Source organism: Mauremys mutica, chromosome 15 (genome assembly GCF_020497125.1).
Source record: "Mauremys mutica isolate MM-2020 ecotype Southern chromosome 15, ASM2049712v1, whole genome shotgun sequence".
Taxonomy (NCBI): domain Eukaryota; kingdom Metazoa; phylum Chordata; order Testudines; family Geoemydidae; genus Mauremys; species Mauremys mutica.
This window is the reverse complement of record NC_059086.1, coordinates 4,971,865-5,116,043: the sequence shown is the minus strand read 5'-3', so window position 1 is coordinate 5,116,043 and position 144,179 is coordinate 4,971,865. Positions and strand designations below refer to the sequence as shown.

The window sequence follows — 144,179 nt, the reverse complement described above, 5'->3', positions numbered from 1 at the left end:
AATCCATTCGTAGTACCTGTCCCTACCATCCTGGACTACCTCTGGTACCTTAAGGAGCAAGGTCTTGCGGTCTCCTCCTTGAGGGTGCACCTGGCAGCAGTGTCCGCCTTTCGCCCATCTGTGGAAGGTCGCTCCATCTTCTCCAACCAGATGGTTTCCCGCTTCCTTAAAGGCCTCGACCACCTGTACCCGCCGGTGCGGCGTCCTGCCCCGACCTGGGATTTGAACCTCGTCCTGACCAAACTCATGGGACCGCCCTTCGAGCCTATGGCCACGTGCTCCCTGCTCTACCTCTCCTGGAAGACAGCCTTCCTCGTCGCCATCACATCGGCGAGACGAGTCTCTGAGCTCCGTGCTCTAACAGTGGGTCCACCCTACACTGTCTTCCACGGAGACAAGGTGCAGCTTCGACCGCATCCGGCCTTCCTCCCTAAGGTGGTCTCGGCCTTCCACCTGAACCAGGAGATCTTCCTCCCGGTCTTCTTCCCGAAGCCGCATGCCTCGCCTCGGGAGCAACAGCTTCACACCCTCGACGTCCGCAGGGCGCTCGCTTTTTACATCGAGCGGACGAAGCCCTTCCGGCGTTCGACCCAGCTGTTTATAGCAGTCGCCGACCGCATGAAGGGCGAGCCGGTCTCCTCGCAGCGGATTTCCTCATGGGTTACAGCATGCATTCGGACCTGCTACGAGCTTGCTCGCGTGCCACCATGCCGCCTCACTGCTTACTCGACGAGAGCGCACGCCTCGTCCGCCGCCTTCCTGGCCCATGTTCCCATCCAGGGCATCTGTCGAGCGGCCACCTGGTCTTCGGTCCACACCTTCGCCTCCCACTACGCGTTGGTGCAGCAGTCTCGAGACGACGCAGCCTTCGGCTCCGCGGTATTACACTCCGCCACGTCTCACTCCGACCCCACCGCCTAGGTAAGGCTTGGGAATCACCTGACTGGAATGCATAGGAGCAATCACTCGAAGAAGAAGAGACGGTTACTCATCGTAGTAACTGTTGTTCTTCGAGATGTGTTGCTCCTATCCATTCCAGACCCGCCCTCCTTCCCCACTGTCGGAGTAGCTGGCAAGAAGGAACTGAGGAGCGGACGGGCCGGCTGGGGTATATAACAGGCGCCATAGCGGCGCCACTCCAGGGGGCGCCAGCCGGCCCGCCGGAGTTGCTAGGGTAAAAAAGTTCCGAAGAGCCATGCACGCGCGGCGCACACACCTGACTGGAATGGATAGGAGCAACACATCTCGAAGAACAACAGTTACTACGGTGAATAACCGTCTCTTCTCCATTGTACTGCCTACGCTAGTTTTACACGGACCAAGCAAAGGGGCTCCCAGCCCTGCTGTTGATGAGGCAATTGCTGGGACACTGGACGCCAGGCACCACTGGGTTCTGTTCCCAGCTCTGCCAATGACCTTAGGCAAGGCCCTTCCTCTCTGTGCCTCAGTATCTCCTCCCACCTTTTGTCTGTTTAGACTGTCTACTCTTGTCTGCCATGGACTGTCTCCTACTGTGTCTGGGCAGCTGCTGGCATGACAGGGCCCTGATCACAGTCACTGTGTGTCTGGGCTGCTGCTCGGCATGACTGGGCCCTGATCTTGGCCACTGCATGTCTGGGTAGCACCTGGCAAGACAGGGCCCTGATCTCAGTCACTGTGTGTCTGTGCAGCACCCGGCACAACGGGACCCTGATCTCGGTTAGTGTGGGACTGTGCACCACCCTGCCTTAAAGGGTCCCGCTCTCAGGACACTCAGTACTCAGTGTAACTATAATAAAGTAAATAATCCATTTTATGCTCAGGCTGCTTTGCTTGATCATCCGGTGCTTTCCCCCTCTTTGTTTCATCCCAGCAACCACAGATAGCAGCCATGATCCAAGGGGAGAATAAAGTAGTTAGGAGGGAACATTCTTACACATGGTTAGAATACACAGTAAGGGCTCCCTCTGGTGGCTGAAGATCCAAGTCTAGCTGGCGGCACATGGGCCAGCCTCCATCTCTCCAGAGCAGCCCTGTTTTAGGGCCGGGCCCGGTGTTGCATCGTAGGACAGATGTAAACATAAGAACAAGCGGGTACATGGTTATAGTAGAGGGCATTCACCTGTTTGAGAAGGAATAAGCGTGTGGAATTCGCTGCCTGGGGGTCTGGGGCATTTTCTGACCCTTCACAGATCTAGTTTTGCATGTGAAGATGAGAGATGTGATTAAACACTCATAGCACAGGGATTAATTGCTCCTCTCTATCCTCAGGTGTGGCATTAACTTCCTCTGGGCCTTCTGTTTCCTTTGGAGCATCCCAGCTCAAGTCATAGATTCCAAGCAACCATTGTGACCATCTGGCCTGACCCCCTGGATAACGCAGGCCATAGGACTGCCCTGATTGATTTAAAGCAGATCTTTTAGAAAAAAACATCCAAGCCAGAAAAAATGGCCAGTGATGGAGACCACCGTGATCCTTGGTAAATCATTCCAATGGTTAATTAGTCTCGCTGTTAAAAATGTACGCCTCACTTCCAAAACTGAATGGGTCTAGCTTCAGCTTCCAGCCATTGGAGCATGCTCGGCCTTCCTCTGCCAGACTGAAGAGCCCATTATCAATGAATGAATGAATGATTGATTTATTTATAAATAAATAAATAAATAAATAAGCAAGCAAGGGGGGAGGGATAGCTCAGTGGTTTGAGCATTAGCCTGCTAAACCCAGGGTTGTGAGTTCAATCCTTCAGGGGGCCACTTAGGGATCTGGGGCAAAAATTGGTCCTGCTGGTGAAGGCAGGGGGCTGGACTCAATGACCTTTTGAGGTCCCTTCCAGTTCTAGGAGATTGGTATATCTCCAATTATTACCTTTATTACCTTTTTATTTGTTCTCCATGTTGGCACTGATAGGCTGGGATCAAATCACTCCCCTTAACCTTCTCTTTGTTAAGTTAAACAGATTGAGCTCCCGGAGTCTATCACTTTAAGGCAGGTTTTCTAATCCTTTAATCATTCTTGTGGCTCTTCTCTGCACCCTCTCCAATTTATCAACATCCTTCTTAAACTATGGGCACCAGAACTGGACACAGGATCCCAGCAGCAGTTGCACCAGTGCCAAATCCAGAGGGAAAATAACATCTTTGCTCCTACTCAAAATTGCCATTTATACATCCATGAATCGCATTAGCCTGTTTGGCCACAGCATTGTGCTGGGAGCTCATGGTCAGTTGATTACCTTTTTCAGAGTCTCTGCTTCCCAGGATAGTCTCTCTCCTCCTTTACATACAGCTCTCATTTGTTCTTCCTAGATATCCACATTGACATTTAGCCATAGGATATTAAACACATATTGTTTGTGTGCACCCAGCTTACCAAGCGATCCAGATCACTCTGTATCGGTGACTTGTCATCTTCATTGTTTACTACTCCCCCAATTTTGGGGTCATTTGCAAACTTTATCAGGGATGATTTTATGTTTTCTTCCAGGTCATTAATAAAAACGTTAAATAGTGCAGGGCCAAGAACCAACCCTCGTGGGCCCCACTAGAAACATACCCAGCGGCTGTTGCTGGAGGCAGGGTACTACTATAGCAATTAGGGAGAAGCAGTGATGCCTAGTGGATAGAGCACCAGACTAGGACCTATGAGAGCTTGCTTCTATTCCTAGCTCTGCCGCTGGCCTTGGGCCAAATCCCGCTCTATAAAATAGGGGATGGTGATACTGTCCTCATTTGAAAGCTATGGGTGATAAGAGCTAGGTTTTATTATTTAGGGTAGGCACCATCTCTTTGGTGTGGCACTCATACAGCTCCTCACACCATGAGATCCTGAGCAGTGACTGAGTCATGACCCATAAGGAGCAAGGATACCAGGCTGCTACCTAGAGGGATCTACAAGTGTCATACAGGATCCTGGGACCAATGAACCAATGATCTATTAGCCCAACATGGTTCCAGTTGAGATGGGGCAGTGGTTCACTGCAACATTCATGCATGGTGAGAGGACAGACCTTCCTAAAAAGAATCGGGCCTCACCCCAGGGAGAAAGGACCTTTCCTTGCATTCCGGGCTGCCCCAAAACAGCCTGTGTTCTCCAGGAAAACAGCATGAGAGAAAAGCCCTAACAGGGCACAACGCCAAGGGGACACAACTGCTCCTAACTGAGAATGGCACCAGTGGCCTCTTTCATGAGACACCAGGGTAAATTCCTCAGCAGTAGATAGTCCAAGCTCTGGAGAAAGCCAATCAGAGCAACAGCCCCGTGTCTATGGTGAACTCCCTGCAGCATCTGAAGGTCGCACAGCAGCTCCTGACCAGATCCACTTAGCTCAAAATATTAAGTATTACAGCCAAAATATTTCAGTCCTGAAATGGCAACTGTGCATCATAGCTCCTGTTCTCTATGGGCTGGGCTCTGCAGCCAGACTATATCTCCCATGATGCACTGCCTCCCTTCAAAACGGAAGACTCTGGTGCATCATGGGAGTGGCAGTCCAACCAGGGAGTCCAGCCTATAGGGAGAATGGGAGCATAAAAGTGCCTGAACTACAACTCCCATGATGCACCACAGCAACATTTCAGAATTGAAATAATTTGGCCAAAAACATAGTTGTTTTTGTTTGTTTGTTTGTTTTTTTACAAGATTTTCCATGCGAAATTTAGTCAAAACAAAATTTTTCTATGAGGGAAAACCTACCCTCTCCCCCATGTACCTCTTTCCCCACCAGCTCTGGTGACTGGCTGTGCTGTTGAACTGGCAGAGGCTCTGAAAGTGGGGAATACCAGAGGCCACTGGACACCGAGCTCGCTGAGAACATGATCTGCTCCCAATGCTGGACAGCAACACCCAACAGGAGTTTCCTGCATGCACCTCAGAGCCTTATGTCAAATATCAGAGGGGTAGCTGTGTTAGTCTGGTTCTGTAGAAGCAGCAAAGAATCCTGTGAAAGCTCATGCTGCAAAACGTCTGTTAGTCTATAAGGTGCCACAGGATTCTTTGCTGCTTCTTATGTCAAATCTATCTCCAAGAACTCCGCCCCCCACTCCCTCCCTCCCTCCAGCTTCTGCAGGGCCCTTCAGAGACCACCACAGAGGAAGGAGTGTTTCACAGATGGTTTACTTCAATACATCACTGGCCATATGGTATGGCTGCCACTCACCAATGGATAACACACAGTTGTGGTCCCACTTCTAGTGCAGACTCAGCACACACACTGACATGAACAGAGGGGGGGGGGGAGACAGCGCGCTGGTTATATGGAGGGAAAGCACAGAGGTTCGGGGATGGTTATGTCAGGGCCCAAAAAGGTTGGTTGTTTTTTTTTTTTAAATACAGTCGCTCTCTCCCATTAGACCCACCCACCTGGGATCTCAGCTGCTGCATTCGAGCATGGGGGAGGTGGGACTGAAATTTTCAACTTGTGGTTCTGATCCATTTGAGGGGGCATCCCTTCACCCCAATGGAGAGTGGCTAAATTTGCTCTGAGACAGTCACTGATTCAGGGACTGGGTGCAAGGAGTCCCGGGGCAGGGTAGGGGATGGGGCCGATTGGATCCAGTTCTCTCATTCCAAGGACTGCAGCATAAGCAGCTGTTTCAGGACTTTCGTTTGGCTTGTCTCACGGATCTCGCCGGCTAGGAACATCTCGTCCACCACGGTGTAAACCTGCCGCAAGAACAGACCACCCGTGAGCCAGGCGCATTGAGGACAGCCTCAGCACTGCCTCTCCCTCTGGGGAACTCTGCAGCATACCGGCAGCCTGGTGTTCAGCACACCGGTAGCCTGGTGTTCAGCACCTGGGTTCGTCCATCAAGTGGCACTGAAACGCATTCCCAAGAACAACGCTGTGACTGGTTCTGCCACTTGCTGCGTCCCAAGTGCCACGGGAGGGTAAAAAGACTGGCACCCGTGTCCTCCCCCAGATCAACAGAGTGACCGTGACACAGCAGGACCCTCGCAGTACTGAGGCCTGGCAAGCGGACCCATAGCCATCAAATAGAGACCAGCATGCTGAACCTCTCCCTGCTACATTCCAGCCATCTAAAATCCCCCAACCCACAGGGGGGATTTATCTACTGGAATGCCACAGGGTTGCATGGGATCTGCCCTGTGAAGCTGGAAGGCTCACCAGGGACAAGGGCTGTCAATTTAACACGTTATATTTTGAATGTTTAAACCTCCCTCCCCTCCTACCCAGGAGACGGGGAGGCCAAGCACGCTCAGTGCAGCAATGATTCATAGATTCTGCAGCCAGAAGGGACCATTTGGATCATCCCATCTGATCTCCTGTGTAGCACAGGTCCCATAACTCCTAGAGCAGATCTCTTAGAAAAACACCCACTCTTGATTTTAAAATTGTCAGCGATGGAGAATCCACCACGACCCCGATCAAATGTCCCAGTGGTTATTGACACTCTGTTAAAAATTTACACCTAATTTCCAGTCTGAATTTGTCCGGCTTCAGCTTCCAGCTACTGGATCATGTTAGACCTTCGCTTGCTACGCTAAAGAGCCTATTATTCAATATTTGTTCCCTACGTAGGTACTGATAGGCAGTGACTTGATCCCTGTCTAACAGTTGCTTTGTTAAGCTAAATCCATCACTATAAAGCATATTTTCTAATCCTTTAATCATTCTCGCAGCTCTTCTCTGACCCCCTCCAATTTATCAACATCCTTCTTGGACTGTGGGCACCAGAACCGGACACAGGATTCCAGTAGTGGTGGCACCAGGCCAAATACAGAAGTAAAATAATTTCTCATAGAAACAGGATTCTCTCCACTCCTACTTGAGATTCCCCTGTTGATGCATCCAAGGATTGCATTGGCCTTTTTAGCCACAGCATTGCAGTGGGAGCTCATGTTCAGCTGATTATCCACTCCCTTCCCCCAAATCTTTTTCAGAGTCACTGCTTCCCACAGTACGGTCCCCTAGCCTGTAGGTACATCTGACACGAGACCATGTTATGCAGCAGCTGCATGGAACCACAGAGTGACTGGCCCCTTGCTTCCCTCCCCGCTGGGCTGAGCTCACCTTGTAGAAGTTGAAGACCAGGTCCAGTTCACAGACGTTGTGGAAATATTCATTCAAAACCTGGGCCAAGAGAAAGGAGAGCTGGATTTCAGAGACCATGAGAAGGAGGGAGCCATGCCACCTTTTGGTCAGAGATGCTAAAGCCACAAGGGACCATTGTGATTGTCCGGTCTGATCACCCTCATAGCACAGCCCACAGAATCCAACACAGGATCCCTGCCTGAGCCAGCCCAGGTTGTTTAGAAAGACACAGCCAGCCTGGATTTAAGACTCTAAGGGATGGAAAATCTACTCTGTCTCCAGGTCACTTGTTCCAATAGTGTCAACCTTTCCTCTAGTTTCAGCTTCCAACCGCTGCAATAGTTCAGACCATTGCCTGGGTGGGATATGCCTCTGCCTCAGAAAATGGTCACCAAAGGAGATCCCTTGCAGCCAGTGGAATCTGCAAACCTGACCCCCCTTTAACACACGCACAGTCCCCAGTCTACCTGAAGGACGAGGCACCATCTTTATGTCCCATCACAGCTGAGATCAGAGAGGCAGGAACTCCTGACTGTCCTGCCAGCACAGAGAGGGGCTGCTGAAAGCAGCTCACGGTCCTTTTAGGGCTGCCGTCCCTCTGAGGAGCTGGCACAAAGGACCAGGTCACAAGACAGCTCGACTGAGTCATACTAAGGGAAGGGCAGAGGCCGCAGGCAGGGCTCACCTCCACAAAGTTGTGGATGGCCTCCAGGTAGGCCAGGTTGTTGTCGTTCACATCCACGCAGATGCAGAAGTACAGCCCCGCGTAGCGGCGGTAGATGATTTTAAAATTCCGGAACTGGAAGAGAGAGGAAGAGGACCAGCTGATGTCTGTGCTGCCCACCGAGATGCACCTGGATCAAACAACGCCCCCCCACTCCCGCTCACCTTCTGCTAGCCCCCCTTCTGGAGCACAGAGCAGCCAGTCGGAGACAGCACAGCCCGAGGGGTCACCCGTATCGCCAGCGATACCCAAGTCTATAGAATAATCCCTAGCTCACGTCTAGCGCTTTTCACCCTTAGACCTCAAAGTGCTTTATGAAGGAGGGGCAGAATCACTAGCCCCATTTTACAGATGGGGAAACTGAGGCAAAGAGAGGGGCAGCAATTTGCTCAAGATAACGCAGCAGGCCGGGGAACAGCCAGGAATAGAATTCAAATCCCCCTCCGCCCAAGTCCCAGTCCAGTGCTCCACCCAGTAGGCCACACTTCCTCCGTATCCATGTCATCAGATCACGGCAGCTCAGCATCGGCCTGCTGCCCCCCAGGCTGATCGGAGCGACTCCAATGAGATGAGGCATTAACAGCTTGTGGCTGAAGGAGAGATACCAGGAGAATGGTGAATCCCTACGCAACTGGCTGGGCTTTCCTCAAACAGACGAGCTGTCTCCCCGCTCAAGGAGACCAGGGGCTGAGCAGCTGATGGCTGGTTTTTAGCTGCAGTGATCCACCACCCCTCGACTGGATAATGAGCATACGGCCTCGAGGGCCACCCACAGGCTGCAGCCACAGCAGGACCCAGCAGCCAGAGGGCTCAGCCATGGAGATCTCCAAATCCAGGGCTGGTATAAATTGAAGGGTTGTACCAGAGAGGACAAGATTACAGCTGCCCCGGCCTCGGAGGCTCTGCAGCGTAGGCTGGGGCGTCGGTCGGCTGCCCGTTCGGCATGCCGGGGCACCTTACCTCCACGAAGTTGGTGTGCTTCGCGTCTCGCACCGTGACCACGGCGTGCACCTCCTCGATGAGCTTCTGCTTCTCGTCGTCATCGAACTGCATGTACCACTTGGCCAGGCGCGTCTTGCCGGCCCGGTTCTGGATGAGGATGAAGCGAATCTGCACAGAGAGCAGGCAGGGTTACGGGCGTCCCACCGAGCCCTCCCCAACCCTGGCACCACACCCCCCCGGACACTGCTGCTTGAATCAGGGCCCGGCCCGCAGGCTCCTGGGAGGGTGGTGCCTCCCCTCCCACTCACGTCAGCTAGCAGAGAGCCCAGCTGTTTGGAGCTGGAGCCACCAATGCAGGGACCTTTACTCTGAACCACAGAAAATTCTGTGACTAGCTAGACTTCCTCTGCCCTGTGCTCACTGGCTGCTTGCTCCAACCCCCTCCCCTCCCCTCAGCCCCACTCACCCTGTTCTCCCCTGTGCTGTCCCTCTCCTCTTTCCATTGCTCTGATTCCCTCCATAAGTAATCCCACCCAAAAATAAAGTCATGGCACCGACATGCCCATCGCTGCCATCGCTTCATTCACACACACCCCCTCCCGGCTCGGCTCTGTCTGGTCTATTTCGATTGCCGGCTCTTCGGGACAAGGGCGGTCCACTACCGTATGTACGGCGCCATGCATGACGAGGCCCCATCTTGGTTGGTCTTTAGGCATGTAATAAAGATGATTGCTAAGCAGCAGCAGCTGTGGGGCAGAGTCTGGGGGCTGCTGCTTCAAGAAGATGGAGCCGTTGCCTCTCTGTGGACACAGCACACTTTGGAAGGAGGGTCTGTCTGAGCACGCCAGCATGGCACGTGCCCTCTGCAGACACAGCTGTGCCTTAGTGAGCAGTCGGCACAGCAAGAATCAGGCGGTGGGGGACAGGACAGGGCAGATCTCCCCATCACCAAGGTATCTCCCAGAGGAAAGAGGTGCAGAACTGCCTTCGAACATGGCATCTTCAGTGGGCGTCTCCCCCAACCTGCCCCACTTTGGGGGCCCTTTCACCCGCTGGCCTCCCATGGCTGTGCACATAAAGACAACATGTCTTGCACCTCCTCCCACCCCACCCGTTCTGCCGGGCTGTGTGAGGAACAGATAAAGGAGGCGGTGTCGACGCAGGGATGCCCCAGAGCAGGAGAAGTCACAGGCACAGTTTGCGACTCCTCTGTCCATTCCCCCGCTGGTCCCAGCCCCTTTCCTCCACTTCCTCCTTCCTCCACTTGAGCCCACCAGCCTGTCTCTCATGTCAGAGCAATAAGCTGGGCCTGTGTGAATCCTCCTTCCCTTTCTGAGGGTTCCTTCCTTCACCAGGAACCCCACCATAACACTGAGGCCTCACATCCTAGCCAGAGAGATCACTGCTTGCAAAGCTCCTCTGGGGTCTAAGCACCAGGCACTGTATCCTGGGAAGCAAGCGACTCAGAAGTGGTGGTGGATGATCAGCTGAACATGAGCTCACAAAGACCCTGTGGCTAAGAGCAAATGTGATCCTGGGATGCATCAACAGGGGACTCTTGAGCAGGAGCAGAGAGGTGATTTTATCTCTGTATTTAGCCCTGGTTTGACTGCTGCTGGAATCCTGCGTCCAGTTCTGGTGCCCACCACTCAAGGAGGATGTGGATAAATTGGAAAGGGGTCACAGAAGAGCCACGAGAATGATCAAAGGATTAGAAACCTGCCTTATCGTGATAGATTCAAGGAGCTCAATTTATTTACCTTAACAAAGACAAGGTTAAGGGGTGACTTAATCCCACTCAATCAGTATCTACATGGCGAATATTTAATAACGGGCTCTTCAATCTAGCAGAGGAAGGTCTAACACGATCCAATGGCTTGAAGTGGAAGCAGGACAAATTCAGACTGGAAATAAAGGTGTCAATTTTTAACAGGGAGAGTAATTAACTATGGGAACAAACCCACCAAGGGTCATGGTGGATTCTCCAGCACTGACCATGTTTAAATCAAGGATTGGATGTTCATCTAAAAGATCTGCTCTGGGAACTGTTTTGGGCCAGTTCTCTGGCTTGGGTTATCCACGGGGTCAGTCTAGATGATCACGACGGTTCCTGCTGGCCTTGGAATCTATGAATAAGCAGCACTATCGGAGGGGTCACAGCAGATGGTTCCTCCCCAGAGGAGCTGCCTCACTACACTGCAGGGCCTTGCTAAGCAGGGAAGGGCATGAGTCGTCCAAGAAGCCTGCAAGGTCTTGCATTCTGCTGAGCCAGGAGAAAGGGCTTGGTCAGAGGAAATTCAGACGAGCAGCTGGCATGGCTCCAGCACAGAGCCGGCACACGAACCCATTGGGGGTGGGGGAAGAATTTCCAGACTATTGACAGCAGGCGGACAAAACGCAGGAGAGAGGCAGCACTGCACAGACCGCCCCCCGCCCCCTGCATTTTAAGCTAGTTTTTCCTTAAATTTTGCTGGGACTCAGCATCCAAAGATCTCAAACCACTTCACACGCTGCAGCTAATCCTCATGCTGCTAGCTGAAATAGCCCCATCCCCATTCCACAGATGGCAGGGGGAGGGGAAGCGATGTGTCCAAGGTGTGTCAGTGAATTAATGGCAGAGAGAATGGAGCCCAGGAGTCCCATCTCGACCTGTGTCCCACATTCAGGCCTCAGCAAGGAGAAGAACAAGCAGGAGGGTCAGAGAGGTGGCCAGTTCCAGCAGCACTCCACTCACCCAAGCTTTGTGTTTGAGGGTAGGAAAGATGATCTTACTCAGTGGGGAGCACTGAATGGCTTTTCCAAACTCCAACTCTCCCCTACAGCCAGACCTACTACTCTGCTTTGCTTGCAGAACCCTGAAATGTCACCAAACAGCCACTTGCTCCTCATCTCTGCACCGAGATGCTGACCTCAAGCAAACGGCGCCAGCCCTGGGTTTCGATCCCACGCCAAGCAAACCTCATCGCTCCCCAAGCTCCAATTCCCCCTCCCTGAGGGATATGGCAGCACTCTCACGCTCAACCAAGATCTGCCAGCAGATCGAGGGACGTGATCATTCCCCTCTATTTGACATTGGTGAGGCCTCATCTGGAGTACTGTGTCCAGTTTTGGGCCCCACACTACAAAAAGGATGTGGAAAAATTGGAGAGAGTCCAGCGGAGGGCAACAAAAATGATTAGGGGGCTGGAGCACATGACTTATGAGGACAGGCTGAGGGAACTGGGATTGTTTAGTCTGCAGAAGAGAAGAGTGAGGGGGGATTTGATAGCAGCCTTCAACTACCTGAAAGGGGGTTCCAAAGAGGATGGATCTGGACTGTTCTCAGTGGTAGCAGATGACAGAACAAGGAGCAATGCTCTCAAGTTGCAGTGGGGGAGGTTTAGGTTGGCTATTAGGAAAAAATTTTTCACTAGGAGAGTGGTGAAGCACTGGAATGGGTTCCCTAGGGAGGTGGTAGAATCTCCTTCCTTAGAGGTTTTTAAGGTCAGGCTTGACAAAGCCCTGGCTGGGATGATTTAGTTGGGAATTGGTCCTGCTTTGAGCAGGGGGTTGGACTAGATGAGCTCCTAAGGTCCCTTCCAACCCTGATATTCTATGATTCTATGAACTGATAGCTTCAGATACCCCAGTTCAACCTATCAGCAGCCGTGCTGGTACATCCTCTGTGTCCCGACAATTACTGACCACCACGGTCTAAGCTGAGACGATTGCTAGCAACATCAAGGGCAGAGAGACCGGGCAGCTACTCTGAGGGGACCTCCCTTTATAGCCACACATCACATCAGGTGTGAGAGCTTCATATGGCCTGTAGCAGGGTGGTCACCCACTCCTGTCCTGAGGGGCTTAGAACAGCCCAGCAGAGGGCTGTGGCTGGGGCAAGCAGTTCCCAGGCTGATTGGGGAAGTAGGCACAGCTGGGAGCCACACCCTAAACAGACCACAGCCAGCACACACAGTCTCTCTCTAGCTGTAGAGGGAGACGGGCCCGGCTGCAGGGACCTGAGAGGAGTACCTGAGAGGAGCAGGGCTGGGGAAAGGCCAGAGGGGCTGGGGAGCTCCAGGCTGGCAACTTGCCAGGTTGCAGGGCCTTGTTGCAGAGAGGCAGCAGGTCCAGACCCAACCTTGCCTGTGATGAGTGGCTGACACTGCAGTCTGCCCCAGGGCCCGGTGGCTAGTTGGTGACTGGCAGTAGCCTACGACTGAGGCAAGGTGGGGATAGTGGGTAGGGGAGACCCGGAGACTGAGGGGTTACTGCCAGGGGGCAGCACCCCAGATAACAGGGCACCAGAGTCCAGGGAGGGACACGGCGGTCAAGCGGAAGTGGGATACCAGCCTGCAGAGGATGCTCCAAGGCTGGCAGAGCTAATTCCCAGAAGAGACCAGCAGGGGGCGCCGCAGGGGTGAGTCCTGCATCCTTACAGGCCCCTATCTGTGTCAAACACCTCTTACAAAGGGCAACAAGGGAGAAAACCTCTCTCTTTCAGGAGCCTTAGGGCTCAGACTGAACATTACTTGCACAGTTCACTCCCACCAGGGCGAAGGGACTGGCACCAGCCCACCCCCAGTTTTCCTCATCCACTTACTAGGCTCAGAACATCCTTGATTTTGCTCAACACAACAACAACTCAGAGGGGTGGGCAGACAGAGAATCTCTAGCTGACAACAGACAGTAACACTGTCAATTAGATTCTCCCCTCCCACCCCCAGCAAACATTGGAGTGGGCTTGTTCTGTAACCAAGAGATTTGGTTCTGAGCTTGTGTTGGGTGTGTTAGGACCTGTCTGTGTCGGAGCAAAGGGCCGGGCAGCCAAGAAAACGGATCAGAATGGGGAGTTTTTCCTGCCACTGTTCCAGGACAGGATGTCTCAGATCCCACCACAGCTGAGAGGGCTGAACTGTTCCCAGTCCTGAGAGAGTTTATGGCGGGGGAGAAATGCCAGGCCGAGGGCCCTGGAGTCTGATTCACTCTAGTGACCCCCCCGAGGATGTACAGGATGGGCAGCAGCTGGGCAGGGGACTAACTGGCGCATTAGCCAGGAAGTTAACGGAAAGGAAACACGCAGACTCCGTGTCAGGGTTAGAGCTAGCCAGAACAAATTCACCAAAACAAGATCTCATCAAAGCCAAAACATTTCGCAAAGACCTATCGGCTTCCAATAAACTTTTGTCATGAAGGTTTTTGGGTCAGAAAGACTGGCTACAGCTGGGTGCTTCAGGCCCTGCCCTGGGATGTGGGTTCAACTCCCTACCAGGTCTGATTTGGAACAACCTGGGATGAAAACTTCTGCTCTGAAGCAGGCAGAGCAGGGAGTCAAACCCACATCACATGCCAGCGCCCTGTGCACCGAGCTGCAGAGCAACACACATGCATTTCAACAGCTCTGAGGGTTGCCATGAGCATCAGGCAGCTCTCAGCAGGATTCATTTTCCAACCATAAGATCTGCTAGGCTGTGAAATCGCCTCCCTGGGGGAAGTGGTGGAAGCCACATGGCTTAGGGCAGTGATACACAATTAGATCGACCTGGAGGCTGATTTGAGAATTGTATAACAAGAAGCGGGCCATTTGCACAGAAGGCTGACAAAAAAAAAAAAGCAAACAAAACTTCAGCTGCCAATAAAGACCTTGACTGCAACGTAAGTATTAGCGTGAAGAGTGGTTTGTGGGAGGTCAGGGCAAGGTGCATGCATTGGTGAAGATGCTCATGTCAAGCAACTGTGGTGCTGGTTTTTTATGAAGTTCATGCTAGAAAATCCAGATTTGCAGGGGTCCGTTGATCTAAACATCGTTAAAAGATAGACAGCTAGATTCTGTCTACTCTGAAACTGGTCAGCAAATTGAAACTAGAAACCACAAAGTCCCACTTCTCTGAATTTTGCCTTCAAGACATCTGAGCTCCAGAGATTTAAATTTTTTTTAATTGAAAGGCATCTTCATCAATTGAATCAAGAATGTTCTTTGCTTCAGAAGGGCAAAGTCCAACAGCAGAGACAATGGATCACAAACAAATAAAAACAAATCCTTCTGAATTTTAAAATTCTCAAATCGCATTTTGAAATTTTCAATCAGTTGGTTTAGGAATTCGTGCATCATTTTCATCTGTAGCAACAACATGCATGTGGAAAAGTGCAACATCTTTCCTGTTACGTTTGTCTGAGAGATTTCAAGATTCCTCTGAAAGGTGTACACTTTTGCAAACAAATCCCTGACACTGTTTGCATGGCCTGGGATCTATCAGTACTATCACACAGAAAAGCTACCTGTGACATAGAGGGGACATCATTCATAAATTCCAGAACTCGCAAGCCTTGTTGGTCTTGTTTTGAAAGAAATTCTATTATTTCTTTTTGAAGTGCACAAAACCTCTCTAACATGTGCCCACTAGAATCATAGAATATTAGGGTGGGAAGAGACCTCAGGAGGTCATCTAGTCCAACCCCCTGCTCAAAGCAGGACCAACACCAACTTAACCAGTGAACGTCACTGTGCTGCAACAAGTCACTGTATTTGGCTGAAATGTCTTGTAAAACAGCTTTAAAAAGACGATGTTGTAAGCAAGAAGTTGACCATATGTAGTTCACTCATCTCGTCACAATACTCCTTTTTTTTCCCTCCAAAATCCCCAGACAATTTACTGCAGAGGACAGTCTGGTGAATAATGCACTGAAGTGTCTTTAATGAAGGGTGTATCACTGCCAAATGTGAAGCAAAGCTCTCCTCTTTCCCTGTCATGTAACAGGCAAGTTTACTTTCTACAGACCTAATTTTTTTTTTTAAGGAAAAAAAAAAAGCCTTTTACTTTTTAAAAAATGCTCTCTTCTGTAGTGTAGGTTTCTAATTGTATTAAGCACAAAAATTCTTCCTGACAATTTCACCATCATAAAAATCTAACAAACAGCAATAAATGGGCAGTGTCACTTAAATGACCTGATTCATCCACTGCAAGAGACACATATTTGGCATTTTTGAAACCAGAAAGCAACGCTGACAAATAATCCCCATAAATTAGCGCCAATCTTCACACTGCGGCGGAATCAGATAGGGGCAACTTGCTTCACACATTTGACAATGTCATCTTTGTTTTTATCTCTGACAAAAAGCTCCTCCAGCATTCCCAATGGCACTCCTTGACAAGGTTGGCATCCAGGAAAGGCTTTTTCTTTTAATCTAGAACCAACATTATCCGAAATGAAGCAGCTATTGCTTTTTCCTATACAGTCGCTGATGTTATGAGAACGACATTTGAAGTGTGATATAAAGATGTCAGATTTTCAATTTTGTCACATCTTGCAACACTGTCACGAGGACAGGCCTTATGGAAGTTACGGTGCTTTGATTCAAAGTGGTACCTCACACTAATAAAGGTAATAATTGGAGATATACCAATCTCCTAGAACTGGAAAGGACCTTGAAAGGTCATCGAGTCCAGCCCCCTGCCTTCACTAGCAGGACCAATTTTTGCCCCAGATCCCTAAGTGGCCCCCTCAAGTATTGAACTCACAACCCTGGGTTTAGCAAGCCAATGCTCAAACCACGAGCTATCCCTCTGATGACCTTACAGATAGATGCAGTGGTTTAGCACATTAAACACAAAGGTTTTGTGTTTAAATGAGGTGGCATCATAAAAAGAAGATCTCCTGTCCAGCTTGGGTTAAAAGCTTGGGTTTCACTGTCAACTTTGCGACGTTCATTCTCACTCACATTCATTTTTGGCTCCATTTCCATCACTAATGAAAAAATGGGTGGTGTCCAAGCGCAATCATAGCCAATGCTATTGTGAGAACTTAAGATCCAGTAAGTTACTAATGAAGTCATAGGCAAATGATAGGCAGCATATCACTGTTTGTGAATTTAATTAGAAACATTTTTTAAGGTAGGCTGGAGGGCCAACCAGGAAGCCTTTGTGGGCCACATTTGGCCTGCAGGTGGCCTATTGAGTATCACTGGCTAAGGGTGTTTCAAACTCTGTTAGTCAAGGCCTCAGGAGACAGACTGAAGGGGACACTCCTGCATTTGCAGGGAAATGGACTGGAGAATCGAATAGGTCTTTTCTGTTTCTAACTTTTGCAATTCAATTACACGCACAGAATTCAGTCCTCAATCTCCAGGGCCAAGCCCATATGTGCTGGTGGCTTTTTTGCGACCATCCCAACAAGATGGTAACAGCTTTGTCTCACTCAGCCCATGACAGCTTGGAACAACTGGGTTAGGCACAAAAGTGTCTGGATATCATTATGAATCCCCCGTGCCACCTGGATTAAACCAGACTAGGTCAGATGGGGCCACTCAACGGGTCCAGGAACCCCTTGGTTGGATGAGAATATCAGCCCAAATCTGTGATTATCTAAAATCTCCCCACTTGTCACAATGCCACACCACGTGGCACCTCAGAAATTCATAAAGACAACAGGGACTAGAACTCAGAGCCTCCTGCCCTCGCCCCTTAAAGCAGAAGACAATTTCTGTGATCAGCTGGTGCTAGGCAAGGGGACCCCTGAATAAACAGTTTACTGCATCCCACACCAGAGATGGCAGCTTGTCAGCAGCAGCTGAGCAACTCCCATACATAGCCCATGCGGCAGTAAGAGCACTGTCAGAATTACAGCGCTGCAGAAACAGCCCCAGTCTTCTTCTGTTACCTACCTCCAGTCCTTTTGCCTATCAAATATCTTATCCCGCAAAAGCCTCTCTCCTCAGACACTGGGACTGCTCCCTACTTCCGCAGGGGTGGGGGAGCTTATACCCCGATGGTGCACCCTCTTTCCCCTCCCAGGATAGGGAGCCTGGCCCCACATCCTTCCCCTACAGAGAAACCACCAGTGGTACCTCTCCCCACCCCCTCAAGAGGTCATCTAGTCCTGTCCCCTGTACTTCTGGCAGGACAAAGTATAATTTAGACCATGGGGCTGGAGATCCTGACCCAAATCCCTCCTGTATAGTCCCCCTTTCCCCAGGGATGAAACCCGCATCTCACCCAATGGTGCCCCTCCCCCAGGGATAGGGAAGCCAGACCCACATCCCCCCCATAGGGTCTCCCAGCAGTGCCCCTCCCCCAGGGATAGGGAAGCCAGACCCACATCCCCCCACAGGGTCTCCCAAGAGTGCCCCTCCCCCAGGGATAGGGAAGCCAGACCCACATCCCCCATAGGGTCTCCCAAGGGTGCCCCTCCCCCAGGGATAGGGAAGCCAGACCCCCCCATAGGGTCTCCCAAGGGTGCCCCTCCCCCAGGGATAGGGAAGCCAGACCCCCCCCCATAGGGTCTCCCAGGGATAGGGAAGCCAGACCCACATCCCCCCACAGGGTCTCCCAAGAGTGCCCCTCCCCCAGGGATAGGGAAGCCAGACCCACATCCCCCCCCGGGTCTCCCAAGGGTGCCCCTCCCCCAGGGATAGGGAAGCCAGACCCCCCCAGAGGGTCTCCCAAGGGTGCCCCTCCCCCAGGGATAGGGAAGCCAGACCCCCCCCATAGGGTCTCCCAAGGGTGCCCCTCCCCCAGGGATAGGGAAGCCAGACCCACATTCCCCCCATAGAGCCCCGCCGTGGTGCTCCCCTCTTACCATGATGGTCCCGTCTTTGCCAGCCCCCCCAGACCTTCTTCTTCCCACTCCGCTTCTTCACCCCCTTCCCTTCCCACCGGATATCCGGCGCCCTCCCGTCGCGCGGCCTGCTGGGAGCCGTAGTCCCGGACGCCCCGGCGGAGCGGCCCGCCCCGGCAGGCCGTGCGGCCGCGGCGGTGCATGCTGGGGGTTGTAGTTCCTCGGGCCCAGGGCGGGGCGGTGTCGTTCCCCGCCGGCTCCGCCAGGGGGAGCCCGGGCTCCGCGGTGCCCTGGGTGGGCCGCGGGCTGCTGGAACCGGGCAGTCGCCTGGCGGCGCCAGCCGGGAACCTCCCCCCGGGGCCGGGAGAGCTGCCTACGTTAGCCCGCTGCTGGGAGAGGCCGCGTAGGCCCGAGCCTAGCCCAGAGCCCTGCAGCCCCGGGGGAAGCGAGCTGAACCCCCCACACACCCGGGACACAAGGGGGGGGGCAGTTTCCAGGCCACTTCCCCCATCTTGGGCAGTGGTGGGGGGCGGCTCATGGCCTGATTTGCCCCCCGGGCACCAGGGCCAGAGGTGAGGGTGACTCACTGCCTGAGCCTGGCCCTGTCCCAGGGCAATGTCATGGGAAGGCAGCTGGGGGCCCAGTTCCTTTCCCGCTCTGGCCCTGGAGCGGGGCGCGGACTTTCAGTAGTGGGCGTGTGCCCCCACCCCACCCCACAACAGCCGGCGGTGGGGTCTGTGACCATGCAAGGTTACATGGAGGGTGCAAAACCAGGAACGGTAGCAGGACAGAGCCTCTTCCTGAAAGGCTTTAAATTTAGGAGACCCAGGTTCTAGTCCCTGCTCTGCTATGAGCTCCCTGCATGTCCTCAGGCAAGTCACCTCGTCTCTCCTGGCCTCAATTTCTCCCCTGCACAATGGGGATAAATTCACTAGAGACTGTGAGGCGCTCAGATACTACAGGGATGAGGGACCAGGTAAATAGCTTAGATTAAACTTGTGTTTTGTGTCCAGACCCCACAGTGACTGGACCCCAGACAGATCAAAGTGACATGCAAGCTCCTTAGAGCATGGACTTTATCTTTTGGAGGCTTGTAGAGGACCCTCTAGCACTATAGTTTTCTGCTGTAATCACACTGAGGCTAGAAGCCCAGACCTCTGCCATCTGAGCTAAAGGAGAATCCCCATTAGCTAGCAGTAGCATATGAACCTATGACACACAGTTGAGCAGTCCCTGTTGCATCCAGTAGATGGCAGTGGTATGCATGTGGTAACCCTAACCCCGGACTAGCATGGGATGCAGCAGAATGGAATGCTGTCCTGGGGGGAGAGAGACAGCCAATGAGGGCAGCTGGAGCTGGGGAGTGGGCTTGGAAGCCATCTGGTCACCCTATGACCGAAGGGGGCAGTTGGAAAAAAAAGCTGTTAGAGATGGAGAAGACCTGCCCTGAGTGCAGGGGACTGGACTAGAAGACCTCTGGAGGTCTCTTCCAGTCCTACGATTTTCTGTAGGAATCTAGATGCTGAGCTAATGGACGAACTGGAGTCTGGATAGGAGGTGAGGTGATATCAGAACAGGAGAATGTAGGGGGACTGGGAATTGAGAAGGAGGAAAGCAGGAAAATAGGAAAGGCTTCAGGTCAGGAGAAGCAGAAACAAAAACAAACCAGGGTGTGTGAGCAAACACTGTTAGAGAAGGGAAGTAGAGGGAAATAAAATCTACAGATGTACCCGAGAGAGAATCAAGGGGGGAAAAAATGAAGGGAAATATAATTGGTGAAAAAGGAGCTTGATCAAAGAGCCGTGATAGATGAAAACAGATCCTGAAAACAGTAAACAAGATGCCCACTTACAAAGGATCTAAAGCAGTGATTCTCAACCAGGGGCCCCGCGAGCAGGTTTCAGGGGGTTCACCAAGCATGGCCAGCATTAGACTTGCTTGGGCCCAGGGCAGAAAGCTGAACCCCTGCCGCATGGGGCTGAAGCCCAGGGCCCCAGGTCCTGCCACTCAGGGCAGAAGCCAAAGCTGAGTGAGCTTTGTGGGAGCCCACTGTGGCATGGGGACCTGACAATTGCCCTGCTTGCTACCCCAGATGTTGGTCCTGGCTTTTATATGCAAAAAACAGTTGTTGCAGACGTGGGCCATGGAGCTTTTATAGCATGTTGGATGGGCCTCAGAAAGAAAAAGGCAGAGAACCCCTGATCTGAAGTATATGAACAGAGAGAATGACTGAGTGAACAGCTATTGAAGAAATGCTGTTCAGAGGTGCCTAATGGACTAAGTGAAGAAACCCTGTTTGTGGATAAACGTGGTGAAAAGAGGTCCAGCCTCAGGAACACTGAATCTACGGAGCACTCCAAGCCAACGAAAGCAAAGAACTGGGCAGCAAAGAGTGGAGCGGGACATACAGCCCAGAAGAGGAAAAGTTGATTATTCTCTGAAGTGACACAGTATGTTGTTAAATAATCTCCCTTGTTCTGGTTAACAATGTGTTTGGTATTAACGGCACAGAGTAAGGAAGAGTGGCATGTACAAGCTCCCAAAGGTGAATGTGTTGGCAATCTGTAGTTTATTATTATCAGTAGTAAGTACTTGGTAATATTCTACACAACATTTGAGTTTTCCCTTACAAAGTTCTACACAATGGAACAGCTTCGAGGGTAGGGGAGGATGTAGGCAGAGAATTGAGCACAGCCACCAGATTGAGGCCCCAAAGCAATTTATGGGGGGAGGAATGCCTAGTTTGTGAATCCCACAGAGGCTTAGAGGTGAGCTAGGCGGTGCATTGCTGAGCAGTGCCAGGATGTGGGTGGCTGTGCACACACCCAGAAGCTGAAATGTAGGTGCCTTGGGAAATTTAATGGCAGAAATGTAGGTGTCTCCAGGGCTAGGTGGCAGCTGAGCGGGGATTTTGCCAATGCCTGGGGTGCTTAAAGGATGGACATAAGTACCTAAATATCTTTGTGAATGTAGCCCATGGTGTGATTATTAGAGGGGTGTTTGGGAGTCTTCATAAAAACAATACTTTAGAAAGTCTTATCCAAAGACAAACGTCAGCTCTGTTTGCAGCTACCGCTTGGTGGCGATGCCTCAAATGTGGGTGGTGGGAGAGAGACACTGATTCTTGGGCAGCAGATATCCCGACCTTGGTTCCTTTGTCTTCCCCCACCCCCAGAGCATCATCCTCCAACCAGGCTGTCTTGCTTCTGGCACTTGGTGCAGTCAATAGCTCCTAACTGTTTGTTTATAGTGTCCCTGCATTGGCCTGGTGTTCAGCACAGAGGTGTCTAGGATAAAAGTCTGTTTCTTTTAGGGCTGGCTGAGAGCCGTTTCCTGGACACACTTGTATTGTTCATATGCCGGGGAATTAAGACAATGAAAAGACTGAGTGGCCCTTATTAGCTCTCAGGTTTCGTTGTACATGACCCGTGGCTATGTCTGTGTACTCTTGCAGGAAAAGAGGTGTCCTAGCCCAGGTTAAACTAGTAATGGCGTCAGACTTTTAACTTGAGTTAGCAGCTCGAGTTAAAGCCTAAAGGCATTGAACGGGACCTGCTAACCTGACCAAAGCCAAGTTGCTGGGTCTTCATTGCTATTTTAGCTCGGGTTAGCTAACCCGAGGTAACACCCTTTTTTTGCAGCGTAGACATGCTCAGTGGTGGGACTTCTAATGGGCCCCGGTGATTGGAAGATGAGTTTGAAGTTGTAGTTTTCAGCTTCCTGAACCCACATCGGTCAAGTAGGCCGGTCTTGTGGTTAAAACTCTGGGTGGGGGTCAGGCAGTCTAGATTCAGTTCCCTGCTTTGCCCCACCGCAAACTCCCTGCGGGACCTTGAGCAAGTCCCTGAATCTCTGGGCTTAAGGCCAAGGTTACACTAGAAATGTATGTTCATCAGTGACTTTTTGTATATTGGCAAAAACCCTTAGCATGGGATCTGCTAGTGGAGATGCAGCTTATGTCACCACAGGAGTACTTTTGCCAGTACAGCTTATTTCAATGGCCGCACTGATACAAGCTGTACCGGCAAAAGCACCCTATTGCCCATATAAGCTGCATCTCCACTATAATGGTATTAGCTATTCCGGCAAACCTTCTCTAGGCTTAAATTTCCCCTCTGTGAAATGGGGATAATGACAGTTCTCTGCCTCCCAGGGTGCTGCGAAGATAAATCCATAAACAGCCTGCACGCTGCCCGAGTCACAGCACCCTGGGCCACGAGTATTTTCCACTTCCCATGGACGAGTTTACAGAAGGCTGTGACCATCTAACCACAAAGGAATCGGGTCCCTGCTATTCAACCTTTCCAATCACTGACTGAAAACAACTAGGATGCTGCCTCTTCTATACATTTTTGGCTCTTTATCCTAGTGGGTAGTTGTTTATTAATTTACACAGAGCCTTGCTAGCCACCAAGCTCTTTAAAGACTTAGGCCCCATTCCTCAAAGGGATTTAGGCTCCCCCCAGGAGTTAGGCAACCAAACACCTTTGAGGATCTGGGTCTGTCAGACGACACGAGGATCACTCCATCATCTAAATGAGCCATCCTGAAGAGGAAGGGTAGCAGGGCTGGCTGTGCTTGCTCCTGGCTCAGTTTCCCCTCAGGTTAGATTCCCCCTGATGTTCCAGCCTTGTTTGGTTGCTGCAGTGACTTGGCTTTCCAGCGACGTCGTTAAGGGGGGAAAAAGCCTCTTCCAGGATATCCAAAAAACAAACCCAGAAGAATCTCCCATCCCGCATCTCAAGCTAGGCACAGACCCTCCCCCTTCCTAATGGTTGGTTGGTCTTTCTACCTGTCTGTCTAAGTTTTAGGCACTCCTCACCCCCACTCTCTGGGTTCTGCTGGGTCACACCTTGCTCTGTACTGAGCAGCAGCTTCCTGGAATCTTCCTACTCACCTCTGGCTCCCTACAGGCTTCGGTTTTATCTGCCCTCCCGCCACCAGCCCTACCTGTCATGTGACATTGTTCACTTTCTCCACCTGGGGAGGTAAGCTAAGAGCTTTGCAGGTGGGGCTGGACCCATCTCCCCTTAAAGGGACAGTCAGTCTGTGATAGGAGGGGAGCAGGCAACAAGCAAAGGCAAATAAAATGAGAGAGAGAGGCCCAGGTCCTTAAAGGTGTTTAGGTGCTTAACTCCCACTGGGGATCTGGGCTGAAGTTTTTCCCGGCAGGGACCCTGTCCTATGATCTGTTGTGACAGTGCCCCCACCCTGATGGGGGTTTCTGGGAGCCATCCCAATTCGACCAGCACAGAAATAACTCTCTCTGACTCTGCCGGGTCCTTTGACCCAGACACTTCAGTAGAAAATGCACCTGCTGAAGAAAGCCAGACCATCTCTGCATTAAAGGTGACTTGGCAAAACAAACAAACAAAAAGGGTTTGTGCCTTTTTTAATGCTCCGTGAGGGTTAAAGGCAGCCTGACTTTTATTTATTTATTTCAAGGAAAAATAAGTTTCTGCCCATCCCTCCCCACCCCCTTAAAAATTCAGGTCTTGTCTACCCTGGAAGTTTCGGTGGAAGACCAGAGAACAGGCAGGGTTAGGACATCAGCCGTGCTAAGGATACAGAACCTGACTAACTGAGAGAGGAAATGATTCCCCCCCTCCCCCAGACGTTTTAAAACTCTGCTTTTTGCTGTTAACAGAAAACACTTGGAAGAAACAACCTCTTTAAGTATGCACCCCACCCCCAACCTGTTATTAATGCTGCAGGAGAGCTTAAGGCTAGACTAAGGAGGTTAGGCTAAACGACCCCTTCCAACCCTATGAGTCTAAGAACCCCAATCGAGGGTTTGAATTCCCATTGTGCTAAGGGCTGTACAGATAAATAAGAAAGGAGACAGTCTGGGCCCCAGAGAGCTGACGATCTATAGTTCATACACACATTAAGGTGCACGGGCTGGAGAAAATGCCTTACAATGAGAGATTGAAAGAGCTCAAGTTGACTGAGGTGGCTTGAATATGGTCTATCCGTACTTCAATGGGAGGAAAATATTGGGTTCTAAAGGGCTCTTAAGTCTGGTGGAGGAAGGCAGAACAATACCCAGCAGCTGGGAGCTGAAGCCAGACAAATTCAGGGTTGAAATTGGACACAAACATTTACCAGTGAGGGAGGGTAACCACTGGAACAAACTCCCAAGAGAAGTGGTGGATTTTCCAGCTCTTGAGCGTTTCAGATCAAGACTGGATGCCTGTCTGGAAGATGCATTTGCCCAACACAGGTTGCTGGGCTCAGTACAGGGATAAGTGGCAAATTTAGTGGCCTGCACTATACAGGAGGTCAGACTAGAAGATCTAATGATCCCTTCTGGCCTTAAACTCTATGACTAGAGCGCCTGGATTCAGGGCGGGAGAATGAGAGACCAATCAAGACAACAGATCTTAGAAAGCCCATGAAGTGCTGAAACCCACCCTAGGCTGCATCATCACTAGAAATGGCTTCCAGCCATTGGATTGGGTTAGTCTGCTAGGCCGAAGAGACCGTGATCAAATATTTGTTCCCCATGTAGGTGCTGATAGATTAGGATCAAGTCTTCTCTTCGTTTAGCTGAGTAGATTGAGCTCTTTAAGTCTATCACTGCTGGGCAGGTTTTCTAACCCTTGATCATCCCAGTGACTCTTCTCTGACCCCTCTCCGATTTATCAACATTCTTCTTGAATGGTGGGCCCCAGAACTGGACACAGGAGTCCAGCAGCGGTCGCACCAGGGCCAAATACAGTACTCGAGATTCCCCTGTGTATGGATCCAAGGATTGCAGTCCCACCCGCTCCCCTGGATACGTACTCGGGTGCTCACCTGAGCTGCCTGGGCCACACAGCTGTTTTTAGGTGCTAGCTTGACCAGAGCTAGTGCATCTCTGTTCACCTGAGCTAAGAATTATACCTCCCAGCTGCAGTGTAGACATGGGCACCGACTTTCCAAAGAGCCGGGGAGTGCTCGACCCTCAGCTCTGCCCCAGCCCCCGCCCCCACTCCACCCCTTCCCTAAGGCCTCACCCATGCCCCACATCTTCCTGCCCCACTCCACCCCGCCCTGCCTCTTCCCTCCCAGTTCCTCCACCTCCCCTGAGTGTGCTGTGTCCTCACTCCTCCACCCCCCCCCAGTTTCCTGTATGCCGCGAAACAGCTGATCACAGTGGGCGGGAGCCGTGGGGAGAGAGGGGGAGGCGCTGATCTGCGGGGCCTGCCGGTGGGCGGGAAGCGCTGGGAGGGCAGGGGGGAGCTGATGGGGGGCTGCCACATTTTCCCCCCGTGGGTGCTCCAGCCCCGGAGCATCCGCAGAGTCAGTGCCTATGAACAGGGCCGGCTTTAAGCCAATTCGCCCGATTCCCCTGAATCGGGCCCCGCGCCCAAGCCCCAGTACAGTGTACCGGCAAGAGCCGGTGCGCCGCACCGGGGTGACCTGGCTTCCCCAGGGGGCAATTTAAAGGGCCTGGGGCTCCCATCAGGGGCTGGAGCCCCAGGCCCTTTAAATTGCCACCAGAGCCCCACTGCTGGAGCCCTGGGGTAGGGCTGCAGGGCTCTGGGGGCTATTTAAAAAGTCTGGGGCTCCCGTTGCTTCTACCACCCCGGCCCTTTAAATAGCCCCCGGAGCCCCGCCGCTTCCCCAGGGCTCCCGCAGGTATTTAAAGGGCCGGGACCGTAGGAGCAGGGGAGCCCCAGGCCCTTTAAATAGTCCCCAAGCCCCAGGCTGCTGCTGCTACCCCAGTGGGGGAGGGAGGAGAAGGGAGCACTCACCCTAAGGGGGGGCTGTACCCTCTGTACCCGCACCCCCTGCTCGCACCAGCCCCGCACCTCCTGCCCTGCCCACAGCCAGCCCCTGTCTCCAGCCAGCCCCACACCCCCTGCCCGCACCAGCCCCGCACCCCCTGCCTTGCCCACAGCCAGACCCTATCTCCAGTCAGCCCCGCACCCCCTGCCCTGCCTGAGGTGTACAATAAAGTTCTTCTTAACCAACTTGATATTTATAATATGTGACGCGATGTACATAATATATAATTTTGTTATTATTTATATAGTTATGGAAAGTAAATAATACATGGAAGAAATGAAAGGCGCAGTCATCCCTGCCGGGGCCCCGCCGAAAATGTTCGAATTGGGCCCCGCAGTTCCTAAAGCCGGCCCTGCCTATGAGTGTAGATGTACCTTGTAAGGCTTGTTTTCCACTCCTTTAATCATAGTCCTAGCTCTCCCCTGGGTCCATTCCAATTCTGATTAGACTTTGGTGGCCTTTTTGTTTGCAAAATCCACAGTCAGGGCCTGACGAAGGTAATTTACATGTAGCTCTGTGTGTTTAAAGAAATCCCCCGCCCCTCCGGAAGAAACGTTTCCCTGAAGATTTTCAAACTTTCCTCACCTGCTCTGGAATGAATCCCGAGCCATCTCTCCGGTCTCCGGGGGAATTATGTAATTATGTGGGTGTTTTTCAGAAGCATGTTCCGTGCCCGGCAAAATTAAACTGTGCTGGTCTATCATGTTATGTGATTAGGATGCCCGTTATCTATATTAAGAATCTACATGAATAGTCACGACACATTTACACAGTGCACACTCGGCAGGAAGGTTTGCAGACCCCGCTGTCTCACCCGAATGCCAAAAGCTGGAAGGCCTGAAACCATGACTCCATCCCAGTTTTTCTACCAAAGCAGGATTTTAAGTCCTGGCTCCAGGGCTGACTCTGAATAAGCTGCTAATCTAAGATGATAACCGGCATGGGGACTTTTTTTCTTTTGTAAGTGGGTACCTGTGTGTGAAAGCTCTGATATTGTGCATTTCTCTATCCTCTTTCACTCAAGAATTCCCAGACCCTGGCCTCGAGTCTCCCCTACAATCTCCTCAGCAGGTTTAACCAGTTTAACTCAGCAGGTTTAACCAGTACTCTAACCACCAGAGCATAGCTGCCAACTTCATGGTTGCTCCAGGGCTGAAGCACCCATGGAAAAGAAATAGTGGGTGCTCAGCATCCATCAGCCACCCACCGATCAGCTGTTCGGTGGTGGGCGGGGAGTGCTGGGGGGAGGAGGCGGGATGGGGGCGGGAAGAGGTGGAGCGAGGGTGGGGCCGTGGTGGAAGGGGCGGAGTGGAGGTGGAGCACCCACCCAGAAAGAAGAAAATCAGGGCCTGTGCACCAGAGTCTTATCTATATTAGGACAGCTAGTGGGAGCATTGGTGGGAATCATAGGTGCCAACTCCGTGGGACTGGCAGCCAGCTCCCCGCCAGTGCCTCCAGTCCGCCGGTGGCCCCGCCGATCAAATCCTCCCCCTTCCTCCCAGTGCTTCCTACCTGCCACAATCAGCTGTTTCACAGCATGCAGGAGGCACTGGGAGGGAGGGAGGGAGGGGGAGGAGTGGGGACGGGGTGAGTTCAGGGGAGGGAGGGGAAGCGGTGGGGAGGGGGCAGAGCATGGGCGGGAAGAGGTGGGGCGGGCATGGGGGTTTGGGGGAAGGGATGGAGGGGGGGCAGGGTCGGGACAGGAAGAGGTGGGGTGGGGGGAGCTTGGAGGAAGGGTTACAGTGGGGGTGGACCTGGGGCTGAGCAGGGATTGCGCACCCCTGGGCAAAGGAAAAGGCCAGCGCCTATGGTGGGAATTCTTTCTAAAATTCCTGCAGCGTAGACGCAGCGTAAAGGAACAAATATTATTTCCCTCAGACAGACAGACACAGGCTTCGCTGCTCTGGAAGAAAGAGGAAGAGCCCTCAAAAGAGCTATAAAAGCTGCCGTCCAGGCAATGGTGCCTAGCAGTTAGGGCACGGGGCTAGACGTTGGGAACTGTGGGGTTGAATGCCCTGCCACCGGTCCAATGCGTGGCCTTCCCATCTTTGTGCCACACATTTCTATCTTTAAAATGGGGATAACACCTCGTAACACAGGAAACAAACCGTGCGGTGGCACGAGGCCCCCAATGACGGGGGGGCCTCCCAAAATGCAGGACAAATATCTGACAACCTGCCCCTGAGTCCTGGCCAGCGGCGCAGCAGGGCTCAGGCAGGCAGCCGGTGGCCCCACGCTGCTCCTGGAAGTGGCACGTCTCTGCATGCTCCCGGCGGGGGTGGGAGGGGAGGCGGCTCTGCACGCTGCCGCCACCCCAAGCGCCACCCCAAGACTCTGCTGCTCTCATTGGCCGGGAATTGCAGCCAATGGGAACTGCAGGGGTGGCAGCCGCACATGGAGACCCCCTGCTCTCCTCCCCCCCCCAGGAGCTGCTGCCGGAGGGGTGTGTGTGCCGGTTGCTTTGGGAGCCGCGCTGCTTGAGGTAAGCGCCATCCCCCTGCCTCCCTCCCGCACCCCAACCCCCTGCCCCAGCCCAGAGCCCACACCCAGCACCCAAACTTCCTTCCAGAGCCCACTCCCCGCACCCCCTCCTGCACCTCAACCCCCCCGCCCCAATCAAGGTACCTCACTTTATTTTCATTTACTTCCCATTACTTATAATATAGGAGGAGGATGAAGAAAAAAAGAATGAAAAATGGGGGATAAGAGAGAATGTTCTTTTTCTTGGCTGGGTCCCGAGGGGGGCCCCCGAAAATGAAGCTGTGCACAGGGCCCCACTAACTCGAAATCTGCCACTGTCTTCACTGCTATAACATGGCTTGAAATTCTCAGATGAAAGATCAAGTGTGATTACTACCTAATATACCAGCGCCCTGCACATGTGAGAGTCCCAGCTACTGTCTTCGTTCCTGGGCTCCACTTTTAGCATTCGCTCCGGAAACCTTTTGTTTGTAGCTTAAAATAATTATTACTCCTAATATACACAAACAAGTATTAGGACATTGTAGCTTTTTCCAGGACCAGCTGTTTAAAGAGACCAGCTCTAGGAATGGCTTTTTCTTCTCAACTAGAATGTCTTCCACCTTGTGGGTCAGGCACTGAATCGCTGCTTGGCCCTTTTCTCCCGTCAGTCACTGCTTCCTCAACCACACAAGATGAATGGACGAGACCTAATCTACAAGAGGCAGTGCTGTGTCGCAGGACGCATTTCTGTAAACTTGGCCATTTCTGCCGCAGCCTCTCCCTGCTCATCTGGGCCAGGGCTGGCAGCTCTAACTCCCATTATCAATGAGGCAAATATCATGTTTATTTTCCTTTAACTAAAGCAACAGAGACCTTTCCTTTCACTTTGCTCTCTGTAACCCACTCAGCTCTACCAAACCTGAGGTCTAGAAACTTTTCTTCTCCCAGCCTGGAGGAATCATTAAGGCCCACAAAGGAGTTTGAGGTCTAAATACCTTAGAACATAAGAGTTGCCATATCAAGTCAGATCATGATCCACCTTGCCCAGTTTCTTGTCTCTGACAGTGGGCCGTACTAGAGTTTCAGGGGGAGTGTCCAGAATGGTAATTATGGAGTGATCCGCACGTCTTCCCCTCCTAGCTTCTTGGCAGTCAGAGGTTTAGGGTCTCCTTGAGCATGAGGTTGCGTCCTCGACCATCTTGGCTAATAGCCACTGATGGACCTACCCTCCCTGAACTTATCCAGTTCTTTTTTTAACACAGTTGTACTTTTGGCCGACCCAACATCCACTGGCAATGAGTTCCACAGGTTAGGTGTACATTGTGAAAAAGTACGTCCTCTTGTTTGTATTAAACACGCTGCCTATTAATTTCTTTGGATGACCCCTAGTTTTTGGGTTGTGAGAAAGGGTAAATATCACTTCTCCATCCACTTTCGCCACACTACAGATGATTTTATAGACCTCGATCATATCCCCCCTTAGTCGTCTCTTTTCAAAGCTGATCAGCCCTAATCTTTTTAGTCTCTCCTCATATGACCTTTGAAGATCTGGGCCCAGAGGTCCATCCAAGGGAACAACCTAAAGGCAACATAACCTATTGGATAGGGTGATGGACCAGGAATCAAGAGTCACTTACTTTACCTCTGTTTCTTCTCCTACTCTTTGTCTGTCTTATCTGTTTAGCTCGTAAGTGCTTTGAGACAGGGACTGTCTCTCACTATGGTTTGATCTACGTATAGATTTTGTCCCAGTATAACTATGAGAATAATGGAAGACGTGTTGTGATCGGCGCAATCTATACGCGGATCGATCAAGGTGAAGGTGATAACTATGTCTATTAAGGATGTGATCTTTTTTTAAACCTTGTTGTTACGGGTTGGGCATAAGCATCGCCATTCATTCAGGGTGAATATAAAGAAGTGCCTGAAATAATAGAAGTCTCCATCCCAAACACAGGCATGGGTCTCCAGCCAAAATAAAAGGCAAATCCAAGGCTGCCTAGAAATGTGTGTGGCTTGATATTGTTTGGTCTCCTGAGCCCCCGTCTGGTACTCTCTCCAGTAGGCCACATTGCCGCCATATGCCCTCTCTCTGGGGTTCTGCTCTCCGTGGCGTCTCACTAATGTAAAACCTGCCCCGGTGCTAAATCTGGATCACACACACCTTCCCTGAGAGATGAGTCCGTCCTTATATGAGCTGGGGACCAGGTTCCCTCACCTGACAAGACTTGAAAGGGAAGGGAGAAAAAGGTGTAGGGCCAGATGCAAAGGCTAAGGGGTCTGCAGTGGGCTATTAAACCCATAGTGTTAGGGCAGGGGGGCCATGACTCCTTAGAGGGTCACAAGGTTATTAGGGGGGGGGCGTCATGATCTGTCAGCCCTCACCCTTTCAAGCAGGAGGGATAGCTCAGTGGTTTGAGCATTGGCCTGCTAAAAACCCAGGGTTATGAGTTCAATCCTTGAGAGGGCCACTTGGGGAACTGGTGTAAAAATCTGGGGATTGATCCTGCTTTGAGCAGGGGGTTGGACTAGATGATCTCCTGAGGTCCCTTCCAACCCTAATATTCGATGGATGGATGGAGAGCAGGGGCTGCTGGCTGGGTACCCAGCACTGCCCACAGCACAGAAGTAAGGGTGGTGTGATATGGGGATGTCACCCCTTTTTTCAGGGGTGGGCTGTCACAGTCTGAAATATTTTCAAAGGGGGTCCCAGCAAAAAAAGTTTGAGACGCCCTGGAAGTTGTATTCTTTGTTTAGCATGGACTAGGGCTGTGCTGAACCATGGGCATATGGAGTTTGCTGCGGTGGCTTTGCAACGAGATAGTAATAACTCCCTTCTGTGTCTTGAAGTACAGTTAATGCTGCTGCTGACCATTAAGAGCCTGAGGAGGAGAGGAGATTTGCTGGAACTCCCAGCTGGATGGGAGACCCTTTGGGAGCAAAGGGGCAGGGGAGCATTTAACAGCATCATGCAAAGAGGGTCAGAATTAAGAAGGCCGAGGGCTCTTTCTGTGGAGGACTCAAGGTCTGTTATGGAACAAGCTTTGTTTTGGTCCAATTTGTAGAGTCCTGCGCAGATACAAAATTTGTATCTGCATCCGATCCAAGATCCGCAAAAATGGTCCACAGATATCTGCAGGGCTCTACCAATTTGTGTAGTATACTTACAGAACAGTTCCTTGATGCATTATCACAGGCCATTCATATGCACAATTTCTCTACCAAATAATGCCCGGCTAGAGGGCTGTAGAAATAGAGAGGAAACTTTCCAGCTCGCTAGGGCTGGCATAAGACCCTCCTTATTCTCTGCAGACCTGAGTCCTTCTAGGAGACATTCAGCGCAGGGCAGAATCACTTTACTCTCTGCAAGGGGAGACTCTCTCCCCGAAGCTCATTTGCTTTGCAAAGCGAGGAACCGCACATTAAGGCATGGGTAGCTTTTCTGCACTGGCCTGTGTTAATTCCTCCCTTCTTCTGTAGGGGAGGTGCCTGCATCACCCTGTGGCCAGCAGAAATGCCAGAGGGGCACGGAGAGGAGGCAAAAGTGTGTATAGAGATTGCATGGGGCAAGGGAGGTGCACAGAGATGTGTGTGTGTGGGGGGGGACAGAATTGCATAGGGTTGTACATTGGATTCACATACGTTTTTGTGTGGAGGTTGTGTATTGTATAAGGATTGCCTAGAGGGCCAGGGGAGCAGTGTGGGGACTGTGTGGGAGAATGGGGAGGTTGTTTAGGACATGCACAGGCTTGGGGGGGCTGGATGGGGGAGCGAGAGGCTCACATGAGGGAGGGAGTGCCTGGTGTGGCTCCAAGGAGCGATGGAAAGGGGTGGTGAATGGAGAGTTGTACCAAGTGTGCACAAGGCAGGATGGGATGTGCTCACAAGGCAGGGGAATGCATGGTATGAGGGAGGGTAGGTGTGGTTTCTCAAGCTGTGGGGCATGTATGGGGTTGGATGAGGTATAGGGAATGTGAACAGGATGCGGCCTGGGCATGGAGGTCTTTGCACAGAGTTGCCACCTCTGAGATACAAAAGACTGGGACATCCAGGATGAGCCTGACCCCATACAGCTGGCTGTGCACACTGAGCACCCCAGCTACCTCGAAGAAGAGACCATCCTGGGAAAACCTGGACAAGTGGTGAACCTAGATGTGGGGGGAGTTGCCTGGGCTGTGCATGAGCTGGGGGTATTTCCAGGGTCCATGTGGTTGGATAGGGGCATGCTGGTTATGAATAGGATGTGTACAAGGAATGGGCTGTGCATAGAGTTTGTGGGATTTGCAGAGGCTGGGGGTCTGGGATTGTATAGGTTGTGCACAAATGGGTGGCGGTATGCATGGGGCATGCACAGGAATGTAAAGTTGGATGGGGCATAGGTGGGTTGCATGAGGTGGGCACTGGGGTGTGAGGTGGGATGGAGGGTTGCAGGGGGCATGCACGGGGGAGGAAGGTTGGGTGGGGCATAGATGGGTTTATAGGGGGCTTTGGGCAGGTCTGCAGAGTGAAGAGAAAGGAGGTTGTGTGGAGCATGCACAGGGATGTGGGGCCGGATCAATATGTGGGAGGGTTGCATGGGGTATGAGCGTTGCATGGGAGTTACATGTGGGGAAGGAGAGCGGGTTGCTTGGAGATATGCATGGGAATGTGGCATTGGATGGAGCGAGGGGATTTCCATGGCATGCAGGGGATGAGTGTAGGGCATACACAAGGGGAAGGGGAGGTGTGGGAGTTGAATGGGGTGTGCCTAAGGCATGGTTTGTGCACAGGGGAGGGGAGGGCGCTGGTGTAGGGTTGGATGGTTTGCATGGGGGGCTAAGGAGAAGGGGAGGGGTGGAGTTGAGTTGCATGGGGTGTGCCTGGGTATGGGGGCATTCATGGGGCGGGGGGGTGCACAAAGGGTGTGGGGCTGGATGGGGCATGAGGTGGGCTTCGGGCTTGGGAGTAAGTGTGGGCTGTGCAAAAGGGAAAGGGGAGGGACAGGAGTTGCATGGAGTGTGCATGGAGGGTGGGGAGCATGTGTGGGGTGTGCCTGGTGGTGGGGGAAGAGGGCACAGAGCATGGGGTATGTGTGGAGGGTGCATGAGGATGGGCATAGGCATGAGATGTGGGGGGCATGCCTGGGGTATGCACAGGGGTGAAGGGTAGGTGTGGGGCCGTATATGCGGGTGTGTACTGGGGTGCAGGGTAGGTGTGGAGCTATATGTGGGGGTGTGCACAGGGATGGAGGGTAGCTGTGATGCATGAGGACATATGTGGAGGTGTGCACTGGGGTGGAGGTAGGCATGGGGTGCACGTGCATGGGGGTGGGGAATATAAAAATGGCCATACTGGGTCAGACCAATAGTCCATCTAGCCCAGTATCGTGTCTTCCAACAGTGGCCAATGCCAGGTGCTTCAGAGGGAATGGACAGAACAGGGCAATGATTGAGCGATCCATCCCGTTACCCAGTCCCAGCTTCTGGCAGTCAGAGGTTTAGGAACACCCTGAGCGTGGGGTTGTGTCCCTGTCCATTTTGGCTGATAGCCACTGATGGACCTATGCTCCAGGAACTTATCTTATTATTTTTTAAAACCAATTACACTTTTGGCTTCCCAGCATCCCCTGGCAATGAGTTCCCCAGGTTTGCAGTGCGTTTGCAGCACTTCCTTTGGTTTGTTTTAAACCTCCTACCTGTTAATTTTGCTGGGTGATCCCCTGGTTTGTGTATTACATGAAGGGGTAAATAACCCTTCCCTAGTCACTTTCTCACGCCAGTCATGATTTTTAGAGATCCCTATCACATCCCCCCTTAGCTGTCTCTTTTCTAAATTGAACAGTCCCAGGCTTTTCAATCTCTTCTCATATGGAAGCTGTTCCATATCCCCCCCTAGTAATTTTTGTTGTCCTCTGCAGCTTTGTTGAATTCTAATATATCTTTTTTGCGAGGGGGTTACCAGAACTGCACACAGGAGTCACGACGTGGGCGTACCAGGGTTTATAGAGTGGCATTATGCTATTTTCTCTTTCATAATCTAGTCCTTTCCTAATGGTTCCTAACATCCTGTTAGTTTTTTTGACTGCGGCTGCACAGTGAGCCGAGGTTTCCAGCGGTGACCCCAAGATCTCTTTCTCGAGTGGTTACAGCTAATTCAGACCCCATCATTTTGTACGTAGAGCTGGAACGATGTTTTCCGTGGGGCCGTGGGTGTGTGGGGTTGGGAGGCGTGCCTGGGTGTGGGCAGACACGGAGTGGGGCGAGCACGCGTGGGGTGTGCTGGGGGGGATGGGGATCGGCGTGGGGCCAGGGTGGGGGAATGTGTGGGAGTCACGGGCAGTCGGGGATAGGCGTGGGGCGTGCAGGGGGCAGGCGCCGGGGTGCGGTCACGCATGGGGCTAGCGGGGTGTCCGTGGGGTGCCGGGGGGGGGTCACGCGTGGGGCTGGAGGAGGGGTGTGGCCGCACGTGGCGCAGCCAGCTCAGACCCGGCGGCCCCGCCCCTCTGCTGCTGGCGCGCGCGCCCGCCCATGCTCTCGCGTGTCGCGCGCACGCCGACGCGCGCTCTCCCGCCCCGCGCTGCCGGAGCCCGCGGCCCCGCCCCCTGCTGCTGCCGCCGCGCGCGCGCGCGCTCGCTCGCTCGCTCCCGCGGGCCTCGGCGGCGGAGTCTGAGGGGAGGAGGAAGGAGTCGCGGCAGCCGCCGCCATTACAGGCCGAGCCCGCCCCGCGAGGGACTCGCCCCCCCCACCGCCGCCGCCGCCTGGGGAGAAACATGGCGCCGCCGCCGCCGCCTCCCCCTCCCGGAGTCCCGGGCCGGACCCGCCGCCGCCAGGGTAGGTATCGCCCCCCCTCCCCGCCGCGCCCGCCCGGCCGGGCCCCTCCCCCTGCGCCGCCGGGAACAATGGGGCCGGGCCCCACCCCCTGCCGCGGCCTGAGGGGGTAGCCACCCCCCACCCCGGCATGTGGGGGGAGGGGTGGGGAGCGACCCCCCCCTTTCCTGGCATGTGGGGGGGAGGATGAGGAGGGACCCCACGCCCACCCCAGCATGTGGGGGGGAGGGGGAAGGATGAGGAGGGACCCCACGCCCACCCCAGCATGTGGGGGGGAGGGGGAAGGATGAGGAGGGACCCCACGCCCACCCCGGCATGTGGGGGGGAGGGGGAAGGATGAGGAGGGACCCCACGCCCACCCCGGCATGTGGGGGGGAGGATGAGGAGGGACCCCCCCATCCCCTCTGACATGCGGGAGGGGAAGAGTGAGGAGTGACCCCCTTCTCCCTGCCTAGAGGAGAGGGGGTGGAGGATGGGAAGAGTGACCTGCCCCCCTTTCCAACCCCTGATCCCTGGGGCCTGAGTGGGGTGGGGGGTGGAGCATGACTATCCCTGTCTCTCAGGCCCTGGGAGGTGGGGTGGGTGTTCCCCTCCACCCTTCTGGTCATGGGGGCAGGGGGATGGTGAATTGCCTGCCTTGCCCCTCCACCTGGATGCCTTGTGTCAGGGGGTGAGGAGCAGCCTCCTTCAGCCCCTGCTTACATAGTGGGGAAATATGCCCTCTTTTTCTGACCCTGTGACCAGGTACCATGAAGCAGCCTCCTATCCCTCATTGTGGCCCTCGGGGAGGGTTAAATGTGAGAGCCACCTAGTGCCAGGGAACATTGGTCCTCTCACTTCCTTCTAGGTAGCTGTTGCGTCAGTCCCCACCCTCCTGCTAAGGTTTTTTCCCATTCTTTTTCTCCTGTGTCAACAGATAGCCCCCTCTCTTGTGCCAGGGGGAGGATGAGGAAGTATATGGTTGCTGCCAGGGAATATTGTTCACTGTTCCTGGGGTTTTCTCCTAACCCCCTTAACCCACTCCTCCCATGTCCTAGAGTGGTCTGCTCCACCCTTAGTGCCAGGAGATTTCAAGATATGCCCCCCTCCTTAGTCCTCAGGCACAGTGCCGCAGATTTTAGGCCTCGCCCTCTCTATCCTCTTTGCTTTGTGCTTGCTAGGGGAGGGGTCCAGAGTAAATTTACCCACTCTTTCGATTATAAATAATTTCTGTGAGCTGGGGGGGGGTGGGGGAGAGAAGACCCCTTGTCCCCACAAAAAGAGATGTGCTTTTCCTCCCTTGGCTCCCAGTATCCCCATGCAGATAGAGAACTCCGATTTCCCAGTCGCTGGAATCTCTGGATTTTGTTACTGGTACTGTAGAGATTCCCTCCTCTCTGGTTTGCCATCACTGCCCCCCTCCTGTTCATATGCCTCTCTTCACCAGTTCGTGGGAGAGCTTGGCCACCTCCGAGCTTCACCTCACAAAATAAATTCTGTGGTGGGTTAGCATATGCAGTTGAATGACAAATGATGGGCACCAGTTTATCATACCTTCCGCTCTACTAGCCACTGCCCACCATCTCCTATAGAGCAAGGGGTCTATCCAGTCCGAGGGAAAAATTTGAGGATCGGGGGTCCCAGTTGTCTTCAGGAGCTTGTAGCATGCACAGTTAATTGGGACGCATCAGGCACTGGCTGGTAAAGTGGGGCAGTTGTCCCAAAGGGATTGGAAACTGCAGCTTTAAATGATTCTCTGCATTAAAATAGAATAAATTGGCTTTCCTGGAGGGTCATCACTCTTTACCTGTCCGTTCAGTGCAGACATATATATCCATTTTAGCACATCCTTTGGGGGGTATCAAGCTGCATATGTTTGTAATAATCCTTCCCGTAATCAGTTACTAAGGTCCAGTCCTCCTCACATTGAAGTCAACTGGAAACTTACTGACTTCTGTGGCAGCAGGATTGGACCACAGCTCTGAGGGAGCAGTTGTGTGAAGGGCTAGCAAGATTACACTGATCAACTTTGTTTTATCGTCTCTTACTTAGATTAGAAATCAGATCCTGTGTGTGTGTATCTATCACTGATACACAGTCACCAAGTAAAAACATTCCTATGTGATGTAAATCAAAATAACTTCAGTGATCAGTAGGACAATCATGAGTTTTTTATTGTAAATGGTGTCGAGGAACATTTAGCAAAGCCTGTGAGACAGAAAACACAGTTTCTTTTAGCCAGTTAATTATAATCAGGAAGATAATATGATCTGCAGTTTCTAAAAGGCCCTGCAAGTTTCATTTGCACTCCAGGGCAGAATTGTGCACCATTTTTGTCCCAGTAATTCAGGTTTATTCTCTTTAAGTGTGACTCTGTGAGGTCTGAAAACATTGTGTGTGGCAGTAAATATTTTCTTAGCATGGTGAACTAAAGGTTTGGACCTGTTGTTTTTTTGTTTTTTTTTAAACCATCATTCACATTCTTAATGGAAGAAAGAAATACACCTCTATCTCGATATAAAGCTGTCCTCCGGAGCCAAAAAATCTTACCATGTTATAGGTGAAACCGTGTTATATCGAATTTGCTTTGATCCACCGTAGTGTGCAGCCCCCCTCCCCCTCCCCAGAGCACTGCTTTACTGAATTATATTTGAATTCATGTTATATCGGGTCGCATTATATCGGGGTAGAGGTGTATTTGTGTATGTTCTTGTGCTTGGTTTACATAATAGAATGAGCAGACAGATTTACTAGGAGCTGATGTTTTTCCCTACTTGCTTGAGCTGATAACTGATTTTGTAAAGACTGTGGGATGAGCAGCTTTCCATGCTGTGAGCTGACATTGAAAGAAGGAATTCAAAGCAAATGATATATTTATATCTGCTTTTGTTCATGTATTGATGGCTTCAAGAATCTGTGGTGGTAACATTATCTGTGATAGTTACGTGTGCCTGTTGGTGTAAGGTAGTGTGTTTTCTGCATAGATTCTGCATTTCTCATCACTGGAACGCCTTTAGCAGAGATCAAGCTGGGTTAGTGAGGACATTCTTATCCAAGGAGTAGGTGATGAGGGTGTGTTCCTAACCCTTATTTCTGTGAAAGGAGCTGGGAATTACCTGACCTCTTTGAAAGGCAGCAATGGCCATGTTTATAATTTCTGGTTTTCCTGACTTGTAAAGCTGTTCAGTGTCACATTCTGATATAAAGTTACTTTTTATTTTTTCCAGTCTAGCTTGGACCTCACTTTTTAATACCCAAAGTGCTCAAGTCCCAAAGGAGGTGTTGGATAATGAAGAGGGTGGCAGTTAATGTGCAATACTGAATGTAAAGTTCTTGATTTAAATCAGTGTTTTGGTTGCATTGAACAGGTGAAATAAAGCACAAACATGCCCTGTTTCATTTTTTTGCAGTTATTCAAATGGAAATTAATTCATATTTTGGGGGGGAATCGACACTGTTTTTTGCCTTTGTAATTAAGACTACACATTTTTAAAGAAGATTTAACTTTTCATGCTGAGTCATTGTTGACCCAGTGCTCCAATAGCAAAGATCTGATTGAATGGCTTGAATTACTGCAATTTGTTTCTATATCAATATTTCTGAAAGTGCAGAGCCCTCCCTACTTTTTAATGATTATATTCATAATGTTCATTCTGGAGTTTTGCAGGGTTATTATGGAAGAGATCTTTTCGTTTTCACTTATTCTTCTGTAAATTTAACAGCTTTCTGTTTCTTGATTATGGAGGGTGGTGGGATTATTGCAACATTAAAGTATTCTCTTGAGCTGTGTATTAACTGAATTATTGCTTAAAATATTGTGCTCTTCCCATTCTGTTTTCTCCACATGCTACCTTTTGATTCCTTTTCTCTAAATTCTCAAGAAATGTTAAAACTACAACTGGCCCTGTTTACCCTAGGATTTTAAAATGTGTTATCTATCAGATTTTGAAAACATAGCTTTTTCCTCCTGTATGTCTGGCCTGGGAGACTGCATTTGTAGTGTTGGGTGCACTCCTTTGTAGGAGCTTGTAGTATTAGTTTTTTTTCTCAGTGGAAAGGACAGTGTCTATCCAGGGGGGAAGGCATGGAGAGCTGAGTACAAGGGGAGATAATTTTTGGCAGCCAGAAGACAACAAACACGTTGGACTTCTGGTTGTCTGAGCACCAAGTTGAACTGCATTTTGAATACATGGCCACTATCCCAAAACACAAGTTGCCATATTGATGCAGTCTCTGTTTGGACTTTTCTGCAAAGTGACTATAGTGTATTCAGCAAGCATCAGGTCTCTGTGCAACTAAGAAGAGACTGAATGTCCTGTCATATGCTCATACCCTGCATTCTAAAAGGCCTAAATGTTTTCCTGCTACGGTTGGTGGCTTGTTTACATATTATAAATTTTCTGAACAGGCTGTAGTAATTTTTTTAATGTAAGACCTTCCAAAATCTTTTTCTTTAGATAAGCAGTAAACATCTCTAAACATTTGACACTGTTCCTTTAAATATGAAGGATTATTTCTCCCTTTGGGAAAACTGCAATCATTTTACAGCATCAGATTTACAGAGATACGCTGTACAATCCACAACATACACCATATCCTGTGTTATGTACTTTGAAAATTAGTCTAACTGATGTATAAATTGACCATGACCAAAGCAATAAGTTTCTTTGTTGCCTATTAAAGCAGCATGTTGGAATTGTATTGATTTTTAAATATAGTTGCAATAGACCTCTGAGGAAACCTTTAAAATCCCAGTTTTTCCTTCTCCATGGAAGGTCAGTGATGTGCAGTTTCATAATCTATTGCAACCTCTGCATGTACTGACACATGGCAGCTGTGTGAGTGAGTGATCACACTTCACAGGAATAAAACAAGAGAAAAATCATTACCATTAATTGCCATAGGCAATTAAAAAGACCTTTTTTGGTAATAAATTGTTTACAAATGAAAGTGGATAATATGTTACATATGAGATTATTAGACTTCTGACAATGATTCCTAAATCTGGATTTTTAGACAAATAGGGGCGTTTATATCTAAATAGTGATTTTATGGGGGATAGAATACCTAAATGGACTAGTGATAATTGGCATTTTAATCTGGCCAGATAGAACTTGGAGTGGATGCTTGCTTAGCTTGTAGGTGGACTGCTGGCTGATGCTGCTATTATGATGTAATTTTTAATGGCCTGGATTCATTGATTTATTTCTTTAGCCTGCTGACTGATGTGAGATTCAAGCACTGATTAGTCAGTAAAAGAATGCAAATGAACCCATTTGATAAATGTAAAAAAAAAAAAATCTTCTGAGAGGACTAGCTGTGGGCCTGTGAAATTGGCATTTGCCCAGTAAACAGTCATTGAATACAAATGCTGGGAAGATGGTGGGTTTAGCTCCAGTGGCTAGTGAATTTGAGGGCTGCATGACTGAGGTTAGTGTCTTTGTCTTGTTTATGCCCAGATCAGTTTGCAGTGTGACATGGTGATGTTTACCTTTTTCATATGTAATAGTTTGGAATTTTATACAACACTGTCATCTGGGTTCTAGTTTAAGCTCTTGCTTCTAGTGGCATATGATATTGGAATGGGGAAAGTGTTGTAGTAAATATGCTTACAGAACAGTATACATTGTTACTTATGCTTTGATACTTGTGTTTCTGTTTTTCTCTGTCCTGATTTCTTTTTTAAATTATTTTCTCCTGATCTGGATTATCCACATTTTTAGTTTTGTTTTTTGAGTCCATTGGAAGTTGTTGAAAATAAACTAAAATCTGATTATTTTTTTTTGCCTACCACAATCCTGAGTGCTTGTTATCAAATATGTTGGTGCACATGTAGTGTCCTTGGTTATGCTATCACAGTTGCTTTTTTTATTCTCTGAGGTGCAGTGTGTGGCAATATGTGCCTATGGATTTGCATGCAAGTTTAAGACCATTATCCTATCAAATGGCCTTACTCTCTGATATTGTGGTGAAGTACTCCTTTTAACCATTTGGGGTCATCCACATTCTTGATGAAACCATCAGGATTCTTCATTTCCCCTTTTATTGCTGCTGTCTCTTGGCCCTGCATCTCAGCTTCCATCTTTCTGCAGATGGCTGGGCAGGACCTCCACCCCCCCACCCCAGGGAATCCATCAGTGCTGCTCAATTGGCTGAAGGGGTCACAGTTTAGCAATGCTTTGCATATTCCTTTCTCTCCTCTCCCAGGGGCAGCCTGCTGCCTCTGAAGTGCTTCCAGTGTTTGTCTCTCACATAGCAGTGCAAAGCTGTTTTATTAGGTCTCCGAGCCAGCTGTACTTATTTCTGACCATTACTTGTTGCTTTTTTGCTGCTACCCTCCTATACTTGATGACAAATTTTCCAAGAGTTTTTTTAGAGTTTTTTAATATCCTTTTGAATCCTCATCTGATTAGGATGAAATTTTAATATCAGTTTTGTCTGTTAAATATTGAGTACATTGGCAGTTGTTCGTGGTAGTTGTAATGTGCCTTAATTTTAGTTAATTGTTAAAGAGTGTGGAGAAATGTGGTGACAGGAGATTGGAAGGAGTAAGGCTGTAATGGAACGGTTCACTGAAGATCCAACACCCTGGAATATTGCTCTTTCTTGAAGTTGCTAGATCTAGTTTTTATTCTCACTTTACTGCTTTTTTGGGGGTGTGGGTGTTGGGAGGGGGTAGTGTTACATTTCTATTTGCAAAGAAAAGCCCTGCCTTCACATTCCTCTACAGTGGTTGACTCTGACCACAGCCTGACATTTCACTCTTGATTATTAGAGAATTTTTCTCTTTCCTAGTGAATGTATTTGATGGGCACCATTCATTCAGTAACTTATCCCTTGGATCTTTGCTCTGTTAAACTCGGTAAAGATTTTCACATTTAATTGGTACCTGGTACTCATATTCTCCTTCTTCTATCTTGCCTTCAAATGGTGGTTATACTTTTAAAGAAATTTTCCTTGCTGTCTGGGATTTCTAATTTTAGGACAGTGTCACCCAGGCTTTTCTTAGCTAATCAGTCACTGGTCCATTTATCTCAATTCCTTTGATGTCCAGTGTGATTTTAGAGCGGGCCTATAGTAGTGAAGCTGCATTGGTCCACAGAGTTAATGCTCTTACATGGCTGTGGTTTCAGGATAGGCTGTAGTAATGAGGCTGCGTTCCTCCTCTCTGCTAATGCTCTTACATGCACCGATAACAGGGCTGTATCTATAATTTCTTTTGGATATTTCAGAAGCCTTTGATATGCTGCTTTGACTGTGACACTATGGCAGCTTGCCTTGAATCCTGTGTGCTGGTTACTGGGGACGCATCACTATGGTTCTAATATATAGGGGATAACAGGCAGTCTGGTAGCAGAGTAAGATGAAGCTGCTGCGGCCCACATCATCTTGTTAAAAATAACAGACTATTATTTGAATTAAACAGTATGTCGGGGTACAGGGGAAACTTATAACTACTCATCTACCCAAGTATCAGGAAAACCAGTAAGTTGACTACCAAAAGTTGTTGCTTGGCACTATATACTAGACTTTTGAGCTATGAACCTGGGATCTGTTCTGCCTTATAATTTTATTTCTAACAATATTTTCAATATATTTTGGTTTTAATTGTCCTCTTACAGATAACTGATGAGGCCTTCTGCATTCTCTTTCACTTCATTTGTATGTATTATTCTGTAGCCCTTGCCTGTATTTCAGTTTACATGTTGCTGTGCATTTAGTTCAAAAATTTGGTTCTAATAATGGTATGCCTGTTTTCCTGTTGTCGTCAGACATGCGTAGAAATGTGAAAATTGCTCATTTCCAGTATAGTGGTCGTGCTGTTTCAAGGTCTTGCCATTAGTTCTGGAAATACCTCTTCCTATTGACTTTGTAGACAGTAACGTTTTGCTGTCTTGGTCTCTTACAAGATTCCTGTTTTCAGTAAGCCTCCTTCCCACTTTGTATCTGAGTGTATCTTTGCCTTAGAAGCAGAGCTCGAATATATTGTCCTCTGTTGAAGCTGTGACCCAGACACATGCACTGGTGTATCTTTCATTATTGATTATCAGGTCTAAAATTTGGAATGATACAGTTCTGTCCCACATATTTTGGGATGTACATTTGAATGAAAATAGCTTATTTCAGGACTTGCTTTGCCATGCTGACCCATTAACTTGTGACTTCAGACTTTCTTTGCTAGAGCAGAGAAACAGGTCTCTTGGGTCCCTGACTATCCTTCTGCCATGCGATGCACAGAATAGTTACAGCTGCTAGTTAATTTTTATCATCTATCCCAGGAGTGATCTTAAACTCTTATTCTAGTCCAGTGGTTCTCAATCTTCTTCCGCCGCTTGTGCAGGGAAAGCCCCTGGTGGGCCGGGCCCGTTTGTGTACCTGCCGCGTCCGCGGGTTCGGCTGGTCGCGGCTCCCAGTGGCCGTGGTTTGCTGCTCCAGGCCAATGGGAGCTGCTGGAAGCGGTGGCCAGTTCCTTGGCCTGCGCCACTTCCAGCAGCTCCCATTGGCCTGGAGCAGCGAACCTCGAGCCGCGATCGACCGAACCCACGGACGCAGCAGGTACACAAACCGACCCGGCCCGCCAGGGGCTTTCCCTGCACAAGCAGTGGAACAAGTTTGGGAACCACTGCTCTAGTCCCAGGTAGAGGGGGAGAATGTGCTTTTTTTCTTCTATAGGGCCTGATTCATGGAAGTCAATGGAAATACTCCCATTCACTTCAACAGGAGTTGGATCAGGCCCTAAGCTGTTAACACACAGAGCCTAATTCTGTTCCCTGTATTAGAGTAATGCAAATAGTATCCTGTAGGTATTCTGTTCTTACTTTGCTTTAAAAGATGCTAGCTTTTAGGTCCCACAAAAACAGTCACAACAAGATAACTTAATACAAAGAGAGCCTGCAAATGCTAATAAATTAAAAGTATTTGTTAAATTAACCTCTTTCCCTCTCTCCCTTTTGGACTTCTGGGTGTATAACTGTAAACTGAACATGTGTGTTCTGATAGGCAGTAGTGTCCAGTGACGAGCTCATGTTCGGATAACTTCCCTGTCTACCCAGATGCTAAACTGGAGTTGAGGACATCAGTCAACTGGTGTAAACAAATTATCTGCTTCTATGTACATAGCTTGTTGGTGTCAGATTTGAAATGCCTGCACTTTTTGGAGGCATAGTTTTGAATTCCACTGGGGTAATTTAGCCATATTAAGTTCCATTTAGCTTCCCATATGTGGTGTGTGTGTGTGTGAGAGAGAGAGAGAGAGAGAAACCTGAACAACTAAGGTCCCATCAGTACTGGTGGACATTAAAGATACGATTGCACTTCTTTTTGTAAGAGATGTGGTTGCCTCTGGCTTTTTTCCCTCCACTTCCAAATGTTGCTTTGTGTTGTGTGCACCTACTGGCTGCTGCTCTACACCACAAGGTAACTGTTTCAGTGCTGTTCATATATTTTTTTAAAGCACTTTGGGTGGGATCTGTCAGGTTGAAAGGTGCTATGGAGAGGCGTCTCAAACACTTACAGAGTAGCATATATTTTAATAGCATGTTTTCCTTCTCATTCACAGTCAAGCAGACCACTTCCCTTATGATTCAGGGTCACTTACTATCTCTGTAGAAAATGCAACAATTGTTTACATAAAACAATTTAGAAAAGTGATTAATGCATTTTTAGTTTTTTTTAGTGAGATTTAGAATTCAAAATGAGGAAGAGAGGACAACACCAGCTGACAGACAACTTTTCAGGGGCCACCAATGGTCATTGTACCATACTTCGAAAACCTGTGCACTGTGGAATAATGTAGTATGGCTGTAGATGTGTTTTAAAGGCCAGTATACGATGTAGGTTCCAAAGTCTCTTTGCAGGTTCTACTGAACTTTAATTTACTTTCTAATATTCCCAAAACCTCACCCAAGATTTTATTGAATTTTTCTTGATGTCCCCACAGATATAGCCTAAAATGAGCATGTGATCTGTAGTTCATAAGTTCATATCTCTCATGGTGGCAGTGGAAAAAACTGTCAATGGTGGACAGATACATGGAGTTACTGAAATTATCCTTCTATTTTGGACACAGTGTAATCTCTGGTGACTTGGCGGTTTAATTTTGTCTTCTTGATCTTCACATGGAATTGATATATTAGGGTAAGTTTTCCTATAGGCCTTGATTGGAGCAGAATTTCACACAATAAAGCAGCTCAGTGATGTACAAGGCAAAATACATCTTCTACTAATAAAATTCTGTATTTCACTACTAAGTGTTTCCAAGCCCCAAGAGCAGCTTTATTAGAAGTAAAGTTTGTCTATCCTGTTAAGTTTTAAGTAAGGATTCTTTTCTTGTGTATTGATCTGTGAGAATTTCAGTGACTAACAAAAACAGCATTCTAGATGTGTAGCAAATGGTGGTTAGATGTTGAAAGTGGCAGGTATGGTTATGGAGACTTCACACTTACTGGTTGAAAATATGGAATGTGCAAAGTCAGCCTTTGCTTCCATTTGAAATAAGTGTTTCTACTTTTGTTTGAGCACTGAACAAACAGTAATCCCAAGGATTTGTATAAATTATCAGTAGGCGAGTTGAGAGAAAAGGGGATTCTCTCTCACCTTCAGTGTTGAGTTCCTGGATTTATTCAGCCCCCAAGTGGGGGCAGGGACTGTAGCAGTCCTACAAGGAAACCTGTGAACATCCACGCTTAGGATGGTTACCCTGATTTTGGCTGTATACCAGTGTGCTGTGTGCTGTTCAGAGCATGGTGGGAATTCCACCTGCTTACCGTCCAAGACTTCATGGCTCATGTACAACCAGAGGCCGGCCTTGGCCACATGCACTCTATAAAGTCAAATTCTGCAGTCTTTGACTGGTAGAGATCTGGAGTTACCCATAACTTTAGTGATGTTACTCTGATTTACATTGGACAGAATTTTGTCCTATCAGTTCGGGACCCCCATTGTATTTTCTCCTCTAAAACAAGTTTGAATTTACATAAGCTAAATAGAAGATAGAAGGAACTGAATGATTTCAGGCATTTGAAAAGTAGTTGAAACACATCATAAACCTATATCTAAGTTTTGTGGCTAGTTCATAATGTGATGTGAGATGGGGGTAGGGTTAAACACTGTTTGTTCATAAACCATAGAGTTCTAGTGACATCCCCCCACCTCTGGAGGGAGATATATTTACAATCTTAACACTCAGATTTTTTCATTTGGGAATTCTTTACATAGAAATTTTTATCTGATATTAAAATGAGGTGTTACAAAGGCCATCCCATAAAGTAACACTTTTGTTTACACTGTGTGAAGAGTATTGTCACTCTTCTTCCTTATAATTTAAGGTGAATCAGGCTAGATAAATGTGTCCCTGTAAGAGATGAAGTAAGATCTTTTCATGTAGCTGGTCTAATTTGAAGTTTAATTTCTACAGTCAATTTCTGTAAAAAGATTAACTAGCACTGAGAGGACAGAAAGAATGGCTTTGAGGGGAAGTGGGGATGACAGGATTCAGAAACATCAGAGCAGAGGGGAATATAAGTTTTGCTGTACAATGATTTGATTAAGAGTCCATAAGCCAGTCTGGTAGTCACAACCCGGATATGGTAAGGCTAACAACTGGTATAATGAGGCTTTCTACATTATCTTACAAGCACTTGTCTCTGGATCTTTGATGCTAAAGCATAGTAACATTAGCCGATAAACTAATTTCACGCTGCCACTTTTCAGTTTTTGTTTTGGAAGACCATTTTCATAAAACCTCTTATTTAAATAGATGCTGTGATTAAAGTTGAGCTAAATGAGCAAATAGACTGAGGTGAGAAATGGGTGGTAATCCCATTAATCTTTAATTTTCTACTGCCGCATGTTCCCTTCCCTTAAAATGTACATCTACCTTTAACATAAACTATATCTCCACTGGGACTGAAACTTAATTAACTATGTTTAACTCAGGTCCAACTAAATTGGTATTTAACACAGTATGACTGGCCAGCATGGATGAGGCTAAATTATTAGTATGACACTGTTTTCTTTTTTAAAAAACATGATTCTAATGCAGTTTGCTCTCATCCTTGCTGACTCATGAAAGCATGTTAGGAAATAGTTTGTTGAATTTTGCTTTAAATTAGAGTCATAGGTAGGAATCTTAAATCCAGTTTAAGGGAATATAGATGGTGGAAAAGTCTCTACGCTTAAACCAAATTAAAAAGTTTAAAATGCTTTTCTACTTTTTTGGTGAAATGGCAATACCAGAAGAGGGATACCACCCTCATAATGGCGAACTTCATGCTTAATCCTGAGAAGTTACTGGTTGGTTTGTGTTCTGAATCATTAGGTTTGAAATCCCTTATGCATTTTTATAACACCTCGTGCCTGTATGATACTCTAGTCACCCCAACCCAGGGTAAACGAATCTGGAGGTGAAATAACCATTTTATTCCCTTCATCATTCAAATGCAGGTACAACTCACTTGAATCAAAATCCTTGGAGTAATTCACTTATTCTGTGAGTCCAAGAAGCAGGACTAACTTGAGCTTTCTGCTAGTCTGTAAACCTCCAGACACCAATGGCTTCCAAGAGGAGCTGATAGGGTGATGAGATTTACAAGATTCATTGTCCTGAGAGACTTCAGCATCACTATGACACTCCCTCTGATATAATAAGCCCCAAAACTCCAGTCTGAGCACAGCACCCTAGGTGTTTCTAAGGTACTACTTTAAATCCCACCTGTGGTTGGCCATATTCTGGATGGGATTCTCAGGTTGCATGTGGACGTAAGAAATGCAGTAGTAATTGTCTTGGTGGTCGGACCACTTTCTCCTCTATGTAGAAATAAACTCTCACTATTGCAGTGAAATAAGAAATTACTACAACTGTCTTTCCCTGAAAACTTTCGGCTCCCCCAGTTTCAAAAACTTTCTTATGGAAAAAAGAAACTTAGTGAGACAGCACAACTCCTTCCTTGCTACTTTTATAGACTTTAGCACTGAAGCCTCTTTCCCACTCTACTTCCCACACGTATTGTCAGGGTTCTCCAGTGGCAAAGTAGGCAGGAAGAAAACTTGTGCATCAGTGTCAGAAAACATAGTCTGATATAGACACGAGACACAGAATTTCAAGAACTCTATGTTGTTGTTGTAAAGGAAACAGAGAACTCGCATCTCATCTGCTTTTGAAGCAGTAAAATCATGTCCTGCAGAGCTTTGCTGGATGAAAAATTGCTTTGTAAACTCACGCTGCCACCACTCTTACCCTAGAATGTGTCATCTGCCTTTGCGAGGAATTATATTGTTTCACAGAGGAGATCACTCATATGTGGGATGGGCAAGAAGTAAAGGCCAAAAGCAGGCCCAGAAATACAAGATTTTGACCCATTCACATGAATTAGGCATGGAATCATTACAGCCACAATGTGTGACTCTGAGCCCTGCCTTTTCTGGATGGTAAAGCTAAAACATGTAGCTGTCTGACCAGTATTAAAGAAAACATTGCTTAGTGCAAGTCTTTGCAGACTACTGTCAGAGGCTGCCTTCTCTTTTCTAACCAAGATAAATAAGACGCTAGTACCAAAGAGTTTCCAGTGATACCTGTTAGCTGTCAGTGTCCTGGATAACTGTCAGGCTTCAGGGCATGTCATTGTAATTAGAAAGCATTTGTTTTGGTGAATGACTGCTTTCGATTCATAGCCAGGTGAAGTCCATTCATATTCCTCCTGCTGGGACACTGTTCTTTCTAATATTTCTGTTCACCACCTGATACTGCTTGATATATCTGTCCTGTCTCCCAAGATGCTGCAGGGATGAGTAGAAATGTTGAATGCCTCAAATTAGTCCTTTGACACCAAACTTGGGTGGTTGTTTTTTGTTTTTTGTTTTTTTTTTTGGCAGAACCTTCAGAACCCCACAAGGCTCAATCTTCTAACCCAGATCGTTCAACGTTTGTGTAAAGCTGAGAGTTGGTGAAATAACTTAGGCTGAAGTGCCAGCAATTCACATCAAAACTAGTCTCTGCATCTTTTTTTTTTTTCAAATAGTCCCATCTCCCAGACTTGTGAATGACTAGCCAAAATCTTTTCAGGGTGAAGAGCAGCTTGTTAAAGCTGACCCCTGCCAGATAGATGATGCTGGTAGGAAAAGGGAGTCACTTTGAAGAACTTGCCTCATAAATCCCCCACTATAGATGCCTTCCAATTGAGGGTATGTCAACACTGCAGAAAAAAAACAATGGCAGAGAGTCTGTGCCCTCAGCTGACTCGAGCTTGCACTGTGGGGATAAAAATAGCAGTGTGGATGTTCCCGCTGGAGCTAGGGGTTTGAGACCCTCGCCAGGTTAGAGAGTCTGGGCTCCAGACGGAGCAATAATGTCTACACTGCTTTTTTTGGCCCTGTAGTGTAAGTCCAAGTCAGTTGATCTGGTCTCTGAAACTCTACTGCAGGAGAGTGGGTTTCAGTGTAGACCTACCCTAAGTCACTTCATATCCATGGGATCTTTTTGGATTCCTGAATGTAACCAAATGGCCAAATAGTCATAGAAGCAAAAAATTCCCATTTCCATTCCTGTTTGCTTAGAAGGTTGCTCCCCATCCTATCAGACATCAAGCTGGCCTGTGGTCCATGTGTTTGTATAACCTCCAGGGTTGAGTATTACAGATGATCATAATGGTCCCTTCTGACCTTAAAGTCTATGAGTCTATGAACTCATATCTAGAAATGAAGCTGTGTACTCTTAGAGCTTTTTTAAAATGAGTACAAGACACAGTAGCCCTCCTATTGTAATGTGTTCACTATTTTCTGTAAACTCATCATCAGGCCCTTCATGGGATTGTCCCAAGCTACTTGTGAGATCTCTTCTCCCTTCACAAGAACGCCCACAAGAATGACATGCCACTGCAGTAATGAAATTGTTAGCCAATAGCAAGAGGCTTGAGGGTATGGGAGACAGAATTTTCACAGGGGCATTACCTGTGCTATGAAGCTCTTGCAAGTGATAAGAATGACCACAGAACCGGCCACTCAAACATACACCTCTCCCCCGATATAACGCAACCCGATATAACAAGAATTTGGATATAACGCGGTAAAGCAGTGCTCCGGGGGGGGGGGGGGGCGGGGTGGGCTGCGCACTCTAGTGGATCAAAGCAAGTTCGATATAACGCGGTTTCACCTATAACACGGTAAGATTTTTTGGCTCCTGAGGACAGTGTTATATCAAGGTAGAGGTGTAATTGCAAAATTCATGTCTTCAGTTAAGCTTTCCCTCAGTTTTCTCATACATGTGCACATAGTACACTTATTCATGCAAACATGCAAAAAAAAACTCCAAATGAAATCTATAAACTAATCAAGCTACTTTTGTTTGCATCGTTTCTGTACTTAGCTCTTTGGGAGGTGCTTAGGTGCCACAGAGATGTGGACAATACGTTGTTAATAACTGGCTGTTTTGCATACAATATAAATGCCCAAAGCTTTTGTGAATCCTGCTATACTCTTGGTCCATGTCTTGTGGCCTGGGATTAATGACTGTTTTTTTAAAATCCTTTTCAGTTTCAAATTTGATACATTATAACTCTGTTTGGTATCCCCTTGTTTTTGGAGGGTAAATGGAGTGTGTGATAAGCCTGTTAACCATTCGTTATTTTTTAAGAAGTGCTAAGATAACATTTTCAAAAGCATCAAAGTTCTATGAGAGCTAAGCAGGATTTAAGCTCCTCAGTGCATGTCACTTTTGAAAATGGGACCAAGTCAGGCACTTGAAAAAAATGTTACCCCTAATCTTTATACTTTTTGCCTACAGAAGTCTTTCTCTTCTGCTAATCACTTTTTGTGATCGCTCTCTGGACCTGTTCAGTTTCTGCTGAATTCTTTTTGGAACAGGTGACCATAACTGAACACAGTATGCTAGCCAAGGGAGTACCATTGATTTATATAATGCCGTTATCTCAAATATTCTCCATTTCTTAACAGAACTTAATGTCTTGTTTGGTTTGTAACCATTGAGACTATATTGTGTCCTGTTCCCTTCCTCATCCTGTAGTCTCAAAGAAACCCTGATTCTCTAAGGTGAAATATAACCCTGATAGCTGAATACAAACTCCAGAAGTACTTGGGTGTTACTGTGATGGATATGTTAGCAATACCTAGCTTGGAATAACTATAATGTGTGCAAAGGTCTGTCATGCTGTGTAGTTCTTAATGTGGAACGTAAGTGACAATTACATGTTGGGAGTTGACCTCTGGGAGCGGCACTGACATAGTTGTTTTTTGCATTAATGCAAATCATGCCCTTCTAGTGACATAAGATACTGTTGAAATGAATCTCCTGGCTGGAAGTCTTGTTAGCTTTAGTGGCATTTACCTTAAATCTATTGCATCTAGTGGATTGTTTTCTTACAGCCTAAATATTTGTTGCCTGTGCTGATGAAAGCCTCGGAAGATTCTTTTTGTATGAAAGAAAATGTCTCTAGCCACTTGCCAGTTGCTCGGTTCCTGCTAGCAGAGCTGGTAGCAGATCTTTTCTGTAGCTCAGCTATTAAATGTATGGCTGCCGGTTCAGTGGCTAAAACCTGGTCATTATCTATGTGATTATAGTTGCAGGGGTCTTAAGTAATCATTACGAACAACAGACTTACCTGTCTCCTTGAGGAACATCTTTGTCCAGTGAACAAACTGGTGGAGGTGGAGCTTCCAGATTGAGAGAGACTGCTTAACTAGAGCCTGTTTTTCCCCCCTTCAGAGAGTTTTAATGACCCAGCCAGAGGAGGAGTCCGGGCCGCTTGGCTATTGTCCAAGTATTCCACCATCTGAGCTGTGAGATATTACATGGCACTTAGATATCATAGTGATAGGGTCCTTAGAAATGCCTGAGATAGCTAGCTAGTAGCAGAATACCTCAAATTATTTGTTAGTACTGTCACTTCTAAATGTTTAGAGCATGATTCTGCCACTCTTACGGTATCTTACTCTGCAATTAGTCCCATTAGAATCAATGGGACACCTTGCAGTTAAATATTACTCAAAATGAGTAAAAGTGGCAGAATGGGCCCTTCATTTTAAGTGTTCAGCTTGCTTGTTAGTATGTTTTTAAGTAGAAATCAGGGCTTCTGTTACCTGCTGCAAATAACAGGTTGACATAATTTTTTTTTCAAACGTCTAGAGTAAAGACTCAGTCTGTTGTGCAACCTGACATTTTATTTGGCAGCCACGTAGATGTAGACCCTTCAATAACAAGGTCATTTCTGAAGAACATTTAGTGGCTGAAAATTTGGGACGTTCTTGTCTCGTAATGCATGTAGTTTTGCAGCAGCCTTGTTTAAAATGTAATATTTGGTCTGTAATTGGAAACAAAAGTCCAATTTACTGTTGCATTAGATTGCAACACTGGACATAATGCAGGGGTTCTCAGACTGGGGGTCGGGACCCCTCAGGGGTTGCGAGGTTATTACATGGGGGGTCACGAGCTGCCAGCCTCCACCCCAAACCCCACTTTGGCTTGAGCATTTATAATGGTGTTAAATATATAAACAAGTGTTTTTAATTTGTAAGGGGGGGTGGGTCACACTCAGAGGCTTGCTATGTGAAAGGGGTCACCAGAACAATAGTTTGAGAACCACGGACTTAGTGTGACTAGAGACTGGAACACAGCAAAGCTCTAGCTATTGGTACATTTTTAGATGCTGCTCATTGGAAGGTGTTTTTTGTTTGTTTTTTTGAGTTTTAGAGGGAAGGCTTGATAGTTAAATGTATTTAATCCACCCAATGACAGGCAGGAATCCTTATATCCCTCCCCCACTCATTTTCACAGCTCTGGAATGTGGACAGATGACTACCGAAGTTCAGGTAATAATTTATAATGGTGCAGCTAGCATGACTTATCAGGGTTTAACCTTTAAAAAAATCCCTCAATATACAAGAATGGAAAATGAGATATGAAGTTTCACTGTTTTCAAAGCAATTAATCAAGGTGACTTAACTGGTTCAAAAGCAGAACCAAGGTGAATTCCTTAATGCTCTGTTAATTTTAGGGTTCTTTTCATTTAAAACAATCGCTTTGTTCAAAGGCAGCTAGGTTATAGTTAGATTTTATATCTTTTATACAAATTAAAACAGTATTAACTGAGTAGATGCTGATATTGGTGAAAGCCCCATTGCTTTGGTCAGTAAAAATTACACTGCACAAAGTATTCTAGGTGATAGTCTTGTATGGACCAGAGAGCGTGGGGCGGACAAGAGTCAACCTAGATGTCTTAACTTTATCTTTTTATTTCTATAATCCACATAACTGCCAAAAATATAATGAAGGTACTGTTCATTCATATCTGATAATGAAATCCATCAATAGATACTAGGAATCTGAAACCTAGGAATTTGAAGGACTCTTCTTAAATTTCAGCAGCGTGTTGCCCCCATATTAGCTTAATTAAGTTTTAAAGTGAAAGTAGTTCAAAACTACACTAACATGTTTAAAGGCCTGGTTTTTGTGTTACTATTTTCATGTTATTTAGCATGTACACAAGGGTCGAAAGCAACATGGCAGGGCTTGGTCGTAGTTGTGCTCAGATATACAACGATAAACTGACGGCATTGCGAGATAGGAAAAGTTGTTTTCTGCACTGGAGTGGGACATCTTTGCCTCTTGGAGCTGAAGCCACTGTAAAGGAGTCTCCCGTGGTATGTAGAAGTACTGTGGCCAGCCACCTCTCTATGAAGGCATTTTTGCTGTATAGGAAATAGCCTATTACTGTCTTGGTGTGTGGCTGTTGAAAGAGAAATTATATCAATATAGTCATTTTTAGACTGCTGATGAATTTTGTTCCTTTAGGAATATGGTGGCTTTTGTGCAGAATTGTTTGTGCTTGTGTTCTTTTACTTGAAATTAGAGTTAACTCTTAATTCACTTTTGTCACTTTTTCCACTTTATATCTCCTGCAGTCTTTTAATAAAATTGGAACTAGTCAAAATCAGAGCTCAGGTTTTGGGTCCAGTAGAGGCTGGGAACGCTGTGGAGGAAGCATGGCTATGCTTTTGGGAGAAGGAAGTGCCTCCTTTCAATCCATAGCTGTACCGGGCATTGTGGGAATCCAGTACAGCCTAATGCAGACTTTGGGGAGGTGATATTGTGTAAAATGAGCTCTCATAAATTGCAATTGCAGGCTGATCTCCAACTTTGTCTAGTCAAAATCATTGAAAAGTGGTGCGTAAGCTCCAGCACCTAACCTGCTGACCTAGTAGGGCCTTTACTAAGCTGTCATGGGATAAGAGGGAAGGTTCTCTCATGGATTGGTAACTGGTTAAAAGATAGGACACAAAGGGTAGGAATAAATGATCAGTTTTCAGAATGGATAGAGTTAAATAGTGGTATCCCCCAGGGTCTGCACTGGGACCAGTCCTAGTCAACATATTCATAAATGATCTGGAAAAAGGAGTAAACAGTGAGGTGGCAAAATTTGCAGATGATACAAAACTACTCAAGATAGTTAAGTCCCAGGCAGAGTGCGAAGAGCTACAAAAGGCTCTCTCAAAACTGGGTGACTGGGCAACAAAATGGCAGATGAAATTCAATGTTGATAAATGCAAAGTAATGCACATTGGAAAACATCATCCCAACTATACGTATAAAATGATGGGGGTCTAAATTAGCTGTTACCACTCAAGCAAGGATGGTCAGGGGTGGTGTCCCTACCCTCTGTTTGCCAGAAGCTGTGAATGAGCGACAGGGAATGGATCACTTGATGATTCCCTGTTCTGTTCATTCCCTCTGAAGCACCTGACATTGGCCATTGTTGGAAGATAGGACACTGGGCTAGATGTACCTTTGGTCTGACCCAGTATGGCCGTTCTTATGTTCTTAAGCTTCAGGCAAGGGTATGACAGAGCTTTGGGTGGTGGCACTGGACAACCGCTGTGGATAAGATGATAAATCTTGGTGAGCATACTACATTCTGTCTGCTGTGAATCATAAGGAACGCTTGCTTTCTGCATGACCTTGCTAGGGTGGATGGAGCAGTAGTGAACTGCCTTCAATCATTCCTTTCAGACGAGTACCAAAGAACTGTGGTGGGCAGATGTTCCTTGTTTTGAAGGGCCATTATGTGTGGAGTCCCACAGGATTGGGCCTGGGTCATTGCCCTGCCCCCACGCTCATATTCATTGGGGCCTCTGGGAGATGTGGGTGATGGAAAGAGCTCTAATGCACTAATATGCTGGTGACACCCAGCTGTACATCTCCTTTTAGTGGACACACACTGCACTGTTACTGTTTGGCTGCTGGCGGAAGAGGAACAGAGCATCTGGGCGGTGTCCTAGCTACCAGTCTGAGACTTGGCAGCAGGCAAGAAAAATTTCCTTCTCTTCCACCTTCAAGAATCTATCAGGGAATACACATCTGTGACTGACTTGTGAGTGCAGATGAGAGTCAGAAGTTAAGGCCAGAAGGGACCACCAGATCATCTAATCTGACCTATGGTATATCACAGGCCACCAACACCACCCAACGTCTGAAATTAGACCAAAGTATTGGAGCTCTCAGGAGACTTAAACTTCTGTGCCACAAGCAGCGAATAGGAGGGACCAAGGCACACCAATATCAAAACCTTTCTGCCTGTGTGTGGGATAATGAGCAAGATCTGAGGAAATTGAACAGTTGACTCACGAGACTGCCACTTGTGGAGGGGGATTGAGTGGCTCCAGGGAGGGACAGCCATAGGGAGCTAACTGCTTTACCTGGTGGGGGCTGCAGCACGAGTCCTTCAGTTGCTCCTCCCCTACTGTCTTAGCAGGAGCCACCTGTGGGAAGGAAGCAGGCCCCAGACAGTGATCCCGGCTTGGTGCTGCTTCAGATCATCAAAAAGCACCCCTCCCCCCCACATGGTGTCCATGCACCTCTGTTGAGAAGGAGTTGCCCGATCACGCCTTCAGGCTTGTAGACAAGTCACTTGTGCAGCAACGTCTCCTTTCTCCTTCTCTTGAGATGGATCCCTGGAGGGAGTAATAGAACCCGTGTTATCTGCTGCGTGTTTTGTTTGTGGTGCCCATGTAAACAAGAATGACCCTCACCCTGCCTGTAATCAAAAACCAAGGGGTATGTGTGCAAAAATAGTTGGTTGGTTAGTTTTGTTACTTTAAATTCATGTTTTACTACATAAACCCTGTATTTTAATTGTGGGTTCAGGGTAGCATGTGAGGGAAGTTAGTAGACTTTAATTGGGTAGAAGGCTGGCTATTGAGGTTTTGCAGATGCTGCTTTCTTCTCCAATATTTCAGTGATTTTTTTTTTCACTTTTCCGTATTTAGTCTGGTGTCTGGATTAGAGCCTTAAGTCTTCTTTTAACTAATGTATTATCTCTAAATGGGCTTTTCTTTGTAAAATGAAAACTTAAGAACCTTTTATTCAGGAATGTATGCAGAACAGACAGATTTGTTCCATAAACTGCCAGTGCCATAATGGCTTCAGTCCCACACTGCAAGGCTTCAGTTTTCTGCCCTGGGCCCCAGCAAATCTAACACTGGCCTTGCTTGGTGGACCCCCTGCTCGTGGTCCCCCTGGGGCCGGTGGACCCCTAGTTGAGAACCACTGGTCTAGACACCAAGGTGGCAGAAATGCCAGAAATCACCAGTGTCTTGTCTATGCAAGTTTTCCCACTCTTGCTACCATGTGTGGTATTCATGGTGAGAAATCTTGAGAGGTGAGGGTGTGGTGTGGGATCCATGATTATCTGTTGCATCACAAACCCATGTTTTTAGAAAAGTATGTTAATGTGTATGTTATTGAAGACTGTGTTTTTGAAACAGGGAATCTCTCTTCATCTACATGTTTGTGCAGCATTTAGCACACCAGGGACTTGATCCTGACAGGGCCTCTGAGCTACTGTAGTACAAAACATATTAACTTTGAAATCCAGCACAGTGGTGGAGGTTGATTGAGTTCCTCTCTAAAAGCTGGGCACTCTTTTTGTTACATGCACAGAGTCATTCACAGTTAAGGGCCAGATCTTCAGCTAGGGCAGGGGTGTTCAAACTTCATTGCACTGTGACCCCCTTCTGACAACAAAATTACAACATGACCCGGGTAGGGGGAGTGGGGCCGGAGCCTGAGCCCCGCTGCTGTGAGTCGGGGGAGTGGGAGCCTGAGCGGGGCTGGAGCTCGGGCTGGAGCTTCAGCCCTGGGTCCCAGCAAGTATAATATTGGCCACGGCGACCCCTTTAAAAGGGGTCCTGATCCACAGTTTGAGAACCACTGAGCTAGTGTAAATCAGTGCAGTCTCCTTGACTTGAATGAAGCTCACAGATTTACATCAGTTGAGAATCTGGCCCTAAAACTTTTAAACCACAACTTACGTAAATTTTTATAAGTTCCTTGACTAGACAATATTAATAAATATATGTTTAAATGAGGTTTATTCTGTATTAACTACAGCGGTTGAGAGTTCTGCGAGAAGGTGTATGTTTTATAACTACGTAAAGGGTTAAATATGCCATGAGGAAGTTCAGAGATCAGAAAACTGTGAAACAAATGGACAAAAGCCAGGAGTATTAGTGTTGTCTTTGAATTTCCTGTCTTTTGTAGGTTAGAATCATAACCTTGAGGTTCTTTTAAATGCAGTATATTGTCAGTGAAGTTAGTCAATGAGCAGGTTGTTAGGTACTCTTATCCGCTGTGAATAGAACCTGGCTGGTGGGAAGGGCAGTTGTTGCTCTGTTTCTTAGTGACTTTTATGTGCACCATCAGGTGTATAAGATTTATATGGTTTTCATAGCTTTTGTGAAACTGTTTAATTGTTCATATTGTTAACTCCATGGCTGCTGTAGCAATACACCACCAACATGGTGTGTTTTAGATTAGGCAATCGCATACCTTGGGTGTTCTGTGAAGCTGAAGGTTGAGTGCCTCCAGACACCCAAGCACATCAGTACCCCCCACTGTATATGCTGGTGGTTCCCGAATTTCAGAATTTTTATAATACAACCAAAAAAAAAAAAGGTGTGTGTGTGTGAGAGTTGGCTTTCTGTATATCTTTCTGCTGTGAAAGTGAGTTTATAGGGAGAAAGGTTAGAAAAGCCTTTTCTCTATTTTGAGCCTGTTGTTAATATTTTTTTCTCTTAAAATTCACTGAACTGAACTATTTAAGTTCCTTCTCCTGACTCCTGTTCCTCATTAGGAACATTTTGTGGCCTAAATGCTACCCATAACTTTCTTTCTTGTATAAATCAAAACAAAATAGGGAGTAATGACTAGCTTCCAACTTAGTTTTTATGGCAGAAACCGAAAGTTGTTCTCTGGCCACTTACTGCCTGCCATTTAGCTGGGGTCCTGGGGAAGGGAGAAGGGGAAATCGAAACCTGCACTCACCCCCACCCCTCTCTTTACTAGAGGAGATAGTATCACTTGAAAATGGAAAAAGATAAGGATGGATAAAAATCAGTGATTTAAAAAAAAATCAGTTTTTTTATTTAAATTGGATTTTTTGATAAAAGGTTTTTCCTCAAAAAGCATATCTAAAGAGAGTTTTAATTAAGATACATTATAGCTCAAAGATATCTCATCATGGAATAGGGATTATAAATTCTAATTCTATAGCAGGGGTTGGCAACCTATGGCACGCGTGCAGGCAGGCAGCAGCGTGCCATTAAAAATCCTGCCTGGCCCGGCCCGCTCTTCTCTGCCCCCCCCCACTTCCCCCTCCTCTTCTGCAGGGGGCAGAAGCTTGATCCTGCCTCTTCCCGTAGTTTACTGGGTTCCTGCCCCTTCTCCGTTCCTCCCTCCCTTCAGCCTGATCAGCTGATGGCCCTTGCGAGGGAGGGGGTCGGGAAGGAGCAGAGTCAGTGTGCTCGCTGCTCCCAGCAGAGGCAGAGAGAAATCGGGGGCAGGGCCTTGGGGAAGGGGTGGTGGTGGAATAGGGGCATGTCCCCTCCCACCCCTCTACCCTGACCCCCCCCTCACATGCCCCCAGCCCTCTTCCCTGACTCTTGCACCCCCCCACATACCCAGCCCACCCCACACCCCATGCACCCCCCCACATCCTGACTCCTGCACCCCCCACATCACCCCCCCCACCCTGAGCACCAAACAGGAGCTCCTGCATCCCCCCCCCCCCCCACACATTCCCACCTGCACGCCTCGCACCAAATGGGAGCTGCCCAGATAAGTGCCCCACACCCAAACCTCCTGCCTCAACCCTGAGCCCCCTCCCTCATTCTAGCTCCAGACCAGATCCTTCACTCCCAGCCCTGTGCTCAGTGCACTCCCACCCTCAGCTCAGTGCAGAGAGAGGAAGAGAATGGGCCAGAACCAGGGAGAAGGTAGGTACCCACTGTATGTGGGCAGGGCCGGGACCCCAGACTGGCAGCGGGCTGAGCAGGTCCGGCAGCCGGGATCCCTGCTTGCAGGAGCCAGCAGATGGAACCCCTGAGCGGCAGTGGGCTGAGTCCCACTGCTGGTCTGGGGTCCTGGCCGCAGTCCCCGCTTAGCCCGCTGCCGGCCTAGGTGAACAGAACCCCAGACCAGCAGTGGGCTGAGCGGGCTGGCAGCGCAAGATCAACATTTTAATTTAATTTTAAATGAAGCTTCTTAAACATTTTGAAAACTTTGTTTATTTTACAATACAACAATAGTTTAGTTATATAATATGTAGACTTATAGAGAGAGACCTTCTAAATAAAATTAAAATGTATTACTGGCACGCGAAACCTTAGAGTGAGTAAATGAAGACTTGGCACACCACTTCTGAAAGGTTGCCGACCCCTGTTCTATAGTATGAGACAATATATTCATGTAATGTTTAAGAAAAGTTTGGATTCAGAGACTGTTGAAGTGATGATGATTTCACTTTTAACATCAGTAGCTTCTTCTGCCAGTGTAGAAAGAATATTTTCTTCTTTTGGACTAATTCATTCCAAATTGAGAAATCTTTTGGGATATGAAAAATCAGGAAAGTTTGTTTTTCTTTTCCAGATTATCAGCAAACAGGAAAATGAAGGTGAGGATGATTGAGTTATCTGCAGAAGCCAGTATTTTAAGTTTCTCATAGTTGCTTTAAATGATTTTTTTTAATAAAATTATTTTTACTAAAATAGTTAAACAAAAACAAACCTGATTTTAAAAAACTTGAATGTTTAACTAAATTAAAAAATTTGTATGCTTGTTTTGTTAAAATATTATGTTTGCTGTTGAAGAAAAAAATCCAGAATACATAATGTTGTTGTTTTAGTTAAATAAAACAGTTTAAATATCTATCTGGTGATGTTCTCCTCCTAATACAGCATGGCAAGAAAATCCTCCAAATATTAATGATTAACCGGTTGAATTGGAGATAGTTCACCTCCCAGTGACTTCATAAATATCTGCTTCAGTTACCTTTGGTAAATGAAATAACCAAACAATCATTCATTTACTGAGATAGCTATAAAACTAATCTGAAAAGTTTTCAAAATAAATCCTTTTAAAAATGTAGTGTGTGTACCTTCTAAAAACGAAACTACATCTATCTCTGAGTTGTGAAGAATATGTATTAAGGTTGTAACAACCAACAAGAATGCACTTTTATGTAGAAATCCATGATTAAATCGAGTCTTCCTAACTAGTGATTTAAATTATGATTTAAAATCAGATCCACCGTGGAAAAAGATACACTTTATCAGGCTGTGCTGTAAGCATCAATATATGTCCTCTTCAGAGTGAGGTGATAAGGATTTTGTATTTATCTTTAAAAGCACCCTAGATTTTAGACCACAAACTAAAATACATGTATCAACACAAGTTATAAATATATTTAAAACAATATATTTGAAAATCATCTCCTCATCTGTCAAGACTTGTGTTCAGGGTTCTCTTGTTGACATCTTTAGCTTGGGGTAATAGACACAGCATCCTGCTCTGTTTGAGGTGTTAGTCATGATGTCAGTTCTTGCTGCAGAGAGACCTCTGAAAGCAGATTTGGGGCAAGTAAAAGTAAAGAGGGTTTGTTTGTTTTTAAATGTTATATATTTACAATTGTAAGGCTACATGTGTATGTTAATGATCTAAGATCTTAAATAGGGTTTGCATTGACTTCATATCCCTGGTAGAGTAACATATAATATTGTGAATGCTAGCAAAACAATGCTATAGGTGGCTAGAAAGAATGTCACTGTCATTCTTGAACCTTTTAAAATCAACTTTTATGCAACTGCACTTGTGAAATCCATTTTTTCATCTTCAGTGTATTAAAAATCTAATTTTCAAAGAATATGAAGCGGATCTGATTTTGGGGTTGGGGAAGAGAGAATAGCAGAGGTATTTGCAGTTTTTTTGACCTTCATTGTGATAGTGTCTATCTTATGATTTGTAAGCCCTTATCTTTTTTTAAAAATTAGAATAATATTTTATTTGGAAACACCATTTGTGACATGTTTGCCTATTTGAAAGTACTCTTTGGTATCAGAACTTTTTGCCCATGTAAGAAGTGTTTATCCTCCAACTGTTTATTTTTGTAAAAGCAGCAGTATTATATTTAAGGAAGTACTTAAGAAGTCACCATTGGAATTTGCTTTCACTCTCAAAACAACTTGCTTTTGGAAATGTTAATTTTACAACCAGCCACTAAATGTCTGAATGCCTAAAATTGAGATTTCTCAGTGAAACATTAGCCCCTTACTATAGGGCAAGATAAAGGTGAATAGTGGAAGCCTGTTCTGGTTTCTGCATCTGTTAGCAGGGAATCCAAATGCCTGGAGATTGGGTCACGTTTGCTGTATCAGTGGAGTTGGATTTGCTATATTAAGAACTGAGTTGGTTCAGGATAAATGATGAAGGAACGCTCACAGTTGCCCTTCTTTTTGCTGTTGATTAAGACTCAGTACATTCCTCCCTTTATTCATTTCAGATTTAAAACATGGCACTTAGCCAGATAATTTCTGTAATTGATCCTCACATGCGGTTCTGAAACTTAGTTGTGTTGCTGACATTCTTTTGTGCAGTGGTAAGGAGCGGACTTCTGTACAGGCCTATAAGAGGGTACCACAGTGATTTTTGTGGGGGAGGGTGGTCAGTGAGGGGGTGCTGCATAGCATGTGTGGCATGTAGGCTGCATGCACACCCTTTGCCTAAGAATAGCCCATCTGTTGTGTGAGATTAAGCATTTCCAATCCAGATGGTTAAATGCTTAAATCAGTCTTTCCTAAGATACAAATGACCCATTTCAGAGACTTTCTACACTTGGGCCACTGTGATGCAGTGAGAAAATTTACAACTCTGTGAGGAAATCCTTCCACACTGATGTACCTACAATATGTTCAGCGTCAGTGTAATGGCATCCTTTAGTGCCATACTCAAGGGTCATTTGGAGTTTCCTTTATAAACTCTGATTTCCTACAGCATGTAATTATGCACATTACAGCTGGCATACAAATTGTCATTCCTGTTTCAAAAAACACCCCTTAAATTGGGTTAATTTGTGATCAGTTTTAAAAAGAACTGTTAGGATATTTTTATATTAGTTTTGCATAAATACACTATCCTATATAACTTCATTTAGGATGTAGGAATACGGAATCCAGTCCTACTAGAACAGTGTGGGAGCATCACTTCAGCATTCAGTTGAACTCTCAAGATTGACAAGTACCTTGTCCTCTCAAAAAACTTGAAATGTGCCTGTACCAAAACTTGGGTCCAGGAAACTGATGGAATGCCTTTCCACTAAGAGTCTCATGACACAGAACTTTTCTAAATATTAATTTTTAGGTGCAGGCCCCCCCCCCCCGAGAGTTTTCGGCGGGTCCTTCAGTGCCGCTGAACACACCCGGAGCAAGTGAAGGACCCACTGCCAAAGACCCGGAGCTGCTTCCGCTCTGGGTGTTCAGCGTCAGTTCGGCGGCGAGGGCTCCCTCTGCTCCGGGTCTTTGGTGGCAGTTCGGCGGCAGGTCCTTCACTCACTCCGGGACCCGTCACCGAAGTGCCCCAAAGACCTGCAGTGGAAGAACCCCCGCTGCCGAAGACCCCAGGCCCCCTGAATCCTGTGGGTGGCCCTGTTATGAACGAGTATATACTTGTTGCTTATCTGCACTTACAGTGTTGGGTGGGTTTAGTGACTGACACATCTAACTTGGGGCTGTTATTGAGAACAAAGGCTCCACAACCTAGTTGTCATTGTAAATTTTACTGTTCAGTATTATCTGATTTGCCTGTCTGACCTGCCTCTTTGCTAAATTCTTCCTCTGGCTTACACCCACATTCACTTTGAGGTGAGCACGCACAGAATTGGCTATATGTTTCTTCAATCAGTGTAACCAGGATTTTAAAGATCATATCCGCTGTTCCCAGGAGGGAGTTACATATGTTGTAACAATTTAAAAAAGTTACCCTTTTTGGCTGCCAAATGCATGTATAATATAAAAATACAAATGTGGACAATAATGTGTAGCTTCAAATGAAGGTTTTTCAAAAGTGACTTGTGACTTTGAGTGCCTCAGTTTTTGAGTGCCCAACTTGATGCTGTAAAGGGACTTGATTTTTCAGAGGGTGGATGCTCAGCACTTTGAATATCAGGTCCTATAAGAGGTACCTGAAATCAGTGGTCACTCGTGAAAATCTTAGCCCAGTGTATTATTGTTTGACCTAATTTATACCAGAAGGTGTCTAGAAAATGCAACGTGACTATTAATGTTGGACAAACTTTTGTAGCACTCCTTGTCCTGAGTGATTTGCACAGGTATTGGACTGACGTTTCCTAGATTTCAGCAGTAACTTTAACATGTCATATTTCCCCCTGCCTCCAAAGTTAGGGCATCTGGGGAGGGACAGGGAAACCACTGAGATGCCCAGATAGACTTAAACTTACTGGAAGCATTCCGTTCAGAAACACATCTGTTTGCTTCTTCTGTCTTTTCTAGATTTCCCTTTTCTCTTGAACCTGGGACCTGGCTAAATATGAAGTTGCACCAGTTTATCTAAAAGTGTGTTTTTAAACTGATTTAGTTCTCCCTGTGTGGATGCTCTCTTATGTTGATCTTCCTTGCATTGGTGAATTCACAGGTGTAAGCCAGAGCAGTTTTAAACAGAATATGTTCACACCAGAGCCGCCCAGAGTATTCATGGGGCCTGGGGCAAAGTGGGGGAGCGGGCATAAAAAAAAGCTTGTACTCACCCGGCGGCGCTCCGAGTCTTCGGCAGCGGCGGCGGGTCCTTCACTTGCTCCGTGTCTTTGGCAGCACTGAAGGACCTGCCGCCGAAGTGCCGCCAAAGACCCGGAGCAAGCGAAGGGCCTGTCGCTAAAGACCCAGACCGCCACCGGGTGAGTAAAAAATTAAAAAGGTGCCTCTAGCCAGGGAAGGGATTCTTGGCCAGGGCTCGCGGGGTCCAGGGCCTGGGGCAAATTGCCCCCCCCCTCAAGCGGCCCTGGTTCACACGGGTTAAAAACACACTTTTAGGTAAACTGGCATAATTTAGGTAAACTGGCATAACTTGGGATCTTTGTTAGGTAACTGACTGAGCCAGATTTGTTCCCTACCTGAAGCTGACATTTTCAGAGATATTAATTGGTGGAAATGTCAGAAGATTGGCAAGGATTGGGAAATAAGCAGGTGTAGCAGCTAAGCACCTAGAGAGGCTCTTTACATGCACATTTTCTCATTAATAGATGAGAGGATAGCCCCCTTCCCACCTGAAAATAACATTCAAGCAAAATTTTTTTGAACCATTAATATGCTGAGCTTTCCAGGAGGTATCAGTAGTTCTTTAAATTTAATGTTGAGTAGCTGTTCAAAATAATAATAAAAAAAATTGGACAGAACAGCAGCTCAGCAGAATAGCTTACATCACACAATATTCCCATTATGCCCTTTCACCTCTCGTCTTTAAGAGTGAAGTATGGTACCTACAAATAGAGAGATCTTCATCCCTCAACCATGTCTGGTCTTTGAGGAGCTAAAGATACTAAGGAGAAAATCTCCAGATTTGGACTCTGAGGGTCCTGTCATCACTCCTGGTACCTGACTACCACGGTGTACTTTCATTGCTTTTGTGGCTTTTAGATAATATAGCCTGGTGACTCAGCTAATTTTAACCACCTTTTATAGAAGTTGAGCGTGCTTAAGATCAAGTGTTAAGATTGCCGTCTCAAACTCAAATGTACGATACCAGTTTCAGATTTACAGCAGCCTTTGTCTATTTGTAATTCAGTCCAACTGAAGAACTTGTAAAACTGCATTATCCAGACATCAGAGCAAAGAAAATACTTTATACTTGCTGCATATTCAATGCTTAGCAACAGACAGAGTTACAATGAAGATCAACAGTGTTACCAGTATACCAGTTAATTTTTCTGTCTCATTTTAAAAAGCTTACCACATCAACATCATTCTGAGATTTTCTTTTTAAGCAACTCCCCTCTCCCACTTCTGCTATTTAAACATATCACCATATTGAAAAATAGTATAATTGGAACCATTCCTTCATTAGGCATTAGTTTAAGAGGACTTCCTTGGTTTAGTATATAAGGTTTAGTATATATGGTTAAGTATATGGAAATTATATTCCTTTTTATGGGGGTTACTTAGATCTTTTCACTCTCTGAACTACTATGATCCTATTAGATTGAGTCTGTTCCCCTGCAAGTGCAGGAGATAATCCTCCTGGTAGAAGACATATCAGATATTAAACTAGTACCATACTTGATCTTAGCTGGAAGGCAAACAGAAGACTTTACATTCTGCTGCTCGAGGAATTATTTTCAATATGTTAAACAGGAATACATATGCAGCGTTTTGTCTCTTTTCCTCTCCTCTCCTCCCCTCCCCCCTTCCTTTGGGGGTGGATGGGCTTTCTCCTGTCTCCAGAACTGACTCTTATTTCTCCCCTTCAAGTCTCTGTCAGGCTGACTCATTTTTCCTGCGGAGTATTTGCTCCCAGCCTTTCTAGGGTGGGTTGCTCCCTTCTCCAGCCCTCACCCTAAGGACCTGTGCAAACTACAACTTTTAACTGAGTTTGTAACCTTTAGTGACATGGCTGACTTGTGGTTTGTGCCCACACACCACAAGAGATGGCAGTTATAATGATGGCTGGGTAAGTGGTGTCCATCGTGGCTAGGATAGCACGTGGTTAGTAACCATGGAAGTTAAATGTTTTGTCCTTGCCAGAGGCCTAGGCTGTCACATGTTATCCTGTAATCAGTCTGGCACAGCTTTTTGAACTGGGAGCAGGACCCTCACCTGTGTCTGTATACCTGGTTTGGGTGGTCTTCCCTCCTGCCAGCTGATGTGGTTGCCTCTTATGCTTATCTTTGTGCATGTTCTCCAGGCACTTAAATCCCAGTTGAGACCAGAAGGAGAACCGTCTAGTGCACTGTTACAGACTTGATTTAGGCGCATGGCAGGTGCAGATACACAAACATAAATGTGATGAAAGAAAAATTGTTCCCCGGACACAAACTGAACTGTAACTTGTAACTGGCTGAGGTGATCTCCTTCTAACTGATTACAAAACCGTAGTTGAGGTGGTAGCATGGTCAGAGTACCTCTCCAGGCCTAGTATTCCCATTTGTTTGGGTGACCAAACATATACAGCTAAGCAGTGGGACTTCTGGGAGATGACAAATGAATGTGAAAGTCAGAATTATAAGACTGAGACACTGCATTGATAAAATATTTTAAGGAACAGTTTACAACTAGTTGCCATTTGTGTTTGTGATTAAATGCAATATATTAAACTGTACTGACAGAGTCTTTCTTGAGTTCAGTTCTAGTCGTACTATAATTTCAGAGCTGTAATACTGATTATTCTTTTTCTTTTTCCTAGGGGGAAATGCAGGCTACCCACTTATGAGACTCAGTGAGAACTGAGCTGCTGCTGGTGCATACGGTATGGGAACAGCAAACTTCATTGCCCTGGCAGTCCGCCTGGATTGATAACTGTCACCCCTCCTCCAGCAAGCTTTGAAATTGCACAGAGTACTGGAAATACTAATCCTCTCGGAAGCAGTTGACTGTGGCAGGATGTGTGGATGATGATGATGGCAAGAAAGCAAGATGTTCGTATTCCCACCTACAACATTAATGTGGTGGGATTGTCTGGGACGGAGAAGGAGAAGGGGCAGTGTGGCATTGGGAAGTCTTGCCTCTGCAATCGGTTTGTGCGGCCTAGTGCAGATGACTTTCATTTGGACCACACTTCAGTTCTCAGCACCAGTGACTTTGGAGGAAGGGTTGTCAATAATGATCACTTTCTGTACTGGGGGGAAGTTGTGCGTCCCCTGGAGGATTGCGTGGACTGTAAAATGCATATTGTGGAACAGACTGAATTTATTGATGACCAGACTTTTCAGCCACATCGTAGCACGGCCCTGCAGCCCTATATCAAAAGGGCGGCTGCAACCAAACTTGCATCAGCTGAAAAGCTCATGTACTTTTGCACTGATCAGCTAGGGCTGGAACAGGACTTTGAACAAAAACAAATGCCAGATGGAAAGTTACTGATTGATGGCTTTCTTCTCTGCATCGATGTTAGTAGAGGTATGAACAGGAACTTTGATGATCAACTTAAGTTTATTTCAAATCTTTACAATCAACTAGCAAAAACAAAAAAGCCCATTGTGGTGGTCCTGACGAAGTGTGATGAAGGAGTGGAGCGGTACATTAGAGATGCACATACTTTTGCCTTAAGCAAAAAGAACCTCCAGGTTGTGGAGACATCTGCTAGATCCAATGTGAACGTTGACCTGGCTTTCAGCACTTTAGTGCAGCTAATTGATAAAAGTAGGGGGAAGACTAAAATTATCCCCTACTTTGAAGCTTTGAAACAGCAGAGCCAACAGATAGCTGCTTCAAAAGATAAGTATGAATGGCTGGTTAGCCGCATTGTCAAAAACCATAATGAAACATGGTCAAATGTCAGCCGAAAGATGCAGTCCTCTCCAGAATATCTGGACTACGTGTATTTGGAAGGAACACAGAAAGCCAAGAAGCTGTTCCTACAACATATCCATCGCCTCAAGCAGGAGCATATAGAGCGCAGAAGAAAGATGTATCTTGCTGCTCTTCCTCTAGCATTTGATGCTCTTATTCCTAATCTGGATGAAATAGATCACCTGAGCTGCATAAAAGTAGAGAAGTTATTGGAGACTAAGCCAGATTTCTTAAAATGGTTTGTTGTTCTTGATGAGACCCCTTGGGATGCTACTAGCCATATAGACAACATGGAAAATGAATGCATTCCTTTTGACCTGATGGAGACTCTGCCTGCAGAGCAACTTTATGAAGCTCACTTAGAAAAGCTGAGAAATGAGAAGAAAAGAGCAGAAATGAGAAGGGCTTTCAAAGAAAATCTGGAGACTTCCCCTTTCATAACACCTGGAAAACCATGGGAAGAGGCTCGTAGTTTTATTATGAATGAGGAATTTTACATATGGCTGGAGGAATCTGTCTATGTGGATATCTACTGCAAACACCAAAAACAAATTATAGAAAAGGCAAAGGAGGAGTTTCAGGAACTGCTTCTGGAATATTCAGAATTGTTTTATGAGCTGGAGCTTGATGCTAAACCTAGCAAAGAGAAAATGGGTGTCATTCAAGAGGTTTTAGGCGAAGAGCAAAGATTTAAAGCTTTACAAAAGCTGCAAGCTGAGCGAGACGCCCTTATTTTGAAGCACATCCATTTTGTGTATCACCCAACTAAGGAAACTTGTCCTAGCTGCCCAGTTTGTATAGACTCTAAAATCGAGCAATTGATCAGTTCCAGGTTTATAAGACAATCTGAGCGCAATCAGAAAAACTTGCTTTCTGATTCCAATATAGATAGGATCAATCTAGTTATTCTTGGCAAAGATGGTCTTGCACGTGAACTGGCAAATGAGATTCGAGCTCTGTGTACAAATGATGACAAGTATGTGATAGATGGTAAAATGTATGAACTTTCCTTGAGACCAATTGAGGGTAATGTCCGACTTCCTGTTAATTCTTTTCAGACACCAACATTTCAGCCACACGGTTGTCTCTGCCTTTATAATTCGAAGGAATCTCTATCTTACGTTGTGGAAAGTATTGAAAAGAGTAGAGAGTCCACCCTTGGCAGAAGGGACAATCACTTGGTTCATCTTCCTCTGACACTAATACTGGTTAACAAGAGAGGGGACACCAGTGGAGAAACGCTGCATAGCTTAATACAACAAGGTCAACAGATTGCCAGTAAACTACAGTGTGTCTTTCTTGACCCCGCTTCTGCTGGAATTGGATATGGACGTAACATTAATGAAAAGCAAATCAGTCAAGTTTTGAAAGGATTACTGGACTCGAAGCGTAACTTAAATCTTGTAAGTTCTACATCTAGCATCAAAGATTTAGCAGATGTTGACCTTCGAATTGTTATGTGTTTGTTGTGTGGAGATCCTTTTAATGCAGATGACATCCTTCTACCTATCCTTCAGTCCCAAACCTGCAGACCTTCCCAGTGTGGCAGTAGTAACTCAGTTCTACTTGAACTACCAATAGGACCACACAAAAGACGGATAGAACTGTCCATCCTTTCATACCATTCCTCATTCAGCATTAGGAAAAGCCGGTTAGTCCATGGGTACATTGTGGTTTTTTCAGCAAAACGTAAGGCATCCTTGGCTATGTTACGTGCCTTTCTTTGTGAAGTGCAGGATATTATCCCCATTCAAATTGTGGCACTCACAGATGGCTCAATAGACATTCTAGACAATGACTTAAGTCGAGAACAGCTGACTGAGGGACAGGAGATTGCCCAAGAAATTGATGGAAAGTTTACGACAATACCCTGTAGCCCACCTCAACACAAACTTGAGATCTTTCACTCATTCTTTAAAGATGTGGTGGAGAAAAAAAATATAATTGAAGCCACTCATATGTATGATAATGCTGCTGAAGCATGCAGCACGACGGAAGAAGTGTTTAATTCACCTCGGGCTGGCTCACCTCATTGTAATTCAAACCTTCAGGATTCAGAAGAAGACACGGAGCCACCATCTTACAGCCCATTTAGAGAGGACCCATCCATGCCCACTTTGCCCAAAGATCATTCTAAACTTTCAATGGAACTGCTGGAGGGGAATGATGGTCTGTCTGTCTTTTCTGTTATGAGCACTTTCGAAAGCAAGCTGAACAACAAAGTACCTCCTCCAGTGAAACCAAAGCCCCCTGTACACTTTGACATTACAAAGGGGGATCTGTCTTATTTGGAACAAGGGCATAGAGATGGACAGAGGAAGTCTGTGTCATCTAGTAGTTGGCTGCCTCCGGATAGTTTTGACCCTTCTGATTATGCAGAACCTATGGATGCTGTGGTCAAACCGAGGAATGAGGAGGAAAATATATACTCTGTGCCTCATGACAGCACCCAAGGCAAAATCATCACCATTCGTAATATTAACAAAACTCAGTCTAATGGCAGTGGTAATGGTTCAGACAGTGAAATGGACACAAGCTCTCTGGAACGTGGTCGAAAGGTGTCTGTTGTTAGTAAACCTGTGTTGTATCGGACAAGATGTGCAAGACTTGGGAGATTTGCCAGTTACAGAACCAGTTTCAGTGTAGGAAGCGATGATGAGTTGGGGCCCATTAGGAAGAAAGAAGAAGACCAGACATCCCAAGGATATAAGGGGGATAATGTTGTTATTCCGTATGAAAGTGCAGATGGAGAAGATCCAAGGAGAAGGAACATTTTACGAAGCTTGAGAAGGACAACAAAGGTAAGCTGCTAATTTATGGCTTTAGAGTTTGAGACTTAAAATATACCTTGGATTGTAGAAGTCTCTTTCCTCCATGAAAAAAAAAGAATACACTTTCTAAGAACAGCGTAGTTGGGGAACTGTTGACTTAACTGGCATCAACCTCACAGATTAGACAACCCAATTAGTATGAGCATTAAAAACTGGGCTCAGAATGACTCTTTTACAGTCATTTGTATACTTCATATATTTTTTAATTTCCCCTACACGTTCTTAATTTCTGACTAGATCTCTGTGAACTGGGCACGGGAGCGGGGGAGAAGGTAGCAGAGGGGAAGGAAGGAAGGATGATAGTAAATAGTTCACCACCAAGGAACATCTCTCTTGTGTAGAGAGATCCTTGTATTGCAGCTAAGTAAAAAAATATTATTTCTATTAAGTATTGTTTTATTTAGCCGTAATAAAGTTTCTTGCAGAATACTCTTGGATTACTTCTTTAAGTTGAATATTACAATCTAATGTAATTGAAGCAAGAAATTGTTTAACAGTAAGACTGATGCTGTGCCAAAGAACACCTAACATGTTTGTTTTACTGTAGCGAAAGTGGTTGTCTAACACGATTGCCCATACTTATTCCGTATCGTTCTTGGCATAAGTGTGCCCCCCTCTCCTCCCTGGCCCCCGAATCTTTGAGAGCAGTGTCACTTGGAACCATTTTTCACCTTAACCCTCCCCCCACATAGCTTGTTCTCATGTAGATTTCTGAGGGTGTAGAGAGGTGAGTGGCCCCAGCTGCCCAGTAGTTATTTTTGTCCGCTTAAAACCGAGCTAGCTCAGAGCATGCTGTTTCTTGGTGCTTTCCTCACCCTGTGTGTAGTTTTGGAGGTTTGGGGGTGTATAATTGACTGATCTGAAGATTCAGAGCTTGGGTACCAGAGGCCCACTTTTCCCAAGAGTGTGGGGATTGTTGTGGGCACCCCTGTAAAGAGAAGGGATGAACATCTTGTTATATGTTATGTTGCATGGTGGTCCTTCTCCTTGAACTTACTGTGGGAAATGCCAAAGAGTACAGAATCAATAGTGATGCAAGATGTAATCTTTGGCTTGAATACATCTTTATATAGAGAGTAAATGGCAACAATAGATTTTACTATGCATGAAAAGGAGGCAGGAGGCTTTGGTGACTACATAACAATTGGTGTCAAAATTGAGTCCTTAAAAGTACATTGCTAGCAACTTTTACAGCCTTGTTTTTAACTTAATTTAGTCATACGGGAATAAAAAATGAAATTCTAACTCCCTCCTCTGTCCATTTGTCGTCATACCTGAAAGTATCCTTATCCATGGATATAATCCTACAATCTTGAGATACCGCATGAATGCTTTGAGATTAACATTGCTACTGTGTAAAAAAAAAAAATAGTTTTATCAGTATCTTTCTTCACTAAAAAGGAATGCTGACGAGCTTAACATATATAGTAACGAGAAGTTAACATGAAACTACTATATTTTGATACATTGCCAACAATTTTGTGCAAATACATTTATATTAGTATAGTATATGTCATGGTTAGAGCTAGCTGCACCTGTTTTTCCCCTTCTGTTCTCTTTCAGTGAACCCCTTCAGGTGTCAAGTCTCATTCCTTTACCTATCCTAGGGTGGAATTCTGCAATTCTTCTACTCTTAGACTGGGCCCTAGGCTACAGTATCCTTTGTATCCAGCATTCTTACCCAGCAGGTCTGACTGAATTCGGGTAACCTGTGGTTCTTCATTTTGGGAGTCTGTGACCAATGGCATACAGTGATTAGACAGCCTTCATAGAAACAAGTCATTGTTTATTTTAACATTAAGACCAGAACATTTAGACAAAAAGGATTTTAAAACAGGCTGCATGCATGTCTAGCTTAGCTAAATGCATACCGTTCCCTGACAGTAACTTAAGCCTCCTAGCTTCTTCAGACACCCTTAATGGGGTGTCGTCCCAGTTGGGTTTCCCTGAACAACTACTTGCCTCCTGAGAGAGAATTCCTTTTTAAACCTGCCAGAGTTCTTTTGATCTCATGTGTTCTCAGGCCTTTTCCTGTCCTGATTGATACTAGTTTTGTAGGTTAGCTGAAGAAGAGGCAAAATCTTCAAAGATAATAGTCCTGGCATTGTTCCTTTACCACCCTCAAGTGTTTGCGAAGAGATGGCTTATCTTGAGCAATTCTTTCCCATCCTGCCAGTTTTTTCAGACAGTCTCCTGTTGCAGTAAATCAATACACTCAAACAGTCATAAATTATTATGGAGCAGCTTTGAATGTGTCACAAAGTACACTTAGCTAAAATCAAGAAGGAACCCCTCTGTGGCTCAGAACCTGAAACGGGAGAATAAACAAATGCAGAGGAAGATTGAACCCAGAGAGACCCTAGAACTGTGGGTATCTAGACTAGGCAAGTAGATGCTGTAGGAATGATTCTTCAGCATTCCTTTTTTAAAAAATAGTCTAAGGTGCTTTACTTATCTCTGTTATACTGACAACACTAGGTGCAGTCATTGCAATCAGATTTACTCTTCTCCCTATTGAGAGACCGAGAGTCACAGTGTTTGGTGCCAAACTCCTTTGGCAGTGAACATTGATCTCGTTTCCACCAGCTGTCATGTTTTTGGCAGTCAAAATTCCTCCCCCATATTTTTATCCATATAGGCAGGGGATGTTGGGAGTATCGAGTAGTGAGTGAAGTTCTCCATTGCCCCAGGAACGATGTCTTTGATTTTGTTTTGCTGTATGTCTCAGGCAAATTAGCAGGAAGTTGAGAGACTGGGAAACTAATACTTCAGAGTTCTTGAATCTACTAATAGAAAATATCACGGAAGCATCATGGCTGTACACCAATTCCAGGGGTTCTCAAACTGGGGGTTGGAACCCCTCGGGGTCATGAGGTTATTCCATGGGGAGTCACAAGCTGTCAGCCTCCAACCCAAACTCCGCTTTGCCTTCAGCATTTATAATGGTGTTAAATATATAAAAAAGTGTTTTTAATTTATAAGGGGGAGGGGTCACACTCAGAGGCTTGCTGTGTGAAAAGGTGTCACCAGTACAAAAATTTGAGAACCACTGCCCTATTCAGTTGAAACCAATCTGCAAAATTGCCCAATTCCTTTACTGAATTAGACAATAAACAGGACTTCTGACTTGCTGGAGCACAGGTTTCTTGAAATGGCCCTATGGCTAGATATTAAATCGACATATTAAAAACTACCTTATTCAAAAGGAACTTAAGGTGGGATTTTCTGAAGTACCTTGTTTGTGGTAAGGTATTTAATTGTCAGCATTGGAAACAAATATTTTCAATTATTTCAGTTCTACCTGTTCTGTTGATAAGAGTGCCACATAGCCTTGTATGTCCACTTTACCCCAACCCTGGTATGGAGGGGGTTACCTGTGAGGGCATTAGTGGAGTTGTGTCTTCTGTGCTCTCCTTTTGAGTCTGAAACCATCTCACTTGTGACAGAGGTTTACGTAGATACCTGTCTACTAGGAATTTGGCTGAAACCCACAAACTTTTGCATATTTTGGAAAGGCATTGTGTTCCTATGAGGTGAATGGTGCTGTAACCGATTTTGTAATCTTTTATATGCAGTTATAGGGTTTTTTTTGTTACAGAGGTGCTTGTTGCAACTCAATAGTTAAGGCTGAGTTCCAGTTTGCACTTAATGTAGAATTTCAACTGCTTTGATTTGTAAGTAAAATGAATTAGAGGGCTTTTCCTTCACCCTCCCACTTTCCTGGTTCTTGTCGTGCAGACAGCAAGCAGCAAAAGACCAGAAGTCCGAAGCGCAGACAATGCGATGTTTATTCGGGTTAGTTTCTAAGCAAGCATATTCCAAAGCCCTTCACGCCAGTCGGGCTTATCTCTATACACCGATAGTCTGTTCCCCAGTGTTCTGCTTCCAGCTCTGACGCCGCAGAGCGTTTACCCGTGTCCCCCTTCCCACCTCTGATGCCGCAGAGCCTTGCCTGTGTCCCTGTTCTCCCCCCCCCATCAAGCATGATTCCAATTTTGCAATATCTTCCCCAAGCTAGCAGTGCTAACTCTGAGTACACTATTAATTTTCTGAGAATTTACAAGTAAATCCATTGATTAATTTTGAGCTACAGTTAGTTAATTTGAGTCCATTAAGAAATTTAACATCTGTAAGTCATCTTTGTTTCAAATGATCTTAACAATGAAATAACACACTTGAAACTTCCCATGTAGTTAAAATTAATTGAAATCATGGACATAGGCTATATTTGAAGAAATTAAATTGTAATTAAGATAAGTTATTAACAGTTGTATCTGTTATGATACAGATTACAGACGGGCTCGGGTAACTGTAAATGGGGCCATTGTGATGTTAGATTACTCAACCGATTGCCACCCTTCCTCCATAGCTGATTTTTGTCCAGCAGTTCTATTTCATATAATAACTTATCGATTTGAGGCTCCGTGGACTCTAGTCAGGAGTTCTCATCAGTAGATTGTGGTCCAACCAGCACTTCCCTTTAAAGATTCCATGGTGGCATACTAGCTGGAGCCATCAGAGTTTGTAAGGCTACCCATGCACTGCTTTCTCAACTCCACTGTGCATTCAGGAAGTACTGATGAACTGAGGCGAGAGTGCAGGGGAAGCACAGACACGTTGGGATTTACGGATGGGGCTCTCGACTTGTTCTCCCTTTACACAGCACTGATCTCGGCAACGCAGCCTTCTAAACCAAAAAGGACATTGCAGATTAAGGGATAGATTCAGCAGAACACTTTGGGAGCTTTGTGTTATGCAAAGCTGTTGTTAAACCCATATCCACTGGCTAGTGAACTCTGGCTACATTGCACTGTTTTCATATACCTATGAATCTTTAAAAGTCAAAATTAAAACAAAAACAAGTAAGGTTGATATTACATATCTTGAAATAAATAGAAATCTTGCATGGTAGAATTCTCTTTAGGCTTCTTTTTTAGTGTTTGTGTATGATGATTTAAATTTTAAAACAAAGGAAATTCCCGGAAATGCAAACTACATTAAGAGGCGAAGATTTATAGTACGTATCGGTAATTTAAGGGTAAGAAATGTTGTAATGCTGTTGTAAATATCCAAAAATAAAGTATTGTAAACCCAAGAGATTAGAATTAAGGTAATATTTAAAAGAAATCAAAACCATGTTAAAGAAAGAAATGCATAATTAAGGCATCTAAACAGCCTTAGCTCTGCAGTGTAGTAATGCTATGATAGGTAAGAAATATGAAAAAAACAAACTTAATTTAATCTGGGACAACACACCCTAAAATGCCTTAATCATAATCAGAGACAAGGTGGATGAGGTAATATCTTTTATTGGACCACCTTCTGTTGGTAAGAGACAAGCTTTTGAGTTTACAGAGAGTTGCTCTTTTTTTTCCACAAAGGTCAGTTATAGACTGATCACCATCAGTCCTCATCCTCAAAGGAAACCTGCACAATACTTTCAAAAGTCAAGCCTGGGCGCTTAAATTTATAACTTTGCAAGACGCAAAAAATCATGGTCTTAATATTGACACCGGATTTATGTCTTTTTACAACAATCTGTAATCCACTAACTCCCCCTTTTGTCCTGTGACTATAGGGATGTTAAAGGGTCACTTCACCTTGAATGGGCCCTTAGAATATGTGTCAACTGCTTATGCTACGCTATCTGTTCGACCTTGTATTTAGCTGTGACACTCTGAGTACCTTTCCCAGACCCGAGGAAGAGCTGGTTGGTTCAATTAAAGATATTACCTCCCCTACTTTGTCTCTCTAATATCCTGGGACTGACATGGCTACAACAATACTGCATACAAAGATAGAAATGTATCCTATAAAGCTAAATTGCTACTTTAATAATATGTAGATCCCAAAATTGAGACTTAACCCTTTATCTTCCTTCTTCAGGCTTCCACTTTCCTCATAATTCATGAGTAACGTATCATTTCCTAATTAGACATGTAGGATAATGTACCCAGGAGCTGAGACTTTTGTCTGTGCATTTCAGCTGTACGGGTTTAACATTGGCAGGATGATATCCTATTAAAACAAATGCCTGTACAGTCAGTGTAAAAAGCACAGAACTTTATAAGCACAGCAGAAAGCAGTGGATTACTTTTTTAGAGTCTGGAACACCTTAGGGACAAATCTGCAATTAAAATTTCTCAGACTTAAACTTCCTCGTCCCAGGAATGTTGCCAGTGAACATCAGCGGCGTATTATTGCCTAGGCCGACAAATTTGAAGGGGCGGCAAATTTGAGCACCCACGGAGAAGCTCCCCTGCTCCAGCTCGCCTCCTCTGCGAGCGTGCCGCCGCGTCCTGTTTCTCTCCCCTCCCTCCCAGCGCTTGCGCCGCGAAACAGCTGTTTTGTGGGGAAGGGAGGGAGGAGGGAGAACGCGGTGCGCTGGGGGAAGAGGTGGGGCTGGGGCGGGGATTTGGGGAAGGGATCCAATAGGGGCAGGGAGGGGGTGGAGTTGGGGCGGGACTTTGGGGAAGGGGTTGGAATGGGGGTGGCGAAAGGGTGGTGAGGGCGGGGCCAGGGGCAGGGCAATTATTTCAGGGCCTAGGGGTGGCAAAATCAGTAATCCGCCACTGGTGAACATGCAATGATCAGTTTTAATCAGTTTTCAGTTGATTGACCTGCATCTTTGAGAAAAATTAAATACAAGCGTGGTCCAGATCTGGTATTGTGCCATAAATCAATAGGCCCTTGAATACTATGGTATAAAAATGCCTGTAAATAAATGGTGGAGTATCTTTCGAGGGCATGTATGTGGAGGGAGGGGAAGAATAGAGGCCCAGAGACCATGTATTTAAAATGCCGATTTGAAGGAGTAGTGTAAGCATAAGTGATTAAAGTCCACTGTGTGTATCTAAGAGTTGGTATTTCCCACCGCCCACGTCAAGAGGTCTAGCAACAGAGCACTGTGTGCAGAATGCTAATGTGGGAAAGGGCAGGAAATTCTCTGACTTCTCAGCTAATTTGCTAGTTGCTGTGAAGCTATGAAATTTACATACCAGGTAATGGTTTCACTGCAGATGTAAATGAAATATCTTAATTGCATTGCTAATGCATCTACCATGGTAGTCATACCTGGGTGTGTTTGTCATGATTTCATTTCATTCTTTCTGAGCTATTTTGAAATCAGCCTGTTGTCTGCTATATCTGCTTGATTTCAAAATGAAGTGTGTACATTTCAGGACTGCGCATGAGGGCAATGCTACTGAAAGTCTCTTCGTCACCGCCCTCTCCCTCCCCCCAGTGTGTTTTAAAGAGAGTTCATCAGAGGAGCTGTGCAATTTATTTTCAGAAAACACTGGTGAGCTAGAGAAACCGTTCTCCCAATATTCCTTTGGAAATCCAGATGCACAGCCTTGCTTGTATGGCCTTGCCAATAGTACCTCATCTTTAAGATGAGTCGGATGCTCTTCTTTGAGTGAGAAAGTATATGTCTTACTTGCTGCCTACCTATGTGTTCCTTATTCTGTAAGGATGGAAAATGTGGAGTTAGTCCTGAAATAAGAGAATTTCCCCCCCATCCCAAATTTTCATATTTGCATTTGGAGAGTTGTGTGAATTATGAATAAACAGCAGGTGGTGAACACTCAGATTTCCCTGCCATTCAAAAGATGGTGAATTTTGACAGACAAGTTGAATGGTATGAAATTTGAACCGTGTGTAATCTTACAGCATGGAAAAAAAATATTTTTGTTGTAAGGAACTATAGTGGTTTGCATTGTAAACACCCTCTCTCACCAACTGGACTACAGTTTTGTTTCTTTAACGTGAAATTATTGAGAAGGCTATTCTTCAGTGATTATGTAAGGTTAGTGCTGTTCCTTGCTTCAAATTGAGCTTTTCACACAGGTTTTGCCAACTTGCGCTGTAGAAGATTGTTCCTTACAATGAACAATAATAATAGCTACTAAATGGAAGGGTATTCTCATTCTTTCATCCTTAAACTCTTGTCTTCTTAAACAATGTTGCTACTGCTTTGCAAAACAGTGGTGATTTCATACTTGCAGCAGCTGTCCCTTGGCAAGCAGGGTAGGGTGGTATACTTCTTTTCATTGGCATTGGAGTGCTGTTCCTGAAAAACAAAGGAGAGCTGAATTGGTAGAAGTCTTGTACAGTCTGAGGAATCGTTTTGAAGTGGAGAGGTTTTTGCAATTTTTAAACCTTTTTGTATTGTGCGCTTGCTTTGAATTATAAAAATAGAATCTCTTAAAAAAATCTGTCAGAGCTTAACACCGTTGGGAATTAAATTAGAATAAGAAAAAGCCTATTTTTAGAAAACTATATTCTCTATTCTAAGACCCTCAATGGCATGCAGACCTCTGACTGGAAACCAAGTTTTAATTAAAGAGGAGGTGAACAACAACAATTCTTGACCTATAAGGTGAGAGTCTTACCTGGGTGGGAACAATCTCTGAGGTGCATGAGAAGTGCTGATACAGAGAGCTCCTTTCTGTAGGAAAAGCGTATATCCATAGACCTGCTAAACTGTGCATTGGTTTAAAGGGACACATTTTAGTAATTTAGGTGCAGAACTCAGTGCTTAAATATTGTGTGATAAGTGCTGTAAAAATCGATCACAGATGAAAATTTGAAGTATTTTTTAACTAAAAGATCACAGGACAGGGGAAGTCTCCTCCAAAACCCATTGCTTATGGAATACCTGGATTAAAAAAATGTTTTGTGCTTGGCTATTTCAGAGCCAGCAGAGGGAGCACAAGTTAATTGCCAAACATAATTACTAGCTCTTGATGTTGATGCACAAACAAGTAAATTGAAAGGCTTTGTTAATTTCAAGCTCCATTGGAAACACAGGGAGAGAACCTCAAATATTTGCCAAATAGAAAATGGCAAAATTAATATTTTTTATAATAATGACAAATAATCTTTCAAGCTTCTCAGAGGGAATAAATAATGGAGTAAAAATATCCTTCTGGTATCCCTTTTTTAGAAACTTACCCATTAAATTTAAAGTTTTAAGCTGTAATAGCATGTTACCCTGAGTAATTCATGAGCAGGCACCAGTCAGTGCTCTGATTCTTTGAGTCAAAATAAAAACTTACCTCAACTCATCAGTCCGTTGAACTCATTCTTTGTCAGATAAAGGCTGTATTCTGGCAGTTATTTTCCTGAGGTAAGCTCATCTGCATTAGATAGATACACTTGGTGGATGTAGCAGGTATGTGGATAGATTTTTATGGGTAGAAGGGCCCATTGTGTTCATCTAGTCTGACCTCTCGCATAACACATACCATAGAATTTCATCCTGTGCTTCCTGCATCCAGTGGTAAGTTGTTCCAGTGGCTAACGACTCTGTGGTGTGGGTTTTTTTTTTAATTGTGCCTCATTTTCGGGTTTGGATTTATCTAGCCTCAACTTTCAGCCATTAGTTCTTGGTATGCCTTTGCTTGTCTAAAGAGCCTTCTACTCAGATATTAACTGACTATGGAAGTGCTTATCGAACATGACATAGGTGCCTCTTAGCTTTCTCAATAAGCTAGCTAAACCTTATTAAATCTCTCTGTAAGGCATGCTTTCTTGTGGTTCTCTAGTCCATTGTTTATGCAGTTAGTAACTATATTATTCTCCTTTTACAGATGGTGTAAATTAGGCACAGAGGTTATGGCTTGCCCAAGGTCACAAAGCTAGTTATTTTGTTTTCCTGGTCTTAAAACAAACATAGTAACACTTACTGCTTTGTATAGATGTAAAATGAAGGTTAATACTCCACATTTTCTAATCTGCTGAAAGATCTGTATAGCGATGTTGCAAAATACATTAGCTATCCCTGAAGAACTGATTGAATCTGGTAAATCGAAAATAGGAAGACTTCAGTTAAGGCATTATGACCTCCGTCTTCAAAGATCAAGCTGCTAATAAAAGGATCCAATTCCCTCTAATCTTTTTTTAGTGACTCATCTGATACTAGAGTTTGTTGCAAGGCAGATTTTGCTCATTTCTTTGGGCTAAGAAATGAATTTTCTCCCTCAAGTTTAAAATTTGAGCTCTGGTCAGAAAGTTAACTTTATTTTTAAGACTCAAATGATATAATAGAGCAAAATATACACTAGGACTAAATCCAAGACAGGGATGGATAGAGGAGAGTGTTCAGCAGCTTTTAGAATTTCAGGTTTGGTAAGAGGCAAATTGTGCTTGGCATTTTAATTGGTTCTGCAAGTTTTGTGTTGTTTTAACATATTCCTGTTTTGTCCTGCCAGCTTTTTAGTTAGTAGCCTTCCTCACTCTGTTCAGTGTTATCTGCTTGTTCCTGTAAAAGGCAAAGATCCCTCCAGGTATGTGGGAGAAAACAGTTGGTTCATGAAATCCAAGCTCCAGGTATCACAAGGGGCTTAATCATACCATTTCAATTCTATCTTTTCATATGTGTTCGCAGTGGCCTTGGAGACAATATGCCTAATATAATTACTTAAAGCTTAAAGCTTACAGCGTCTGCACCTTCATGAGGCCAACTGTCAGAGTAACATGTCCAGTGTGGGCTTCTACTAGCCTTTCAGTCACTTTGATTTTCATGATAAATTTCTTCTTTCTTAGCATCTTCCATAGTCTGCAAGCTTTCTGTAGCTGATTCAGTACTTGGTCTGATCACAGTTGGTAAGAGATGATGTAATTTAGTTCTAGCTACCTTGTTTTAATGCAGTGGTTCTTAAACTTTTGTCCTGGTGACCCCTTTCCCAAAGCAAGCCTCTGAGTGCGAACCCCCCCGTATAACTTAAAAACACCTTTTTATATATTTAACACCATTATAAATGCTGGATGCAAAGCGGGGTTTGGGGTGGAGGCTGACAGCTCGTGACCCCCCATGTAATAACTCCGCAATTCCCCTGAGGGGTCCCGACCCCCAGTTTGAGAACCCATGTTTAAATGCAACAGAACTTTAACTCTATCTTTAACTTTAACACAGTGAACTTGTGGAACTCCGTACCTGAGGAGGTTGTGAAGGCTAGGACTATAACAGCATTTAAAAGAGAACTGGATAAATTCAGAGTGGTGAAGTCCATAAATGGCTATTAGCCAGGATGGGTAAGGAATGGTGTCCCTAGCCTCTGTTTGTCAGAGAATGGAGATGGATGGCAGAAGAGAGATCACTTGATCATTGCCTGTTAGGTTCACTCCCTCTGGGGCACCTGGCATTGGCCACTGTCGGTAGACAGGATACTGGGCTAGATGGACCTTTGGACCTAGATGGACCTGGGCTAGACTGGGCTAGGTCTGACCCGGTACGGCCGTTCTTATGTTAACAATGGATTATGATGCTTTTCACCTCTAGGTTACTGGTTTGAATCCAGAACAGGATGATAGGAAATTTAGCATATTCCAGCTTCAGTGGTCCATATGAAACAAACAAATGGACTTTTGGTCCAGCCCCAAACAAGGATGTGTATCCATATTTCACAAATCATCATCACTGTTGTCACTAATTGGCCTGCAAATTGGCAGTCTCATTGGAAACGAATAATTGAATGACACACTGAAGCTGAACAATCTTTCTGAATCCTAGAAATAGTTTATTCAGCTCAGGTTTGAGACATTCACGGGAGTCAGCTTATGTTAATGCTGTCTGTACTGTAAGTAGAAAACATCAGTCTCCAATATTACCAATCTGACACCTTTCACCAGCATTAAATTCACTTTAAAAAATACAGTTATTTATTAGTTGTATTATTGTAGTGCCTAGAAATCCCAGTGTGCTAGACGTGTACAAACATATAACAAAAACATGGCCACTGACTTTTTTGCTTAGTAAGAAAATATTACTATGCTTTTTACTCCTCTTTCAGTTTCAGGCTGGCATATGTGGAGTTGAGTAGCCCCGTTTGCCCACACTTGAAGAATGCCTACATTGATTAGGATTGCAGGGTGCCAATTTTCTTCTCATTTGGTGTGTCAGGTAAAGCATATCAGCACTGGAGAGTGGTACCGGTAACCAGATTCCAGCATCAGTTCCTCCCAGATGTCTAGTGGGAAAAGGTAGCTCTGCTTGTGACCACTTGACAAGTTGTGATTGTAAGTTGAAAAAAGCTGCCAGCATACTTGTAGTCATTGCTTACCCCCCGTTCAGTCCTCATTTACATTTTTATCCGTTTTCTTTCGCCTTTAATCTTGTCTAGTAATTAAATACCTAAAACCTCATCCCAGAACGTAAGTCTTGTCCAAGTGAATTGCCTGAAGTTTTGCCTGTTGTGGTTTAGATGCAGAGATGCCATCATCTATGTGATGCTTCTTGGCACTTAACCATCATTCCCCTTTGTTACAGGGAGAATGGGCAGCTTTTCCCTTAACCATCAGGCTGCTCTGGGCTGCTGTTAGAATTCTCTCCATATTCTGGCCACCAAAGTGATGCCATTGTGTCAGTGTATCACTCTGTGCAATCTGATCAAATCCTTCAACAGGCAGTGGGTGTGCCCTTGCAGTTCAGCTCAGTTGAAAAAAACACTATTTTTTGCCAAGTTCCAACAGACCTATGAGCTACTTCAAGAATGCAAAGATCCAAATAGTTCTGGCTCTCAAGGTAACTCTGTTCTCTGAACAGCTACCAGACTCTGCTTTATTGCTTTTTTGAAAAACAAACACAACCTCATATACCATTTTGTCAGCTATGTACTATACTGTTGTCCAAAGCATAATACATTAGCATTTATTCAGCACTTTGTGTTTTTGTGTTCTGCACAGCCATTAATTAATCCATCCTCACACCTCTGAGATAGCTAAATATTATCCCCATTTTACAGACGATTAAATATTTTTAAAATAAAGACAGCTATGCTTTTAAGTCTGTGTGGAGAACTCCCAGCAGGATCATGATATAATTGCTTCATTATAATAGGGAGTACAAAGCATAAACTTTGAAGCTTTTCGGCAGTTACCCACTTCTAGTTCTTGGTCCTTTGTCTGCTTTCCACTTTCTCTCACACTAAAGCCATTGTTACTTTACCTGGTCTGGCAACTTCCAGAGCCTCTGTTTTGAGAGGGGAAGAACACTGAAGAATGTGCTGCTTCATTAGGTGCTCATAAGTGGGTTCTCGAGCCCTTCCTTGGAAAGCAAGAGTATTGTCATTGCTGCTGCTTTATTCCTTGTCTCCCACCCTTTCCTGGTCTCTGTCAGCCAAAAAGTTAGACCTGGAGCAGATTCCAAGTGAGTCTCCTACATAGCAATGCAGGCATAAATTATAAATATCCCTGTATGCAGGCCTTTGTTTCTGGCAAGGTTCTTAATGCTGAGACCCAGCCAAGACACCTGCTGTTTTTATAGAAACTGTCAGCGTGCCTGAAGTGCTGTGAAGAGTCCTTACCCTTTTAAAGACCAAACAATTATATTCTCTCTGAGCAGGAGATGTGTGGGGCAGGCAGTTCTATTGTATGAACTGGACATGCTTTTTTGTAAGTACAATTCTTGGTGGGTTTTTTTTTTAGTGAATTCTTAAAAATAGGTAGCACTGACATGCATCTGTCTTTCTAAAGACTTAATTTATCTCTTTTGTAGAGGCTTTCAGTCTGATTTGCTAACTGAGAATTAGTGGCTGTAAATGAAGATGGATGTTGGGATGGTGTTGCTTTCTTCTTGCTGAGTGCCAGCTGCTGCTTTCTAACCCTTTTAATGGTTCCCTAATGAGTGACACATGCCCAGCTAAGGGCAGAGGACTGTCCATTAGACATCTGGCAGGTGGCACCAAAGGATGATGTTTCCAGCTGAAATTTACACAGTAACGCTTTTATTGCCTGAAGTTCTAGAAGGGTTTCTACATATGTTGTAGCCTCAAATTTCCTTGATGCCCTGACTTTGGTGCACACTGCATCTAGTCACAGGAGGCTAGAGATAGAGCTACAGGTTACCAAGCATTCTGGTGCCTTTCGGCTGAGTCTAAGGTCTTGTCTACACTGCCACTTTACAGCGCTGCAACTTTCTTTCTCAGGGATGTGAAAAAACACACCCCTGAGTGCTGCAAGTTTCAGTGCTGTAAAGTGGCAGTGTGGACTGTGCACCAGCTGGGAGTGCTGGTACTACTCCCCTCGTGGAAATGGTTTTTTTAACAGCGCTGGGAGAGCTCTCTCCCAGCTCTGGTGCTGCGACTACACTGCCGGGTTTAACATTGCTAGTGAAGACATACCCTCACAAACTTCTTTAGAAATCTGCTATATCATCAGAATTTGCTTCTTGTAAATGTTTATCAGCAGTTCCTTTCCCCTTTATGGTTTATCCGGCTACTACTTCTGAGGAAGGAAGAGAGATTCATAGTTCTAGTATTTGTATTCCTCCATCATCCTGCTGTGCTATAGATCAGTGGTGCTCAGTGAGGGCCCAGGGCCCACAGGGGCCTGCAAGCAGGTTTCAGGGCGTCCGCCAAGCAGGGCTGGCATTAGACCAGCTGGGGCCCAGGGCAGAAAGCTGAAGCCCCCACCACCTGGGGCTGAAGCCCAGGGCTCCAAGTTCCGCCACCCGGGGCTGAAGCCGAAGCCTGAGCAACTTAGTTTCACAGGACCACCTGTGGCATGGGGCACCAGGGAATTGCCTTGTTTCCTACCCCCTAATGCTGTCCCTGGCTTTTATATGCAGAAAAACAATTTTGGCACAGGTGGGCCATGGAGTTTTTACAGCATGTTGGGGGTACCCTGAAAAGAAAAAGGTTGAGAACCCCTGCTATAGGTGATTAAAATGATGTACAATTTGAAAGCTTTCCCAATTACAACTTCCTGTCGTCTCACTATTGGATCTCTGATTGAAACACCGATTGCAAACTTCTTCTGCATTGAAGAGGTCTCTCTTGTTTGTTAGCTCGGTCCAAGCATAGTGTACCATACTTCATAGGGTTCTTTGGGAAAGATGAGGATTTTGTTGTCTTGGCAATTGTACGTTGACATTTTTCAGTAGATCTCTGAGCTAGAGTATGGCTGCATTATTTTAGACAACCTCCCAAGGTTTTTCATCTCATCTTGGAGCCAAATGTGAGAGGGCAGTGTTTCTTTTTCACCTGTTGATTTATTGCACAGAGCACAGGAGCATGTGACAAACTGCACATCAGACATAGTAGGCGTGGCAAGGAATTGACATTAGGATTGAGAACTGTAAAGTACGTATATTAGAAAGGTGGAAATAAGTGTCTCCCTGTACTGATCTGCTCACTTTTCCTCACTTTCTGTACACAGGACCAGCACACAGAGGTACATGTAGTAGGTTACATTACAATTGTTGTGTGGGTTTAGCTTTAAGCATTGACAAGGTTTTCATTCCTTTTTTCACCACTTTTTTGCTACAAAATTTGTCACGTGATACCTGTTCTAAATTTGCTGTTTGCTTTTATTGGCACAAACAAGATGCTGTGCCTGTTGCACAAAAATAAACGTTTCTCTCATTATTGCAAACTCAGTATTGTTCTGATGTGTCCATGTGTGTCACCACTGCTATGCAGGAGGAAGTTTTATAGAAACACAGACTAAACAGGAAGTGATCTGTTCCAGTGGGGTGGGGATATAGACAATGGGGTGTGTGTGTGTGTGTTTCTTGGAGTCACATGGCCCAGCATCTGGATAGCAGTGCTCTCTAGGGAGGTTTGTTCATGCAGCCATATACAGTTATTAGGCTTCTAGAATTACAGTTCTATGACATTGCAGGTCAGGAGTTTGAGTAAGAATAATCAGCTCACCAGGGCTCAAAATAAATCTGGACACCTGCTCTCATAAGTTATTTTTTGTCCAAACTAGAAACTGTATGGAAATTGAGCCACCACTGATTGATATTGTCCAACACTTCAACATCTGTGTCTTCTGCTAGATCTCCTACCATCTACCTCATCTGGAGAGAATGTTAATGCTTATTTTATGAATCAGTACCTATTGAAAAGTGTGTGACTAGCCAGCTTACCTATTGAAAAGTGTTTGACTAGCCAACTTTTATTCTTTAGCTGTACAAGCATTTCAAAAACAATTACATTCACATAATGCCCAAAATAAGTTGCAGGGAGCTTCTTCACTCAACCAAAACCATCCTTTCTCAATCCACGTGCTTAAGAAAAAGACTGAATAAATGTGTGTGGGGGGAGGGGGGCAGGGGGATGACAAAAAATTGACAGGGATGGAAAAAATTCCGATGGATAAAGGGCTTTTCATTGAGAGTGCCCTTCCTGTGGTCCACTGATCTATAAATCTATGGACAATAAACTCAGATAGCCCTGTTGATCTCAACTATTGCAGCATCACTCAAAGAATGGAGATAGTTTCATAGATAACTATAGCCCAAACGATAAAGATGGGAACTAGTAGTTTGACTGTATCTAGAAACTGGTTGGAAGCCTGTGCAGTTCTAGAGCACAGATGTAATGTGCTACGTACGCAGAACAACACTAAACAAATGGGCAGCCACAGTCTGAACTAGCGGAAGTTTCCAAGTGGTTTAGGGTATGTATACACTGCAATTAGATACCATTGCTGGCCTATGCCAGCTGACTAGGACTCACGGGGCTCAAGCTTATGGGGCTGTTTAATTGCAACCCATAGATATTTGGGCTTGGGCGTGACCCTCTCACCTCTCAGGGTCCTAGAGTTTATAATCCTATGTATTTTGTGGTATTTTTCTTGTTATTAATTCAAGGACATTCTCTTCTACAGAAACCAAAGCCAAAGCCTCGGCCGTCCATCACAAAGACTCCGTGGGAAAGTAATTATTTTGGGGTGCCTTTGTCCACTGTAGTGACTCCAGAAAAGCCTATTCCCATCTTTATCGAGCGATGTATTGAATACATTGAAGCAACAGGTAAGAATTTCTCTTGGGGCAAGCATCAATGAGTAAACGGTCTGCTGGGAGCTTGGTACAAAAGTCATATAGTTTGTTCGGAAGTCCAGGATCATATTACCCTTGATGGAGAGAGAGTTATGAAAATGTTTGTATGCATATACTTTTTTACATATTGGAAGACTGGAATTACATTTTCCTTAAGCTTCCTGCATTTAACCCTTTAAGTAAGCCAGGTTGCACTACACTCTTTTGGAAATAAATGAAATAGGTATTATATTAGAATCTGTATTACAAGCAATCTGATAGGTTAAATTGAAATGATTGTCTTTACAATACAGTATTAGGCTGTGAACTTGAATTCCCATTCCTTGCAATTTCAGCTTCCCTGATTTGTATAGGTAATTGACAAATCATTTGTATTTCATGAGATTAGAAAATGAGATAATTTGCTTTGTTGGGATAAAGCTGAACTTTATTTTGGTGCCAGTGTGGGCTTGGGTTTGTGCCTCAATCATACTACACTGAAATTGCATGCAGATACTGTAGAACCGTGTACTTTGCTGTTTTGTGTCAACAAAAAATAGCTTCTTTAATTTCATTTTGTTTGGCAAATATATTAAGGTTTGTAATGCACTGAAGATGTAAAGAGCCATTCTTGTGATTTCAGAAGTTTGCCAAATACTAGCCACAGAACTAAATGTGATAGAGAGTAATATGAAAATACCACTCCCCCTCCATCAACAACGTCAAGGAGTGGTGTCCTAATGAGAAACCCAAACCCAACATCCCCAGTGTTGTCATTCTCTTCATGGCATTGGCCCCTAATTTGATGTGTTTCATGTTGTGCGTGGCTAGGAAAATCTGATTATATACTGAGTTTAATTTTCTGTCTGGCTCCGGGAGAGAGAAGGATGAGGTGTTCTGTCTTCCCCCTTAGAGATCCAGAGTGGAAGGGCATCAGGAAGGTTGTGTCTTTTTTACTTTGTTCATCCTCTCCCTGGATCACACCCCTACTGTTGCTGCTGGTCCCTGCCTTATAGCATAGTGAAAATGACATTACTTTGGCCCACTTCACTCTGCTACTGTGAACTGCTGTGAGCAGCAGTGACATAGATTAAGGGTATATCTGCACTACAGCTGCTGCAGTTGTGCTGCTGTAGCGCCATAGTGTAGACATTTCCTACATCAATGTACTTAACCCACCTCACTGTGAGGCAGTAGCTAGATTGACAGAAGAATCCTTCCATTGACCTAGTCGCATCTACACTGGAGGTTAAGTTGACCTAACTGTGGTGCTCAGGGCATGACATTTTTCACATTCCTGAGATATGTAGCTAGGTCAACCTAAGTTTTAGGTGCATATTGAACCTCCGGCCTCTACTGTTCTTGGACTGTTATTCAGGGTGGTAGGTGGGGGATCAGTGAGAAGGGAGGAAGAGAAAACATTCACCTTTTACAGCTCTGAGTCTGCCATAGGCATAAGGAATGGCATGACCTGCCAGTTAGCAACCTGTTGTCATGTCAGCTGAACACTGATGTGCGTGATAAAGAAGACAGAACAGTAGTGGGGCAGTAGTGGAAGGAACTATTGTTCAAGCATAACTTAAAATTGATTTTAAAATAACTCCTTTTCCCATCCTTCAGTATTAGTGAGTGTTCTTATTTGGCTTTTCCCTTCCCTGTGTTAATACAATAGGCCCTGAGATTATTCCTGATTCTAACACTTGATATCAAATTCTAGGGCTAGAGAATTCCCATACCTAGTTCTAGTTCCATTTCTGGGGGAGTGACTTCTAAACCCTTCAACACTGCAATAGGGCTGCATGGAAACATGCATTATTTTGGGCCTACTTGTAAATTTCCCTGTTTGCTTGTTCTGCACCTGAAGTGCGATGCAAGGATTTAATTTTGGAAGTTTGTTTAGTGGTTAGAGATTATCCTTGAATTCTGCAGCTAGGGTTGAATTGTACTGAAAGTCATCACAAGATTCAGTTCTGCCATAACTTCTGTGTCAAAATTCCTTAAGTGGAAACGAATTCTAGATGCCCTAACTATAGCTGGATGATTTACTTCATTCTGTTTGAAATACACTCTGTGTGTGTGTGTGTGTGTGTGTGTGTGTGTGTGTGTGTGTGTATTTTTGATCCTTTCCCCCGCCTCTTGTTTTTACGTGCTGCTTTCAAAGCCTTGATAACATTTGAGGTGGGAGGTGCTCTTAGTCTCTAGTAATGCAAATTCTTCTGCAGTAATAGCTATGCTCAAGATTACAGGCTTACAGTAATGTGTTAGTAGCCCAACACAGTCAGGTTGCAGATTACAGTCTCTTTACGTCTGGATTTATTCCCTCTAATCCAAGTGTAATCAGTAATGATTAAGTATCATTAAGTGTGGACGGACTGCCTCAGCCTGCTATTAACCCTGATAGCAACATCTGGAGTTGAGTGATGGCGTTAACACTCTCACTATTTGAAACTTCATGACAAGGGGGAAAATACACGGACTTTTAATCATTCAAGGTCTGGGTCAAATGAAGCCTAGACAACAATCCAACAAGTCAATTTTAAAGCGTGATATACTGACTTAGTTCCAATTAAATAACTATTCAGTGTAAGTCTGTATGCTATATTTGAAAATTCTTCTTTAGACAAATGCTTTCTTCTGTTTGATCTAGTTGTTAAACGCCAGCAAAGCTTTGCTGGGATGCTAAAGGAAGTAAATCTTTGGTGTCCTATCCCCACCTTCTCAAAAGTCATACAACAGTGTAATGTGTACAGACAAAATAAAGCTAGTGACGTGTATATTAGGTTTCAGACTTCATTTAAAATTGTCTCGAATATACAGAACCTGCTTTTAGAACAGAGTTGTAGGTAGCACTCCTGTAGCTTTTACTGGTCCCTTCCATTATGCTGTTCTTTTGTTAAAGATCTTGGGGTTTGACGCAATGTGTAGATGGAACTTAATATTCAGCTACCCTTCTGTATCCTCTTCGGACACTGAGTTTGTAATGCTCTGATGAACTGGGAGGTGAAGACCTGACATAGATATTGAAAATCCAGTTGCTGATATTTCATTTTCACTGATTTTTCTCGGGTAGGTTTGATTTATGAGTTTATCCCTTAATCCGTATTGGGCTTCAGAGTTGTCGTAATACCTAAACTACCTTCTCTGAAGAACAGCTTTTTGCTAGACACAATTGCATTTTGGTCCCCATCTGTTCTAATTTTTTTCACAGTGGTGATATGGCTCCTCAGACCTGTGTGGTATTTAAATCGTTGTCAGGATTCAGCTGTTGGAGTCTTTGCTTTGACCAATGGAAGATTTTCTCTTACTTGGTGATATGTCAGTTTAGCTTGAGTGAATTGCCATTTTCTCCTGAAGATCTTTGATCCTACAGCTGTGGCCTTGAATGGCCATTTTCTCTTGGGGGCTCTAAATTTTTCTACATATGTTTCAGCTTTGTTCCCTTATGGCTCATATGAGGGAAGAAAGGGGACAGCATCTTTGTTGCTTTGATGGTATAATTCAGGCATTTGCAGCACTGGTGGCCAAGACATCTGTAAAGACACAATAATTTATTTTTCTAAACAGAGCTAAATTCACATAGTTGTGTTGCCTGCTGAACACCCAAAAGAGCAGGACATTCCTGAAGAGATTCTCCAGTCTGAAACCTGAAGTATTCTGCATGATCAGAATTTCCTAGGTTGCAGCTTATCTGTGTGTTTGTATGGGGGAACATCTTTTGTCATTGCAGTCCAGCTCCGTCCACTTAAAGTTCATGAGGGAAAAGATATTCTCTTCTTGAAACACTTTATAAAACATGCCTTCTGTCTGTGGCATGTACCTATTAATTCCCCTATCAGTGATACAAGTTCTAACATTTTTAATTTATTCACCATACCATATCTCTGACAGCTTGTTTATGCTGCAGAGAAATGCAGAAATTAAAAGGAAAAAATTACCTGTGGAGGAGTGGTCAGTCATTTCAGTTACAAATGATTGAGTTCTTTTGTTGTTTGTTGTTGTTCTTACTTTAGTATTGCAGTAGTGCCTACTAGTTCCAAACAGCAATCAAGGTCCCACTGTGCTTGGCACTGTACACATGTATAACAGAGATGGTCCTTGTCCCCAAAAGCTTACAATGTAAGTCCTTTAGTGTAGACAGATTTTAAAAGTTGCTACACAATTTGCTTTGGCTTGGCTGAAAACTTGTTGCTTATCTTTCTGGGAAGAGGTAACTGCTCTTGACCTACCTGACTATTTTAATCTACCAGAGTAACTGAAAAACCCAGGCTCCATCTCTTCCCAGTCACCATACACCTGTGATCAGAGAGCTAAGTCAACACATTCAGACTAATGTTCATCACCTCCCCATCTGCCTTCTCTCCCCAGAATAGCAACTCAGTTCTGTTCTGTTTAGCGTCTTCTCTCCTTACCCCAGAGGCAGCTCAGTTCTCTTTGCTTCCATTCCATGTGGCCCCTCTCTTTCACCATTCCCTCTGATTGATGTCACTCATTCTGCCCCAGCCTCATCCATGGCCTCTTTTTGGCAGGTAGGAAACCTGACATATTTATTTGCCCAGATATTACTTCTGCTTTTCCTGAGCTTCTGGGTACTGGTTTAGTTAAATTGGTGCAAGCTTGTGTGCACATGTTCTGGTTTCAGTTTAAGAATGTCTACACAAAACAACTCTCAGGAATGGTACAGGTAAACTTAGTCCTGCCTCAGTGCAGGGGGCTGGACTTGATGACCTTCATTTGTGATTCTAAACTTGCACTGTCTACACTCAAACTTACACTAGCAAACTAAATCAGTTAAAAAAACACACCTTCAGTTAAATTGGTGCAACCCTGTGTGTGTAGAGTAGAGTATTTTACTCCTTGGGTATGTTGGACTGGGTTTTTATGTGCACAGCTACACTGATGTATCAGAGTATAAATTGGTTTAATTTTTGTATATTTGCTTTAGGGGTAATCAATATGTCATATTTACTGGCAGTTACGGCTTATTTTCATGTGTGTTTAAATATGCACATTACTTTAATTGTAATGGAAGTTTCTTTTGGAAAAGCCAGTAGCTTTAATTTCCTGAATAGTGGTCTGAAGTTGGCTTGATATAAAAGGAAATGCCTTGCTTAAGGAGTTATACGTTCCCCATTTGCTAATCATTTAATACACTGGGGGAATGGGTTATACTGTTCTCTCAACTGGCAGATCAAGCACGTGCAGTCAGTTGTCTCAGCACGTACAGGCTCCTGTAGATGAGTCTGAGATTTTTTGACCATCAAAATACAAAGCCTGTTATCTGGTCTTTCTCCATGGGCTAACATGAACTAAGTGCGGTGCAGAGGCTTGTAAAAGGTCTCGAGTTGTAAAATTAAACATATGTACTTAAAGGGGAAGTTGGCTTTGCATGGTAAGAGATATAGTGGGGGTGAGTGGTGGCTAGTTAATCAGAACTCCACTAAATGATTGATAATTGCCGTATATACTTGATCATAAGCTGGTTTGTTTATAAGCCGACTCTCCCCCCCCCAGATGGATAAGTAAAAATAGAAATTTTTTATGACTCATTCATAAGCTGACCCTATAATTCAGGGGTCAGCAAACTTTGGCTCCCGGGCTATGAGGATAAGTCGCTGGCGGGCTTATGGTTGTTTGGGGCCGAGATGGTTTGTTTACCTCGAGTGTCTGCAGGCACAGAGGTAAACCTAAGTAAACAAAGTTTCCCAGCGTGCCAGCTGCTTGCCCTGGCAGGCCGGGACAGCAACTGGTGGGGAAATTTTTTTTGGGGGGAGAAGCTGGGGGTCAGGGGAGTAACCCCTGTGACCACACTCTCCCCATCCCATCCCTTCCCACCTTATCTGGGGAGGGCCAGGGAAGGATGTCTCTGGCCTGGCTGGAGCTGCTCCGGCAGGCTGGGCAGCACGGCAACAGTCTGCTCCAGCGGGTCAGACTGGGCGGCGCAGCCGCAGCATGTTCCAGCGGGCTGGGTCGGGCAGCACGGTTGCAGTGTGCTCCGGCAGGCCAGACTGGGCAGCGCGGCCACAGCCAGCTCGGGGGGGGGCGGAGGAGGGGGGGCGAGCGGCATGGCTGCAGCCTGTCAGTCCGGGAGCTGCAGCTGCTTCAGGGGCTGGGGGGAGAGCTGCGTGGCCAGAAGTGGAGAGACTCTGGCCCCGCCTCTTCTCTTCTGGCTGTGCTGCCTCTCCTTGCTCCCTCTGTTGGGGGGAGGGGCTGTGTCCCACCGCTCCCTCTCTATACTCATTCATAAGCCGACCTCCTTCACTGGTGCTTCCCTTTTTTACGAAAAAAGTTTGGCTTATGAATGAGTATATACGGTATCTCAATATCAGGTCTCATAAATGTGTTCTAATATGTGAAGGGAGGACAACCCCAAGTTCTTGGTTTTCTGAGAAATATGGCAATGAGCTTGTATTAACTGTATGTAACTAGTTCTCACCAAACTCAGAAGACCCCAAAAGGTATAGTTCTCTTTCCCCTGTTTATACCTCTCTTTGTGGTGTGTACAAAAACATGCAGTAGTCATTGATTTACTAATCATCAAAGATTTGTTCCAAAGAATATTCTCTTGTATAGAGTTGATAGGAAGGGCCCTTAATGTTTTGGTAAGAGTTTGGAAAGGTGATTCTTTGTTCTGCTTGAATTAGTGAAAAGTGAGGGTGAAGGCCAATAGATTGTTGCTAGTAGAGGTCCAGGGCTGCATGAGGAAGGCAAGCGGGGACTAAATGGTGTAGGGGGTTGGTAATAGGATATAGTCTTTCCCCTCTGGGTCACTAGTTCAAATCAAACCAGTATCAGTAGGGACTGAAAGTTAGCATCTGACAGCTGTTCATTGGCCTGTCTGAAAGGAGCTCTGGTGGTCCTAGAAAACAGAGTATATATCCCCTTTTGTGAATGAGTGCTGCAGTCGAAACTGACAAATAGCCCACTAACTAACATTATTTGGACTCAAAACAGGTGGGGTTTTGTTTTTGTTTTTTAAAACTGAAGTCGACATTCACAAGAGGCATCAGAGAGAAGTTCTGAACATTAATACAGATCTTTTAAGCCTCAACAATTGGACAGTGTTGATTTTTTTTGAAGTAAACATGGTATTCTGCTAGCAGATTAGTGCTTACAATAGAGAGAAATATCTTAGTGCTTCACAAGTATTTTTAAGGCTCTAATTGCTGTGCTAGGTTTTTATCTTAAAGCCGTCTTTGCTTCAGCAGCCTAAAGATGAATAAAATGCAAAGTGGTGTAGTAGTTTTTCTTCCTAATATCATGCCAAAGGTTCTGAATGCTGATTCTTCTACTTACATTTTGCACGTCTTCTTTTGGCTGCTGCCAAAACATAAATTATTTTCTTTTGAACATGTAACTAAAGTGTAATATTCCGCAAGTAGTAGCATTTTCAGGCATAGACCATCCAGCAGTTTTGTAATACAATCCTGTCGAGCTTCCGTTTTGTCAGAAGTAATCCTGTTCTAGAATTTAGGACTGCCTTCAGATTAACTCTAATCTCTGGCTGTTGCATTCTGGTAGAACTGCATAATATAAGGCCATTTTTCTCTGGAACACTTTGAGTGTAACTTCTGTTTATACTATTCAGTGGGAAGGAAGAGCTTTGAATGAGACCTTTTTCAGAATAGGGACTATAAAATTCTTCCTTCAGGAATGTTGGAATATAGCAATAGGAAGCCAGATCATGTTCCATCCTGCTATCATTGTACTATGCTTCCTTATGAATAGATTGCTTCTTATATACGCTTGCTCTTTTCTCTGAGCCTTTTGAGTAATCCATTTGCAGCCATTCTGTGTGAGAGATTGGTTTGTACTCTGAAATGGCCGGAGCGTAGAAAACAGTCCTCTAAAATTCTGTCTGCAGACATTTTTAATATTGTGAAAACACAATAGTCTGTCCCTCACAATAGAAAAACCTTTTTCTTCAGTGTACTAATGAGATGTTAGGCTTTCAGTCTGTCAGTGGAAATCACACCATCAGATAGAGCAAGTTCGTTGGCGTAGCTGAAATGAGGTATCCCATTAGCACCGCTTGCTGTAGCATCAGCGGGTCAGGGAAGGTTTAACCACCAGTTAACGCACACATCCACTTCTCAGAATCCTGCACAAAGGAAATTGGCTGACAAGGATCTACATTTCATGGCCGCTGCCTAACCAGTAGGTAGTTCCATGCCTTGCATGAACATCTGACTTCCTTGGCAAAAGGAGAGATGAGTATCTTCAGTTAGAGCTGTTGCATATATTGCAGCATTGGTGTTAGAAAAACTGTCTGTAATGATGTCCACCCTAGCATGGATTTGCAAAACACTTTTCACAACTATTAGAACTTCCACATTACCTTTCTAGGAATCAGTTCAGATGTACTATGTGAAGCATGGAATCATGCTTACGCTGTGCTGCACTGTAATAGACACAGAGGTGTGTGTATCTACTTGTTGGTTTAGATCTTTGTTATATTACATTACCTGATATGGCATTACTAATACAGTTCCACAGCAAGCTCTGAAGCCCTGTTCACACTGCAACTAAACCAGCTTAAGCTAAAATGTCCATTGTTGCTGTCTCAGGCTATTTCTCTAGCAGGGTTTGAACACAGGTGCAAAATTTTTTTTATTAAAAAAAAATTGTGAGATGACATGATCTCATCATGTTGACCATTCAGTGATAAATCATGTGTTTTTTCTTGTAGCATGTTCAAAGTTCATAATGCATCAGAGCTGCAACTAGTCCTCACTGGGTCTTCCCCCTGTGTTACAAATAGCTAGCGGAATGATTTTACGTGCAAGGCTGCTTCTATCAGATGAATGCACCTGCTTTACATCTTTAGCTATAATGTATTCAGACAGTACTGTATAAATAGCTATCAGGGCAAGGTTTTTGTTAGTGCATCTGTAGCTCATTCTGCCCCAGTGGGATGAATAATACTCTGCAGTTAGCAGTCAGAATTCTCCCTCAAATAATGGAGTATTGTTAATCTTTTTCTTAGTTTGGTAGATCAGTTAGAGGCTGAGAGCCCTTTGGGCAGACCAAGTACTGGTTGGTTGGTTGTGTTGATGGTGTGCAGTGCCCTTTGTCATGTTTCTGACACCCTTTATGATGGATATGCTGAGAGTGCAGGTCTAACCTGCTCCAAAACAGGCAGAATCAGCACGTACAATAGATCTCTAGCTGGTGTGTTAGAAGAGGGATTTTGTTCTGTATCTGAAGTGGAATTGCAGTGATCAGCCATTGATAATCTCCAAAATGAAACCTAAATGGTGTCATCTCACCTGAAGATGCTTTAAATCAGTGGGGTTGACAATTGGTTTATTTGTTTTGTTTTTTTTGGGTTTTTTTGCTATGAAAATCTGTTCATTTGTTTTACCTTTCATGGTATAACACTAAACGCCATTTGAAAGATTAGCTTGCTTCAGGGTATTTCTCTGGCCCTGATTTGGCAGGGATTTGAGAACATAAATATATATATTTTATATTGGACATTATGATGTATGTTTCCAGCAGGTCTTGAACTCATTCTCCTGGTGATCACATGCTTCTGTTTTGATTAACTCTATAGCATGAGCAAGGGGAATCCATGTTTTATCAGTTTCTAGTGTAATTGAAGGTTTTGTGGGTTTTTTTTGTTTGAGGGCTCATAACTTTTTCATCAGTGTTTGCTCTGAGTTTTAACTTCATGTACAAGAGCCTTTTCCTAGAGGAGCCTTAATCTGTATAGTAGAGGCAAAATAATTGTAATGAGGAAAATAGTTAGCAAGTTAGCCAAAAGGGAGAAAAAACTTGTGAATTTAGGGAGGTAGGAAGGCCAAGGGTTCAATTCTGTTAATGTTTGGCAACTTGGCCACTCTGTGCCTTTATTAGCTCAGCTTTAACACTGTTTGTTTAACCAAAAAAACCCCCAAAAACAAACAAAAAAACCCACAGAAAGCAAAACAAAACCCTAGAACTTAATTGAAAACTAGAAGTAATGCAGTTAGCTCTGGTATCCTGGAAGGTAGGCTGTATTGCTTTTTTTAATCTAACAGCCATGAGCTCTTGACAAATGAAATTGCATTATGTTGGTTTCTCTCTGTCAAAAGCCTAAATCCAATTCACTAGTTACAAGCTTGCCCTGTGTATGTGTTGATCCTCCAAACTTCACTCCTCATCAGTTCATCTCTGCAGCATTAATAATTGAAGTAATGTGACTAACTGCGGAAGTTCAAACAGAATATAGATTCTTTTTATCCCTTATAGCAATGGTGGGTGAAACTGGATAATATCTGTGAACTATTTTAATATTTAATTTTAGCCAGGTTGATCCTGATGTCTTAAAATAAATCCCTGCATGTTTGTCCCCCCCTAGGAAAACTAGTCTGTGAACCTTGGATCTAAAACTAAAGATCAGATTTTCTAAGTGAAGTAACTTCTCTTTTACCTACAGTAAAAAAGAGTAAAGCTTCCAGGTTGCTTGCTATGTGGGCTAAAGTAATCACTTCTGCATACTCTCTTGCCATCCCAAGTCCTGCATAAGGGTGATACTGTCTGGAGTTTCACCTTGTAGTATTTCACATGTGGCATTCAATGATTACTTGTTGAAACAATTAATTTCCCAGTGGTTAGCTCAATGTTTAATAACCTAAAGGTCTTAGCAGCAATGCTGCTGATGTAGCTTTGATATTTTTAAATACAAGAGGTCCTTGTGGGGGAGGGAATATCAGTAGATGTTCTTGTTAGTGCAACATTGCAAGAGGGTGAATCTTCAGCATAACTCCCTGGATGAAAGATCCATCAGCATTACCTATATCTAAAGGAAAAACTGCCTCAAGCTATAGCATTGGGACTAGAGAGAGATGAAGAGTATCTCCATTACCTGGAAATATTCTTTCAGGGAGAACATTAAAACCTGCAGCTGTGGATTCATGGCTGCGTTAGATCAGATTGTATGCGTCATTGAAAGTTCACATGTCAGCCTCAGCTCTTTGGTTGCAATTGAAAGCTCTAAATAAAAACGGACTTTTGATTTTGTATGGATGGTTGTGACCTCCACCACTGTTTGCTAGGCTGACTGAATAAATGAGCAGAGTGCTTTGTGTGGAAGAACACATTTAAATTTTAACATTTAATTTGTGATGGTATCGTCAGGAAGGCAACTTCTCGTTAGATCAAGAGACCTTTAGAAAACAGATTCTCAGTGATTATTCTGGGAGACATATGTATTTTATGATAAGCAGAACTGCAGAAAAATGTCTTTCAAAAGTGGGGAATCTTACAATATATCCCTTTGGAATTTGTATATGTTATCCTAGCCCTGATGACTGTTTATTGCTGGATGTGACAAAGTGGGAATTTTCTGTAATATTTTTATTACACCTGTGTATGCCTCAGTTTCCCTTATCTTTTGCATGTTACCGGGAGAGAGAGAGGCCAGGACTGTTTGCTCTCAGAGCAGGCTGGGAGACATAGATACGAGGTTACTTAGCTCTCTGAGCCTGAATGGGTTGTTAAAAAGGTCAGACCGAGGCTGACCCTATATCAGTGGAAAATCTAAGATGGCAAATCCAGTCACCAGGACATTGATGCCTAGCAACCAAGGACCAAGAGAAAGATGGAGTTCCCCAACTTTCAGCAGAAAAGCTGAGCAAAATCTCCTAGCTTGAGAATAAAGACCAGGGAAGATGTGAGGTGGGGAACAAGAGTTGCCTGCTACAGCGAGTCATGGGCTCTCACTTAGGAACTGACAAGGAGGTGAGATGGAGAGAGATGGACTATGAATATGAGGGTTTCACTACAGCTTGGCTGGGGGCTCTTGGCTAACCAGAATGGTCTAGGCCTTAAACTTCATTTCTCTATGCTAACATAAGGACTTCCTATGTTGTGTGCCAGTTGACTAATAAACCCTACTGTTTTGACAATACCATTTGAGTGTCACTGCAAATGCTTGGTGAGGTGCATTGATCCCTGAAGAATGTATAAGTCTCCACCACGAGTATGTCTCAGGTGGACTTACTGAACAGAGCTCCTGGTGTGAAGCAGGAGTGGTGAAACAGCAGAGATCAGCCTCAGGAGTCAATGAGGCCATGTGGCCTATCCTGTAGGAAGAGAGAATCCCCTTGGGGGTTTGGCATACTGAAGGGGTTCCTCTAAGAGACTGTTCCAGAGCTGGGGGCGTAGCACTGATACTGTGGATCCGTGACCTTGATGTCTTAAAGATAGTCTCCACTTTGAGACCCAGCTGGTCACATCTCATCCTCTATGGTTTGATTTGCATTTGCAGGTAGGTTTCAGCATTAGATAATTGATTCATATTTAGCCAAGCAGATGTGGCATGTGTTAGTGCAGTATTTCTAGTCTCTAAAGCTCACTTCTCCCTTCCTTTCCCCAGGTGTAGGTGGAATTTTGGAATTTGTCCTTACATGTTGTAATACCTGTGTGAGGAATGAGACTGTTATAACTTCAGAGCCATATCTTTTCCGGTTATTGTCCTTGCAAGCTCGTTGGGGCTTTGTCTGTCTATAAGGTACCATGTGCATTTATACCACTACTGAAATGTCATCCCTCTCCACCTTTTTATTTTCCTCTTGGGAGCCTGTATTTTGTACCATAGTAAGGAGGAGTGAGATCCTTATAAACATAACAAATCTTTTCTGTTGGAATCCATGACTTCTCTTCCTTCGTGGGTTGAGAGTACCATGGTTCTGGTACTAGAAGGGGTACTTACAACAGCATATATTTATTTATAACGTAGGAAGCAGAGAGTTATTTTAGATAAAATTCACCTAAAATTTATGACTTTAACAGCTGTTTGGTGCCTTATTGTCGTATTTTAGTAGGTGGAATGAAATAAACGCAGACAGGTATCAGGGACTGGATTATTTTTTGCTGAATGGTAAACTTGTTCCTGGCAATATCAACATGGAGGAAGATGTAGTCCCTGCCGCAAGGAGTTTATAACTTACTTTATTAACTAAGATTGTATCTAATAATGTAAAGACTTGGACTCTCTAGTACTTTAACATTTGCCATTTACATCTGTTACCCGTCATCTTTTACTTGCATTCTCTTGACCCTTCAGTAAAATCTGTTTTGCACCCCATCCTTTATTGCATAGAATTCTGTGATGTAAAGAATGGGTTTCTCAGTGCTGAAAATAGAGCTCAGCAGTGATCCTGGACTATACAATCAAAGCTGGTCTCCATTCAGCATTTAAAGACGGAAAATCATTTTGAAATCTGCATTTTAAGAGCTTTATGTACACAGCATGTTCAGACGAGATGCAGACTGATTGTCATGTGGTATAGCAAAATATTGTCTTGAATTCAGATTTTCTATCCGTCTTTGCTGCCCACATGGTTGATTTGTGGGTGATCCCAATTGGTGGAAATCAGGTTCTAGAAGAGTGCTACGAAAACTCTCTAGTAATATCTTAAAAAAAAAAAAAGTGGGGGAGTTTTATGACCAGATACCTGAGTTTAAGCTGTTTTTTCTGACTATTTTCTCCTGTTGTGGTAATTTTCTAGTCCTGTTCTCAGCCATTAATTTATTCCTGAAACATTGGCTTCAGTACCTTTCACACGTTCACTTTGGCCAGTTGGCTCCTAGGCTTCAGCATACAAACCAATACCCCGATATAACACGAATTCGGATATAATTGGGGGGGAGGGATAGCTCAGTGGTTTGAGCATTGGCCTGCTAAACCCAGGGTTGTGAGTTCAATCCTTGAGGAGGCCATTTAGGGAACTGGGGTAAAAATCTGTCTGGGGATTGGTCCTTGTAAACGGGTTGGACTCACCCCTGCGGCGCCTCCTGATGGTTGCTCTCCAAATTTGCTCTGTTCAGCCCTGGAGCACCCTCTGCAGGCTGGTGATCCCCCTGTTCGTAGGCCCCCATGTCCCTCCCTGGACCCGGTGCCCCTTTCTCTGGGGTGCTGCCCCCTGGCAATAACCCCCGACTCTCTGGGTCTCCTCTCCTTAGGGAACCCTCACCCTCTATCCCTACCTTGCCTCAGTGTATGGCTACTGCCAGTCATTGTCTAGCCCCACATTCTGGGGCAGACTGCAGTCTCAGCCAACTCATCCCTGGCAAGGAGGGTTTGGACCTGCTGCTTTGTCCTAACCTTAAGTTGCCCTCTGCAACCTCCCAGTACCTTCTGCCCTCTGCTAGGCCGCAGCCTGGGGCTTTCCAGGCCAGAGCTCCCCAGCTCCTCAGCCTGTCCCCAGCCCTGCTTCACCCTAGGTACCTTATCTTGTCTACCAAGCAGCTAGGCCCATCTCTCTCTATCACCAGAGAGAGAGTCTGTCTGGGCTCCTAGCTTCCCTGCCTTTTATAAGGCCCTGCTCCTCAGTTTGGGGCGTGGCCCCAGCTGCAGCCACTTCCCTAATCAGCTCAGCCCTGTCAGGCCACTTTTTAAACCCCTTAATACCCCGGAGCAGGGGTCCACCCTGCTACAGTCCTGCTTTGAGCAGAGGGTTGGACTAGATGACCTTCTGAGGTCCCTTCCAACCCTAATCTTCTATGATTCTATGATAATGCAGTAAAGCAGTGCTCCGGGGGGGCAGGGCTGCGCACTCTGGCAGATCAAAGCAAGTTCAATATAACACGGTTTCACCTATAATGCGGTAAGATTTTTTTGGCTCCCAAGGACAGCGTTATATCGGGGTAGAGGTGTAGTTGAGACATGTGCCAAGTATGTATGCCCCTTCGTCCGCATCGTATCTTCTTCTCTTGTTCTTGTTTTAACTTAGACTGTAAATTCTTCAGATTGGAGATTCCCATTTTTATTTTCTATACTTCATACATCATGTTGGTGTAGCTCAGCATATATCTAAGTTCTCTATAAGCTGTGCGGCTGTGCAGCAGCCTATTTAGCGCTGCACAGGCACTCAAGGGACCCACCTGTCCATGATCTACCGTGGCCAGGGGAGGGGCGGCCCGAACCCAGCCCTGGCCTTGACCAGCCGGGGTGAGTGGCACCCTCCCCTACCCCGAACCCAGCATTGGCCCAGACCTGCTGTGGCACCCCACCCCGGGCCCAGACCTGCCGTGGCAAGGGGAGGGGCGCCTATCCTGTGGCCCCAGCCCTGGAGCTGCCGCAGCAGGCAGAGAGCTGGGGGGAGTCCCCTCTCCCCGCAGTAGCCCTGGAGCACCCCAAACCCCTCATCCCTGGCCCCACCCTAGAGCCTGCAAAACCAGCCAGAGCTCTCGCCCCCTGCTCCCCAAACCTCTGCCCCAGCCCGGAGCCCCTCATCCTTGGCCCCACACTGGAGCCCTCACCCCAACCCTCTGCCCAGCCTTGAGCCCCTTCCCATACTCTGAACCTCCCCACCCCCACTCATGTGCGGAATGAATTTTGTTTTGTGCACCAATATGAAAGTGATGTGTCTCACATCACCTCCATATTGGTGCACATAAAATTCATTCTGCACATGGGCGGGAAAAATTAGAGGGAACGCTGCAGTATATACATAGCAATCAACGGGTGCACCTGAACCTGTGTTGGAGCTTGAGCTGCTACAAAATCAATTGTGGGATCCTGAGGAGCCTAAACCATTGCAAAATGTCTGTAATAAATGGGAGGTGGTGGACACTGTTGAGGTCTTATTCTAGTAGAGTGGTGGTGGTGTCTGAAAAAGTTGGAAACTGCTGTTTTAAGCTACCAGTCATCAATTTTAGGGAACTTTCTTCTGACATTTGTCTCCCCCCGAACCCTATGTCCTGCAAGAAGCGTTTGCTTGCCTCTGACAACAAGCAGAGCCTCTCCTGGCGCTGAAATTCTAGCAGCCATTTAAAGAGCTTAGTAGTCAATGAAGCAGTTTGAACAATGATTTGAAAGTGGTTTTGTGTGAATAAGAAATACATGATAAATGAATGATTCATGGCAATCCAGACAAAACCTCTCCTCTAATGATAGTGTTGGGCTGGGTTTGGCAGCAGCCCACCAAATCAACTGTATTGTTTTAGATCAAAACACTGAGATCTATCATTTGTAGAGATGAGAAATTTACATATCTGGTTTGCTCTGTGCAGTCCTTTATTTCACTAAACAGATCTCTTTCGGCCTCTGGAGAGCTCAGTGAATGAAACTTGCACTTGAGGTCTCAGTAATGTGTCATTCTTTTGACAGGTAATTGGGTTAGATCTGAATGGCTCTGTGGCCATGGGACAGTCACCATGCTAATATCCTACTGCGGTTACCACTGTTTTCCCACATAGAGGACTTTTTGACTTTGCACAGCTACAGAATGAAATATTTCAAATAAATGACAATTTTTTGACTTCATCCTCCTACATCAGTGTCACGGAGTGTGGGGGAGTCAGGCCCTGCACCCCCGGCCTCCCTGCCGATTCACCAGGACTCTCAGCCAGCCAGTAAAGCAGAAGGTTTATTTAGACGACAGGAACACAGTCCAACACAGGTCTTGCAGGCACAGATAACCGGATCCCCCCTTTTCAGGTCCATCCTGGGGGGCCTCCCAGCCCCCTCGGGGATCAGAGCCCGGTCTCTCTGCCTCCCCTCTGTTCTCCAGCCAACTCCAATCTGCCCAGCCCCCCGCTGGTCCCTCCTCTCTGCTCAGCTTCTTTTCCAGGCTAGGAGGTCACCTGACCCCTTTGTCTCCAACACCTTTAAGCCAGCACCTTTGCAGGGAGGGGCCGGGCCATCAGTTGCTAGGAGACAGAGTGTCAGGCATTTGGCTGCATGGCCTTTTTGCTGCTAGATACTTAGGAACTGTCCCCAGCCCCCAGTGCGAACAGTCCCACTTCGTCACAATCAGTGATTCTCAAACTTTTTCACAGGTGACTCCTTTCACGTAGCAAGCTTCTGAGTCCGACACCCACCCCCCAATCAATTAAAAATGTGTTTTTATATATTTAGCACCCTTATAAATGCTGGAGGCAAAGCAGGGTTTGGGGTGGAAGCTGACAGCTCGCAACCCCCTATGTAAGAACCTTTCGACTCCCTAAGGGGTCCTGACCCCCAATTTGAGAACCACTGCCCTACATTTAAAATGTTTCCTCCATTTCTGGATGATGGAAACATGATTTTGCTTAAATGTGAAGACTGATGCATTCATTTAAATATTTCAGAGGGGTAGCCATGTTAGTCTCCTCTATAAGTAAAAACAACGAGGAGTCCTTGTGGCACCTTAGAGACTAACAAATTTATTTGGGCATAAGCTTTTGTGGGCTATAACCCACTTCATCAGAAGTGTGGAGTGAAAAATACAGTAAGCAGGTATAAATACACAGCACATGAAAAGATGGGAATTGCCTTACCAAGTGGGGGGTCAGTGCTAACGAGGCCAATTCAGTTAGGGTGGATGTCAACTGTTGGGAATGGGCTACAAGAAGGGGTGAATGGGTGCCTGCTCCCAAGTTTGAGATTTGTGTTGTCCGAGGCAGCTAGGAAAGCATGGAGCCAGGGAGAGGGGAGGTTGATGAAGGGAGGGAGGTACACAGATGGCTGTATCTTCCCAGGAAAGGCACAACAACCAGTAGCAAGTTTGCATAAATAAAGATGCAAATTTCTTTTGTAGGTTTTAGTAACTGATTCTACGTTTTAAACTCTGGCCTAATGGAGCCTGAATAGATGACTAGTTCTGAGGAAAGGTGTGCATACTTCTAGGTCGATGACAGATGGCCATTGTAACTGTCTGTTAGAGATTTCACTCAGTTTACTGTACAGTGATTATTTAGGAAGTTTAAAATCAAGACTACTGCTTGATCAGAGTGACAATGGTAGTTCAGGAAGCATGAAGTTAAATACCAAACAAGGCAAGGCTTTGAGCCAGTAAATGTTTCAGTGAATACTCTCACAGTGGGGGTCTTGTGATAACATCAGGGCTACGGAGATTTGTCTTCAGTGAATCTCTTCAGTGTTGTTCAGTGTCAGAGCTTATTCTGAAAGACTGCTAATTCATTACAGTCCTGTTGATACTGGCCAGAAAAAATTAACCCTTCTAGTGAGCAGTGGCTTTTAAAAACATTTTTCTTGCTTGAAAATTGCTAACAGGTTTTGACAATCAGTGCACCCAAGCAAGGTTAATTCCTTCTTGTACTGATTCGGTGAGAGGAAAAATATGAAAAGAAATTCTTTAAAAATCACTGACACTAAAATGACTCCTTAATTATGCATGTCAATTACTACAGGGCAGAGTTAAGATTGTTTGGATGTCTTAACTGCATTTCTTGCACCTTACAGTAACATATTCGGATTTCTTTTAAGTATAACCTTAACTTTGAATTTCCTGGGTTTATAATGCCTGATTCTAGGATAATTACAGCAGCTTTGTCATATTTTTTACCTTTAAATTATTGATAATACTCTCTGCCTTAATGTATAATTAGATATTATATACAGTTTAAAATCTCTAGTTTCATTCCAAGCAATGCAGGTTGTTTCTAGTGTATTTAATGTAGCCAAAACCTGCTGCAGTTCTTCTCAAACGGATTAAAAATAATGTCCACCACCATGTATAGGGAGTGAAGTGTTCTATGAACCATCTAGGAGAGTGCTAACTAGTACAATTCCTCTGTCTATGTGCTGGAAGTGAAGAGGGAATTAAACAAGCTGTTAGCTTCCTCAGACATTTCTTAACATGAGATCCTTTATCCAGCACGGTCCTTTTCAAATGCATAAAAACATAGAAAGATTAATGTAGATTCTAAGGAGATCTGTACACAAAGCTCAAAAAGATGTCACTTTACCGTCACTTTGACACATCATGAAAAAATGTTGCTAAATCCGTTTTGAGACAATTCTGCAGATTATAGTGTTGCAGCAGCAAATTGGGGTTGAGGTAGAACTTTCATTCTAAACCTCCATTTACAGGCACTTGGGGGTTTGTTGTTGTTTGTTGGTTGTTTTTTGAAAACTGACTCATCAGACTGATATTTCCCATGTTAGTTCTCGGTTTAACACATGGATTTTTTTCAAGTGTGTGTAAAATGTTTGCTGAAATTCCCCTCCGTTTTCTTTGTGTTCAGGTAATTCAAAATGTTCATTAAAACTTCAGATTTGCTATGAGCATAGTCTTCCATGAGGAAAAGTGCCTATAACATCCTTGAAGAATTGTCATTTATAAATCAAATTGTGGATTAGAGTAATGGATATTCTCTTTTTAGCTTTTTCTAAGTGTGTGTGTATAAATCTTCTGTATATAGAGTTTTTTCAACCTGGTATACCTTGGATCATACAAAGAGCACATAACTTGGCTAGGAAATGCTCTTATGAAACGGGAATTGTGAATATCTGTATCTGCATTTTGTTTTAAATTCAGGAGAACCGATTTAAGGGTCTCCTCTGTGTATACCCATGTCTCAGTTAAACAAGCATCCCATGTAAACGGTTTATACAGTACTGAATTTTATCGCTCATTTAATTTGGCTGAAGCCTGATTACAATTAATGTACATTTTATTAGTGCATAAAACAGATTAGCTTGTAATTTAAAATATAAAATTAGTAAAATGAACATAGCCAGTGCATTTCTGGCCCTTTCCTGATTCATTGAAACATGCTGAAAATTAAGCCGCAAGCAAATTGTGACTTTTAACTGCCACATTAACACTTGTAATTGTCATTGACAGTGTTTTAGGCTGAAAATCACCACAACAAAGTGGATTGAGCAATTAGTTGTCCTGTTAAGTGACAAAACACTTACTCTGTTCAGTGAGAGAAAAATCAGTTATTTGCGGATTGACATATTAAAATTGGCTTTCTTGTTATCCATGCCTTGTTAGGAAAATAGGAATTGCCAGATTGGATCAGAGCCATGATCCATCTAGTCCAGTGTCCTGTCTCTGACAGTGCTTACCACCACATGTTCAGAAGATAGAGCAAGAATCTACACAGTGGGCAGATAGTGGGTAATCTGCACCCCATTAAGGTCCCATCCTAATCCCTCATTGTCAAATTGGTTTAATCTCTGAAGCATGAGATTTTATATCCCTTCCAATACTTCATGTTACCATTAACTAAGGATATTCTTGTTATCCATACAAGTGTTCAATTCACCTTTTGATCTTGCTAATTCTTGGCCTTGGCGATGCCCTTTGGCAATGAGTTCCACGGCTTTATCATGCATTATTTTTAATATTAATTATGCATTTTTTGTTTGTTTTTATCAAAAAGGTTAGCAGGGATTGGGCAGCTAATACAGTGAACATCGGTGTCAGTGGCATGAGATCTGAGGCTAAAATAGGGAAAGAATGAGTTAAGGATTATGTAGGTCTTGTCTACATTAGAAAATTAGGTCAACCCAGCTACGTGGCTCAGGGGTTTGAAAAATCCACAACCCTGGGTGACATAGTTAAGTTGACCTAAATCCCCTTGTTGACAATGGCAGTTCAATGGACGAATTCTTCTTTCGACCTAGCTATCCCCTCTTAGGGATGTGGATTATCTCTGCTGATGGAAGAACTACCTGGCATAGGTAGTGTCTACACTGAGGCTACATCTACACTACCGCCTATGTTGGCAAAATGTATGTTGCTTGGGGCATAAATATTCCATCCCCCTGAAGTTACATCGACATAAGCGCTAGTGTGCACAGTGCTATGTTGGCGGCAGAGCTTCTTCCACCGACATAGTTTATGCTGCTCACGGGGTTGGTTTTTTTATGCCACTGGGAGAGCTCTCTCCCATCCACAAAGTGTCTTCACCACACGCGCTGCAGCGGTGCCACTGCAGCACTGTAAGTCTAGACGTGCCCTGAGTGTTACAGTGGTGTAGCTGTGCTGCTGAAGCAAAGTAAGTGAAGACAAGCCCTGAGACAAATTAGATGTCTTCAGGTTGGCACCTTAGAATACTTAAGGAACTGGCTGAAGAGATCTTTGAGGCATTAGTGATTATCTTTGAGATCTCATGGAGGACAGGAGAGATTTTAGAGGACTGGAAAAGGGCAAATATAATACTTACCTATAAAAAGGGAAATAAGGACAGCCCACAGAATTATAGGCCAATCAACTTAATTTTGGCACTTGGAAAGAAATAGAAGTAAAAATCAAGCAATCAGTTTGTAAGCACCTAGAACATAGTAACAGTCAGCATGGATTTGTCAAGACCAAATCAAGTCAAACTAACCCACTTGTCCCCAAACTGGGACGCGCTTCCCTAGGCAACTACAGAGGAACGTCTGGAGGGGCGCAGCGGGGCCTGGGCCAGCCCCCATGAGGGGGTGGGGTGGGAGCATCGCCCGACTCTACTTTGACCCCTGCCCCAGTTGTGGCCATGGCCCGGCCGCAACTCTGCTTGGGGGTGGGGCGGTAAGTGGGAGAGGAAGCACAGACACGTTCTATTACTGGTAAGGGGGGTGTGAGGGGAAAAGTTTGAGGACCATGGAACTAACCTAATATCCTCCTTTGACAGGGTAACAAGCCTTGTGGATGGGGGGAAGCAGCAGCACCTAGAGGCTACAATTGAGATTGAAGGAACCCCATAATATGTATTAGTACATTGCCAGGCACAGCAGGATTCAGCCTGGTAGTTGTCTTTAGGTGTACTCACAATGTAAATAACAATTGTGGTGGTAATTGTACATACACATATGAAGAGATGATCCATTATTAGTAACCGTTATCCTTCCTTAATGCGTACGAAGGCATGCATCCGACGAAGTGGGTATTCACCCACGAAAGCTCATGCTCCAAAACGTCTGTTAGTCTATAAGGTGCCACAGGACTTTTTGCTGCTTTTACAGATCCAGACTTACACGGCTACCCCTCTGATACAAAGGAAAAGGTAGTTTTGGGTATTGGAGAGGTTAAACATTTGATGCGTCCGTATCTTGTATTGTGCCAAAGATGACCAGGATTTTCAGACAGTATTTCACACTGTCAGCATTGGTAACTTTTTAAGAAACCATTTTCTGAAATTTTCCTGTAATTGCCAAAACCTTATAAACATAAAATGTCTGTCAGGTTTTGGAATAATAGAACTGAATTTGGAATCATAGAGCTGAGACCTAGTAAGAAGGTAACGGAAACCAAAAGACCAAACTAAGACAGGCAGATGATTTTATATAGATTCATAGATTCTAGGACTGGAAGGGACCTCGAGAGGTCATCGAGCCCAGTCCCCTGCCCTATCTGTCTTCAAATTTCAGGATTGCATAATCCAGTTCGTTCTCTTAAAATGGGACCAAATTCATCCTTTGTGTAATTCCATTTATTTTAGTGGAGTTACAGCAGGAATGAATTTAGTCCATAGTCTCTGTTCACAGCAATGGCCTTTCTATGGGTGTACAGAATTCTGGGATGAATAACAGAGGAAATGGTAGGAGGGCTCAACAGTTGTGTTGTCACTAGCCAGATTACACGTTTTAATACAATAACCATGTCTTGGCAACATTGTACTGCCTATGATTGCTCAGTCTGTGCTAGAATTCAGCAGCAACTTATTAACGGAATCCTAAAGTACTACTTCACACTCTTCCAAGAGAGTGCTACTTAGAGAGAATACAGTAACTTTCATGCCATAGTCTCAGGTTTGTTTGCTAAATTTAATCTAATTTTTAGTGTTCACCATTGTAGAGATCAAAGTGTATTAGAAGGAGGCCTATTTTTTTTTAATTTAGAGGAAAATGGTCTTGTGGTAAAGCCTCTTGATTGGGACTTGGCAAACCTGTGTTCAGTATGAAACCCTACCAGACTTCCTGTGTGATCTGAAGAAAATCACTTAATCTCTCTGGGGTCAGTTCCCAATTTGTAAAACGTTGATAATAGGTCCTTTGTTTGTAAGCTCTTGGGGGCAGGGACTGCCTCGTACTTTATACAGCACTCATCACAACCTTGGTCTCAGTTGGGGCCTCTAAGGTAATACCATAATACAAATAAATAAAATTTAGGGTAGTTCCACTCTGGCAGTCAGTTTGCCTTTTAATAGATAATGTATAAGTGATTGAACTAGCAAAATTTATAAACTGTTGTTGCATTATTTCTAATGGTGGTGAAAAAAGGTATTAAAATACATAGTTCCTTTCAGTATTCTGCATTTTAATGAGCTTATTAGTGGTGCCTCTTTTGAAAAAAATATTGAAATATAATTTGGGATAAAACATGGGATTAAGCTGAGTTGAAAAACGTCAGTAATGTTGACATAGCATGTAGCATTTTTTCTGTGGTTTTAAGGTATGGTTTAAATGATACTTTGAGATATGCTCGTGTGTAATTAAGAAAAGATCAAATTAGCTTTAATATAATAGGAAAAATTCCTAACAGTGAGATCTAATAATTTGTGGAATATTCTCCCATGAGATATGATCAATGTTCCATCACTTGTGGAAACCTCACTGTAGACAGGAGCAAGCCTGCTTTGGTCTCAGAGCATTTCACTGTATGCAGCTATGAAATCCTTGATGTGATAAGCCAGTTTCTATGGAGACCAGTATTTGGAATAGATCAAAGGGTCTCAAACTGTGGTCCGTGGATCACCACTGGTCCACAAGCTCTATTCAGGTGGTCTGCAGATAGTTTCCTCTAAGGTGTGCGCCTGGGCGGCCGCACGTGAGAGAATGAAGGGCCACGCGCTAATTAGTGGAGCCGCTCAGGCGTGGCTCCACTAATTAGGTGCCCGGACCCTGGAGAAGACTCACATGTAAGATGAGGTGGTGGCCTTGGGGGCAGTGGGATGAGAAGACAGGGTGGGTGGAATTTGGGATGTGCAGGTCTGCGGCGGCCAGAGAAAGAGGCGACTTTCCCCAGGTCCAGGGCTGCGGCTGCCAGGGAGACACCCCCCCTCCTTCCCAGCCCCAGCTCGGTCTGCTGTGGCAGAGGAGAGGAGGAGAGACCCCCCCCCACCTTCCCAGCCCTAGCTCGGGGGTTGTCGCAGCAGGGGAGAGAGGGCACATCCATTGCATTAGAAAGATAAGACTACTGATATTAAAATGTGAGTTGTGTGCTTCTATTTGTAGAACAAAAAAAGTTTATTAAATTTTTTTATATAGCGCTTTTATCCAAAGCACTTTACAAAGTTAGCTAACTGTACAAACAACATTTGGAAAGATCATTAAGTGGTCTGCCGAGACCCTCAGCAATTTTCAAGTAGTCTGCGAAAAAAAAAGTTAATTCCTTGAGTAGATGCAGCTGTGTATTCCACTTAGGCGTGTGTGGAGAATTTTGCTTAGCAGGGGCAGCATTCCTGCCTCATGGCCATAGCCCTAGTACCCGTTTCGTGTTAGCGTTAGTTAAGTGTTGACCTGGTGATGCTCTCACTGGGATTTTTAAACATTGTTTGGTATGTGGAGGGGCAGTTCATAACAGCAGTCCAACATGCAGCGCTTGCTGTGCTTGGGCAAGGCTGAGAGTGCTGGCGTTTCACCCTCTGGAGCCGACGCCTCTCTGAAGAGAGGGAGGAGCCATTCTCCATTGAGTGCACTGAGGAAAAGGTCACAGAAGACCAATCAAGACTGTGATAAGCCAATGTCTTTGGAGACCAGTATTTGGAATACATAATACTACAGTAGAACCTCAAAGATACGAACCCCAGAGTTTTAAAAAAATTTCAAGTACTGTACTGTGCCTGTTTTGCATCTTAAAGGTAGGCACATCTGGGCTGCCTGTGCCCACCTGACCCCCAGCCCCACTCGCAGGGCAGCCACTTACTACAAGACGCTGGGGCTGCCAGCCCAAGGCGGCTGGTGCTGAGCCAGCAGAGCAGGAGCAGCACTGGGGTCTGTGCAGCTTTCCCCCCTCCAGCCCCCAGGAAGAGGACACACTGTTTTTACCCCCCGTCTCCCAGCCAGGAGGGGCACATGCTGTTTACACACACCCACACCCACCGCTGGAGGGGGACAAGCTTGCCAACTCAAGCCAGGGCTGACTAGGTTGCTTAGCTGCTGCTGAATCCTGGCTGGAGTCTCAGCTGTTGGATCTGAAGCCTGAACTGGGCTTTGTTCAGAGTTTCAAACGTTTTAGAGTTACAACCTCCATTCCTGTTCTACTGTAAACACTAAAAACACCTTAAGGTTCTTGTTAATGAAATCAACGAGGAGTACAGTGACACCTTAAAGACTAACAGATTTATTTGGGCATAAGCTTTCATGGATAACAAGCCCACTTCTTCAGATGCCCCCTGATACTTGTTAATGAAATGTTGTTAATGTGTTAAACTTTGGTTCATTAATGCCGCTGATTGTGTCTGGATGAGAACATTGCAGAGGTGAACCTCCTTGAGACAGGAGGGGTCTTGCAGCATACACTTGCATCTCTAGTGATGTGTTGTGGAGACAGAATAGCAGTCAGCCCTCTCTTTCAGAGGGTGAATATAGTGTTGTAGAGAAAGGGAGAAGAGTACTGATGAGGAAATGAAATCTTTATGGGCATTCTAACAAGTTCACACTTTAGGATTCAGAGTGTCTCACATACTTGGCAGACTGTTTACTCCCAGCTGCTTTTACACTTCATCACTCAGGGCTTGTCTTCACTTGAAACGCTACAGTGGTGCAGCTGCATCACTATAGCACTTCAGTGTAGACACTACCTATCATGGGCGGTGCATGAAGCACCCATCCCCCGCCAGAGCCCCCCGACCGTGGCCGCCAGCCCCTGCCTCAGGCTAGTGCCCCAGAGTGCCGGGAGGGAGGGTGGTGCGGCCCCAGCCTTCCCAATCCTGGAGTGCTGGGAGGCCGAGTGGGGCCACTACGCAGGAGGAGTTGCAGAGGAGTCCTGGTGGTGGAGCGTGGCCAGGGCCACACCTGTCTGTTTTGGAAGGCACAGCCTCCCCTAGCCTATGATACTCGCCGCCTATGCTACCTATATGCCAACATGAGGGGTTCTTCTGTTGGCATAGATAATCCACTTCCCCTGCAGGTGATATTAGTCCTGTCGACCTTCTGCTGTCTACCCAGGGATTGGGTTGGCTTAACGATGTCGCTCAGGGGGGTAGATTTTTCACACCCCAGCGCAATGTAGCTGGGTCAGCCTAACTTTTTAGTGTTGGCCTTATTCTCTTTTATTATTTTGATATCTGTATCTATTGATTCAAATACTTTAATTCTTGAATCAACAGACCCATAACAAATGGTGTTGAAATAGTAGAGACTATAGTCCAAGAGAAATGTTCTACACCAGGAAAAAGTGCAGAGCAGAAATACTCAGGACATCAGCATGCAGATCTGGTTTACCTAGGGCATGCTTATGGCTTATCTATACTTGGAAGCTTACCAAAATAGCTATTCTCGAATGTTTATTCCAGAATAGCGATTTTGGTAAATTTTGTAAGTGTAGACAAGTTCAGTGCTATAGAAAATGGATGCTGAGATAGAAAGAGATTTGGTAATGTGGTTATTTTAAAGATGTCTGAAGATGTGCATTTCCGTACTAACTGCCGAGATCACTGAAACGGTTTCTGGTTTACATCAGGACATGCGTTCAGAAACTCCCCAGCATATATTATCTGTAATGGGAGGCACAGAAAGAACCAACCAGATGTCAAATCCATATAATGCCACAGACACGGTGTGTTGTTTGCACCTCTGCTCTTCCTAACCTAGGGATTTATGACACAGCTGGCTGTGTACACAATGCCTTTTCTAATTTATAGAGTGACAGCATCTGGTCGCCTGGCTGGCAGTCATCAAGATTGTCATAACAGACTGAGTAGATATCGCAAGTCCATGTTTCAGTGAAAGAAGGCGGCGTATTGCCAGAAGTTGACACACTTACGCTTTAGAGAGATCTTTGCTGCCAAAAAGAAATACCCAGTAAAAATGTCTCCTGAGCTGGCTGTCTGACACCTTTCTCTAGTGCTAGGGTCCACTCAGAATTTAAAGGAGAAATATGGATTGTGTGCAGAATTTCTGCCTGTGTAAAGGATGAGGGCTGAAAATCCTTTAAATAAGGACACTGGCAAACGTATTTGATGCAGCCAGTTATGAAGCACCAACTAATGTAAATAAAAATGGCAAAAGGTAATGGATGGCGAGGAGAATAAATCTGGCCTGCTCTGGATGACTCTTTGGAGGATGATTTAATACCAGAGCAGAATATTTTTCTTGTCAGCTCCTAATATTCTATATTTAAAACCACTTTGTTAATAAAATTTAAGATTGGGATAGGCCATGTTAGTGACTACTTGTAAATTTAAGAATGTGTCCTACATTATATTTTTTGTTTTGTGTGTTATGGCTTATATATCGAATGTGTATAAATATGGACAGATAGTCATAACGGTTTAAAAAAGCAACCGCAGATTTTCACAGAAAATACTGGAGTTAAAATTGAGAAAGTATGAGTACCTTACGGGAAAAAATATAAGTATTCCCTTTGTTCTTCTCTTAGGATCCAATTCAGACCAGGTGTAACTCCATTGGTTCTCATGACCTCTTACCCAAGGACTGAATTTAGCCTGTGTTTCTAAAACTCTGGTCATTTCTAGAGAGTTTTGTCTGTACTGTATCGAGTCTATTCCTTGTTCTGTTTGTCTCGTGGGTGAGACCCATTTTTCTGTGAGTATTATATTTTGCGTAGTTACTTCAGGAGACATAGTCAACGCACCATCTAGACAATTTCAGCAAATGAGTGTCAGATGGTCCACCATGTTCTGAACCCTGTACCAATTTTATTTTATGGTTTGTAGTCACATTTCCTATTTAAAAAAAAAAATCCCTGGTTCTTGTGTAATGGACCCATACAACCATGGGAAACAGTGGAAGTGACTGTTCAAATTGCGATCAAATACATTAAGTATATTTAAAATCCTAGAGCAATATGTTCTTTTAGAAATGAGATGAATGCTTGTGTGAAATTTCTATAATGCTATTAGTTTGTGGGCTTAAAATCATGGAAGTTTATTTTTTTAAAGCAGATTATAAAAAATAGTTTTAAAACTAAAAGGAAATATTGCTTTCACACTTGATATCCTGGAGATTTTGAATGTGAGTTTATAATTTAAAGAAGAGCTCTGTGTAAGCCCAAAACTTCTCTTTGAGCAACCTAAGTTGGTCCTATAAAAGATACTACCTCTCTGACCTTGTCTCTCTAGTATCCTGGGACTAACATGGCTGGGGCAACTCAGTTTATGGAAAAAACCAACCCATTGCTAATGCACAGAACCAGATATCTGCAAATAGCTAGATCTTAATTCAAGTGTCTTGCATTTTCAGTATAAGACTTATAATGTTTTATAAAACCAAAATTTCAGAAAATAAACTAATGTAGAATATGGTGGTGAAATAACATTACAGGTTTGGATCTAAGCGCAAAAACAAGGAAATCCCTTGAGAGACAAGCTTTAGTGTTTATGGTGATTACAACTTGCCAGGCAGGAAAGAATGAGGAGTGTGTGATTCCTCAAGTGATTGCTGAATGGATTCCACTCTTGGTGTGCATGAGCCTAAGACTGGATTATTTTGGCCAGCAGTGTCTGTTCCAGTGCCCTTCTTGATCTTATGCCCCATCACCTGAGGACATAAACTATGGAGAAAGTCCTTGTTTCCTTGTTATCACTCTTGAAAGAATCCCTGTGCTATCTGCCTGCTTCTCTGCACACTGTGCTAGTGTTAGTTATTGGTATTGTTAATTAGTCTTAGTCTCTCTGCCCTTTGGCACAAAAAATCTTTAGTCAGTTTATAGTCTAAGATCCCTGCCCCTCCCCTGACCCCCACTATAGGGGCTCTAGCAATGCAAAAGTGAAATCCCTGGAGTTCAAACCCTGCACCTCAAATGAAACTGCAATCATACTTAATGTCAGGCACTTTTTGTTCAGAAATATGACCTCTCCTAAGTAATGTTCTGTATGTCACTGCTTTTCTAAGTGCACTCAAAGCTAGATGTTCATCTAAAATTGTTCCTCATGGAGTGCTTTTTGCTCTATCACAGAAACAAGATAAATTTAAAATGACTACCGAGGGACAGATAATAGCCCACATTTTCCTACGTACGGCACTGGATGCATCGGACACAGCGGTGTGTACTATGGCCACATCTGTGGAAGAACATCCTCCTAGCTTCAGTCCTCTGGGATTCCCAGGGAAGTCCAAACCACGACTGAGGACCTTCCCATTAAGGCTAATGAACTTAATTCCAAAATGGATCAGGTTCTCCATTTGCTGAAGGTACTTCAAGAAAACTTTGCATTCTTTAGGACTGTGCAATTCAGCCCCAAGAAGAAAGCCACTGAGAGAAGCAGAGTTTCTTCCAACAGTAACTCTTCTGCCTCTTCACAGTCTGCTTCTTCTGCCAGGCAGCAGGTTTGATGCCAGTGTCAGAGCCTGACAGAACCTCTTGATCTCTTTCTTTCCACCCCTCTTTGGCTTTTTATTTTTGAGAAGCCTGGACTCTGATCACTTCAGACCAGTGTGTCTTGGAAATTGTCAACAAGGAGTATTCTCTCCAATTCCAGTCCCTTCCTACCCTCCTTCCCTGTCCCCTTTCAGGGATCTCATGAGATACTGTTGAAATAAATGGACTTCTGTGTACAACTTGGATCTTTAGAGAAGGAGGTGCTGTTAGAGTTCAGAAGCAGCAGGGGTTTTTATGCTCATTATTTTCCCATCCCAAAGAAGAAAGGGAGTTGTTGGCATCCCATTCTGGACCTTCAACATCTTGGCAAATTCATCCATCAATTCAAGTTCAGGATGGTGACTTTGGTCTCCATAATTCCTTTGGTAGATTCTCAAGACTGGTTCATGGCTCTTGACCTTCAGCATGCCGTTTTCATGTGTCTGTTCGCCCAACCCACAGGAAATACTTCAGATTTCTGATAGGAACATCTCACTGCTGGTACAGGATCCTGCCCACTTTGGTCTTTCCACAGCATTGAAGGTATTTCACCATGTGCTTGGCACTTATGGCAGCTTGTCCCAGGAAGCATGGGAACTAGGTCTGTCCATGTCTCAACTTCTGGCTGATCTGAGGAAGGTCATGCCAGCAGGTGACCAACTTGATTCACATGACCGTAAGGCTCTTCAGTGCATTGGGTCTCAAAGTCAACAGTGAAAAATATATTTATTTCAACTCAGAACATAGAGTTTTATAGGAGCTGAGTTAGATTCCATATCAGTGCACATTTACCTTACATAAGAGAGGTTCCAAACTATAGCAAACCTCATCAGCCAGCTTCAGACTCTCCCAGACATCGTAAGAGCAAGCCTTAGATTTCTGGATGAAAGGCCTCATGCACCTATGTGAAGCAGTTTGCTAGCCTTCACCTACATTCCTTAAAAAGGTGGTTGAAATCAGTGTATCTATCCAGCAGGCACCGCATGGATATATGATGGTCACAGTCCTGCAAGAAGTCATCTCCTTGCTAAACTGGTGGAAATACCCTCTTCAGGTGTGCAAGGGAGTACCCTTCTCTGCAGTTCTTCCAACCAAGACACTGGTGACGGATGCCTCCACTGAGGAACAGGGGGATGTGCTCCTTCAAATGCGGGGGATGTGATCCTTCAGGAAGCTAGTCTGCACGTAAATGTCCTGGATCTCAGAGCCATCCACTTGGTATGCAAAATCATTTCAACCTTGACTCCAGGGATCCACAGTCCAGGTGCTCACAGGCAACACCACAGCTGTGCATTATGTCTATAGGCAGGGAGTAGCCAGGTCACCAGCTCTCTGTCTGGAGACCATTCAGCTCTCAGCTTGGTGTATTTATCATGCTGAAGGCACTGCATCTTCCAGGCTTTCAGACTCACTAACAGATTATGTCAGCAGACAATTCCCAGACAACCATAAGCGGCTGAATAAAGACTCAGTGTTGCAGACCATCTTGGTTGGTTGGGCCTGCTCCATCCTTCGGATGAGGGATGTGAGGATGTCTAGAGCACAGGTGTGTCCCAACAGACTCTGTTGACTAAAACATCTGATCTTGTGCAAGTGGGGCACACACATACCAAGAGTGGAGTCTGTGTGGACAATGCATGTTGAAGAACCGTAGCTACTGTAAGGTAAATAATAGTTCTTTTATCTTTATAGAGTTTTTACTGCTTTTTGGTGAATTTTAAACCCAGAAATTGTCAACCCCTGAAGCTGCTCTAGCAATCTGTTTCTAACTTCTCACAGGCCCTAGTTGGATTAGTTCAGTGTCATCGTAGGTCATTCTTTGTAGCTCTGAAAATTACTCAACAGGTGCATTTTGTGTTTTGTTCTCATTTGTCGTTTTGTGCTGCTATATTTTTTCAGAACTAATTTAACTTGATTTTTCTCTCTAAGGCTGGATTAAGGGCTCTAGAGACCCTAAATGTCACGAACCTTGCCCTGATGCGATCCTATATATGTAGTATGTGTTTTCCCCCTCAAACTGTATTATGTATATAATTGTCCTCTCTGTGTTTTTTTGCTCCTTTTTATGACTCTACAGACATATCTGTACTAGTGCTTCTTGTGCGGCGCAACTCAGAAAATTGACTTTGCTATCATTTTTCTAGTTGCTAACTAATATGCCTAATGCCTTTTTTTCCCCTTCGAGTGATGATCCAGAGAAGAAGAGGTTCTGTCACAGAGATACATTTCAGATATATAGTAAGGCCTAAGCATCTGGGAAGCCTTCCCTGATTGAGAAACCAGATTTATTTCTAGTTATCTGGATTATTAAAGGGTTCTTTCATATCTAAATGTCCTGCTAAAAAACCTAGATTATCATGGACTATTATCGCCATGGATGTCTCAACATTTATGAAGGTCTCCAGTGAGTCATTTGATTCTTGGTAGCTAGTGTATTGTATGTGAATCTTACTTTCTGGTTGTAGAAATGTCAGCTGGAAGAATGAAGTGCTTTAGAGAGGCAAGGTATATTTGCATGTTTATCCAAAATTATTTTCTGAAACAGATTAAGGTTCTACCTTCATTAACTTTTCCCACCACTTGTTTCTAAGATATTTGGCTCCCGTAATAAAGGTCTTTTATTGAGAATAAACAAATCTCTTTGGAAAGTCCAACCAGCTTTTTTCTTTGAATTCTAATTCATTAGGTGGGCCTCTAATTAAGGACTATGTTGAAAATAACTGCTGTCTTTCTCTTGTTCTTGCTGATGGGAATGCCACTTAGGCAATGTTAAAGTCCTTTCTACTGGAGGGCTCTCAGCAGCCAGTTTTTGGTTGGTGTAGCCACATAAGATATCCCAGGGTAGCCACATTGGGCTCATTATATATCTTTGTCAGATGTTACTGCTTAGAATCTGACAGCAAGAGTGAGAAATGCAGCCGTTCCTACTTCTTAGTATCTTTCAGGATGTTGGTCATTTTGTATTCTCACCTTACTTCCATTATCCGTGAACTTTCTTACAGCTATTGACAAAAACTAATGGGGAGCAAGCATACAAGTGAGGTTATACATGAATTGTGTTGTTGAAAACACTGCAGCACATATCTTTTAATCTTTTCATTCACTGCCCCGACTAGATTTTAACCAGTGAAAGTCATGTGTTGACACTTACATGAATTACCAGATGTAACCAGTTGGTGCTGCTGGAGCATAGCTTGGGCACTGTTAGGAGCAATAAGGTGGGTCACCCAGAGATTGATGGTTGAGAAGAAGACAAGAGCAGAAGGCAGGTTGCATTAGAAACCTTTGATGAACATAGACCCTGTAATGAGCATGACCCTTATATAAATGATCATGTTGGTTATGGTGCTGTTCTACCTTTTCTGGTGATCTTCCTTTAAAAAGCTTTACCTTTTTATCATAGAAACCCCATGGTGGATTTGTATCCCCATTATTCAGGTACCCATTCATTCTGTGTTTCATTTAAAAATGAATGGATTGATCCTCTCCTCATGCAGTGGATATATACATATCTTGGGAAATCTATTGCCTTTGTATGCGGAGAGGTTATCTTGATTCTTCACAAAATTCATGTCCATATGTCTGAGGATAAATCTGACTGCTTTTTTGCACATTTAGGTTCCAGTAATTCTCTCAAATGCAAGCCCTGTCTTACACTGCTGTAGCGCAGCTACCTGGGGGATTTGCATGGATATGGTGCAAAAATTCCCTTCTATGCTGAGACTTCCAACATTGCCAAAACCGATGGAGCTGGACCATGTTAGCAATGGTGAAGACAGAGCTTTGTGCTTTAAAGTCAAGTTACTCCTTGCAGCTTCTTCCCAGGTTTTGTTTCTGTTTATATGAAATTAGTGGTTGATATCAATAATTCAGTTCAGGTCAAATGATGTATAGCCTGTCTTGATGCTACAGATTTGCGATGTCTGTGTGGCTGGTGTAAAACAGGATTTTGTAAAATAAACATGGAAGTGGATTGCAGGAAATATTAAGTCAGTTAATAAATACTGATGAGACATGGTGGGTGAGGTCATATCTTTTATTGGACCAACTTCTTTTGGTGAGAGGGAAGCTTTTGAGCTTACCCAGAGCTTTTCTTCAGGTCTGGGAAGTGTACTCATGCCATATCGAGGTACAGGTGGAACAGATTGTTTAGCATAAGCCATAAATCCAATGTCTCTATTGAGTCCATGGCTTTTAGTATCTAGCAAAGTTGTGAATTTAAGCTCCCAAGCTCATCTTTTGCAGGTGTAGTGCAGGTTTCCGTTGAGGCTGAGGACTGATGTCAGATATAGAGTGATCGCTTTGTCAAAAGTGTTCACCCACAAATATGGTGTTTTTATCTTCTATGAATTTTTTTCGTGAGAGTTAATCAAGAGCCTAGTAGCAGTGGAGGTGTGGCTACAGGTTTTACATGTGCTGTTTTGGCAAGATCTGGTGCTGCTTTGAGTTGGTGTGTCCTGGTCTCTGGGGCATTTGCTTCTGATAACGAGCTTGGAGAGCATGGGGGGTTGTTTGAAAACCAGAAGAGTCCTCATCCTCAAAGGAAACCTGCATAATACCTTCAAAAGATGATCCTGTGAGCTTAAATTCATGACTTGGTTAGATACTTTAAATCATGGACTGAATAGAGACACTGGATTTATTGCTTATTACAACAATCTATAACTTAACACACACACAGAGAGCGTTTTTCCCCTCCTATGACTGGAAGTTAATGTTAATGGGTCACTTCACCTTGAATGGTAACTTGAAATATGTTAACTACTTATGCTAAACAATCTGTTCTGCTTTATATTTAGCTATGACAATGAGACTGACTCTATACTAGAAGCATGACATCAGCAGAAACGCTGGTGAAAACGCTCTGTGTCGAGGGGAGAGAGCTCTTGCATTGGCATAATAAATCCACCTCCGCAAGAGGCAGTAGTTATGTCAGCATAATAGAGCTATCCGTACCGGTGCTTAGGTGGGTGTGACTTAGTCACACCCTTGAATGACACATCAAATTATTGACACACACACAAATTATTCTTGCATAGTGTCAAGTATCAGGAGGTAGCAGTGTTAGTCTATATCCACAAAACCAACAAGAAGTCCGATGGCCACCGGACTCCTTGTTGTTTTTATAAATTATTCTGAAGTAAGTGGGAGTGTAGTGTAAACCTGGCCTGAGTATATTTCCCAGACCTGAAGAAAAGCTCTGTGTAAGCTACAAGCTTTTCTCTCTAACAGAAGTTGGTCCAATAAAAGATATTGTCTCACCCACCTTGTCTCTCTAATATCCTGGGACCAACATGGCTACAGCAGTATATACATTAAATATTGCTGTTGCTCAGTCACGAAAGGGGATGGTTTGAATTTACAAGTGATGTTTGGTTCAATTTTTCATTATATATGTTGTCAGCATTATGCCTCTCGTTTAAGCTACTGGTAATTAATTTGTCATTTACTCTTATTAGCGGCTATGGTGGACGGTCATTAAGAGAAGGAGTTACTCATCTTACTTTGTGCTGAGTGGTAATGTTCTGTCAGAAAAAATTAATTGGGGAACAATTGTGGAGCCATCTGCAGTCTTTGCAATCCCATAGTGTCTATTCCCTTTCCATTTACATGTCTGAGCAACGAGTCTTTGGGGGGAAAAAAGAAAGAGAGAAAGAAATTGCCAGAATGTCTGTGACTCTGATGTTCCTTTTGTTTCATGCATTCATTGCTTAGTATTGCTGTAAGGTTCAACAGTACCAGTGTTACTGAAGGCAAGAATGATGGAGGCTTTGTTATGTGTGAGTTTGGTGTGACAGGAATGATTTGAGGTCAGATTTGCTAAGAGGAGTTAGGGAGCATGTAGACTTTTAATGACCATACTAGGCTTTTAAACAGCTCTTCATATTTTCACTGCTTTCTTTTTCCAGTTTGCACATACCTGCTTTGATTTCTCTGTGACTCTCCCATTTTATATGAAAATGGAACTAGCACTGGGGTCTCTGACTAGGCTGCCTCTTTCTTGGGAACATGGTGCTGTAGCAGTAATGGTTCACCATGGGCTGGGGGTTGTAACAAAACGCAAGAAGCAGAGCACAATAATCTTTGGGGAAAGTGCAACTCCTGGAGAACACTTAATATGAACAATACTTTATAGCTTGGTAAAGGCCAGAAACAAATCTTGAGAACTAGTTACTGTCAATTTTAAGTCACCTTTGGACAGTTTGGGTATGTCCATCAGGAGTGAGTCAAACTGAGGGTATGTCTACACTACTGCGGGATCGATGCTCCAGTGATCGATGCACCAGGGGTCGATTTAGTGGGTCTAGTGAAGACCCACTAAATTGGCGGCAGAGCGCTCTCCAGTCGACCCTGGTACTCCACCAGGAATGAGAGGAGTAAGGTAAGACTCTCCTATCGACCTAGCGTGCTGTAGACCCCATAATAAGTAGACCCAGTGATGAGCTGCCAAAATTTTAACAACCGGTTCCCTATAAAAAGTTCTGATTTAAGGGGGGGAGCGGGGGAGGGGCTGGGGCAGGCGGAGACATACTTGTGGGGCTGGAGGCCCCTGCAGGGCCTGGGGCAAATTGCCCCACTTTCTCCCCCAGCAGCCCTAGAGCTTGCAGCCCCCTCCCCCCTTACCTTGCTGGCAACTCAAAGCAACTCCGGAGCTCAGCTGAGCTGCCCAACTGATGCTGGTGGCTGGCCACGCTGCAGCTGGGGGGAAGCGGGGGAAGGGCTGGGGGAGCCTCAGCCTCCCCAGCTGGGAATCCTGGGAGCAACAGGATGGTCCGGCCCATGGACCAGAGTTCTTTGCCCATCCCCTGGCCCTTTAACAACCGGTTCTCCATGGAGGTCTAATTTTAGCAACCGGTTCTTGGGGACCTGTGGGAACCCGCTCCAGCTCACCACTGAGTAGACCTAAGCTACGTGGACTCCAGCTACGTTATTCACGTAGCTGGAGTTGCGTAACTTAGGTTTGATGTACCATGGTAGTGTAGACATAGCCTGAGGCAGGTGTGAGCAAGGACCAGAAAGGCAGAGCTTCAGATTAAAGGCAAAGAGATGGGGCTCCCTTTTCTTGCTCTGTGTGTACATTAAACAGGTACTTGCCTTAATAAGCCCTGTTGTCTAATGGCTTGTTTTGAATTTGGGCTGCAGGGAGACAAATGGTGGCAGCTGCTCCTGTTTTTCTTTCCAAGTGCACAGACACTGATTCTTTTGTGTCCAGCCCTGAATTTTATGATCCTCTGCGTTGGTCCATTAACCCAGCTTTTTCTTCTGATGAGATGAGTTCCTTTCTGTGAAATGAGACCCTGATACAGACCACTTCTTTAGCAATTAAAAGCTTTTAAACTGTACAGTTGATGACCTGTATATTGAATAAATCCTTTGCACTTCAGACTCAAATACCATTAATGTACTGTATCAGAGGGGGAGCCGTGTTAGTCTGGATCTGTAAAAGCAGCAGAGTCCTGTGGCACCTTATAGACTAACAGACGTATTGGAGCATGAGCTTTCGTGGGTGAATACCCACTTCGTCGGATGCATGTAGTGGAAATTTCCAGAGGCAGGTATATATATGCAAGCAAGAATCAGGCTGGAGATAACGAGGTTAGTTCAATCAGGGAGGATGAGGCCCTCTTTTAGTAGTTGAGGTGTGAACACCAAGGGAGGAGAAACTGCTTTTGTAGTTGGCTAGCCATTCACAGTCTTTGTTTAATCCTGAGCTGATGGTGTCAAATTTGCAGATGAACTGAAGCTCAGCAGTTTCTCTTTGAAGGCTGGTCCTGAAGTTTTTTTGCTTCAAGATGGCTACCTTTAAATCTGCTATTGTGTGTCCAGGAAGATTGAAGTGTTCTCCTACAGGTTTTTGTATATTGCCATTCCTAATACCTGATTTGTGTCCATTTATTCTTTTATGTATATCATAAGACAGGTTCTCTGCTTTTATCTCACTGAATGTGGGCTTCTCAGAAAGCACCAATTAAAATGATGGCTAAATTGAGACATTTGTTCTCCCTGCTTATAGATTCACTGCAAGAGTTGCATATCCTTCTAGTTGCATTGCTAGTGATCATCCTCGCCCTCTTGTGTACAGGCATTTGTCCTTGGGATAGTAATAAGGAGAGGAGCAGTGAGGGGTAGCTTCTTCCTTTAGCCAGACTCCAAATACCCATGGACATCCGGAGTCACTTGCCTTATTTCTTCCATCTGTTGCACAGACGTGTGGAAAACAGAAGCACCTTTTTAAATCTAATTTTATGCCCCAAGAAGTTATTAGTGAAACAGTGTTTGTTCAGTATATTCATTTAACAGGTTAACTTCCTATAGGAGCTATGTTTGCAGTTGCCACAATGTTTATTTTAGGTAAGAACCAGTATTGTCCTCTGCTTAGGGCAGAGGGGGAGTCAGAGACCCCAGATTCTAAACCTGATTCTGCCACTGGCTTGCAGTGTGACCTCTGTGTTTCTTTCCCCATCTATAAAATGGTGACTCAGGCCATGTCTGTGCTAGTGGCACGGTGACACCACCATAACTATGTCACTATAGCACTGTACTGTAGACATTTCCTACAGCAGCAGAAGGATTGTTTTTCTGTTGCTGTAGGTAATCTACCTCTCCGGCATCTACACTGCGGGTTAGGTCGGCTTAGCTGCATGCTCAGGGGTGCGAACTTCTCACGTCCCTGAGTGCTGTAACTATGTTGACCCAACTTTTAAGTGTAGACTAGACCTAATTATATTTCCATCTCAGTATATGCTTAACTACTGTTTGTTTATAAGTACCCTGAAATCCTCTGAGGAAAACTGGCAGAGAAGCTCAAGGCTTTTTTTCCTCTCTGGGTATTTTTGCAAAGCATATTGCTTGTTCTAAGGAATAAAAGTTGTGCACCACTTTCCAGTTCTTGTGACATGGGAGTCTTGGCACTGATTCATTTTTTTTCCTCCTTGTAGACAGATAATTCTGTTCCATCCAGATAACACTTCCACAAAGTTGCACTGACTTCTTGTGTCCTTGTTGTTTCACTAGGGTTGAGTACTGAAGGCATCTACCGTGTGAGTGGAAACAAGTCTGAAATGGAGAGTCTGCAGAGACAGTTTGATCAAGGTAATGTCTGTTCCTATTGGACAAAGGGGTTAGGATGTGGCAGTAGCATAGGAAATAATTTTTTAAATTTACTTAGGATCATCTGGTCTAATCCAGATCAAAGTGATTTGTTTTTGTACAATCTGTTTTGATTCCAGGTCCGGGCCTCTGTAATCACCTTTTAAACTGTTACCGGTATTCAGACTGAAAGCTGAGAAGTCTGAATGTGACCATGAGATTAATTGAGATTAGTTATAGTGGGCACAGCTTTCTTTAATATTTGTTCATTGACTGATTGAGAATTTACTCTAATTTCTCAAACCTGACCAATCAGATTGTGATAATGAGCCAAATTATCAGCTGGTACTGTTGTAACTATTGTTATGCTGTGTTGGTACTCTGTTCTTCGCAAAATATTTAGGCTATGTCTGCTCTGTTGAAATAATCAGTATCCTATGTGTGCTGTGCTTCCTCAGCTGTAGAACTTGCAACACAATCCACCCCTTAAAGCAGACTTGTGCTCTAGAATAAAAGGGATGGTGGTACTCTAGAATACAAGGGCTCGAGATTGTGTCCCTAGCCCCTGTTTGCCAGAAGCTGGTAATGGGTGACAGGGGGATGGATCATTTGATGATCCCCTGTTCTGTTCATTCCCTCTGAAGCACCTGGCATTGGCCACTATTGGAAGACCTTTGTTCTGACCCAATATGGCCATTCTTATGTTTTATTTCATTTTTTAAAAAGATGTTTCTAGACCTTGTGGATGTGAAAATAACTTTAAAAATGTGAAACAAGTGTGAATCAATGCAAGGTTTTATTTTCTGGCTTTGCAAACTGCCCTCAGGCCGTGTCTAGTCTACAGGTAAAAGGTGTATTTTAAATTATCTGCTAACATGATTTGAAATACTATTTTGTACCCAGTGTAGAAATAGTTTTAATGCTGTTAACACCCTAGAGTTAATTAGGTACCAGCTGACATGGTTTTAAAGGTATTAAACTAGGCTATGTGGTAAGTGATCTCAAACTCTTAATAATTAATTTAGTTTTAAAAACACTTTTTCATAGAGTACAATCTGGAACTGGAATAACCAATCTGTTTTAATTCACACCCTGATTTATTTTGACTTGAGTCTGTGGGTGCACACTTCTTTTGGATTTATCAAAATAGAACATTCTTACTCTGAAATAAGTGTGTCCACATGCAGATTTGCACCAAAATAGATGAGGGTGTGAGTTAAAACAGACTGATATTTTGGTTCCAGGTTGTGTAAATAAACCTATAATATAGACAAGACCTCAGAGGCGTGAGCTGCTCCATTATCTTAATAGGGGTTAACTCTGAAACACAAAACAAAATAATTTTAAACTACAGTTTCGCTGCTTGAGGCTGATAATTTTAGTAGAAACATCCAGTTGTTGTGTTTAGTCCAAAATCCCAAAATGCATCCCATGTCTTCCCATATGCCAGAAGCCCCACCTGTTGTTTACCCAACTCCCATCGGTCCCAGACACCTATTGCGATCCAGTTTTGTATTGTCAGTGCACAAATTTTCAGCACATTCAAAACTTAAACTGTTGATACAACATAATAAATTTATAATCAAAACAAATACCATGGTGACTAGCATACTGATTGTTGTTTGTGTTCATATTTAATTAATGTCCATGTTTAAATTTAGATGGGGATGCCAGAGTACCACACAGACATTAGGTCCTTGAATATAACCATATTTAATCATGGTGTTGTGCACTTTGGGCCGTGTAAGGTAACCTGTTATAAGGCTTCTAGATTCCTAGGCTAAAGCATGATTCCTTAAAAGATTCACACAACTTAAGAACTGGACAGGTTAGAAAATGAGTTAAATTAGTCTAAGGTACCCTGAGCCAAACTTCTCCCCCGCTCCCTTTTTTTTAATTATTTTATTTTTCTCTCTTCTGTTGCTATGTGGAATCCACAGATAGTGGGAAACTAACTGCAGGGGAAACAGTGAAACTGAATAGAAGCAATGTGCTGTCAAATGTGCAAAGTAAGCAAAGTGAAAACACAATGAGAAATATCTTTTCTCTAATCTTTCAATTATAGTAATCATGGGTATTACTTGGAACAATTGTAGGGGAAAGGTTGTCAGTAATATGAGTTTTAAGTTAGCTATGGCCCTTCAAACAGAGCAAGTCTTTGCTGATGACACAAGTGAGGTGAAAACATGTTATAACATGTTTGGGTGACAACCAAATTTAACTGCAGTTATTTTTGTAGCATAGGCAGAACTGATATTCGTGACCTTGCAATTCCTGCCTTGATTTTTAAATTCCTGGCATCACAATATGTACCATAACGCTTGCAAATAGGATTTTCTGGCTCTGGGACATCAAAAGCTTGTACATTTGGCAGTTTTTATGGTGTGTCTTTGTTGCTCCTGGCCTCTGTAGACCATCTTATCTAACACTTTCCCTTTGCCCTTATCTAAGTTTCTCCCTTTCCTTCCACACTGTTGTGTGAGTGGTTCAGTTGTTTGTAATTAATGTATTCACATGAGGTTTTGCCACTTTTGTGTAGGAGTTCGTGTTTGACATGTTCCTTCAATAAAGTGTTTAAGAGATTTATTTAGTGCAGATAAATGAAACTACTAATTCCCGTGTACCAGTGTTTAAACTTCCAGTGTTTTTGTAAGTCCTAATGTTTTGTTCTTTCAGGGCCCTCGCTGACCATTGGGATTTTGATTATTTCCTGGCTGGGGATGTTGTCTGGAAAAGCAAATTTAGGACTTTAAACATGATAAAGTGACTTAAAACTGAATAAATGTAGCTTTAGTCATATGAAAAGTTTAGGGATTCAAACTAGCTTTACGATGATGTCTACTATAGGGTAACATGATAGAGAAAAACTCTTGTAATATCACTTTATATGATTTTTAACATTTTAAAGGTGCCTACAGACATTAACTGCTATGATGCCACATTTGAGTTTCTTCATCAGTAGCTGCTTTGGGGGAGGGATCTGTAAGAAGATTGTAAATACTTTTCTGCTAATTTATCTAACTGCAGGTGGCTTTGAAAAATAGAACAAGGCAGGAATATTAGTAATCTCATTAGCCAGATCCAAAAGGTTCATGGCAGGCAGTATTACCTACTGGGTAGGGTAAGAATGGAAGTCAGGACTCCTTTATCCCTTTTCTGGACCTGTCAAATTAATTGCCCCCTCAGAGTTTCTGTTTAGCTATCAGTCAAATGGGTGTCATCTCACAGGATTGGAGTTTTGCATTAGACCGGGGGATGGTTACTCTGTGTTCTGTGCAAGACATGTTTTTTAGCTGTTTGTCTACATAGGCCCTCAGCACTTTCTCTAAGTCTCATTTGTAGCCTGCCAAGTGATTTCTATCTCTTCCCTGTCAGGATCTCATGCGTGTCATTTGCTTCACTGCAGCAGCTGCGTGTCTTGTGTTTGGTGAGATTTAACTGTTAAATGCTTTCATTGTAGATCACAATCTAGACCTGGCAGAGAAGGACTTCACAGTGAATACTGTGGCTGGAGCCATGAAAAGCTTCTTCTCAGAATTGCCCGATCCCCTGGTACCGTACAATATGCAGATTGAACTGGTGGAGGCCCACAGTGAGTATGCACAAGGCAATGGGTGACACCATTGTTTCAGAGCATAAAGAATCCAAATTCTTCTGTCCATCTGGCATTATAGGAAACTGCTTTCTCCTGTCTGAAATACATCAACATAGTGGCAGAGCACGTTGTGCTGGCAGTGTGTTGGCTTTAATTGCAAATTTCCTAGCTTTAATTGACTTAGTCCGTATTGTGTGTTGTCATCATGACAACAGTAATAACTGTCTCTGCTTGTAGAGCTTAGAGCAAGAGCTGAGCTGAGACATTTGTGGTGCTTTCCTAATCATACCGCTCTATCCTCTGCCTATAACATCACATTCTTTAGCACATGGATTGCGAGACACAGATGCAGGACTTGGGCACATCTGGAAATTTGCTTGTTCCAATATATTGCCCTGGGATGCAATGAGTCCTCCAGTCAGCATTGTTTGGGCAGGTATAAATCCAAAATTGCATCCTGTTTCCTTGGTCCTCAGTGGGGTGAATCCTTAGTCTCTCGGTTTGCTAATGTGCCTGGAGCTTAGCCCCTGCACAAGTTTTTCCTTCCATTTTTTATTTCTTTTTCTAGCTGCTCGGCGGGGGCATTGACCCGTTGCTTTCACATGCCAAAAAGGCAGCTGCTACCTTTTAGGGCTGAGCAAGGCTTTCAGTCTAGCTGCTCGGTCAGTATTTGATCTCTATCAGCAGGCAAGCCCTGATCTAGCCAAGTAGTTTTCTCACAGCAGAACCTACGCTGCCACAATGAATACATTATAGTGGGTAGTCTCTCCTTATGTGCCAGGCCTGCAACCCAACCCAGTGACTTTATCTGGTTCTAGTTGCCCTGTATGAGCTAGGTCCGATGAGACACACTCCTAAAGGATGGTTCTTGACAGTCAGTTGGGTCTCTAGAGCATGTTGCTGTTTGCCACAAATAGCGGGAGACGGTGTAATACGCAGCACTGCCTGTTAATGTCTCAATGTTCCATAGACAGCTCTTCTCCCTGGATCAGCTGGAGTTTATAAATGCTTTCAATGCTGAACTTGGGCTTCCAGAGACTAGCTGACAGTCCAGTGGGCTGAAAGTTTCCGAGAATGGGTTAACGTCAGGGAAGAGAACTCCATCACCAGTGGTTTGAGGGCATCTAATGCTAGCAGTGGACATCGTGCTGAGGAAAGGATGAAAGACCCAGTGAGTCTGTCACCCCCCACACAGGGAGTAGTTGCCTCCTTCAGTACATTTCTTTTCCTCCTCCCCTATCCTTAAGATAAAGCTGTGAGTGGCTCTTAACATGACCAGTGCCCTTAGAGAAAGAACCTTTGGAATAATGCATATTAATTAGGCTAGGAAGGCCATAGATTCAGCTGGGAAAATGGATCTCTCCTGGCAGTTATGTTTAGGGGCTCACAGCCTGCTGGAAGAAAATAGGTTTGTTAGTGATAGCCTTGCCATGGTGCCATCTAGAGGTGTAAAAGATAAAGGCATGCTAAAAATTCCATTGTGTGAGAAAGTTGCTGACACTGCATCTTTTGCCTTTTTTTTTTTTACTTAAGAAATCTTGGCAAGAAAAATCAAGTAATTCTAGTGCAGCAGCCTTTCTAAAACACGTATATCATCCCAGTTGATTCTGCTGTGAAGACAGCATATTAAAACAGCAAGAGCCTGGGGTGGATTTAATTTCCCTTTTCATTAAGTGTCCTTCTTATTGCTACCCCTTGTGCAGATATTCACAGCATCTTTAAGTGTGGTAGAGGCACAGCCCTGCGCATTTTAACTTGTGGTACATCTACCCAAGGGCTAAGCAGAGCAATGAAATGAGGTATGCAAGACAAACGTACACATACAAGCAGGAATTTAGATATACAATTCATTGGAGGGGAAAATGCAAATAAAATATTAAGGCTGAGAATTTAAATGAATAACACAGATTCTCATTAACGCCGTTCCCTTCTACATATTTCATATTTATTTTAATTACAATCTCCATATCCAGGCACCTGACAGTATGAATGGATTATCCTGATAGTTCCCATGAAGGGTAGGGGACTTTTGTTACCTGGTACTGCTGAATCAGTTTTAACAGCAGTGGGATACTTTTGTTCCAAAACCTCAGTACACAGACAGCCACTGTTGGAATGGGAAATACATAACCAGAACAATGTTAAACATGCCTCATTGGCTTCAAGGAAGGCGCCAGGTACATCCAAAAGTTACCCTGGGCTTGATGGAGGAGTCCAGGGAACACCATTGTCAGTTGACAGTTCAGTGTAGTGGAAAATCATATATTCCTTCCATTTAATTCTTTTTGAAAGAGAGGTTTTTAGCGAAGGCTGATGGGTTGGAGAGACTTCTCCAGATTACCAAGAGCTTGTGCACATGCAGAATAGCACTGGTTTTAGAGGTGTGATTCTAAAGCGATTCTAAAGTGATTCAGTTAGTTAAACTGGTGCAAAAGGTGTGGACATGTGTGTTTCAGTTTAAGCCTCTTTTCACCAACCTTTGCTCCCAAGGACCAGTTCTTTCCCTCTGCCAGCCTAATGCTCAGCTACTGCCCATTCTGGTTTCATTGGTTTTCAACCAACCTGCTTTCCAGTAGTGGTTCCCAGTCCCACATAGGTTGACTGAGTTGGAATCATATGCTAGAGATCTGGGACAGTTACTGGCAATGAGGAGCACAACTTGCTCCTGTCTAGAGTCCTGCCTGTCTCCTTGCTGCAGGGATTAGTACTAGTGCCCCAACCCTCCCTTAAAGCCAGCCAGTTCCTAGGTAAGCCATCCGTCTGGGAACTAACCAGGTTCAAAGAGTTAGGCCACATCATCTGGCTCGTTGTTAGGTGCCTCTGCTCTTCAGCACCAGAGCAGGATCTTCTGAAACAGGTGGAAAAGACTGGTGATTTGTAGCAGCAATGGGTTATTGCTCATATCTGAAACTTCAGGATTGTAGAGGATGAGGTTATACCTAGAGTGGGATAAATGTGGGTCACCTTCCTGTAAATTCTCTCTTCCCCTTGATTGTGTTGTATAATGGCGAGGGGAGGAAGACTCATAGATTCTAGGACTGGAAGGGACCTCGAGAGGTAATCGGGTCCAGTCCCCTGCCCTCATGGCAGGACCAAATAATGTCTAGACCATCCCTGATAGAATTTATCTAACCTACTCTTAAATATCTCCAGAGATGGAGATTCCACAACCTCCCTAGGCAATTTATTCCAGTGAATTTATTCCCCTTTATTCTGGATAACTGCATGTACATTATGGATGATAGAATATGGTGGAGGTACCAATCTCCGCCCTGTCCTTGAAGGAGAGAGAGAGCGCACTGGAGACCTGTTGTTCAGGATGCTCAGGAGCTGGATAGGGAAGTATATAGTACCAATGCTGCTTCATAACTTTCCCTCCCCACCTCAGAATGAGGGCCTAGAGTCAGTAGGGTACAAGGCCAGATCTTGATGCCTTCAAAAGATGGAGTTCATTGCCTGTGTTGTCAGCCTCCAGGCTCATTCCAGCTTGCAGCACCCTCCCCTCCCTACTGGCCTCTCTGGGCATGTCTAAGTTAGACATCCAGAGCTGTAGCAGCCTTCTCTATCAATCTATGGTCTGAAGTGCAGGAGGAGACTTACACAGGTGTAACAAGGAATTCTCTTCTTACGTGTGCTGAAGATCAAAAATACCAGCCTGGTGCTCAAGCTTTCATCCCTCTTCATCCAGTGTTGGGATGCGTCTTATCTGAGTGTGCCCAGTGTTTGTCTTTGATAATGCTTTACTCGAAGATACGTACCCAGCTCTATTCGACTGCTTTTCTAGGCCGTGTGCTGGATGGAAAAGAAAGATACAAATGTGGTAATTATGTTCCCCAAAGGCAATACAGCAGTACACCAAGAATGATGTGTTCTTTGTAGGGGAGACTTATTAATTGAGTTATGAATCTGCTCCCTCACTGTTGCACCCTGGAGGTCATGCAACCAAGTAGGATGTAGCACTTCTCCGTATGCAGCGATATGTGCATTTAAAGGGTGAATCTATCCTACACCACCTGTGGCACAACAATTATAAGTGCATGTGGCTTTACGGTTAGCTGCTGATGGTAAACTTTTGGATTGAACAGTAGGATGACACTTGTCTGAACAAATTCCCTGAGATGCTTGGCTCCTCTTTGGAGAAGACCCAGTGAGATTCACATCCATATGTTTGAGCAGGTTCTCTTTGCTGCTGGCGGCCTTTCAGTTGTATTTAATCAGCTCATCAAAGGCTCATGAGCATTTCACTTCCTCAGAAATTTCTGATTCTCATTGCTTTTTTCTTTTGACAGAAATTAATGACCGAGAGCAGAAGCTACATGCGCTCAAAGAGGTGCTGAAGAAATTTCCCAAGGAGAACTATGAGGTCTTCAAATATGTCATCTCTCATTTGAACAAGTATGTACGAGATCTCTTACTTCTGTATGACCATGGATGGTGGTTGGATACATAGACTGTCCCCTTTATTCCATGAGCAGCTTCTTAACATAAACTATGTACAAAGCATTGGAACAATATTAAGCTAATGTTGACTTATTTAGCAGCTGTAATAGAGTAGGGAAGCAGCCTGGAGTAAATTTGTTGCTTGGCAGTTGTCCCAGTTAAGCGGACATGTCATTTATCAGGGGGGCTAATTAAGATCCATAAACGTTGCTACATCAGAACTAGCAGAATTCTGTGGGGAAAACCTACATTAGACCCACATCTCTCCAACTCCATTAATTTCTGCTTAGAATGTCACTTGCTTCTGGAGATGTACAGTCACTTCTGGTGCTGCAGAGTTTAGAAGTCAGCAGGGAGCCTGCATTCATCGTTCTGCACTGCAGGAGAGCTCTCCCAGAAGGCACATGATGATAGCTTGGGTGTGGTTTTGAGCATGGTTTCCTAGTCCACCGGAATTTGGATAATGCTGTAAAGGGGATGAGTTGGATGCCAACTGATTACTCCCTGTACTCTTCACGTCCTAGATATGTGAGCGTTCTTCCTGTTGTGAACAGACTGTGCTCACGGCCTCTCTCTATCTGTTGCAGGGTCAGTCAAAACAACAGAGTGAATCTGATGACGAGCGAGAACCTCTCCATCTGCTTCTGGCCCACCTTGATGAGACCTGACTTCAGCACTATGGACGCTCTCACTGCAACGCGCACCTATCAGACAATCATTGAACTCTTCATCCAGCAGTGCCCCTTCTTTTTCTACAATCGGCCAATTATCGAGCCCCCCAGTGCTACACCCAGTTCTCCGTCAGCGGTTCCTGCCAGCACACCTTTCTTATCCAGCACACCTGTGATGACTCAGCCGTCCCCACCACAGACACCTCCTCCATCACCACAGTCTCCTCTCCAGCCTCTTCTCCCATCCCAGCTTCAAGCGGAGCAGCACACACTGTGAACTGGTGTGGGAGAAAGGAGGTTTGGTCTTTTCTCACACAGCGTGGAAATTGGAAAGGAAACCCAGGGTTCTGCTGTCCCCCTCTCTCTACCATCCTGTTGCAAGCTTCAGCTGTGTTGGCAGTCTGAGAAAGCAGGAACAAGTTGGGGCATCGGGTGCAAATTTTGAGCGTTCCAGACTGGTGCCTGGGGCTGGGTTGAAGAGGACATTGGACCTTTCTCTTGTTTGTAGGGGTGGGGGTGGGGGCACTTTTGAGTACTGAATCTGTTCAAGTGTGATTGGTTCTGATCCAAGCCAGCCTACGTTCATGACAACACTACCGAGTTCAGTCTAGGGCTCTGAGATCTATTGCTTCTGTCCACTTGGCTGCTTGTACAGAACATGTCCTTTTACTGACTCTTCGCAACACCCTCAGCCTGTGCACGGGAAAGATTCTGCCAGAGCGCAGAGCCACAGAAACACCCAAACACGTGCCACAGGATATGGTTGAGGCTCATCCAACACTTAAAAAAAAAAAAAAAGACACTAATCATGGGGACCATAACTCAGAGCAATCTCACTGCTAGCAGATCAGCGTAGCTACTCCGAAAGCTGCATCGCCGCAGGTCTGGACCCAGGATCTCTCTAACAAGTACAGCTTTGTGTGTGGACAAAGCTAGAATGTAACTTTCTCTGACTTAACTGATGACCAGGGTGGGAAGTGAGAGGAATCTCCCTTCAGAACAAAGGGACACTGGAAAACTAACATGTTCCCACCATCCACTGGTTTTAATCAAGAGATGAGAGACGTGGCACAGACGATGGCCCCTTTTCCTTGGAAGCAGAACTACTGTGCAGCAGGGTCCTTAGGAGAGTTCAGGCTTGTTTGGCTTAGCCTTGCCTTTTCCTTGACAAATCACGACATATCTCTCACCCTGGTAGAATTTGGCATTAGCACTTACAGGATGAGAGGTTTGGAAACACAGTAGATGTTTACTATCAGACAAGCTGGATTTTGATTCCTTTAAAACACTATTGTTACTGAAACACTTTTGTTAAACTGAGTATGGGGAGGGTGGGGGGCAGGTGGTGGGACTAGAACACTTTTTTCTTTTGTCGGTGGAAAGGTTTTTCAGTCCAGCACTTATTGTGCAGTGAGGTTGTGAGGGAAGCGTGTGTCTGCAGTGTGTCACAGGGCTCTGAAGGCACGGACAGTATTGCAGCTAACTTATCCATGGCAGGGACTGCAGTAGTAAGACACTTCTAGCAGCCCTCAGTTGGGTGGCTGCTTGAAGCCTCTGTAAATCTTGAGGACATTCTGGCTTTGTGGGTAAGACTCGGTGCAAGTATCCCCGCTAAACAGGGAGGGTGGAGTACATTACTGGTGTCCCCTCAAGGCTCTGATTTTGTTTGCTTAAAAAAAATTGTAGCCAGCCTGATGGCATTGTGAGAGAGGGACCCACCTTCCAGGCTCTCCTTGTATCTCCAGCTAGTAGCAGTTAGGTGACACACTTTGGCTTTTTGACAGAGGGTGGCGGCCATTCACTGCGTGCTCACCTGCTGCTGGTTGATGCCACAAAATTAGCAAGAAAGGTAGGGAGTGAATGTTGAAGGGGAGTGGGTGGAAAAAAAGCTGTGCATGAGTAAAAAGGATGGTAGGTTCTCAAGGCTCCATCTTGGACCAGCCTTCAGGATCTGTACTTGGATCCCTGGTATGGTGCCACCACAGAAAAGCGTTTGCAAGTTTAACTAGTGCTACGTGACATGCAAAGTGCTAATTTGGCACCTGAACTGCTGTACCTGCTGTCCTCTCCCTCACCTCCATTTGCATGTGCGGTGTGTGTGTGTCGTCCAGTCCTGCCCACAGCCCTGCCGTCCTGACCCCGGCCCCTCTAGGTTGTCGTGTGCGCATGTCACCTTCCTCCTCCCTCTCTCCCCAAATGTAAGCTGCTGTGTGTGCGAATCACCTCTTAAACCTGTGTTGTCTCCCCATCTCCTCTCTGTGTGGCCTCCCTATCCTCAGTAACATAGGGCAGTTTTTAACTGGAGTTTCTATGGTACCAATGGGAGAAATCCCTACAAAGACCCTCCTGTGTCTCCTCGCACTTTAATATGGGATCTGTGGTTTATCACTATTTTTTATCTTTCAAGGATGTTTGAGTCCCTATATCTAGGCAGTTTAAAAAAAAATTAAAAACAAAAATAGCCTCAAAGCACGCCCTGCCCTCCTTACACCCTTCGGCACGCAGAGCCAGCTCTCAGTGAACTGAATCCCTCCTATAAATAAGCTGGGTTATTTATGTACTGACAAAACTGCATTTAAAGTTATACCTATGACAGAATAATGTGCTTGAAAGTACTTCTTATAGCATTCCTCCAAGTTTTATATTCTCATGCTTTAAAACAAAAGCTTTTATGTAAATATTGGATGACGGTTTTTTAGAACTTAAACCCCTTCCCTCCCCATGAAAGCCCTTAGGTTGTGCATGTGTGATGCTAACATTCTGAGTGGAGAAGGAGAGTTGAAGCCCAAGGTTGAGTCCTTTCAAACCTTTCACCATAAAATAAGGACCCATCTATGCTCCATTGGACTCTCTTGCTTCTCTGTAGGCAGTGAGTATGGGAAAGGTTTTTTTGGTGTTCTTCCTTTGGATTCTTTGGGGTCATTTTGCTTTGTGTAAAAAGGTTTGTTCCCGTGCCTTTCTATAGGTCTGATGCTAAACTTCTCTCTAGACAGCTCTTTGGTACCTCTTTCCAAAGCCTGCTCAGAACAGAGCTGTCCTGTCTGAGGATGTTGGGAGGATGGGACCCCTTCCTTCACACACAAAAACAAAAAAAACCCATTCCCTGCAAAGCAGTAATGCATTCTTCCCCTGAGGCACTGATCAGTTCCTGTTGTTCTGCCTGAGAACTAAAGCAGTCAGTCTCAGGAACTCCCATCCTGGATTGCTCTACTGTGCAGAGGCTGGTTCTGCCCGGTTACCCATCTGTGGCCTTGAGATTTTGTCGTCAATTTGTGTATATTGCTGACTGAAGCAGCGAGGCATGGCGCATAGGGAGTGGGGTGCGTAGGAAGGGCGCAGCCATTGTAATTGTACTGATCTAGTCTGAGGTTCTAGATGCAGTAGGGGAGCCTGCTTTTGCCCATAGGATGGAAATAATGTACCTCATTTTAAAAAACGAAAACACTGCTGACTGATTTCCTACGGGATTTGCTCACTACTTCTGTTCTACTCTGAAAGACCCTGGAGATGCCTGCTGTGAAGGTAGACTGTCAGGCCTGTCCTAAGGGAAAGAGGTGTATGTTACAGAATGTACTGTCTCCAATCAGCTGGCACATACCTGGTCGCAAAGCACCTGATTGGTTGCTCCTCACTGACAGGCGTTAACCATCTGTCCCTCCCTGAGCAGTAACATTCTGCCCGTACCTCACACACTAAGTTTCTCACATATCTTTCACGCCACCTGTGCTTTACAAATGGTCAAGACTTTTCTGTGTTCTGGGGAATGTGATTTTTCTGTACAGTGGAGGTAGTGCATGTTTGGTTTCACCATGCATGTGGTACTCCTGGGGGAATTCTGCGCCAAAAAATTAAAAATTCTCACATTATTTTAAAATTCTGCATATTTCATTTGTCAAAATAACATAATATAATCACATCCGTTTCAATAATTTTGGTAATTTATTTCACAATACCTATCAGCAGGTATGTCTCGAACAATACAGATGATAGAAAGATTGAGGAAATGTTTTTTGACAAATCGATTCCTTACTAGGCGTATAAATACAGAACGTTGAGTAATCATTCATTTACACTACAATACAGAAATGTATTTCCTGAACCCCTCAGAAGCCGTGCAAAGGCTTGCGGGAGTCCAGGGAAACAGAGGAGCTGAGGGAGAGGGAAGTAATTGCTAGGAAGGAGCCTGGATATGAATTGTTGGGTGTAGGTGAGAAAAGTATGTAACGGGGTTTGGGGTTTTTTGTGCGAGGAGGGGGATTGTTGGGGAGCCTCCCACATGCAGATGCTGGCTGACCACTAGCCTCTCTCATTCAGGCAGGCACATCTGGCCCTGGCCCCATATGTCCCTGCACCTCTTCTCCCCCATGTGTCCCCGTATCCCCATCACCCCTCCCCGTCCCTGCACCCGCTCACCGTCTCCATGTGTCACTGCATTCCTCCTCCCATTCATCCTCTGCCTCAGTCTGTCCCCCCCCACCAGCCCTTTTGAACCCCAATCTGACCCACCAGCAGCCCCATGTGCCCCACACTGTCCGTCCCCCTATATCCCGTGCCTCTTGACCTGGCCGCATGGGCAGGGCACTGTGAAGAATGCAGCCTCTTCTCTTCCTTAGCAGGAGCTGAGGCTGCTCCTTCGCAGGAGTGGCACAGCCACAGTGACCCCTGCATGAAAGGCGTAATTGCAGAACTTGTATTTTCTGCTGAGAAAAAACACTCTGCGTGGCATATGAATTCTGCATGTGCACAGTGGCGCAGCATTCCCCCCGGAGTAATGTGGTTGTGTTCCATTAACAGCACTGATCCTACTGCAGGCAGGAAGGGTGGGGAGGAAAAGTAGGCACCGAAGGGTGGAAGTTTGAGTAGTCTTTAGCTTCTAGTTGCGTTTTGAAAACTGTCTTGGCTGTGTGCTCACCATGTGGCTAAATCAGCTATCCAGTGTGCAGCTTATCTCCCTAGGAGAGTGTTCTGCTAGAGGCTGGAAATGTGTCTGCTTCCTTGCCCATGTAGTCTATGGTACCTATCATAGAGATAGCGGTAAAATTCTTCCAAAGTATTCATTTGTTTTGTCAGGCAAATGGATGTTTTCTTCATGTGTTTTTTGGAAGCGCTTAGGACCTGCTTCATTAATCTAGCGCGCTCCAGCTTTTCTGTGATTGTTTTTCCTTTCTCGTGTAACTCAGCATCCATGATCCTTGCTATTCTGTGTTATTTTAAAGTAAAATCTAACCCTTTTAAATAGATTACAGGCAGCTGAGGTTTGTCACTTGTTTAAAATAACCTGATTGGAGAAGGATGCTTATTGGACACTAGGGAGCGTTTCTGGACATGTAGCCAGCTCTTCCTTTCAACTGTGCTCGGCTCTTATACTTGGCAGTTACATTTCATCAGTGATTATACCTGTGACATTTCATAGTTCTTAAACAGTCATCGGAGTGGGGAAATGAATTTTTTAACCACTTCCACTTTAATTGCTGTGCTGATTATTCGTCTTTAATTTCAGTGACTCAGCAACTGTGGTCCAGAGTCTGATTTTTTTTTGTACAGCCACGTACAGGTTTAGTTTCCTTAAATCATTTCCTCATTCAAGTATGTGTCATTCAGTCTGTCACTCTAACCCAGAGCGCTGCAGAGATTTGCAGAGCTCCCACTGGTTTTTTTTTTCTCCCTACTTTCTGTGTAATAGGTCCTAGTTTTTCTAGGTTTAAAAACCCTTTTTGTAAAATTGAAATACAATAGGAATATTGTATTTTAAATTTAGTTTAAGGCAGGACATAAGTTATTGTTTAAATAAAAAAAAATCCTTAATTTTTTCCCTGTGTACATTTTAAAAACAAAAATCTGTCTCTTAAATTGTATGGGAATAAAACTTGTCCTGAAAAGTTGGATTAGTACTGCACCCAGCTTATTTTTCTGGTACTTGTATTTTCACACGTAAAATGATCTCTATATATGTTGAATTAACAAATATTTTGAGTTCAAGACGAAGAAAAAAAACATATTAATGGTATTAAAATGTGTTAGTAGTTCCAGCTAAGTATGTGCCCGAAACAAGTTTTTTGCAGGAAAAAAAAAAAGTGAAGATCTGTATGTAAAGAAAAGTATAACGGTTATTTCTTTGTATTTTTAGGGGCCTAACAGCTACATCCTTTAGTTATTGGTGATAGAATATATTTCCTTTTACGCTTCTTTTAAGGACATTTTTAACAATTTGTGGTATTTTCCAGGGCCAATCCAATTAGTGCATGATAATGTTTAAAGCTCTGGGCCAAAGAGCCCGTTTTCTGCTGAGTTTAAAAAAAAAAATCATGTATTTGCTACAGAGTATTGTAATTGTCTCAATGGGAATGGTGTAAAAACTTAAAGGCCTTACGTGATATGTATCATAGTTAATAAATCAATCTTGTAAAAAAAAACAAGAACAAAAAGAGAGATCCCTCCAAAACCAACCCATGCGGCTGTTTCTTCTGGTGGCTCCCCTCTTTGTCTGCTCTGGAGGTAGGCAGTGTCGTTGCAGGCTGTCCAACAGCCCATTAAGGTGCAGGCATAGGGCACAGTTAAATGCCTATCAGAAACAAATCTCCACCAAAAGTGGGGGCGGGGTGGGGGAGGAGAGAAGAGTGGTTATTGGGTCAGTATTGGAGAAACCTGCCCTTTGTTTGTATTTGAGTATCACAGTACTGGTGTTATGGTGGGGGAAGAGGCCACACTGTCAGGGCTGGGGTGTCAAACCCCTGAGCTGCTTGCTGTATGTATCAGCCCCTCCGAAGAACAGAATCTCACTCTGGACCGTAAGCTTTTTCTTCAGAAACAGATGTAGCCCTTGTGTACACTGTGAAGATAACCGTCCAACTCTGAAGTGAAGGAGTTCTGGTAAACCAGCCTGAGCACAGCTCTGAGATGGGAGAACTGGTCCATTCTTCTGGGGGAAGTGTTGACCGTGGAGACTAATGACTCTGATTCAGGCCCAATTTGCACATGCCACTGTTGTACACAGATGGCTAAATAACCAAAGGGCAGAAATAAATGGTCCTAACAGGTCCCCACATCATTGGTTTTTGCTGCTGACGGGATCAGTAACTTTACTAACTACAACTTGGTGTAATTTTCAAAAGCTCCTAAGTCCCATTTTCAAGTAATTTAAGGCTTAGGCTCCTAAATCATGTAAGCAATTTAGAAAATTTTACCTGTAGTTACTACATATAAAGGCGGCTGTATTCTTCCCTTGATCCTAGTGCAAACCTTCCAGTGTCAGTAAAAGGAAGCTCTGCTGGGGATCTGGGTTGGTAAATGACTCTAATTAAAATATTAAACACCTTCACCTTTTTATTCCCCACCCTTCCACCAGTGGTTTAACCCTTACATTGCTGCAGGTGCATGGCTATCAATAAGCAGCAGTTAATTATCTTCATGTTCTGCCTTATGCCTGCCTCTGCTCTCTGCCACTGGCTCCTTCGTTGTGAGGGAGAAAAGCACTCCAGTTCCTAATCCTATGCTGCACCCAGCGCTGGGAGCTGGTTGAGCTGGAGGCGCATGCTAAGGAACATCTTCCACCCGATGGAAACGCTGGGATGGGTTGGGAGTGCTGGCAGGCTTTTCAGGAACGAGGGGTGTATTTAGGATGATCTCATCTGAGGGGTCAGTGCCTCTAGCTGCATGTATTCCCCTTCCTTAGAACACTTATGGCCGCCCGATCCTCCGGGTAGGGGAAGGGGGTGGTTCTGTGTTGTAAAGTTTAAGTGGAACACTGCAAAGTGAAAGGTAGTTTCTCCCAGGAAGAAAAAAATGGGGGAAACTGACAGTGGGAGGCTTGTCTATCTTAATACACAAACTTTGTCATGAAGCATTTACACTGCATGCCTGCTTCACAAGCAAGGGCATGAAAAGTTATGCCACTAACAGTCCATAATCCCTACTCACTTAGAAGCATACGCCTTACCCATAACACCACAAGGCAACCTTAGCTGTCCCCCTTTAGCTGTCCCTTCTCCACAAATCCTTTTATCAAACTACCACTGCCAGTACTGCTGCTTTCAGGGGAGTTGAGTCAGGTATGTTGTGTGTAGCACAGCTAAGTATTTTTGTATATTAATTTTCTAGGTGCCTTTTTTTTTTAATAGGCTCAAGCTGGTTTTTAGCATTGCACAAGGGCTGGACAGAAACAGAGGAGTGGTAGGTGTAAATGTAACGGCTAATGGAAAAGTCTTTATCCACCATTAATTACTGGTGTACATGTGTTCATGTGTTAGGAGCTGCACATAAAGAATATACATCAGCAACCTGTTGGGGCTTAAACTTTTGTTGTGGATGAAAAACTCATCAGAAATACATTTTTTTCTTCAGTTATTGCACTAGATCTATTTGGGATACATGTCTCTACCTAATTTTAGTAAAAACACTTAAAAAAAAAAAAGTCAGTGACCCATGGATGGGTTAGACTGCCAACAAAATAAAAAGTTGTCAGACAAATTTCAAACCTTTCCTATTGGGGTGGGAGAACTATGAAGAGAAACAAAACTACATGGAACAGGAGTACTTGTGGCACCTTAGAGACTAACAAATTTATTTGAGCATAAGCATTCGTGGGCTACCGCCCACTTCATCAGATGCATGTTGTGGAAAATACAGTAGGAAGATATATATATATATATATATATATATATATATATATACACATACACACAGAGAACATGAAACAACAGGTGTTACCATACACACTATAAGGAGAGTGATCAGTTAAGGTGAGCTATTAGCAGCAGGAGAGAAAAAGAACTGTTTGTAGTGGCCATCAGGGGCTCGTTCACCTGCACATCTACCAATGTGATATATGCCATCGTGTGCCAGCAGTGCCCCTCTGCCATGTACATTGGCCAAACCGGACAGTCTACGTAAAAGAATAAATGAATACAAATCAGACATCAAGTATTACAACATTCAAAAACCAGTTGGAGAACACTTCAATCTCCCTGGCCACTCAATTACAGACCTAAAAGTCGCAATATTACAACAAAAACTTCAAAAACAGACTCCAAGAGACTGCTGAATTGGAATTAATTTGCAAATTGGACACATCAAACTAGGCTTGAATAAATACTGGGAGTGGATGGGCCATTACACAAAATAAAACTATTTCCCCATGCTTATTCCCCCCCCCCCCCCCGTTCCTTACATCTCCTTGTCAATTGCTGGAAATGGGCCGTTTTCATTACCACTACAAACAGTTCTTTTTCTCTCCTGCTGATAATAGCTCACCTTAACTGATCACTCTCCTTATAGTGTGTATGGTAACACCCATTGTTTCATGTTCTGTGTGTGTGTATATATATATATATATATATATCTCTTCCTACTGTATTTTTCACTACATACATTCGATGAAGTGGGCTGTAGCCCACGAAAGCTTATGCTCAAATAAATTTGTTAGTCTCTAAGGTGCCACAAGAACTCCTGTTCTTTTTGCGGTTACAGACTAACACGGCTGCTACTCTGAAAA

The 144,179-nt window shown here is 44.8% G+C and overlaps 2 protein-coding genes across 2 annotated transcripts; one reads left to right on the top strand and one right to left on the bottom strand.

Moving 5' to 3' along the window:
* Positions 1-5,288: 5,288 nt before the first annotated feature.
* On the bottom strand, positions 5,289-18,341 carry AP2S1 (adaptor related protein complex 2 subunit sigma 1). The gene is made up of 5 exons (XM_044988989.1): positions 18,253-18,341; positions 8,716-8,865; positions 7,717-7,830; positions 7,011-7,070; positions 5,289-5,641 (listed from the first exon to the last, which is right to left on the bottom strand). Exons 1-5 carry the CDS (start codon positions 18,253-18,255, stop codon positions 5,540-5,542), a joined length of 429 nt encoding a protein of 142 aa, XP_044844924.1. The 5' UTR covers positions 18,256-18,341; the 3' UTR covers positions 5,289-5,539.
* Positions 18,342-35,217: 16,876 nt separating this feature from the next.
* Positions 35,218-141,102, top strand: ARHGAP35 (Rho GTPase activating protein 35). The gene is made up of 7 exons (XM_044988680.1): positions 35,218-35,276; positions 67,000-70,906; positions 87,554-87,698; positions 125,909-125,986; positions 129,444-129,575; positions 133,868-133,973; positions 134,606-141,102. Exons 2-7 carry the CDS (start codon positions 67,205-67,207, stop codon positions 134,964-134,966), a joined length of 4,524 nt encoding a protein of 1,507 aa, XP_044844615.1. The 5' UTR covers positions 35,218-35,276; positions 67,000-67,204; the 3' UTR covers positions 134,967-141,102.
* Positions 141,103-144,179: the final 3,077 nt, after the last annotated feature.

Excerpts from the sequence above, each read along its gene's own strand:
- AP2S1 (XM_044988989.1), bottom strand. Across the intron at positions 7,071-7,716 it reads CCATCCACAACTTTGTGGAG|GTTTTGAATGAATATTTCCA; the intron begins GTGAGCCCTGCC and ends CTCTTGGCCCAG. Across the intron at positions 5,642-7,010 it reads TGGTCTTCAACTTCTACAAG|GTTTACACCGTGGTGGACGA; the intron begins GTGAGCTCAGCC and ends TTCTTGCGGCAG.
- ARHGAP35 (XM_044988680.1), top strand. The coding sequence starts at position 67,205 with ATGATGATGATGGCAAGAAAGCAAGATGTTCGTATTCCCACCTACAAC. Across the intron at positions 70,907-87,553 it reads GCTTGAGAAGGACAACAAAG|AAACCAAAGCCAAAGCCTCG; the intron begins GTAAGCTGCTAA and ends TCTCTTCTACAG. Across the intron at positions 133,974-134,605 it reads GTCATCTCTCATTTGAACAA|GGTCAGTCAAAACAACAGAG; the intron begins GTATGTACGAGA and ends TATCTGTTGCAG.